This window comes from Malurus melanocephalus, unplaced genomic scaffold (genome assembly GCF_030028575.1).
Source record: "Malurus melanocephalus ecotype Western Australia unplaced genomic scaffold, MMel_1.1 scaffold_38, whole genome shotgun sequence".
Classification (NCBI taxonomy): Eukaryota; Metazoa; Chordata; class Aves; order Passeriformes; family Maluridae; genus Malurus; species Malurus melanocephalus.
The window spans coordinates 2,400,012-2,528,571 of record NW_026623270.1 but is presented as its reverse complement, the minus strand read 5'-3'; the positions used below and the strand labels follow the sequence as shown (position 1 = coordinate 2,528,571).

Below are 128,560 nucleotides of genomic sequence, written 5' to 3'. Positions count from 1 at the left end.
CATGGTCGCACCTTCCAAGGGAATCCCCATCTCATCCCACCCTACTTGCCCTGTTCCCCCATAGTGCACAGGCCGGGTGCGCTCTCAGGTGGAACAAAGCTGGGAATGCCTGGAGGGAGCTTTCAGCACCTTCTGCCAGAATCCGGCTGCTCGCAGCTGAAACCTCGCATAACATCCTGCTGTGGACCTGGGGTCTCCAAGCAGCCATGCCATGCAGTGCATCCATGCCTGTTGGGCTGCTCCACGCACTCACATAGATGCAGGAGTGGGAATTAAGAGCAGAGATGCTCCATGGCATCCTTTTTGCACCTTACCTTCCAGGGCTTTGCAGCCCACCCAGAAGGGATTTCACACCCTGCTGTTAAGTGGGGTATTATCTTGCTTGAGTAAAGATTTAATTAAAAAAAAAAAATAAAAACAACAAAACTCTCTTGAAAAGAAAAATATTTGGCCAAATCCTGTGTTTATTTAAATACACATAATAACAAAGATCCTATGAATTTTCTTCCTCTGTTTTTGTAGAAGGGTCAGAGAGCCTCTTAATCTGCCCTGATTTCTTTTACTAAAAGGCAGAAAAATACTGTCACAACAAAATGGATTGGGAAGGATGGGAGTTCAACAATCTGTGTCTTTCAGTGTGTTACAGATTTCACATTTCCCTATTTTTTCTTAAGTGAACTCTTCCCCACACCTACTTTCTCGCAGGTGTGAGAAACTGATGTACATTTGACCTTCTTTTTCCCCTCTCTTTGCACTCCACCATTGTCAGGTGGTTAGTCTAGGTTCTCCAAAACTGTCTTTCTGTCTGTATTGTCAAAATCTTTTATTTTCATATCCTGACTCTCCTGGTGGTAATTTTAAAAAATAAAATTAAAATGCAGGCTTTCTTTCATTAAGAAAAGTGATGCATTGCAAACCATGCTAAAATCTTAAGGAAGCCATTGCAAGCCATGCAAAACCTTAAGGAAGACAATCGAAGTTTTTAAGCCCCAGTAGCCATTGAGGAAGATTGAATGATTTTACCAGGGTTGGAAACACAGACAAAAAAAAAAAAAAGTTAAAGATATTTCGGGTTTTTAAGTCTTGTGCAGTAAGTGTTTGAAGGAGATGAAAACCAAAGTAGAAATCTAGAATATTTCAATGGCTTGTATCCATGTGAAACTGAATTTCCAGAAAGTTCAAGAAAACTCAAAGCTAGGTATACTTTCCACACTTACTACTCAAAATAATTACAGTAGGTTCCTTGGGCCCTCCTTGACTAGATGATAAAGATTAAAGACTGCGTTTTTTTCCTTGGTTTCAGGATTGTAGCATAGCTCATGAATGAAATGGATCAAAACCAACCCTCACTTTGTTTTTCCCTTCTTTGTTTTGGAGAAGACAAGGTCTGTATACAGAGCACATACCAGGTGCATACAAAAGTAATATATAATTTCAGTATGAAAACTATCACCTCTGTGCCTCAGAATCCTGTAACATATGATCATACTACATAATCTGGTGTGTATTGGGATTGCCATTTTCAGGAGCATGAGAGTCATAAAAGCTGACTGTGTCCTTTAGCCAGTTTTGGATTGGGCCCTTGGCTGTCCCTTCTGAATTGGGCACTGGCTCATTCAAAATCCTCATACAAGCCACTTGGGGAATCTTTTCTAAAAAGTCCCCCACATTTTGAGTTCTTCTTTTTTTTAGATACMCTAAATTAGACACCTGCTGGTAAGTCTTTAAAGCCAGACAGCCGTAAACAGAGGCATGCAAAGTCAGTGAATACTTTTGAGCCCYTTCAGCCTTACCTCTGTATGGCTGAATAATTTCTGGTGTGATTTGGGAGGCCCAGATGAGTTATATCAGGGCTAAATTGTGAAATTTATGTTTGTATGAATAAAATTTGTCACATTTGTTTGTTGGGTTTTTTTGGGGGGGTTTGTTTTTTTTGTGGGTTTTTTTTTTTTTYCAAAATGTTAATCAATATCTTCATAGCGTAAAGACTAAAGGTAAGTCCTCAACCTACTTGCATACCTGTTTATGCAAAATGGCCTGCTTGATGCAAACTATCTCTTGACCAAAGATGAAAATAATGCATATTTTTTAGATTCCATAACTTTAGGCACTTAAGATTGGCATGAACCTCTCACTGCAGAGTGTTATTACCAACAGGAAGACATGAATTGCAACTTAGTTCAAAAATGCAAAGGAAGATAATATGAGGAGAAAGCCCATCTGRTAGTCACCTTTTTACTGCTAAACTTATCTCTGTCACAAGGAATTAAAAGGATAATCAATAACCAAAACATTGAAAACTGAGAAATCCACAACAAAAAAGAGAATATGACTCATGAAAGGTATGCTCTTACTTTCCCTTATTGGTAAAAATGAATCACTACTGTGWGTGAGAGCTAAGTGAAAAAAAGATCAACTGTAAATACTGCTTTCTTTTTCCTCCCTTCTATCCTGTTCTTGCACCTATGAAAMAGAAATTACATTTTCTGAAGCAATATCCACAAAGGCAGAGTCTTCACAACATTCAGCAGCTAACCTGGAAGTTAACTTAGGTTCATTTATTTTGTTCAGTTGCCCAAGCTTTTGGCCAGAGAGAATGACACCAATTTTTAAGGTTCAGCTCATCTGCCCTTGTACTTAAAGCCAGTAATTTTGCTTTTTGGGAAACTCCTGTACTYATCTAAGATGGAGAGGTAGTGTTTTGCCTGAGCAGGCTTTTGAATCTTTGGTTCCGAAACATTTCAATTTTAATTTGCTACATTTGATCAAACATTCTTGTGTCTTGGTGCCTGTGAATAAGCCTGGCCTTTCTTCTGGGCAGTCAATGATCGAAAAATAAAGAGAAGAAATAAGGGTGATTTGACTTYTAAGTTAACAAAAAGTATAGGTGTAATTCAGTAACTAAAAGAAATCCTGCCCCTAAATTTGATCTCAGTTTTTATTGGCCTTTGATATAAAATCCTACTRTGTGATATGTACCAATGTTCAGTAAAAACAAAAGTAAACCCAATCCTATTGACTAATTGATTTTTTTACAATAAAAGATGCCATATTTTTTACAATAAAAGATGTACATAAAGGAATGGACATTTTAAAAAAAAAACTTTTATAAACTCCCAAAATACTCACAAGTAAAATAGACCCAATTCATTCATACAACATAGATAGATATATTAACATTTGAACAGGTAGGGCCAGAGCAATGATTTCTTATAAATCAGATAAACCTACTTTTTTTCCAAGTAGTGCTGCAGCCAGCTTTCCCTCACTGAAGATCAGTACTACTGTAAGTTAATGATGGAAGTGTGGAGCTACACCCAGCAGACTACTGCCAGTAAAGTAAAAAACAAGGGCAGTTGTGAGATTATTGTTCAAATACTTCAGTGATTCTGCAGTATTAGCACAGCTGTGAGGGTGGAGGGCACCATCAGAAATATCCCCAGCTCAGAATAAACCGGTATTACCATGTGGTATGTCATCTTTCTGTCATACTGGGCAATTTCTACTGTATTCTGCAAGTCACTGTAGAAATATGAAATAAAACTGGAATCAGTAGACCCAAGGCAGAATCACATCCCCTTGAGATACAATTTTTGTTCGGTGGGAGATCACTGATAAGCAGATTTGAAACCAATTCACCCAACCTTATCTACCTGATGGTGACCATGTCAAGATTCTGCTTCCCTCTGAGAGCRCCACAATGTACAATGACAAAGCTTTACTGCTTTGGTAGAAATACAGAGTTCTTCTGCTTATTCCTTCCGTGTTTCTTATGTCTATTACCTGTCAAAGAAATGAATTCATTTGGTGTGAAGTGAGTATCTCTTGACACACCCTTGTTGCTTTTTTTTATCACTTCATTATCTTTAAGGCTGTTGACATGGATTGTTCAGTAATTCATTACAGTATTTTTATAGGCTGATTAGTCTGATTAGTTTATGATGCTCGGCATCTTCACATCTTTCTTTCTCCCTCTGTAAAAGGTTTTTGYCTTTTCTCATTTTCTAGAGCTTCCYTTGTCCTCCCCAGTTTCTCACATGCATTCCCACCAATATTTGGCAAAATATCTTGGTTAGTTCCAAAATCAGCTAGTTTGTCTACTTTGAATTTTTGCTAGTTTTGTCTAGAGTAATTTTCATCTATCTCAGCTGGCTAAAACTTTTATCTGAATTTTTTCTTTAACCTGCTTTTTCTGTACTCTGTCTASTACTCCTCTGTCCCTGTGAAAACATATTTTCTTCAATCATGTCTGATTGCAATGTATCTTTCATGTTTGTGTGTATGTGAAGCCATACTTGCTTGCTTCTTACATTGTGGAATGGATYTATACATTGTTTTCCTCCTCTTTTTTAATACATTCATAGCTACTTTTTTTTTTCTTGCCTTTTATGCCTCATGATAATTGAAATATATTTTCCATCTGAGATTTTCTGATCTTTCCCCCCCAATCATACTTGGAAAACATTTTATAAAAATAATATGCCTGTCAAGAGGGCTTGTTGTAGAAATGGAAATCATAACATAAAGGCCAGGAAATGCAAGTTTAAGTACTGCTTAGCTTGCAAAATAAAGTTCCAAAAGAATGACAATTAAAGGGACAGAAACAAACCATTGTTCAAAAAGAAAGTGACTTCTTCCTTTCACTCAAAGCGGAAAACCAAGCTGCAGATTACATGAACTAACTGAAATATATTGCACAAATTATTTGTAATATAAGGCAAATATAGAAAACTGATGACTGCTGTTATTAGAAAATAGTGTTAAGTTTGCAATATAAAAAATAGTATATTTTTCCTATAGAAGATTATATTTTAGGTTTGACATAGGGATGCTGTACCTGTATCATGCGATGTTGTTCTTATCATRTAACTGACTTAAAATCTTTGAAAAGTATCATATGTACTTAACAAATAGCTTCTGTGACTAAATATAGTCCCTTGTATGGTCATGCACCTTTTTCTCTTCTGTTTAGAAGCCTAGGCTTTTATAAAGAGTCTGTGTTTTCTTCTAAAAGCTGCTGTGGTATGTGTTTGAGCATGTTTCATTTGCTGTTTTGACTGGCTTGACTTTTCACTTCAACAATGCAGCTGAATTACAAGTCTTACATTAATTGTAATTCATCCATTTGATAACATTAATAACAAAGAAGTCAGTCTTATCAGGGGTAAGAATCAAGAAGGATTAAGAAGCTGAAGCATGTGGAACAGAATAGAGCATGAAACAGGTCTGCTGGATGGAAAACTAAATGATGGACAACAGTAGGGGAGTAAAAAATGAAATAGAGGAGAAGAATGAAATTGGTGAATTTTTTGGGAATTCACAAACTATCAGGCTTGCCTTCAAACATCCCAGCCTTTTCTCAGAGGCACYGTGAGTACAGGCACTGCAGTTCTGRTATTGATTACACAGAGAAAGGTGGCTGCCCACATTCCTGTACCGCATGAAGTCAAGCAGGTCACGTGGCTGCTATGGCGAGATCACGAGTGATGAGCCTGTGCTGGGGATTGAATGCATAGGTGTTCAGGGATGCCTAGAGTGAGAGGAGAGGAGGTTCATGACCTAGCTCCAAGCCCTTTCCCACACATTCCATGGGRCCATGGTGTGACAGATGAAGGAAAAGATGCTTCACATCCTCCCACAGCATCCTTCCGCTTGTTCTCTGGAGATACATGCTGATCTCCTTGGCCTTGGCCACAAGGATATTATTTTAAGTGGCCTGGAAGAAACAGAAGAATTGGCTGAAGCAGATGGGTATCATACAATCCAGGACAAAGACTAGCTATGAATTTTGGAGTGCTGTTCTGGCCACATTAACTTGCAATAGGGACTGAGTTATTAGCATGTCACCATTCGTAAGGGAATTTTCAGAACACTGATGGGCACTTAGTGATGAGTCCCCAGTAGATAAAAGTGAGGACTAGATGCTTGACTCAGCTGCACCTCCCTTCTGCATCACTGACAGGGCTGACAGAAAACTAGATCAGGGAAGAGGTAGACTAAGGAGTGTTGCAGGGGCGAGTAGGAATAAGAAAGGGAGAACAGGAGCAGCAGAACATACCCAAATCTTTGGCTTAAAGGAGTAAATGCACTGACAGGGATTGACAATCAGCAATGGGAAGTATAGATGCAGGAAAACTCTTCTGTGTGCATCTGTGGAAAGAAGTAATTTTTTAAACAAAATACTAATTCATGTTCCTGCCAGTTTCATGTATTGAAATCAGTTGTTGCTTCATTAGAGTGTTTGTAGTGTGGCTAATCAATTTGTAGATAGGCAGATATTTATGTGAGTATGTATGTATATATATATATATATATATATATATAGGTCTTTTGGAGTCCAAGCAGCTTTTTCCTGACTTTTAGTGTCATGTTTAGAATGGCACGATGGCTGTTACTATTATACAGATTTATCACGTGCACTATTTAAGTCTGCCAAAACAAATTGGGATGTAAAGGAAAGAGAAGGACGGTGGCTGACTGAGTAATGTTCAAACTGTCAAATTTCTCATGAACAAATTAGTTGATCCTAATCTAGTTGACAKTGGGAAACCATCCAGGATTTTTTTTATTATTATTTGGAGTTTTTGATATAAGATGACTTTTTATTGGAACTGAAACAACTGCTTGCTTGGCTCTGATTACATCCTTCCTCATCACAGAGTGTTTGGTAGGGCAAGCTGAGAGAAGTCTTATACTTATGCATCCTGCCTGTACATCAAGAAAAAGGTTTGAGGAATAGGATGAGAAAAAACTCTTTGCTGAAGGCAGCCTGGAGAAGATATTTTATGGTAGGCTGATGTAGATGTGAATGTTAAAGTTCTGCAAGAAGGTTAGGCGAGAGCTGGGCCATTCCATCATAYAACAACAGTCACAGTTTTGTCATGATCCTTCAGAAACTGTGCCTTTCCTTTCCTATCTGCTTGTAATAATTACGTGCACTTACTTTGCTCTTGAACCTCTTGGAATCAAACCCCTGACAACAAATGCACAGAGGATAAGTTCTGATGTAAAAGACATCTGTTGTTATGTGGGTGAGCTGTGCCAGTTTTAAATTGTCATGGGAAGTCTCTGGATGTGCATTTGATACGCTTAAATGTGGTGCTTGGGAGAGCTCTTCAGAAGTCTGTTCTTCAAGTTTTGTTCCTGTTCCAGTTCCAGCRGGCTGGTCCACCAGCTCGGCTTTCTGGGTGAAGAATGAACAATTTGTTACTTAAATACCTTTGGGTTACAGATTAAAAGTGAGGTTTGGCTAAGTATCAGTGGATGGTTGATGGATGCTGAGGAACTAAAAGGCAACAACCAGAGGGAAAAGAAGGAATCTCACGTCTTCTGTTCAGAAACAAAGACAGAGGGAAAAGAAAACCCTTAAAAAGGGAAAATTAAGAGTTACAGCAACCACRTATTAGAGCTAATTGCCCGGACACTTTACGAAATTTGATTTCAGTGTGGGGGAACTTAATTTGCTCTTGGCAACAGGGTAGAATGCTTAATTCAACTTAACAAAAATACGTTTTTTGAAAGAGGAAACAAGACTGACAGAATTTTGGCATGTCAACAAAAGGCAAGAATACAAAAAGAAAAGGATTAGTGAAAATGAAGATCAAGAAAGGATCAAAAATATATTGGCTAGAGTCCAGGAAACATTTGTTACATTTTATAAGCAAAGCCATTCTTCCAAAGTGTGTAGAACAGAGGAACTAGCTGATCTTTACCTAAAGCGATATTGGCCACCCTGTGCGCTAATGAACAGATGTCCCCATAGGAATCAGAAAAGCGTTGATCTCTGTACTGTAACCGAAATGGCATAAACTGCCAGGTCTACATGCAYTTCCTAAATGGAAAATTCAGTAGGGACTTGGACATTTAGACCGATTCATAAATAAACAACACTTCCCATATATTTCATATAATACAATCGAATTATTTTACAATTAGTAAACGCCTTCTTGTTTTTTACTTCTATTTCTTGCAACATAAGAACGTGAGCCTCTCTATAAAATGATCAGATAGCAGGCCTAAGAGAAGGAGAATATTTTTTCATGTGCTATCCAAGTATATTGTGGCCAAACAGTGCCATAGGACAGCCAGAAAGTCAAAATACAAATTAATTAAGCGATCTGTTAAATCATCACAGGATGGATTCATCAGGAGGTTTCAAATTGAAAGACCCCTCATTTGCTAGTGGCCAATGCAGATGTTGAATGCTAAGTTAGATCAGTCTTAGGTCTCTCACCCAGACTGAATACTTAACTTTTTGCTCTTGTACTTCTAAGACCTGATTTTATATCTACCATATTTTTCTAACAAACAGCTTGGGAAAAATTTACTCTTAGCTGCTATTCCCAGGTGAGACTTAGAAACTAAATAAACAAGCATTCTGTTATAAATTCAAATAGATTARCTCAGTCCAGGCTCAGATTGGTTTAGTTAGTGGTTAGCCTCTTCACTATTGTGTCAACAATCATACGAACAACAAATAACCCCAAACCCATCTTTTTTTTTTTTTTTTTTTTTTTTTTCATGTGGTTGATGGTAGACACACACTGATGAGAAGAATAGAAGTAGTATAAAAATTCAGACCAGAATTACTGAAGAATTATCTGACTATTGGTATTGCCCATCCAAAATTTTCATATTACCTGTGTGTGGTAAGACACAGAATGAACAGAGTAAAGAAATTCTTCCTGCAGTATAAACTAGGAAGGGTATAATTTATTTTATTGCAAATAATTTCTCTGCAAAGCAGATTAAACTTGAATGACTTTCCAAAATTATTCAAAACTATTCTAAAACTGTATTATGTCAATTTTCAAAAGTGCTGCCTGCAAAATTTGTCTGAATACCTCGATACTGTTAGAATACACTACACATTTACCTTGCCTAAATTCAGAACACAGTGGGAACTGTCAAGAGGACTAGTAATTTTAGAGCAGAGTCTTTCACTGTGTCCACATGGACACTACTGAATGTGTCAAATTACTTTGACTTAGGTAACTCAAACAGCCCACAACTGTCTCTTTTTGATATGGAAAAACTTTTTTTTTTGTTTTCAGTTTGTATTACCTCATTTGGAAAGGGATTCATGCTTGACTGGGAGGAACTTTCTCATACCTGACAGAACATTTAAACTATTTTTATCTGAGCAATAATACTGGTGTAAAAAAGCGACTTGACCTTCCTGTGTAAGTAAGGAGGATGTCACAACTCAAAGGCCAAGAGACATACTCTGGTGGCATTGCTAGCAGTCTGCTAGCATGAGTTCTGTTCCCTTGGTCCAGTTCCTGGGAGATGATCATCACCACCAGAATCCCAAATAACTTACCATCTGAGATAGAGCGGTCAAGATTGATTCTCTGCACAGGAAATGGCCTTCCAAGACATGAGRAGCAAGACATTTAAGCACTCTTACCCACTATAGCCCACTGGTATGGCTGTTTAGAGGCTTAAAAAGAAGAGAAGTAAATCACAGATTTTTGATGAAAGTTACCCAAAACATTTATTCACAAGAAAAAAAAAAACAAGTTACTGAAACAACTAGAGATTGTTATGATTGTTATCAGAGTTTTTAAAAATAGCAGTGAATCATCAGAAGTCACTTGCAGTGACTCATAATGTGGTCAGAGTTTTCCTATGTCAAACAGGTATTTTTCTCAAAGAATACCTTTTGGACTTTCTTTGTTTGTATTCAGTTATTCAGGATATTTCTTTGTCTTTGGTCTTCTCCATGAGTCCATGCTGTGGATCCATACACTTCAGTCTGTCAGAYTAGTTAACTGTGCAACACTACATTCTGTACCTCTTCTGGTATAGCTATTGCAAGCTTTGGATAGTCAAAGACAGCTCAAGTTGCCTTTGGATTACAGKGTTTTGAGTGTGTAAGTACACAAGAAGAGCTCTCTTGCTGATTGCTATAGGGTGGGTTGTGTGGGCTTCTTCCCTTCCCAAGCACTGAGAGCAGATTCCCTGCCTCCTCCAATTTGGCTCTAATCCAGTGCCCACTCAACCACGTCATGGTTGACATCACTGAGTTTTGGACCTGGATACTCCTGCAGAGTGCAGCAGCCATACTGCTATTTGACATTGCCCTCTGTAACATTTCAGGATGGTTTTAGTTGTCTGCTGGAGCAATGCTAAGACACTTTTAAGAAGGATGAAGTTGTGCTCCAGACTTCCTTCTTAGCTCCTGCTTTACTAAACACCTGTGCAATGGCAGTTCTTAGAGGTTCAACAGCAACTAGGTGCGTAGAATTTCATTTTCCTGTAATGCACTATTTAGTAGGGTACCATGCTACTTCCTTCAGGATATACGCCTAAAACCACTTCACCCCATTTTCACTAACACCTGTTAATTATTCTGCAGAATTTTTTATTTTGACTGTACTCAGTCTCTGGGGAACAGTTGCTGCAGATTTTCTTTACCAGTACAATACAGTCTTTTACATAGAAGGCCTGATCCTTTATAGAGGTTCAATTTAAAATCAATAAAACTAAAGCTGTAAAGCAGTTTTGCCAGTAGTTGCCCTCACACTTCTCCCTCCTGGATTTTTTTTTTGTGAAATCAAGGGTTTGCCACYGATGGAAGAAGCACATTTTTGGAAGCAATTCCTGGGGCAGCACAGTGTTTCAGCTGGGCAGAGGAGTCAGGAGCACAGGCTAATCTACAGCAGTGACCAGGCAAACTCCCACGGCCCTTGCTAATTCTAGTCTTGTTTACAGACATTTTTGTCCTTTGTTCAACTCACCAAAGCTTACGCAGAGTAGCACTGGAAGAAGTTGCTGGACTTGAGGRAACAGCCATTTTGAGTCTCCTCTTCTGCTATGTTGGAACAAAACTGTGAAGACATATATGAAACAGTGYGGCTATGGATGTGTTTATCTCTGTTCTGCTGTTTGACAGACTTTTGATGCCATGATGACTCATAAAAAAAAGGGTTGGCTGAGAAGCCACGATGGGCCATGTGCCCCAGGGGTGATAGCAATGAAAAAACAATGTCTTGGACCAAAAGTTTGTCTCAGCCTTTGTTTCAGAAGATACCTTTTGTTATCACTCTTTGCTTTGAAACATGTATCCTTACAATTAATTATGCTCAATTTTGGTCTTGTACTAATATATTAAAATACTTCTGGGACAGTTATTCTTTTTTAATTGGACCTGAGATTTTTGTTAGTAGTCTGGAAAAAATTGATAATGCCAATCAAGCTGAAAAGATAATATAATTTTCTGTGTGCCTATATTGCAAGTTCTGTAATTGTACATTGTATTTTTTATGCAAGTAAACATTTGAATGTTTTGAATTGATGCATAGACATCTCAACATATTCCTTAGCTATTTTGTACACCTATTTAATTACATTTAAAGATGCATTTGGGGTATTTCTTCATGCATATGTTTATTGAATAACCTACTGCATGCTGAATATTCCTGATTGCAGGGAAGCTTTGTATGTGTAATTAACAGGTGGTTCTATAAGCAAAGGAATCGATGGTTTCCTACAGATTTGAATCCTTTTTCCCTTAACCATTTTGACCACAATAGTGTCTCAACAATAATTCCTTTTTGGCTGACCTGGTGAGATTGATGTGCTCTGTGGTCAGCCACTATGTGCAGGTGCATTGGACAACAAGGAAAATGTTTTTTGTAACTGTTGACTTCTTCCTTTTGCTCTACTGCAGTATTAATCTATGATGGTATTCCACTAAGAAGCTGAATTCCAAGAAACACTTAGGACCATAATTACCTTTGAGATACTTGCCACATTTTGAAATTTCTAGAAACTGGCTAGTGAAATCAGAGGGGGCAAGAGACATACAAAGAGATAGACCTCTGGGCACAATCAAATGCACAATCAATTGCTCATTACCTTAGGAATTCAATTTTTTTTTTAAAGAGGAAAATTTATGACATTTGACTTACAGGATACACCGTAACTTTTCAACAGGTCTAGTACTGAGTTTGCCCCAGATCTATGGTTGCCCTGGAATCCATGTCCTGAAATTAAGTTCAACTGAAAAAGAAACAACTAAAACAACAAAGTGTTGTAAGGCTTTACTGTTGTGAGCAAAACCTTCCAAATAAAGAGCAGTAAATCAAAGTTTTTTTTCTACTTAGTCCTAGATGATGTAATAGAGTAGGGAAATCTTACAATCACATGATGATACGGGCTATAAATACATTGCTCTCACAGAGTGTTTCCTCTGATCTAGCCAGAATGACCTATAATTCTCTTGGCTTTAGTTGTTTTTACCTTGAAAATTTCATTTTKAAAATTTCTGGTCCTTTTGTACCTCTTTGGCCTAACTTTACTCTTTTTATTTTTTTCACTTTTTTCTTGCTTCTAGTATTCAATGTCTCTTAGCACCTGTTGACTGTCTCATTTCCCACACTTGTGTCATCATGTGATAACACCAGCTGAAGGGCTGCTTCTAAAACAACAACCACAAAGGCAGACTGTGGTTTTGAGAAAGGCACATTTTGCAGAGGGTGACATCCAACACTATCGTGATGCCACCTGCATCTATATTTGAAGTAGTCTCAAAAGTAATATGAATCATGTCTGACTTTGTGTAAGTGTCAGAGGTCCAGTGTAGAAACTTGAGAAGAAAATAAGCTKCATTTATAAAGAAGTTAGTTACTAGCTAGCAAAAAGGAACACATTTTAAGCCCTGAASTCGACTACCTCCATTAGGATAATTTGAGGCCTCTAGCCATATCATCACATACCATGACCCCTACTCCTTAGCTCATTCCCAAATACAACTGTCCCAAACTCTGTACCACATTCCCATCCTACCTTGTTGTCCCAGTAGCAGCTGTGTGAACAGAAGAGTTTTGCTTGGAGCTGCCCCTTATTTAAGTGCAGTGAACATCTTTCCTGAGACCTCACTCGCTGCCTTCAGGCATATTGAGGGAAGAAGGAAGTGATACCCCCTGACTACCAGAGAAGAAAAAACTCACCACCATCATGGAAGAAGTATGATTGGGCAGCAAGAATCAAATTTCCCTCTTTCCTCCTCAAACAGCCAGATAAAACTAGGATGGTATCAGTAGCTGTCTTTCAATGTTCAAGTATTTCAGCTTGAAAGGCTGGGTCTTTCACATCATTGCTTTCTCCTAGAGGATATGATACCTTTTGAAAGAAAGGTACTACCAAAAATATCCCCACACCATGAGAAATACTAAAAAAAMCCCCAAAACCWAAACACTAAAAACCMMAAAAAACAAAYACTTTCTATTATCTCTGCACATGAATGGGAACAAGGAATGGCCTCCTTTRCCCACCTAAACCTGTGAAGAAAATTCAATGCCATAAAAATTGGCAACATAGCAGAATTCATACTGAAAAGTCACCTACACAGTAGGTCTTGATGTCCTGTCCCACCYCCACTTCCCTCCCCCTAGTTCAGAGGTAAAGTTGATTTTAAGACAGTTTCAGAAGACAACTGTACAGAGTTGTGACCAGTATGCCTCCTTCAGGATAATTCATCCTTCTGTAAATGCTCCGGATTTTCAATTCTCAAAATGCTACTTTGTCATATTATTACAATTACCATGATCTCATGATCAATTGTGCCAGTTTGAATGTTTCCTGACACATTACTTTCCCTGGGATGGACAACACCTGCTCATTTCCTCAGCATGAAAAGTTAGCCCAGCTAGCTGTTAACCTGCTTTAGGGATAGCTACCACCTCATATACTTACTTGGGAGAACAAACAGGACACAAAATATGCAAGAACTGGAATGCAGGTTGAAAATGTAAGAACACACATCTTGGAGATTCTGAGGTCCCAAGAATGGGTGTACAAAATATGTTTATCAGGTACACATTAATCAAGACAAATAGATGGGGAGAGTGGAGTATGTGGAGAGGGAGTGGTGCACAAATGACAGAGAAGTAAACTGTAAATGGAGAAACCAAAGAGAGTGGCTGCAAGCTTAGATAAAGATCACTGAGATTTTCTTACACATGCAAGTAACACAGGGTCAGAGCTCATTCTCATGCACCCTTCTGCAGCTTCTTTTACTTCTACCGTTCTAGCACTCTTTGATCCTTGACAGCTAGCACTACTGCCCTGGAAAACGTGCAGGTATCACTAAATGGACAGCTTGTTACATGAAACTTTCCCCAGTTCTGGATAAAATGAATCTGGTTGGGATGGGGTGATGGGGATTTTTGGATCTGGATTCAAGCCATGTTACATGTTTTCTGGGCCAATGCACAATCTCCAGTCTGGCTTGTTCAGAAGTATAAATGTAATCCAAAAGACCTGCTGTAGAAAGGAAAGCAGAACAGAGTGGTCAGGGGCTGTTAGCTGCAGGTCTCAACCTTTTTTTTTCTGTCTGTGAAGCATTTACTCAAGACTTCAGGATAACATGTACATCTAAAAGCCATGCATCAATACAAATAAGAACTGCTTCACATAGTTTACATAGGAGGCCGGATTATGTGATAACATTAGACTTTTCTTGATTTATAATCTGTACAATGATCAGTATTCCTGGACAAGACAGAAAAGAACATTTGTCAGAAAGGAACAATAAACTTACACAGAAACCAATTAAGTAATTCGAATGAAGATSAAACAATTCGAGAGAAGATGATCTCAAGGTTAAAGGTACTTCTGTTATTACTGAATGTGGGAGCTAAGTCATAAATCAGCAGGAACTTGTGTGTGGGTTATAAATGAACATAAAGTATTGTCTTCCAGCTCTCACTGCTGTTACCAGGAAAAGCCTTACAGTCTTCACTGGCTGTTGAAAGACGCATAATGAAGTGCAGAATTTCTAGTTAAACAAATCACACATGTTATTCTTGGTACATTACTCATTGTCTTTTGCACACCAGAGGTTTCATTAACTGTTTTGTAAATGTTTTTCTTACTTTTGCAGARATCAATTTTTCATTCTGTGATTTTTTGAGGGGGGATTTTTGATTTTTCAGAATCAGGTGGATTTTGAGAGCAGATGGAAATACTGAAATCAACTAGTTTTTGTTTCCTAGTGGGAGGCCCACAGGAAAGAGCAAAACCAAGTTTCCTCAGTCCAGACAAGTTTAGCAAGATGGTGTGAGCTGAGAGCTGAGACATATATACTGATCATCTGCAGGCCATGTATTTCATGAACATAGAGCACTTTTTGTTGATGGTGTACAAATCCCCCAGGAATTGTCACACTAATATTGCAGAACTAACCATTTAGAGCTCAGTAGGAAAAAAATTTGCACTAATGAAAGGGAGCACTCTTTGAGAAATTTCGTTATGTGAATTCTCATGCCCATGAATCAAACAACKAAAGGAAAAGTTCATGGCATACAGCTTTTTTCCTAATTTTTATTTACTGATGGTGGCTTAGCTATAACCCTTTATCAGAAGGGACCATCATAAGTCATGCTTGCACTGTTAAGGTGATGGTCTTACACAGCTGCCTGCAGATCACCCACATTTGTGTGTGTGTCCCTGACAAAGAGATACCTAAAGGCCACAYTGCTTCTTCCCATGATCCATCTGACTTTTCTGTCACTGAGTCATGTCAACATTGTTGTTCTACCTCCAACCACTTTGCCACTTGAAAGGCCAAGTGCGGGCTTCACTTCTTGCTTTTCCGGGCTAAGTTTAGTTCATGAGAGGTTGCTGAAATACAAACAGGTACCATGGAAGTTGAGGTCACTGCAGTTGTCAAGGGTGAAGCCAAGGTCACCAACAAACAGCAGGAAATYGACAGCTGAAGACACAAACACCATTAATATAAGATTTTTGCCACATGTGGGAATGTACCTATAGCTGGTTATGCTCACAAAGGATGGATGAATGGATGGATGGAGGGACAGACAGATTAGATAGATTAATGTACAATGAGATCCCCACAATGAGCATGGCAATTCAGCTTCCCTTGCTGCTCATGCCTTCCCAGTTCATGCCTTCCCTAACTCCTACCATCAGAAAACCTAACAAAGAGTAGTTATAACCTAGCATTTGCACACTGTGACAACCGAAAACTTTGTTTTTAAGCACAAGCTTACTTTTCTTCACTCATCAGCTGACCTGTGATTATACAAGTCTCTCCATAATTTGCTTTTTCATTTCCCCTCAGTGAAGAGAAACAGAGTAAATAACAAACAACTATGCCCGTGCTGCATATAACTGGTAGAAATAATTGATTTTTCTAAGTAATGTTTTAATCAGTTTGCTTTTAAAATGTTTCTGAAGATTTGGATTCTTTATTATTACAGTTGCCCCTTTTCCTTGAAGATCTGGTCATGGGGAAAATGTGTATAGAAGAATCCATTATTCYCTGCTTGCCTGGGGCTGCAATTATAATGTTAGGCCAGATAGTACCTATTACCTGCCTGCTTCCTGTTATTTTTGGAATGATCTTAAACAAGGTGAAAGTGCTTATTCAAGGTGTGGGAATAGAAAGGTTTCATTTCACTTATCCAAATATAAACTCTGTATTTARCCAGTATTTTACATGACAAGCTAAGGAGCAAAATCAATTCATTTTTATGTGACTCTTACAATAATGTCAAATAAATTGGATGAGACCCTGTAATAACAAGAATTACACATCCTGTGGGAATCTGCAGATGTTGCATTGTCATTCTCAGCAAATGCTGTACACCATGTGGCAATGCCTGCAAGCAGCTCTTTTTTCACTTTCTAACCCTCACAAAGTATTTACTGTTCACAGAGTCAGGTGTGTTATGTCTGTATTAGGCTCAGACTATAAATAGTCATATTGCTTATAACTGGAACAGATTGTTTGAGCATTCCCATGAGATAAAACTTTTGTAATCAAAGCAACACATCCACCCTTTCACCAGCTAAATACTGCTGATGCTGAGGTCACATTTAAACTATATTGAAAATYTATCTGTGTTTGGCTTTTTGTTACTGATATAAAGCACTGTAAGAGACAAATTTAGCTTCCGAACAGAGAGACAGGATGGCATATTTGGGTAAAACTGAACATCGACCTAGTTTTACAGATTTTGCCCTTGCTGAAGGAAATACATGCAATCATTTGGACTTCCCTTAGTWATTATTTTCCTTTCTTCATGGATGTATCTTTATTATGGCAATATTTTTGTCTTCCATTCTCAGTTGATTGATTTCTCCCAGGTTATTTACAATAGAAAACATCCCAACAAGATTTTAATAGCTCATTTTGTGCCTTGSAAGCTCAGAACCAATGTGACTARCTATGGGTTCTTWAATTTTGTTKRTAAGTTTTCTAYTATTTCACACAYAGCTTAGGATTCTTTTCAGAAGGASASCATGRCATAAAAGTGAGAAAAATCTGTTCCTCTGGGGCTATTCCTGAACARTATTTTCTTTAGAAAGATATGATAGTTGCATTCAGGTTATAAAGTTAAATTTTTTAACACTGACAACTTAATGTTCAGTCACATTAAAGATGTTGCAGTCAAGAAATGGTGCTMATTTGGACAACACTAATTTATTTCAGGAGCCTTACAGAAGTAATGTAATACGTACAAATGCAACTCTGCTGTAAGACTTACAAGTGGACTTCCAGTACATTGAGAGTGTTTTGATTGGTCATAATTTATATTCACCTTTGAGATACCAATATTTTACTGCTATTGTTCTTGATGTTCACAAGAATGTGATGCTGTTCTCAGTAGGGTAAAAATACAGAAAAAATTACAGATAATCCTTTTTCCAAAGAGCTTACAGCCTGAGACAAGCATATTTTTTTCTGACTGAAGAACAGTTACTTTTCAGCACACAGGAAGTTTTCTTAAAAATTTCAATTCAATTGATTGCAAAATGTCTTTTTTCAACTTTGTTTTGAGAGATTATATTTTTTCTTGATATGCCTTCAAATATAATATGTCCAGACTGCTTTAAAATACTGGAAATCACCRTGTTTTTATCGCAAGATACGGGAAGTCTCATACAAGCACACAGTAGTTGCTAAGTCTCCATATTTTTGTAAACTGGCAGGCTCCGTCACCTGCCAAGGAAAAAAAAAAACAGTACCATGCCCAGACCACTTTAAGGCCCTTCTCTGAGGCACAGTTCATTACCTGAAGTGCAAACTTTACCAAGGAGCAAAATACAAGGTATTTCCCCTGACTAAAGCCCCTATAATCAGAAATAAACTGATCTAGTTGAGTTTCCTGGTCCTTAGCAGAGCTCACTTGATGCCTTTCCCTTTAGTCAAATAATGGCTCAGGACTGACTTGTTCCACTGATACTCTCCCAACTTCTCAGGCTCAAAGGGGCCCCTGCTTATTTGGCTCCTCTTTGCTATATCTCACTTCTTCTTCTTTTTTTTTTTTTTTTATTTTTTTTTTTTTTTTTTTTTTTTAATATGATCTTGTGTTTCCACAGATAACATCCACTGACATTTTCTCCCTGCCTGAGAATGTAGATAAGAAATTTGCTATACCTATTATTATCTTTTGTTGCTCAGTTCATGGTTTCTCTAGCAGTAATAGGGCATCTCTCTAACACAATTTACTTCACTGGACCTCAACACACAATTTTGTACTTTGATTCTACCAAAATCCTCTTATTTATATATTTTGTTAGTCTGGTTAGTTTCAAATTGATTCATGAAAGTAAACACAATTATTGACATTCATAAGGTTTGGACCAGGTCCCAAATGAATTTCTATAAAAAGATGACCAGCATCTTGTAGTTGGGCAGTATAAGTAGAATTCTCCTGTAGCTTTTATTTGGAATGAAATGTGAATTTCCTCATGATCACAGCTGAACTTAAGTGAAGTAGGAATATTTTCTGTTACGGTTGCAAAGGATGCCCTTACTCATCCTGCTGGTAACATTTCCAATCATTCTAAACTTTCCTTTAACAGAACAATACAGAGGGCTGACATTGCATCAAACTGTAAATTATGACCTCAAGTTATGAAATCCAGCAAATTACTGATGCCTCTATCTAATGTTTCACCAGAATAAGGGTTGTGAGTGGMAACTAGACATTTTATTATTAATATGCTACAGGACTAAAATATTGACAGATGTTCTTGATTAAATTTCACTGAATACACTTTTATGTACCTTGCAAAATGATACTGACTTAATTCACTCACTCTAAATTCTACAGAGTGTCAATTATTAAACACCAAATAGAAGAAATTTCATTAAGTCTTGAATATTCTACCATCAACTTAAGTAATATGGATAGTCTGTGACAATTTCCATTAAATATTTCAGACTATGGAATAGTTTATGTCAAATAAAATAAGATATTTCACAAGCAGTGAAGGGATGAAACATGGATTCTTTTGCTCTGTATCTGTTGTCCCCTAACTAGTCTTCACAGCTGTAACCAGACTTGTCTCTGTATCTCTGTGACCCATCACTGGGCCCACACTATGACTAATGTGAAAGTCTGCATGTACGCAGAGCATGTAACATTCACTTTTACATGTTTTTCCATCTGAGGGAGGACTAATTTGAGTCCCTCTCTTGCATTCTGCCATGAATTTTATGATAATTAAATATATGAATTTTTTTCATAAGCTTTKCTTCTATAAAAGCTTGCAAATCACCCCTTCCCCCCCCAAAAAAAAAAACCCACTAAAAATTACTAAAGTAGAAGAAAAATTAAGTTAATTCTTGATTTCCATGAATGCATGGCAAAGAGAGACTTTTGCTGCTGGGATCCCCTCCACTCAAAGATAATGTAGTTAATATTTTAAGTCAGAGGTATTAGCCTCTGGTGTAGCACAGGTGTTGTCTGCAGGAACGATTGGTGCAAGGCACCAGTGTGAAGTATTGTAGGACAATATTTTGTCCAGAGCAGAGAAACAGAAAGAACCATTGTATCCATGCATGGTTTGGAAAAAAAAAAAAAAAAAAAAAAAAAAATTAATGCTAACTGAATTTGGCTTCCACTGCTATGTTGTTGTGTCTGGCAGGGAATTCCTTCCATGGATACAAATACAAAACACACGTGGACTTCAACACAAAGGTGAAAGCTCACCACATCTGCAATCAGCTACAAAATCACATAAAACAATTACAATTTTAAGCACACTAAGCAAATGTTTATGTCCTCAGAGATACCTTAGATAGTGAGACAATAATCTTTTCAGATGGGGTATTTTGCAGGTAGCATGATGTTTAATTAGAACAGACATATCAGCTCAGCTTTGGACACAGTATTAAAATATTGATTCATAAGGCCTAAGCAATGTTTGCTTTTATAAAGTACAGACACAAAAACTGGGGAGATGAGTTATCTCCAGTTAAACTGAAATGATGCTGTCACCCATGAGGTAGCTGCTCCAGCACCCTAAGACCAAAAGTTTACATGCTCCTGTTCATAATATATCAGGTAAAAGCTTGTAAACTTTGGACTGGTAATTTCACTTTTTAATTGGTGTTTCTCCTTTATATTTTGTGGCTAATGTTTTTCTATTATCGAAGTCCTGCATATTTTAAGCACCCACCCAATTCTGTGGTATTAWATGTATTTTTTTAAGGTCTGAGTGACAAGTACATTGATATAAGTGAATCATCATTTTGCAGGCATAAATTTTTATCAGATCGGTTTTCTAATAGATTTATACATTTAAGACTGTGCATCTGCCATAAAAGATTAGCTCRCAGCAGATAGGATGTTTGTTCTAATAACAAGTGATAGAATTTTATACTTTAAACATGTGAAGCTAACTAGATAGTAAATGAGCATCTTGTTAAGTAGTTTCTGGTTATCAGATAAAAAGACTGAACTAAAATGATATTATTGTGCAAGATTGGGCCAAGTTTCCATTCTCTGCTAGTGTCATTTATTTGTGCTGTAGGACTGCATTTGATTTTAAGATATACAAAACAAAACCAGATGAGAAAGCAAGAAATGYAAAATAAAAGAGCATCTGAAGTGCATTATATATTGTGATTGGAGAATGAATTAGCAATACTCGCTGTGGGATTCTTCAGTATACAGCACATGAGACTCGTTTGAGAGATAAAGAGRGACTTGAGAATTTCTTGAAGAATCATCCTTTGAAAGTGAAATTTTTTTGGGKAGAGGAAGCAAAGACTAATATCAGTCTAAATGAAGTCACATTTCTTATTCATSTAATGATGCTCCCTGACTCACTTAATAATATTGCATAAATCTTACCAGCCTGTTGCATCCCAGTTGTACAGATTCAGTTCTGAGTCTCATGCGTGAAGAAATGTGACTCAGGACAACCATGGAGGTATTTCTGAGAGAGGCAAGTACAGAGGGTTTCCCTGAGTCAGTGGCCCAGAACACATAGCTGTGTTTGCCAAAGGCAGGTCCCAAAAATATAAAAGTGCAGAACACAGAAAACAAAATTTGGGAAGCCATCTTCCCAACAAGACAGATATTATTATGCCTCCCAGAAGCATGCATGTGTTAGCATTAGTTTTTAATTTAAGGTCTATATTAAGAGMTCAGTGATGGAATGTCCCAGTCAGATTTGAGTCATGAATTACTCTRTCCAGTAAAGTGAGGGACTTTTCAAACTGTATTCACCCTGCTTTGAGTTGCAGCTATGGATACTTGTGTAATGTTTCTCAAAAGATATTTCCCAGAATCTAAGTTTATTTTTTTTCCTACAGAAGCAGTAGGAAAAGGTCTCACTGGTGTTACTGAAAGCTTGACTGCATTACTATACGCAATAAATAAATACACCTCATCACAGACATAGTGGTGAAGATATAGTTTATGGTAGTAGCCAGGATCAATGACAAACTTTCAAAAGTGCTTGATAAATTGATGTATATAATCACAAAAAACAGAATGCTGCCTATATGCACTATAAATATATATATGCGTCTTTATAAATTGCTTTAGTGCAGGCACATGCATCATATTCAAATGAGTCATAATGACAGCCTTCTCTTTTGYCTCTTCCTTAGGTCTGTAGCTCCTTTCAGTTTATCCTGTCACCTGTAACAAGAGAAGTAGATGAAATCTCTAACATGAAGATTTTAACACCTTGAGGAATTTTATATAGACTTCAAATATTTATTGTGATTATGTTGAACTATTCTTGTCACCTACACAAGGATCTAAACTGTTTAAATCCGGCTAATTTTTTTTGTCGTGATAATTTCTTTTGCCCATGAATTTTAGTCTAATTCTGTATTGAATGAAAATTGTCTGCTTTTTTATCAGTTTAAAATTTGCCTTCTCTCAGTCTCAAGGAAATTGAGACAAGCTGTTATTAAGAGAAAAAAACCCCAATGGTTATTTCTGAGCCACTCCTAGTATAAACTTAGGTCATATTCCATTTCTTACATTTTTTCTGTAAAACAAATTCTTAATCCTTTTAATCTCTCTTCATATAAGAAATTTCCTATGCTCCTGATGATTCTCATCACTGTATCAACAACACACTTCATCGACCAACTAGAAGTGAACGCCACTCTGTTGTAATAATATATTATTTGCATTCAGGGATAAAAACAATTGACAGTAGATTTTTAAGTGAGTGCTTGGCAACCACGCTTGAATTYGAACTCCTCCTCTCCCAGCTTTGTGGTTCAAGGCAGTTCCCCRTCTTGAAGAGACTGAACTTCCCTTTCTGGGCCAATATTTGGGTCACTGCAGATGACAAGCAGTCTGAGAGCCAGCAGGGAGGCAGCAGGATGACAAGGGAATTTGGGATTGTGACCAAAGTGTTTCAGAAASTATATTCATAGGTAAAGTCACTGAAATATTTTATTCCTTATTGTAACAGGAAGTTTACCTACTTGTGAGGAAMACAAATGCGATGGAGTTGGCAGTGCTGGGTTKATGATTGGTTTGGACTCAATAATCTCAAAGGTCTTTTCCAGTCTTAATGTTTCTATGTTAAACTATCCAGTCTTTTCCAGACTGAATAGCCAGTACATTACTGTTTGCYATCAGTTGCTATCTAGCTTAGCTAGATCCTGTTGAAATTATGTGAGGTCTTGACATAAATCACTCACATGTGAAACYTGTTCTGCATTGATCCATTCCCCAAGAAATAATAAATATATTTAACAAGCTCATTCATACTGTGGAAAATTTGAGACACTTGCTATTTACCATATGCACAAAATAATAATTTATTAATACTCTTTATTTTCTAACATCTAAATCAGCTTCTGACTACATGGCATCAGTTTAGACAAAAACAGACATATAGTTACTGTCAGCAGTTCTTTTTATCTAGTCAGATCATTTACCAGCTGGAAAAGTGTTCAGTGACATTGATGATATCTGTATTTTAGAACTTAACACCCACACCTGGCAGTGTGGTAAAACATCTGGAATTATGCTGGTTTTTTTTTCCCAGACCAGGCCTTGCTTGACTTAGGTTTAAAAGGACACAATATTTAAAGAGACTGAGTATATTGTAACTAAGACTACTCAACTACTACAAAGCATGGCAATTTAACTTTAAGAAGAAATAACATAATTGAAAGACTTCCCACTTGGCTAAGATGAAATTATTACCTATTTTATTAACTGATTCTTACAATTACAAAAAAAAAAAAAAAAAAAAAAAAAAAAAAAAAAAATCATAGTGGTGGGGTTGGGAGTGCCCAGGAGACTGCAGAAAAAAAGAGCACTACCAGAAATGCTGCCACCTGGATTGAGACTGATGATCTTAGTTCACTTCTAAATGCACACACCTTAAGCAATGTATAATATCAGTGAGCAGCAAGGAAATTAATGCCATAAGTAACCTAGTTAGTCATTCCTCASTCAGAGCTCCTGGACCTAGACTGACAAGGTTCTCTGTTGGTGTTTTAATTGCTGCTGAAGGAATAATGTTTAGTTACAGACTACTTTGCTATCAGATGAACACCTCTCATGAACCTTGCATTCACATACAAGTAGCAATGAGATATAGCAAGCTAGGGTTTGAGGACAAAAGCTTATTATTTCTTGAACACTCTTCCCTAAAACATTTACATAGATCTCAAAATTAAGAAGAGGCAAGGAATGATCACAGTGTATTAAGGACCATAATATTAAATAATTGTGCTCCTGTAAGAAATTGCTGTCCTTGGGTTCTTTTTCCTTGTCTTTTCTCCATCTGGCTTATCTTTATACTCACCTTTATATTTTTACAACTGTTTCGAACTAATATTGAAATCTTGAAACAAAGTTACATTTGACTATCAAGCAAATGAAATAAGCATCACAGCCACTGAAATCAAGAGAGGTAACATAAAAAAACTCAAACATGAAAAAGTTATTATCTGATAACCAGCTGGTGATTTATGTAAAAAGCATCAACAAGAAGGATAAAAGAAATACCTTTGCAATACAATTTTCAGGTGTGAGAAATGGGAATTGTTACTACCTGAAACTAAAAAAAAAACCCTAAATGTACATAATTAAGATTTACTGGAATTTTTAACATTTGAAAAAAGGGATCAAACTAAGTTTGGAGGCTGGAAGGACAGTCGTTTTCAAAGAAAAGCCTTTGTTGGAAGCAGACTGGCAGGATGCCCTATAGTTGTAGAGACAGTGTCTTAAGTTACTTCACGGAAGGCTCAGAAAGCATGTGCTGGAATCATGTTTTAACTTTAGAAGTGTGCACCCTGGCTGTGCAATAATGTAGGATACCGAGTCTTCATTTTTGTATCTTTGACTCATGATAAGATATTGGGACAGATAAGGACCAGCACAACTACTGTCAAATCTCTGTTGCAGAGAATATTTGGGACACTAAAGGTCAACAGGACACCTGTATTGGTAAGAAATCTTTGTTTTCAATTCTGTTTTAATCCTAGCACCACATGAAAGTTATTACATGGAACCTGAGCCCGTACAGCTGCATGTSCTTCTCTGTGGAAACTAGTTAGAAATATGCAAATAACATAAGGAAACAATCTGCACCTTTGCATACAATTTGTATATGAACACAAACTTCGGCTTATGGTTAACACTCCCTGCCTCTGGCAGCGACCAGGAAGGATGTGGAGTGGTAGATAGTGACAGTTCTGGTGTGTGGGCAAGGACAAGACAATAGYTAGGTGGCAGTTACAGAAGCAGTGCATGTGTGTTCTGAGGGATGTGTGGCTGTGGGCTGGGGTATCAGAGGATGCCTGGAGTGTGCAGGTGGCTGAAGGGGGCTGGATTTCTGGTATTGTCAAGACTGGATGAAAAGATGGTAATAAATTATCAAAGGTCTCAAAGATTACAACACCTGACTTCAGAAATATTAATGGGATCATCTGCCTAGCAGCTCTCCAGCCCATAGGTGAATGCAGATATATRGGGAGCAACTGGGCTGGCAGATATAGAAGCAGATTCTGGAGSTCATGAACTTGGATCTCTATCCCAACTCCCTTTCCCAGCTGAACTTAAGGTCTTGTCTGCRTGCCCTGTTCTCTCTGACCTAGCAAACGGGGGCAGCTGTAGGGACATTCCTAGATTATCTGGTCCCTTCACAGTGCGACTGCTCCTGCAGACTGAAACTTGGCATTACATGGTGCCACAGTAATGTGCCAGTGAAATCAGATCAAGGCTTCRTGGAGCCTAATGCTTTGACATTTTGCTTCTTCTTATCCACAAGCCAGGTCAGTTGGAGCTGTTTCAGATCCAGAATTGAAAAAGGCCTTGTACTTAATTTCAAAACCATTCAAACCCTGTTCCCGTGGAGGTGCRCAAATCACAGACATGTTATTTCAARTGTGTTTAAAYGAACATGYCCTTAGTRATTTAACRCTAACCCAGAATGCCCCCAACGATGCAAGTGTTTTTGAGTAAGCTTTAAAACGCTTGTGTGCTTGTAACACTTCCCGTGTTTGGCCTGAATCAAACCCATCATTGATAGAAAACGGGCATTTCCTGTCTAGTTTTACCTTGTAATTCACTTACATTACCACACAGRCAGCTACCACAGATAAACTCTATGCTAGCAGACCCTGCAGAATCGCAGCAACGTTTATTCAGCTTGGAAGAGGTCTCTAAGATCGAGTCCAAAGGTTGCCTGGCTTCCAGTATGACATCTACACCTCAGCACTGTGTGCCACCTGCAGTCGCTCCCGGATCGTTCCGTCCCCAGGGTCGGTGCTCCCCCCAGCCCCTCAGAGCCCCTCCCGGYGCCGCTCCCGGAGCCGCCCCCGCCCCAGGGAGCGCCCGAGCCGGGCGGGACCCCTGTGCGCATGCGCAGCCCCGCGCCAGAGCGGAAGCGGTGCCCTGCGCGCGTGCGCAAGGGGGCTTTCCGTCAGGCGCCGCCGGAGCTCAACATGGCGACCTAGGCCCGCCGCGCCAACGCCACCGCGGGCGGGCGAACGAGGCCGACACCGCCGTCATCACCGTCATGTCTCGGCACAGGAACGTCCGAGGATATAACTACGACGAAGGTAGTGGTTACGGCGAGCAGGCGCTGATGGCAGAGGTGCAGGGCCCGCCCCAGCTGCCGGTCCCTTCGCGCTCTCCCCGGCCCGCGCCCCTTCCACCGGCCCGGCCACCCGTCCCCGTGGCCGCGGTCAGGAGGGTGTGGCGGGGCCCACACGGCGGTAGGGGAGGGCCCGGGGGGCTGTCGGGCTGGTGGGAGGGGAAAATACGCCCCCTCACCTCCCCTCGGCGGGGGTTGGACGGGGCTCTGGGCGAGGCCTCTCCCCGCCCYATTCCCGGTCCGTTTCCCGCCTGAGTCGAGGGTCGGGCACACGTGGCTGCTCTGCCGTTCAGGACCTCCTCTTGCTGCTGCYGGGGCCTCCTGGGAGTTTCCACACGGGGAGAGTGTGGCCTTGGTACGCGGTCCAAGCCACAGCGASGTTCTGCTTGCATTGCCTTGAGCTGCCTAAGTTGATTCTGCTCTTCAGGAGTGTCATTGACTTGAAAATAAGCTTCAGTACAGTTGCACCCATCCGTCTTTAGACTTGTAAAATTTAGAAGTTGGTGTTCAAGGCCAAACTCTAGCAAATTGTGGCTGATGTTAATAGATAGGAGTCAACAGCTGTTACTTGCAGAAGAAACGTAGGTCTTAAAGCTGGAGTTGCGCATTTAGGGAATAACCTCCTTTTCAGACACCTCTCTTTTTACTTAAACTTGCGTGGAATGATCAAATTCTTCTTGGCTTGYGCCTGCAGTACTGCAGTTTTCTTTGTGCCCTGACCCCATTAGAATAGGCAGACTCTAAAAATCACAATCTTTTTTTCCCCCCAAAGTCTTTTTTTTTCTTGGCTTGGGCTTTGAAGAAAGGGACACACTTCAGTTAATACGGATGTTTTTAAGAACTCTTTGGTAAGAGAGCAGCAATTTTGTTGCCTAACTTTGTGAGATTATTAAAAAATGCAAGAAGAGCTCCAGCCTGCCTCTGGTCTTCTGCTGAGTGAACAGACTGCATGGTGTATATGTGTTACACACAAACGGGGTTTTGTAGCACAAATTGGGTTTTGCACTGTGATCTTGGAACTTCTGTGGAAGTTGTAAATTCATGTGAACTGTGATGTCTATGTGTTTCCACCTTGCAGTTTCTGCTAGTGTAAATTTACCTAGTATAGGCAAGACCTGAGACTGGATTGGGAATTTTACTGCTTGACTTTTTCATCCTCTAAAAACAGTTTTTCATTATAGATTGGTTGAAATGTTGATTTCTGCTGAGTCTGTGGCATCTGTGAAGCTGAGTGGCAAATCCATGGAATTAATTTCATGTTCATACACTCCTTAGAATCTCTTTTCATGAATTTGCTGAGATACATTGTAATTTGCTGTAGTCTTTAAGTTGCTATTGCCATTGGAAACATGACTGCGGGGTTACTTGTCAGCTCTTGTATCATGTAGTACTTCTGTAGTCAAACAGAAACATTTATGGCCTAAATGAAGTAGGCTTTGTGTCTTCCTTTCTTCCTTATGTAATGCCATATGTTCTTTTTGTGCTACTTATGATTCTTTGTTGCCCAAATATGAGCCACATTTCTAAAGTGAATGTTTACAGTATTTCTTTGTTTCCTTTCATAGGAAGACTTCTGGTCATTATTTGACCTTGTTCCAATTTTTTCCTCTTCTTTCTGAGATACTGTGTAACCAAATGTGGTATTCCATCTGCAAGTATGTTGTCAATACAGCTGGAGTACTTGAGCAACTTCTATTCTGTTCTCTGTAATTCATGAATTTTTTTAATAGTTAATTTTATGGTCAGTGCATGCTGTGGTGTGTAAGTCTTTTAAAGCAATACACAATAGATGTTACTTGTGAAACTSCCAAGTGCAGTACTGTCTTTAATGATAGTTTGTTACTTTTATTATGTATATCATTATTCCTTAGAGTAAATCACACTTTTTTTTTTTTAATTGACATAATACTAGGATTAGTTTTTGAAAAGGAGGTGCATAATTTCCTCTGTATTCTTGGTGCCTTTTTACTCTGTATTCTTGGTGCCTTTTTTATGAGGAAAGAGTATTATCTTTAAGTAACTGTATGAGATACTTTTTGCCTGAAACAATTTTGCATATTCAGAGTTAATTGTGAATTGGGGTTTTTGCCTTGCTGAACTTCATTTGAAAGGTGGATGAGTGTGAGGATAAAACAGAGAAGAAAACTGAGAAATGCTTAGGAATGGAGTAGAAATACTGATCCTGAGTTGTTGGAGTTAAAATTGAGCTGTCTGTTTGAGATAAAGACTGAGAGGTCAAGCAAAAATATTGAGAAGTGCCATGCATAAAGACTTGTGGAATTGTAGAAAGTTGGATTTGGTCTGTGAGGACAAAGGAGATGCTGAAGAAGGAGGTGTGAAGTATTGTAGCTATTGAAAATTTTCAGCCTAATGAATCAGGTATTAAATGTTGAATTACATTATYGTAATAAAATTCTATTATTATAACTTAGAAGGTTACTTCTTAGCTAGGTAGATTACCAGAACTTTATACATGAAATGTATAAATGCATAAAACCTATGCTTCGAACTATAATATAATTTAGAAATTCTGTAAATTAATCTTGTTTTTGCTTCATAGACTTTGAAGATGATGATGTATATGGCCAATCGGTAGAAGATGATTATTGCATTTCTCCTTCAACAGGTCAGTTCAAATAATTGCGTTCAAGTATTGTTCATTGATACCTACTCCAATATTTATTTCCAGATTAAAACAATATTTAAAAACTATTGACACTTTTRAAAAGTGCCTACTGGTCATAATCCTGTCACAGTCAGTTATGTAGTGTTAGGCATTGTACTTTTGGAAACCCCATTAGACAARTAGCCATATATTGAATCCTAYRTGTGTATTAGCTTAGGTSATCAGCATGTACTTAGTAATGTAAAAATCTGGTCTGTGGGAATGTGTTGATAATCTTGAAACATTTGGCATCTTTTCATATGGTTAGTAGGATCTACCTGGGCTTAACAGTTGTTATTCTACACCTGGTAGTTATGTCTTTTACACAACTTTGGATAAATGTGGGGCAGGGAGTCTTATTGTGGTTTGTTGTGCYGGTCCTATCATGCAAGATCACGAACTAATCAGCCTTCCATCATTTGTAATGTTGCAAAGTTGATTTAAAAAATATTGATGTCTGTGTGCTTAGGTAAGGCATAATTGGAGTGGCTTAGCCCAGCTGAATTCAACCTAGCTGTAGAATCATTAGTTTGTTCTCTAGTCAAGGCTCTGGCAAGATTATCAATTTAGGGTTTCCCCAGATTTGGTGGCAGTGTTTTTAGAGCTGAATATGCCCTGGAAATAGTACAGCTAGTGTTGACATGAAGGTGTGCTACTGCAGGTAACTGGTCTGGATTTAATCCACTGTGGGGGGCCTGGATTTAATGCGCTGTGGTGTTTGGCRTCTGGCCAGAGGAACTTGTGATAATTAGGTCTTTAAAACTCTGTTTCTCTCGTATGCTGTGGATTATAGTGATGAAAATATGCAATGTGTACTTTTTGCTCAGGTATASACTGATAAATGGCAAAATTAGTTCCTGCCTGTGCACAGTAATTTTCCTAAGAACTCTGTGTGTATATAAGCTTCAATTGTCAAATAATCTGATCTAAACTGTATAGCAGTCTTAATACTTGCTTCAGTTACGGTGATTGAATATGAAATGGTATTTATACATTTGGGAAACAGTGCGAGGGCCGTACTCCTTCTGGATATGCACCTGCTTTCAGTATGGATTTCAGACCTGAGGAGCATATTATGTAGCATAAAGCAATTTGTTTACATTATGCTTTGCACATTTCTGAGAGTGTATAATGACTGTGGTACTTGTTCAGCAAMGAGTTTTATCTGTACATGCCTTAATGTTTTGCTAAATCACAGTGAAATCATGCACTTGTTTAAAGTTTTGTGTGAATATGGATTTTTACTCATGGGCTGTATTTCTAAGAAAATTCCAAGATAKAAAGGATGTGTTCAACTCCATTAAATTCTTACCAGTAATCTGACAGTGACAGCCTATAAAAGCAATGTTAATTTCTTGCTAACTTTTTACARTTGAAACTGAGTTTAAAAGTTGGTTAAGGTTCTGAAGACAATAGGCCATAGATTTGTATAGAAAATATTGTTTATCAAACCTTAAGTATAATCTTTTTTCTAATGCTGAACTTTGCAGAATTATTGCATTTCATGGATACAAAGATATTGCCCAGCCTGTAGTTTTACTGTGGCGGCAACTTATTTCTATTCTAGCATGAGTTGTTGTGTGCTCTGTGCAGTCTCAGGTAGCAGTTATTATACACTAGTGTCTCACCACCCCCTTGAAAACACTGTAACAGTTCGGCATCCTAACTTACTCTACCTTTAGTTRTGTTTTGCCTTTAAAGGAGGAAAAAACATTTGAATTTTTTTTTAATACTTTGTTTTTTACCTAATGCAGCAGCTCAATTTATTTACTCCAGACGAGACAAACCAGCCACACTTGTTGAGCCRTTAGAAGAAGAATATGGCTATGAAGGTACCGATGCTGCTGCTGATTGTTTTACATCCACTCATCAGTTGACTGAAGTTGATAGAGGTAATTATAGAAAACAAACAACTATCAGAGTAATCTTTTGTATGAAGTAAGGATTTATTAGAATGGCCTTAAATTAATGTTTATTACTTGAGTGACACTGCTACCAATTCTGGAATCTTGTTRTAAAACAATACTCTTCAGGAACTTACTTTCAGAGGTCATTCTTCAAGTTAGTCACTACCTTTTGYTGTAACTTGGTTGCATACATTGAAATGTGGTCTTAGTTTCTTAGTGTAAAGAAATAATGAGATTTCATGTGATGTGGAGATATTAGAACAGCTATACCGACAGCTCAGTCTTGACTCTTGAATATTATAAACTGAGTATTTATAGAATGATTTTTTTCTTGTTTTGTGTTCTAAATTATAGCAATTAGCAGTATTTGAGAGGTTTTCAAAGTCTCGCATTTCCTTGAAAGAGTAGCCAATATTCTGTACGATCTTTTCTTATCCTGTTTTGAATGCATGAGACTTTTTGCRTTAGACTGTTTTGGAAATAATCAGGGTTATTTTTAAAATGTTGATAAGATCAGACTAAAGTGTGTTGAAATTTGGTCTTTAAAAAAAGTTGTAGAAAATTTGGAATCAATTTTTTTTCTAATTTACTGTTCTAYCTCAAGTACATTGGTAGAAGTTAAGCTAATGCTTAGAGATATGGTTAAATATTATATATGTGGGAATAATGTACAGATTTTTACAGAGGAAATAATGCTTTAGGAGGCAATTTGAAAGAATGAATGAGCCACTGTAATGGTACMGATGATCTAGACAATACAGTGCTATGGCTTTGCAGAATGCTTTTGACAGACTCAATCAGTTAAGGATTGGTATCGGAGCAAGAAGGAAAAAGTAACGTTTTGGACTAAAGAAAAGGGGGAAGATAACCTTCAAAAGAATCCATTTCTACTGTGGAAACATCAGTATAAACTTCAAAATAATCCATTTCTACTGTGGAAACATCAGTAAAGACCTGTTATGTTTGATACAGTATGTAGTGTTGGCCATTAATACATAATTATTGATGTAGCCAGTTTGGCTGCAAGGAGTTTCACAAGGTTGTTCTTGTTAAGTGCTAGATAGTAAATGGCACCCAGCACATTGTGCGGTGCTCTGCCCATTCCTGTTTTGCAGGGCAAATGTCTGGGGAAGATTCACTTGCTACTTGAATTACAGGTAGAGGGTGCTAATATGTGTAACCTCATTGGTGTTGGAATTCTGTGGTGTTGAATTCCCTTAAGCAAACTTCTTTAAACATCTTCCAGGAAGTGTACRAGTCAAAATATGTAGTTGTCTTCCTGTTCTTCAGTTCTTGTTTTTTAAATCYGAACTGGCAGAAACTGGGATATTCATGAAGATTTTCTTCTGCCCTTTAGTGTTTGGATGTCTTCCAGTGAGTGGAAACCTGGTGAATTTTCAGTCTYTTGTTGTACAACATGTTAGTAAAGGCTTACGGTGGTTGCAGAAGTATGCTGCAAAGAAAATTGATTTTTATCAGCAAATATATTGCAGTTTTAGGAAAGGTTAAGATTACGGGTAGTTTGAAACCTGGCATATTGATCCAGGGTTTTCAGTTGCTAGGCCTGAGGWCCCTGAAAATGCTATTTTACTTCGGGTGTTACTTGTAGCATCTATAAACACTTTGGTAGTGTCTGTGCTGTTCAGTGGGATTCTGTATTGACTTGTTAATTTACTTGGAATAATTTTAACATGATTATTTGTATTTCTTTTCTGCAGTGAAGATAGTTATTTTACAGCATCAAAATATTTCAGTACTGTCTGGATTAATAAAAATAGTAGTCAGTGATATGTTCCTTATTGCAATATCTGAAATATTGCAAATACACTTCAGGGTGCGGGAGCAAAGTCTGTCAGGGCAGTAAGTGAGATTGAAATTAATTTCTATGGGTTTTAACTCTTACTGTAATATTTTTCTCTTCTGTTCACTAATCAGAAGTGTGGTGCTAGTGGTTAGGCAATTGAAGACATATTTTTGGGCAGCTTGTAAGAGTAATATGTTTCTTTCAGCCCGTCTTAATTCATGCCTTGATCAAATGAGAGAAGTTTTGGCAGAGTCCATACCAGAACAAACAATGGTGCAAGCAGTACTGGATACTAAATTTGATGTACAAAAGGCTTTGGATCTTGTGCTTTCACAAGGCAGTAAGCAAAATGTGAAGACCAAGAATAAGGATGCTGGGACTTTAGGAAAGACTACAAAAGGTATACTTGTATTTAATTGTTTACATTAAAGGTGATTCATTTCTATCTGTGATTTAAGTTTGGCTTTACGAACTGTGAAGACGCTTATTATTGCAGTAGTCATTTCCTGGAAAATTAAGGAAGACTGACTTACTATATGTGTGTTCTAAAACATTTAAAAGAAACAGCTTTTCTTTAGCTAGAAGTCAAAATAACACCTTAGTGTCCGTTTAAATCCAAGCTGCAACCATCTGCAGTTTATGATGGATTCCTGATTTATAATATGTCACTTAACTGAATTAATGCATRTCATTAAATTTGGAAAGCATCTTTATATTTTTAGTGTTTCTGTTATTTGTTTGATGAACTGACATCTCCCATCCCCAATACCTCCCTTTTTTGGTAGTGTCTAGACAGTAACTTCCTTATTTTGATTTGTACTTAAAAAAGTTGTAGTCTGGCATTCTCTGCCTAGTCTTAAAGGTTTTTTTTTTTGTATTTCAGTAGATACCTGTGATTTAATTGTAGAACATTTCTTACCTTTGGATAACACTTAGTAATTAAATGCCTTTTCATGTTTCTTGATTTTTTTCTTTGGTTGCTGCTGTTACCTTTTAAAAAATGGGATATTTCGTTGTGCCTGGACTTCCATCTGAAAATTATTGGCTATCGTAAGGTAAGGAGACTTACATTGTTGTCCAGAAACATGTATTGATACAGATAGTTTCTCTTGTGCAGTTGACAGTTTTGCTGACAGCACCAAACAACCTGGGTTTGGAAACTTGACAGCTCTTTATTCTTTAACTACAAATTCTGAAAAATCCAATATACCTTCATGTGAAAGGAAAGGATTGAAATCCTCTTCGCTTGTTCTGTCATCTGCGTTCAGTGATGGTTTGTGTGAAGGATCATTATGTGAACCTGTGAATAAACAGGCAGAGAACCAACTACCAGAAAGTGCTAATGCAGTAAGTTTGGTTCCTGACACTGAAGATGTTTACTTTAACATAGGAAGTAACCCATTGAAATGCCAGGAAACACAGGACTTGAAATCCTTGATGCAGAATATGGTTTGTGATTCTCTGAGTTCTGAACAGAGCATTCCTCTTGTTTCCTCAAATACTTTTGATAGCAATAGTAATGCAAATTTTTATGGTCCTCCATGTTTAACAAGTGCTTTAGGAAACTTGGCTCTTGATAATGAAGTCAGTCATACTGTAAATAAAAAGAATGAACTTCTTGAAAACTTTCCTTCACTTGTGCAAAGTAGAAAACAAGAAAGCCCCTCTTCAGACATGGCTGCTTTGCCAATGTTAGGATCTGGAAGTACATCACTGGCTGACTTGCTTCAGGAGCGCCAGGAAAGCAGTGCTAGCCACTGTTACTCTTTGGCTGATCTTTACACCCAATCAACAGCAAGTCTCACTGATAGTAAATTGGGAACCTCTTCATTATCACAACTAGTAAATCARCCGCAAACTTCCGGTGGGATGCCAGAGCTAACAGGATCTTTGTCTTCTCTAGCCCTTTCTAAAGTTTCTCCAGTAAAGGAGGTTGAGAATTTATCACTCTCAGATTTAATAGCAGAGACCATTGAAATAGATAAAACTGAACAAAGGATGGACTTGCCCATGAGCAATGTAATTGAATTGAGGCCCTCCCAAGGAACCAACATTGATTTAAGTGTCCTTGTAAAAAATGCAGATATATCTACAGAAAAAAGTGTGGTAGCACAGTCAAGTATCTTAAGTCCTGAAACTAAACTTGTAAAAGAAAAACAAGGAAAATGTTGTGGTTTTGCCAAAACAAACAGAAAACCCAAAAARGGGCATGGTCTTAAGAGGCTGGATTTGTCCCTTTCATGGATAAAGGCGCTGCATGCAAGACCTTCAGCTTTTGCTCTAACCTTGTGCCTACGTTATCCTCCAAAAGGATATAAGCGGCGCACAGTTGGGATACATAAAACTTTTCTATACAGTAGACAAGTACAAGGTGTAAAACCCAAGGAAACTGGTCCTACAATGGCCATAACACCATTTGACTTCAAATCAGCATCTCCTGATGATATTGTAAAAGCTAACCAAAGAAAAGCTTTTACCAGGGACTAATGAGAAAAAACTGCATCGGTATTGATATTGCATTATATTAAAAGAAAATTATATAGGACCTATTTATGATCCAGAATTGTTTTTTTTTAATTTTTTTTTTTTTAATTGACATACTAGAGTTCTTGCTGATGGGTAGAAATTTGTATGTGAACTTTTAAAATGTTGCACTGAATACCTTAATTTTTGCATAATTTTCACTGACAGTTTAACATTTTTAACTTTTGGAAGGTCTTGAACTTTACTATATAGATACTGCATGTGCAAAATTCTGTAAACACCATTAGAATTCTTGAAATATTACTCTGATGTTGAAAATACAATTCTTTGGGAAGAACAGTGAATTATTATTTTGTAAAGTAATTTACTTTTGCTATATGATATATAGTTTGGAGAGCAGGAACCTCAGTTTATATTACAACTGTTTTATTAAATGTTCTTAAGGTTAGATTTTCTGATAAAGGTATGTTATTAAATTGCCAGTCTTGTAATTGATGTTTCTAGTCAATGTCATTATTCTGTTTCTATCTTTGGTGATCACAGTATTACAAAAGAAATGCCTTTAGTTTTTAACAGCCTCAAGGACCTCAGGTTTTGACAGTTCTGGTTGTGGTGGTACATGTGTAGTTTTTGATAGGACCAAATTTGTAGGGGAGCAAGCAATTAAATTGTTGTGCTCCCTGACTCCAGTTAACTATCAGAATGTGATATCCAGCATTTTAAACCAGCAATTTTGTAGGTATGTACATGCTGCATGTATTTCATAAGAAGTTTTCTTAGGATTTTGTTTATTCTCAAGACTTACAGAATAYTAAATTATTGGTTCTTTTAGTTGTAGCATGAGAGTCTTTGCTCAATGGAACAAAATTCAGGCAAAGCCTAAGTGCTATTTGTGTCTGCCTCTTGCCTTTTTTGAAGAAAACTTCCTTTGGAAATGGAAATGCATTATTTTCTRCTGTTTGCACCCATTGATGTTACTTTGAATCTTTAGATGAAAGATCCAGATCAGAACATTCCGGGCTTATTATGGTAACCTGTTATTCAAATTAGTAGCTGCATGTATGCTTTAACCTTCCTTTTAGTACACATTATGACTTGTAATATATTTACAGTGTCATTGTCAGTATTTTAGATTCAGAACAGCAATAAATTCAATAGAGATAGTGCTGCAACTAGAAAAATGTTTGTTTCTACACTTAGTCATGCTAAACTTGGCAGCTAGTATGAAACAGTATGTATGACTTTCATCTAGTTTTAATGTAATTTTTGTTGAGCATGTTACATCAAAAAGAAAACAAAAACTTTAGGTTTATTCCCGAATTCAGGTTGCACTGCAATTTTATTTCTAAATAAAATAAAACATGTTCCAGTTCTCTCAGGTACAAATTTAATGGTCTGTATATTTTGTTTGTTTGTCTATAGATGCAGTTGTCATTTAGGACTAAGAGCATTGTGATCTTTGACCTTGTGAATAAAATTAATGTTTCGTACCCTAATTTAATAAAAGCTTTATATAATGGTGGTGTTGCAGTGTTTATGTTCCTGTTGACATGTTAATCTAGCCATCTGTATACTAACCTATTTGGAATTCCTTAAAGGATTAAATAATACAATCCCGTGAATATACTGTGATCTGATAAATTCATTAGCAGGAGCATATTTGATTTCCTGTGATGACTTTCTGTGGAAGTCTGGTTGTTTGTAATATTGGTTGATTAGTTAATTAATCATAATAGCAAATTCTGCTGTGTCAAGAATATGAAATACTCTTCAGTGATCTCTTTGTTTGTAGTTAGTCCAAACAGTAACTTCTCCCTGCTTAAAAATCCRGGTCTGTCTTTCCTACTGTCCAAAAGGTCCTACTAGCAGAGTTTATAATTAAAGCTCACTTTTTCCAAAATTTGTTTGTATTTTTCTATTAGAGAAATTCTAATTTTTCGACATAAAACATGAGTGAAAAGTTTGGCATTGTCATGCCTGTTACATTTGTAGGTGGTTTTGCTTTCCTGTTTTTCAAATACTCCCAGAGGACTTTAGTTGGAGTCAGTTGAGATTCCTAATGCATGTGGCTCTTTTAAGATTAAATATCTTTGCTTTCCCATCTAAATTATTCCTGTCTAGCCTCTATTTCATCTTTGGTTTGTTTTCTCATTCCCCTGGCTGCCTTTATTTGCATAGAACTTCTTAGCATTTGTAATAATTTTAGAGCATGAACTGGACATACRACTAAATATATGTTCTGTGGATACCATTGGAACAAATAGCAGGGGCAGTCYGTAGTACTTGGAGCTCGGTTTTGGCATATTTTTCATGCAGATTAAAGTTTGWACAAGTGGCTGAAGCCAAAGGGCATCAGCTTTGTGTGTTTATCACATATTACTATGGGATTGTTACCTTAGTAAACAACTTTGGATCTTGTTAGGTAGCTAGATTTTCATATRTAATTACTTTTGTGTTAGTGGTCATGAAGGAGCAATACATAGTGTTCAATATATAAGTAGTAGGGGAGGGATTTTTTTCCAGTTTGCAATCCTAAATCCTGAAGTGATCCTTGAATTAATACATACCTGCAGGSTGAACAATGCAGAAGGTGCCTAAGTGGTGGATAAACCTGAATTCCAGTTAATTTTCAACAGGGATTTGTTTTCATGCCTGGAGAATTTTACAGTTTTGTTTTTTTAAACAAAAGGTATTGTGCCACTGTATTTACTTTTTAAATTACACAGGTGTTTTAATGATTTCTTTAATTATTCCTTTAATTCTTTACTGAGAATGAAGATTATGGTATCAGGGACAAGGTTTAATTGTGTTAGAATACTGCATGATATGGCATTTTTGTATAAAAGAAGACTGTGTTTGGCATTTGCACTGAAGGATTTGTGCCTAATGAATGTTAGAATTCTTGTAAGCTGAATTTGCCTGTTTTATGCTGTACACAGTTCAGCTTATTTCTTAATGTATTATATCATCACCCCCCCCCCATATTGCAGCTACTGTGTATCTTTGTCTAATACGGGTTAACTGTCTTACTTGTTTTGGAATTCACATATTAACATTGCAAAATACTTGTCTGTCTTTGCATAGAAACAGAAAAAGATGATATTAAACTGCATAGACATACTACTACTATATACTCCTGAGGCATTTAGTACATCAGGTTTATTTTGTGCTTCATTTGTAAGTGACTGCTGACTATTTTGAATACAAAATTGACTTTTGGACATTGCTTTATGTATGTAAATAAAATGCATATTATTAAAGCACCGACTTAATTAGAATTTCTTGTTAACTTACGTGATAGAAATAGAGTTGAATGTTCTGTAATGTTTGTATCTATTGTGTAGACAGATTCCAGTTYTTGTCTAGGTTTACAGAAGATGCCTTTGGAGAAAGTAAGGCAAAATCTCTTTYGACAGTTCTCAGGATCTTAAGTTGCACATGCAGCAAGCTGCTTGAATTTGTAGAACTGTTGCACAATAATATTTCATGATCTTTTTTCTGAGAGACTAATTGGTGCAKGGAGGTAGTCTTTGCAGTCGTATTCATACAAGGGCTGTAGGTTAGGATTATAYAATCATTCACATATTTTCCAAATCTAAAGTACTCAATTTCTCAAAATTTTAAGATGTTTTTTGTTAGCTATTGATTATTAATCAATATTTCAAGCAAACATTTCATCACATTTTAATTCATGTAGTAAAGGTAAACTTCCTAAAGTGCTGAAAGTGGATGCTTCTGTTTTTTTGGGGTTGTTGTTTTTTTGGATGGTGGGCTTTTTTATTTGAGTTTGTTTTGGGGGTGGTTGTTTTGTGTAGTTTGTTGGTTTTTGTTTGGTTTTTTTTGTTTGTTTGTTGGGTTTTTGGTTTTGGTTTGCTTTTTTTTTAAATTTAGTTTCATGTTTATGGATATCTTACATTTGGTTTTTTTTTGGTTTCTCTGAAATATAGACAGCTGATTTACTTACATTTTATATTCAATTTACTGTGTCCAAACTCCTAGTTAGATGATAAGGACATATCATTAGTCCAAGTTATCTATCTGCCCTAGAGGACAATGTGGTGAAACAAAAATCAAAGCCAGTGGTGATTTATTTATTTGTTTATTTATGTATGTATTTATTGAAGCATGCTCTTGCCTTCCCAGATTGCTCTCAATGCAGTTCAGTGGGAATGGATCACTATTTTAGTATTACTGTATTATGCAGCCAGTCGCTCCYTTGTGTACATTATTCAAGTACATGAGTTTTACAAGAAAATAAAAGCTAATTGCAGTTTGTGATTTTAGGTGATTCTTGAGATAGCAATCCATATGAAACTGCGTATGAGCTTCTAGTGTTGTCATGGCAGCGTTCTTTATCTGGTTTGTGGATTAGTTACATTGCATGCTTAAAAATGGCCCATTAGAAACAATTGTCAGTGACTTCTGAGGTATGTCAATAGTTTGTTGGCCAAATAATTTATCTGTATGCTTAATGTTTAGAAAACAACCCATTGCCCTGTAAGTCTCTGGTAACAGTGAGACCAGAAGATGACTAGAAGCTGTTAAATGGTTGTAGCATGTTGAGATTAAAATGATACATTTTGAAAGAGAATTCTTGAACATTTTCTTAAGAATTAGATTTATGAAAAARCATAGTGAAAATTAATCTTTTTATAATGAGAATATAGACATTTTAGAGAAGAGTTGCTTGTGAAGTATTTACTCCTCATCGGTGAGGTCCCAGCTGACTGGAAGCGGGCAAACTTTGTCCTGATTTTCAAGATAGGCAATAAAGAGGACCCCTGAAACTACAGGCCTGTCAGTCTCACTTCAGTGCCTGATAAAGTTATGGAGGAAATTATTCTGGGAGGTATTGAAAAACATGTGCAAGACAACAGTCATCGGTCACAGCCAGTATGACTTCATGCGAGGAAAGTCCTATGTGATTTGTGATGAGGTAATCAGATGACCAAGGGAATCCAGTTGATGTAACCTTTCTGGATTTCAGTAAAGCTTTTGGTACTGTCTCACAGAATTCTTCTGGACAAAAGGTCCAGCACACATTGTGAGATGGGTGAGCAACTGGCTCACAGGATGGGCACACAGGGTTATAGTGTGTGGGGTGACAATCAGACATCATTATTGGGGTTCTATAGGACTCCATCCTTGGCCATGTGCACTTCATCAGCTTCATGAGTGACCTGGACATGGGACTAGAAAGGATACTGAGCAAGCTCACAGATGACACAAATCTGGAAGGAGCCTCTGACTCCCTTGAGGACAGAGAGACCTTGCRGAGAGACCTCCATAAATTAGAGGGCTGAACARCCACCAACGAAGTGAAGGTCAAAAAGGGAAAATCAGATGCTGCTCCTGGGATGGGGCAACCCTGGGCGTATGGACAGACTGGGAAATGAGAGGCTGGAGAGCAGTGCCGTGGGAGGGGATGTGGGGGTGCAGGTGGATGGCAAGTTGTTCATGAGCCAGCAGTGTCCTGGCAGCCAGGAGGGACAACCCTGTCCTGGGGCATCAGGCACAGCATTGGCAGCCGGGCAAGGGAGGGGATTGTCCCGTTCTGCTCTGGGTTAGGGCGGCCTCACCTCGAGTGCTGGGGACAGTTCTGGGTGCCGCAGTGTCAGAAGGACATAAAACTGTTAGGGAGTATCCAAAGGAGGGTGATGAGGATGATGAAGGGCCTTGAGGAGGAGCTGTATCAGGAGTGGCTGAGGTCACTCAGTCTGTTCAGCCTGGAGAAGAGGAGACTGAGGGGAACCTGCAGTCTRCAGCTTCCTTGTRAGGGGARGAGGAGGAGCAGGCAGTGATCACTGTGGTGAGCAGTGACAGGACCCRAGGGAAYGGCCGGAAGTTGTGCCAGAGGAGGTTTAGGTTGGRTATTAGAAAAGGGTTCTTCACTGTGAGGGTRGTTGGGCTCTGGAACAGGCTCCCCAGGGAKGTGGTCACAGCAGCATCCTGTCYGAGTTCAAGAWGTGTTAGGACAATGCTCTTGCTTAGGCACATGGTGTGACTCTTGGGGATGGTTCTGTGGAGGACCAGGAGCTGAATTTGTTCTTTGTAGGTCCCTTCCAACTTCTCAGATTTTGTGATCTTGTCAATGTATGGAGGTAAAAGCTGATGAAGATGGACATTATTTTCATATTTTATCTGGCTATTTTGAGTCTTTTTATCCATAACATGAAAGAATAAAATCTTAATACAGATTTCTCATTTTTGACTGGYAGCATATGTTCTTGATGTGCGTAGCATTTCTCAGGTGTCCTTTGCTTTGGTGTTAGTGATATTCAGAGACTGCAATTTGAAGCACTCTTGCAATAAGTTTGCTCTGACTATAGTCAAGATAAGCAATGACTTTTATTTCAGGAAATGTGTCTGGTATTTATGGGTTCTCTGAAAAATCTTTCTTAAAATTCAAATTTCTAAAAGGTATTTATGTGAAAATAGTRCCCTCAGTCAAAAAGATCTGCATTTTCTTTATTTTCATTTTATTTCTTCRTGKTTTTGTTCTSGCTAAACTCCATTTCTTTTTGTCTKTTTTAGTGTTACRGAACAGATACTRGTGAGTGAGCAAKRTTCTGTTTCAKACACCATTAGYGGAATTGTTAATCWCTTTATGAAATTAAGRTTTTTGATTTTAGTGATGCTTGARCAAGAAGGAGGTCAGATGTCTGTAAATGTGCAGTCCTTGCAGGAAACAAAAACTGCTGCTAACTGAGCATATTTTGGTTTGGTTGTTGTTGGGGCAGAAGGGAATCTAGAGCTGTGCTGTTTTTGTGGTGGCACTGGCTATTTTGTTTTATGATAATTTCTCAAGAATAGTACCAAGAACAGGTCTATTTTTTGTAAATATTTAATAAGAAACAAGCTTCACTGTAAAGAATTAAAGTTGAAAGTAAGGCACAGGAAGCTGAAAAGCCTTACTCATGACGTGCCAGATAATCTAGGAATAGAGCACAGGTCTCACATTTAACTAGTTTTGTATGTATTGGGCTTTACTAGTTTCTTAATAGAGAAACAGCTAATACATTTTAATAGAGAAACAGGTATTTCTTCACTGGCATGTATTTTTGATTTTTTCAGGTGTTTGACATAACGAAGTGCACATAATTTGCACATAATGAAGTGCAAAATGTCAGAATGTAGATTATTGTGCCTTAACAGATAACTTTTATCTCTTCTGTTTGTGGTTAATGGACAAATGAAATTGGGTGCCTCAAGGAAAAAAAAAAAACAAACCAAACAAAAAACAACCAAATAAACTGATACTTTTGGATTTTATTTATAGGGAGAACTCCAAAGAGGAGCAAACATTCTGAAGTTTAATGGTGATGTACAATATATTTTCATTAGCTTTGGAGTTTCTCAGGTTTTACTGCCATTTACCATATCGGGCTCTGATGCTTTGATTTTGCTCATTTCAAAATCCATGATTTRTACATGGGTAGCTCAGAAGAAATTTTTATTCCCAGCTTCAGTTGGCTGTGCTAGCTATTCTGTAACATTATGATTCTGAAATGCCTGCTATGGAAKGAGGACCTGTTGTATTTAATTATATTTAGATAAGGCATACATTCAGTATGTGACAAAGAAAACATGTTATTTTCTCAATGGAAATGTTTGAAATCTGACATGAAATATCTTAAATCATGGAAAGTAAATGAGAATTTAAGACTTCCGTGTTTTGGGTAAAAAAAAATACATACACAGTCTTGACACTGAGGTACTGTGTGGGTTTTAGAAAGGAAGTGGCTTATTTCAGGGAAAAATGTGTCACCAGCAATGAAAAGCTTTTTAAAATCCTTTGAAATACATTTATGAGATTCTCCTCATACATACTGTACACCTACACTGGAAAAAGTGACACTCCAGGCTTTTTCTGAGTTTTCCTTTATGGTCTTCTAAMACTTGTTTGGTTTACTTTTGTTAGGACAAAGTGTAAACCAATACAAAGTCAGTCATTTTCGTAGTTGACTGTATAATGTATGAAAATGGGGTGTTTTGCTTGGAAGCTAAGAGAGCTCAGATGAAACTAAAAATGATTGTGTCCTTTTTGGAATGTTGGAATTCCATAAGAACTGGAGATCCTGGGAAAACCATAGCTCTTAAAGTATCCTTCTATCTCAGTCCTTTCAGATCACGGTTCAGGTTACAGTAACGATCAACTATCACTTGGTTTTCTCAGTGTCTTTAGAAGGTAAAGTGAAGAATTTACTAAGTTCTCAGGCTGGAGTGTCAGGAAGGTATGATTGGAGTCAGATTTTTTAAAAATCCTGTTTTAAGGATGAATGAAGCACTACTTCTGTAGTGCTATTGTGTATCAATTTAAAGATTATAAATCCTACTTGAAGTTTGCATTTGAGTCCTCAAAGCAAGGCAGTTGGGAATACTGACACAGCAGTATTTCACAGTTGAAAACTAATGCATTTCAGCTCTAGAAACTAGTAAGATCTAAATGTTAGAAGTACAGGCATGTACAATTGAAAATAGTGGGAGTAACAGAAATAGTTTAAAATACATTACATACTGATGAAAAAGATCTTGAGTGTTAATAGGAAAACTGGGTAAATTCAGAAAATAAGTTAAAAATTAAAARGCAGGAAGGTGTAAAAATGCAAGTTTTAAACACAAAATTACCTCACAATGTCTGTTTATGCTAGGTCTTTCACTACAAATACTGTTCCTTCCCTACAAARCTCTGTCATCAATGCTAACTTCATTTCTGTCCTTGGGATGTGTTTCTGCAGCATTTGGATGTTTCAGAGTTGTTATAAAGCATATTAATTGCATAGTCTATTGTTGTGGCACATACATATACATAACAGAAATGCCACCGCTTGTGTGTCTCTGGTTACACTTGAACTGTTTTTTTCTTGGGTGACAAGATATTACCCATTTTTCATCATCTCAGCTTATGTGRTCTTTTACAGCCTTTCAGTCTTCAGCATGGACCATTATGAATATGAGAAGTGCCAGGTTCCTCCCTTCTTTTACAGTTGTGACAATTGAAATGGCCATTAAAATTAAAACACATGGGTTTACTGTCAGAACCCCTGGGAGAAAATAGAMATTCATGCTTAAGATGCCAAAAGCTTGGAAAACTAGCTAACTTTATTGTGGAAAATAGTTGTGTCTGCAGAAGTTGTARTGCCGTATTGTTAAAGACATGGAAGAGCTTTGACTGGTTGTTGCTTCAGTTCTTTTTCTATTTTTTTACTGCATATAAAAGCTCACCTTAAGTGGAAATTTTTTATCTAATTAATTCCAAAATATGAGTTGAAGTTATTTTGGGTACTCCTTATTCAAGTCCCTGCTGCAACTTTTTGTGGTTTTCGAATCACATTTTCCTATTTTTAATGTTTTCCCCTTCCCTATTGCTGACCCACACAAACAGGAAAATGACTAACTTTGCTTGTCCACTAGGTGAGGTGTGTAACTGTATACAGCAAGTGCTATGATTAAGTTGAAAAAAGGAAAAAAAAAAGTGCTGCCCAAAATTTTTAAAAAAGCRTTTTTCAAGGAAAAAGTATGCTTTAAATTTGATGCTCTTTATGCTTTTTTTATGATAACATATCTGCAAACAGTTTATTGCAAGATTGTAGATGCTATCTATGTGCTCAGAGGTGCTACTTTAAATGTGAAGTATAGAGAAAAACTTTAAGCAATGAACTTGAGTCCATGTGAGTTCCCTTCCAAAGTCATGATAGCGTGAAGTGCACTGCTTCCGGCTGGCAAATGAAATTTTTCTGGCATTGATCTGCATCTGACATATCTTCCAGACCTTATCTAAAACTCTCTGTACTTTACTATATTCAATTTTGCTTCAAAGCTCAGATATGCAGCTTTTTCTAAATCACTTTGTGTCTCTGAACTATTTTGGCAATGAAGAATAGAGYCCCCAGTGTTATGTTTTGCATCACATCTATATATAGGTTGTTATTTTCTAATACTTGTCTCTCTTTTTCAGATTAYGGTTATATTAGGTCTCCATTTTTCTAGTCTTAGTTAAACAAGTTTGTCTTCAWTAATGCTGGAATTCAGATAAGGGGCTGACACCAGATGAGTTCATAGGAAAACATGGAATAAATAAATTGTCAGAGTAATGTTATATATAAGTATTGTGAGTATTGGTAAGTAATGCAGATAATGTAAAACATGCTGCATTTAAAAAGAGAAGACATTTCTTATAATGAAAGGTGGTGCAATTTTTTGAAACATTTCCTAAATTTTAATGCAGAACAGATAGGTTTTTTAAATGCATTTTGTGCTTCTCAAATGTGGGTTGCTGTATGTGTCAAGTAGCTTTTTTGTACTTTGCTTACTTCAGCTTGGCCAGTATTTGCACTCTTCCTTGCAGTGATTTCCCTGATAAATACAGTTAGACCTTAATTGTAGGATTTTATATCAGCTAGCCACTCAAAGCCCTAGTCAGCGTAATCATCAAATTAATGGTAGATTCTCTAAATCTTTAGTAATGTCCATTGTTGCTGGTAGCATCCATAATGTATTCCTCCTCATAATGAGGAGTTATGTCTTTCTGGTATATAATCTGTTGTAAATAGGTGTTTGTACAAACTGCGTGGTGCATAGCAGTGGTCCAGGAAAACTTTGTGGCTTTTCAGGTAGTTTAAGATTAGTCTCTAAATTTGTAATAATAGTTGTGTGAAATTTTTTTCAGTTATATTTTTATAGTTTTTCTGCTAATATGCTGGTTTTGATACTRTGGGTAAGTTCTGGACTGCAGAAAAATTAAGTACCTTTGATTAACCTGCTGCACTGATGCAGCTTAAGTCTGTTTGGCAAGTTAGATTCTGAGATCTTTAGCAGTTTCACACCTAGCATTCAAATATTCTTTATATTTCCAGTAAGATATTTAAATAAGAAAGAATGCTAAAGCTGGTTTTTTTTCTTTGTATTTTTAGTAGCCATTTGCTTCCTCTTCATTTCTGCCCATCCTCAAATGTACTTGATTTATGAACAGGACAAGATGATGGTATGGCAAACTAKTTCTGTTTATTTAGGAAATGAGTAGGGTACCTTCCATTAGAATTAAAGGAGGCAGCAAAACTAGGTTTTGAATGAAGCCTATTGATATTACAGTGAAGACAAACAGAAAATTTCACAAAAATGAACTAGAAAAAAATGATGTGACAGTAAAGTATGCCTTAGTAGTAACAAACTTCTTTATCTACCAGTTTCTGTCTCAAGCTTTGGGAATATGGTCATCTCTCCTGTAGATGTATTTAGTTATTACTTGTCTTTTGTTAAAGATAGCTGCTGTTGAGTAGGTTTGTGTGTGATAATTGAACTTAATTGAACTTTCATCTGTGTAGCAGTGAGAACTGAGATTGCACTCTTTCTTTCCAAATGACAGGAATTGTCTGAGTTCAGGASGTACATGCAAAAAAAAAAAAAAAGTCCTTTACAGCACAGGAATAGCTGGGAAGTCTACCAGCAAGAGGTGCTAGTGATGATGTAGCTGCTTGTATGAGAAAAGCTAAGCTTTGAACACCAGTGGTAAGGTAGAGTAAAATGCTGGCTCACTAGAATAGTTATGAGCAGTCAGGGTCTCTGCCAGTTGAGAGCGGTCGTGTGTGGAATAACACAACTTCACATACCCCATTATGCTGTGGGTTCAGTACCAAGAACTAGTAGATATGAACATGACTGGACTTGAAGCCTCATTTCCCTTTGTTTCTCTTCCGGTGTTCCATCATGAGTGGAAAATAGCATTGAGAAGGGAAGATGTTTTAAGTAGTATCTAATAAAAAATTAGGGAGTGCACCCTGCTGAATAATAGCACATTGTGAAATGTAATCTCTGCTACTGAATTGTAGGTTGTGAGCATATTATAGAAGCATTCAATGGCACACCTACAAACTTTAGTTTGTAGAACACTGATGTAAGAACACTGAAAATAAAATTCAGCTGGAAGGATGAACTCTAAAGTGCTTTCTCCTGGTGTTATGTTTTTTAATGGAATGCCTCTAGAGTATGGAAACTGTCCCAAATACATGGAAATAATCTATAAATCTAATATTTTAAAAAATGCATTAGGCTGAATCTGATACAGGAAAAAGTGTTAAACTTTACTTAGCTTTTCTGAAATTTCTATTAAAGAATTATGATCCTGCAATTATTTTTTTAGCTCCCCMCCTTAATATATTGATATTGAGTAATAATACAAAATCGAACTAATAGCATAAAATATCACCCCTTAATCTGAAATCTTGGAACAGTTAGGGAGGGGAAGAGTAGGTTGATCAGTATTAGACTTATTTGGAGAAAAAATGCCATTGAGAAACAGCTCCTTGTTGATTACTGTGCTTGATTCTCCTAAGTGTTTCCCATCATTATTTTACATTTACTTCTACTAAAACAAGCAAAGGTATCAAAGGTATATATTCATTCAGCATGTTTCCTTTGAACAGATTGTGTGAAATGTTTAACTTCATCTAATTTACATGTGCAAAGATAATGTATTTTTAATTTCTTTTGTTTTCAATTTGCCCTTTCTTAACATTTATCCTTTCTGAATGGTAAAAATTTGAACAYTTAAGATTTTTATCTTCAAAGTAATTGTTCATATGGCTTTTAAATGTATGCATTTTACTGTTAATGATTCAGTTTTTTAAAATAAGTGCAGTGTATTAAACTTTTTACAAAGTTATTAAGCAGTAGCTTAATAACTTTAATTTTCTAGTAGCTGCTTAAATTTTGGATATTAAGAGATTAGTTGGAATAGCAAAAGAGATGCGATCTTCACGTTACAGTACTTTGAGCTATTCTGTTTTGTAAAACTGTTAATACCATCTCTCCTACTCTTATTATCTTTGCTTACAGCTCTGGTAATTAGGGGCTTATGAGCTACTAGGTCTGGGAGTTCTACCTCTCAGAAGTATCTTTTCCATCATTCAGCTGCATTATTAGTTCATGTGAGCTATTTACAGTAGTTAGACATTTACCTTACGTAAAGTCTCTGTGTGCACCGCTACAAATACCTGCTCTGAAAAAAATCCCCATTTTCTTGGGGGCACATGGGCAGGTTCTGTTCTATTGGATTGCCTTAAAAAGTGAGAGCAAGTATTAGCTGTAACATCTTGGTTCCTATTTCACTTCTTGGGTTTTGGTTATTTTTCTTCCAGAGCAAAAGGTGTTGCTTATTCACTGAGCTGGAGGCCTTGCATAGAACACAACTGTTTCTGAAGAGGAGCTTGTTAGAATGTCACTCTTGTGTTTTACTGGTTTTATCTTCACTGGAGCCTGCCATCATTTCCATTCTGGTTAATACTGTCAGCTTTTTCCTTGTCAATTTCCTTAGGTTATTAAAATTGCTCGTAATCAAGAAACCCAAACACTAAACATTRTTTTGTGACAAWTTGGAAAATGACTGCRTCTAATTTATTTGGTCAAACTAATACCTTTTAATGGTTTTTATTTAGGTGTTTAAAATAGCACACTTGTTTTCAMTCTATTAGAGTTTTTTGTTGGCAATGATTTTTTTTTGTGTTTTTGTATCTAATTGTAGTTTTCAATGTAGAGAACTGTAATACTCTTTAGTATGTTCTTTATATTATGACTAATTTTAGAGTATTACTTATGTTTTAGAAGAAAAAGCTCTGGAACTGTATTAATCTTTGTTCCTTAATAACTTTTTCTTCAGTAGCAATTTTCTTCCTTACTGAAAGCAGCACAATGTCCTGAAGCATGTCTTGAGTTCAAATCTCCACTATGGCCATGGACTGTAGAATTTAAATGGCTTTGAAGTATTTGTAACGAAAGTGCAAGCTAGGTCTGCTTTGAGTTTTGTRTATGAACAAATAYTGAATACAACGATGGTTCTRAACTCAGGCTCACACTCWAAGCTGGTTAATAGTTGTAGGGAAGTGCTTTTTAGCTGAAAGCTTGTCTCTTACCTAAGTAGATAAAAAAAGCAATCAAAAATATCGAAAGTCTGAACATTTACTGTGCTGTGGATGATATACATATCATTCAGARTTTGTGTCAATTAAAGACTATGTTCTTAGTTTTGCCAGAGAAGTACCCTGACTACTGGCTTGGGAAAAWGTTTTCATCTGTGTTGAGTAGGAGGTGGTAGGCATGGCAAGGATGGTCAAGAAGTCAGTTTCATCAGACCAAAGCAAAAATCCTTGAAATATGAACTGTTCCACATAATGTGCTTCCATCTTTTCAGTTCCATTTCTATTGACAATCTCATGTYTCCACTCCTACTGTCTTTACCTTTAATGAAATTCTAGTAGTAATGAAATTCTGTCATTTCCTTTCATCTTCATTATAGGTAAAGCTTTCAAAATGAAAGTATCTGGCTGACTTTTTGTAAAATATGTGAGTAGAATATGTCTATTTTTTTTCTCTGCAAGGGAAAACGCCCACAAACTGAAAGGGGACATCTCTGAGGATTTGCTGTTTGATTACCATAACCTTGCAGGCAGAAATGCAAAAGTCAATGTCARTCAGTGAATTTCTCCCTTGCACTCRGGAGCTTCTARTTTTTSTTATTAAATTCATTTGTATTTCAATTTATAGTAAGGGATGGGTGTTYGTGTATACACAGTATTATGAGTAATTGCTGGACTGCTGGACCTTTTTTTTTTCTTTTAAACTATACTCAACTTGTTGAACACTTGATTTTTTAAAAATCACATCTCATTTAAGTTCCATAACTGCTTTTTTTCAAGAAATGATAAATTTTTTGAYATATAATCAGGTTTTTGGCCTTCTGAAGACACCAGTCTTCCTCTCTGAAATGTATCTTTTGCTGTGGCATTGCAGTCTCCAGTGTCACCCCTGAAGTMATGGAAGGCATTGGGTAAATCTGTTTTTCTTATACTGAAGTAAATTTGCAGAGAAACAAAAAAGTGAATGCATGGACAAATGGAAGTTTAAATATTTGACTGAGTTTTAACACAAAAAATGTTTAATTCCCCCACAGGTATTTTAGCTCTCTGGCCTGATCAGGATCTGGTGTGATTCTAAGGTCACMAGCAGAGTGGGAGGGTTGAGAATTCAGACAACCTAAATCTAAATTAAATGAGGCTTTAGCTAGTCCTATGTAGAAGTTCTCTCTACACTAAATTCTTGCAATTCTCTGCAACTTAAAAATGCTAAAAATATTTGCAGCTTCAACATTCTTAATCATGCAGGACTAGTAAGTACATTTTCTTCTTCTGCAACTTTAAAAGGCTACCCTATTAAGTTTCTGGAGAGAATTTGCAGATCGGTTGTGGAAAAGTTGAACAAATGTATGATGACTTTATTTTTTAAATGCTGTCAGTTTGCTACTGTGTTTTTCGTGTTCATTGTTCTCATTTAAACTTCGGTTTCATACTGAAGAAGTTTTAGTACATGAATAAAAGTCGTGGATCAGGAAAGTTTTCTTTTGTAAAATGCCTTGCACTTCTTCATTAGAATCAACARGAATGTACATGCACAGATAACGTCAACGTGCAAAGGGCATGATGTTGTTTCYGAATTATCTAGATGATGTGCAGGCAAATAGCACCATCCTCTGGCATTATAGCATCAGGTATGAATTAAACCTGAAATTGCTATCTGTTATTTCTGGAAATTTGATATAATTGTAATAGAATGTACATATTGTACTTTCAGTTTTRCATACTCATTTTGGGCCAAGGTTTAACAGAAATTCTGATAATTTGCATGGACTCTGTATTCTGTTCAATTGACTGGCTGAAGGGGATATCTTTTTAGGGTTATCCTGCCCATAGTGCTGACTCTGCTCTTTACATGACCATTTATGGTAGGAAGTTGCACTTCAGAAATATCAGACTGAGCTTTTTCTAAATCTCAGTGAAAGACAATTCACAGTCATTTAAGAAAAATTCGTTGAATTAGAAAACACCACCAACGACTTATGGTTGTGTATCTGGGGGAGAGTAAAGGTGCTGTTACAGAGMAACTGCAGATGTCTAATRAATTATTTTTTTCAGGAGATCGTAGCTTCAGTTACAGATTGAGAATGGTATGGTTGGCATTGCTAGAGTGCAGAGCAATATACCTCCCACAAATTGGGTTTCGGTACTTACGGGATGAGTTGTRCTGAGTTACGGTGTGAAGGACTGGATTTTAGTCCATTGAACTAAGCAGTAGGTATGAGAAATACCACAGGGACATTCTTTTGAAAAACTTGATGACTGAGAAAGTTGCTGTTTTGATTATTGTGAATTCCTATTGGACCCTTACGTGTTTATGTATGGGAAACATGTAAAGTAGCTGATGTTTGGGTACGCTCTAAAAGAAAACATGTGCCACCCCYCAGTCTGCCTTTCTGTACAGATCTCCATTCTTTTACAGGGGAGGTGTTTGCGTAGTGAAACTGGAAATTTCAAGAGTTTTGCTATAGSATCAGTTCCTTTCTTTCCCCTAACAGATTAACTGTGAATGCAAACCAGACCAATTGTCTGTGTTTCTGGAAAGACTSTACAATGGTCTATGTATAGAACAAGTCTATGCATTTCTTTGCTATTGTGCATTGCTTAAACATAATTTCATAAAAATTGGAATGTCATATTAAGTATCCAAATATTGACACTTACAAGTTTAAGTTGTGAAAATGCTGAAAGCTCCCAGTTGTAATAAAGACAAGTAAAATATTTTTATTAAAAATATATTTATACACTGTTCTCTGAGACATATTTTCTATTTAGATACTCGAAATTAAATGTACATCATTTAGTGGAATGAGTGCAAAAAGGAGTCCCTGAAAAAAAGTAGTTTTAATATGTAATATTAGTTTTGTGMTGCTTGCAGGTTTGACTATGTGTGATTAAATAAGTCCTTATGGCCAGAAAATTTGCATAGGAAGATGTTTGTTTCAGGTGAGAAGAGCAAGAAAATGGAGCTGTAACTGACTGCTGGATTCTGTATCATTTGGCTTCAGTCAAATGATACAGTGGGGAGATAGTACTGATGGCAAGAGACATAGTGATACACCAGAAATTTTGGCTAAGTTTCAGACAGGAAAAAAAATGTGGTGCCTTGTTGGAACACATTCCTCACCATCCACTTCAACCTGATCTAATGTCAGTGTCTGTGTTTTTCTGATCCTCTAACTTACTCAGTCGTGTTCAATTTTTGTTGCTGAATTTGTCTGTGCRCCCTAAACACAGTTTAGTTTCCTTATGTCATTCTGTATTTTTTACTGCAGTTSCATTTTTTCTACTTTGTAATTTCAGACTCCTTATCTACCCATTCCAAGTTTTCTGCCTATGTTTCCAGTCATTAGCCATTTTTATTTTCCATGTTTCCTCTTTTCCAGTCRTAGTTTGCATTTGCTTTCAGATCTACTCCACTTCTGCATCTTTGTTGATGTTTAGCTGTGCATGCAACTTGTCATTGAGTGTGGGCCTCTTACTTTCTCACTCTGCTTACCCACCAGTTTTTCCCCAAGTTGTTTGTTAGGTTTTTCACTAATACTGTCTTTTTTCCTTTTTCATGGTCACTCTGCCTCTCATTTCATCTTCTCTGCTTGATTGATTTTCATTCTTCTAGTCTTTGTCTGTACTTAATAATCTATGTGTCTTGCTGCTTGCCAATGCTCACCATATGGTGGTTTTTCTTCTCTTACCCTTCAGTTTCGGGGTTTTTTTTGTGATTTATCCAAGGCAAATTTGTGTCTCCAGTTTATTGATATGGTAGGAAAGTATAGAGATCACAGGAGAAGRTAGAATTTGAGTTCAGGTGACGGAATTTGTCCAGCCTGGACAAAAATAGTCTGAGCAGCTACTTACTAAATATTGATGAARTATTTCTGGGACTTAGTTTTTAAAAGTTAAGCCATAAGAGCATGTGCAAACTATTTTCTAAGGCAAAATTAATTTTCAGAATGTGGAAATATCCATATTCAATATTTGAAGTATTTAGTTTATGCAAATAATACTTTCCTTAGGTTCCATTATAAAAAAGCTTCTGTTGTTTTGTTTTTGYTCTTTTTTATCTTCCAGTTTCTCTGTTCTCCCTGTTTGGAAGTAAAAAAAAAAAAAGGTCAGCCCCAGGCAGGAGGCTCACTTGAACAAATTATTTTTTGGGCTAGAGATGTCAACTTGCTGAAGGTTGCAAGCATTGAAAGTAAAGCCAGAGAGGTGAGGAGTGCCAGCTGGCTGAAGCAGGCTGCCAGCCCTGCTGACTKTGCCTGCTGCACACCCAGTTATTGCAGCTGTATGTAGGGAAACAAGCTATTTCTGGAACATCAGTCTTGGGTAGCAGGTTGTGCTGTTTGTGTTGTGGATCCCAGAAAACTAGCCCATGATGGAGAAACTCAGGAATATCACCACTCAAGAGTCTGTTGGTATCCCTTTTCCCTCTTGCTTTATCAAATCTTAAGAACAAAAGAAAATCATTCTTGTAGTCAGGTGCAAGTGGACATTTTTATTTTCAGCATTTTTYGGTGAAAATGCCTAGTCCCAGTTTCGTGAAAAAAAAAAAAAAAAATCACCATCTGAAACTTTGCAGAGAAGGTAATAGTTATAACAATGAGACTATGTTACCTGGAAAGCCCCTGACGTGGTTTCTATTAGGAAATAACCTTTCTTTTAAAAAGAAAAATTTTAGTGTTCTTGTTTGGAGAATTGTTTTCAGTAGTATCTTTAGAATGGCTGTGTCTTATCCCTGGTTGRTGACTTAGCAAGTTGTCTTTTCTATTATTTTGGACTGTTGCATTATTTTTGGAAGTGCTGTGGATATTCAGTAGCATCCACTAGTATATTGCAGTTCATAGTAGTATAATGTACGGTTTTCTAAAAATCAATAGTTTGAACTAGTATAATTTAAATACTAAAGTTTTCACATAGAAAACTGTGTTGACATTCTCATGCTTGTCACAGCTCTTACATCCAAAGAAATATAATTGATGGGCTGCAGGGATGATGCATGGCAAGTTATATGCTGGCACAATGTTTTAAAGGTTAGGAAACTGTAAATTTAGGAAATCTGGAATATTCTGAATTCTGTAGTCATGTTATGTACTGGTGGTACATAGTTGAGAGTTGTGGACTTCTGATGTTTTCAGAATTGTGATGTGTCCATAATACTAATACACTACCAGTGCCACTGATCATCCTGTATGCTACATCCTGGTGCAAACTTAACTAAACTTCAAGTTGCCACTGTATCCTACAGCATTTTGTAGAATTCATGAGTGTCAAATAATTCAGTTGAATTATAAAACCAAAATAAATATTTTTCAGTAGCAATCTCTGTAATTTGACAAATTTTGATATTTTCTTATACTTTCCCATGTGCCATGAAATTTGGAGAGATAAAAATAAAATCCTACTGTTTTTAAGGAAAATGTAATAAATTAATTAAAGGGTGGAAGCTCATGAGGTTTAGGCATAAATAGAAAAATGTAAACAGTTTGTAGTTTTTCAGGTGGGTTTTGTTACATGATGGATTTATTAAATGTTAGTATAAAACTAGACATATGTGGGCAAGAAGGTGATGCATGCTTCTGAGCATGAAATTGTGTACAATCAGGTGGGTATCTGGTTGACTCACTCATTTATATTCCATACTTGAAATATTTTCACAGTTGTTGTGCCTTAAAATTATTTTAAAATCATAGCACAGCATATAGGAYGGGAAGTATTATCTCGAGAGAGGCCTCAGTTATTAATTCTGCTTTTCAGACAGAACTGTGTCTTGTCTGTGTTTCTGTTATGCTCAGTAGTTGGACTGTCACACTGTATGCAAAAGTTTTGTGTTTTAATAAGTGAATCATTAAACATATTTGGGACAAGCTCATGACATGGTGCTCAAAGCCAGTGTCCTGTTTTCTTTTATGTTATTGGTGGCTGTTGCTGTGTAATCGGCAGACAGAGGTGTAAGTGGCTTCTTTGTGGTTATATAGAAAGTCTGTAGCAGAGGAAAGGATGCAAACCGTATTTTGTAGATTAGAAAGCATGGTATTACATGTGTACTTTTTCTCATGGCAGTTCTGGTTTAGACAGCATTGGGAGGATCTACTTAAGTAACTTTATTCTTTATTCCATTAAGTGTCAGTTGAGTGTAGGATCCTCAGCCCYATTCAAAACTGAAATAGTATGGAGCTGCCTTCAAATGCACATCCAATTTTGAAAGGAATTCATATAACCAATAAAAATGTCAAAAGYATGCAAGTGAAAAACTAACTGCAATCTGTCAACAGTTAATTGGAACATAACTCCCTTGAAGGTGTTGATCCTTTCCTCCCAATGCTTATAAACCATTAGTAGCAGTTTCGTGAGTAGACATGGATTTATTTAAATGGTATTGCCATCTGAAAAAGCATGGATTCAAGACCTGCCTTGTTGACATTTGTCTCTGTTTTCCAAGCTGAATTCAGATACATGAAAAATCCTCGTTGATCCTATCAGAAACAGGCTTCTCTCTCTCCTTCAATAGGGTAGTTGAGTGTAAAGTTTCAGTACACCAGTTTACAGTTTGATGAGTGAAGCACTAATTGGAAGGAGAAGCCTCTGTCTATAGGAGTTGAAAGTGGTGGCATTTTGTTTCTGCTGTTGGAAAAGTATGGTCATCTGAGCAAAATCAGTGCGGATTTAAATATCCAATGCTAGTGTGCATTTCTCCAAATATGCCAATATCCATTTGGTATCTACATGTCTTTCTTGAGAGAGTGGCTGTTTAACAGACTTCTCTTTTCATTCACCTCTAAACTACCTGGGAGCAGACTAGACTGTCAATCAACTCTTCCATTTACTGAAACCTTCCGTACCTCAAATGGAATTAAAAGAAAAGATCAGTTTTTATCTTTCTGTTACTTTCAATGTTAAGTATATATATGAACCAAGCCTGTTATATTTAATAATGTAGTCAGAGTAATATTTTGATTTGCTTGTACAGATCTGCAGGTACTCCTCACAACCAATTTTAGAAAAGAAATCCAAAGGGAGTTTGTTACAGTAAAAGAAAGTTGGTTGACTAAATCTATATAATTTTGCTATTCATCTTAAAGAACTAGAGAGACTGTGTTAATTTTTTAAGACTGTCCCTATGTTTTACTTCTTTCCTGCATATGTACATGTCTATGTCATATTTATCAGCCTGCAGGTACTTTATTGTGCCATCAGATTTTGGGGTTGTACTTCTAATAATTTTGAAGTTACATCAGGTGTCATTAGCAATACTTTTTGACTAAAAGTCAGAGTCTGTTAAGTCCGAAGACCAACTGGCAGGAAAGGTGAAAACACAGCCAAGAATAATAGAAGAGAGCTTTGTCAAGGTGCCATATACTCCAGTTGTGTTGTGGCAATGGCATTGCAGGTCTGTCCCCTGTGGTGTTAGGTTCATCCCAGTTTAATTCTGAGACAAGGTTCATCAGTGTATGTTTAGTTTTGTGATAATGCTTGTCTTCTAGCTACAGTGCGCTTTAGCCTAGGTACTCTGATGTCAGTGCAGGCTAAATACCAAATACCTCTCTGGAAGTTAATTTGCTTAAAATAGGCTAGAAGTTTGGAATTCTAAACATTCTGAATTGTGAGAACTATCATGCTGACAAGCCTTTAAGGTATTACGTTTTTATTTCAGTTTTAGTTTTTTATGATTTATAAATGTTTATTATGTGTTTTCGTGGAAGGAAATTTTTTTAATTTTCCTAGTGTCATGTCAGTCATTTCCTTGTAGGGATTCACACTTTGACTTACCTTTTGCAATGCTAGAGTAGTRAAATGTAACAAGAAGGTATTGGGTCTTCTTTTGGAGTTTGTGAAAGATGTATCTGTTTTAATTTTATGTGTCCTCTTGATTTAGGAAACATATTGCCCTTCAGTTACTTAGCTATGTGTTTGAGAATGTCCAAATGGCAGTAGGCATGAAGAACTTTTTGAAGCCCTTCTCAAAAATCTGTATATCCTTGTTATCCTTTCCCTTCAGAAGTTAATTTTCCACAGCTGCTCATGTCCTGATCGGATTGGGATTACTGCTTCTATGTTTTTTCTGGGTTTGTAGTGCACTTCAGTTGCCATAGGATACCCTGCTGTAGATCAAGAACTGTTTTAAGAATTGTATCAGCTTTGTGCATTGACTTCCTTTTAGTTCCAAGGTGCAACTTAAGGATTTGCATGCAATCTGTTAAGTGCCAATAGCTTTTGCTTTGCCTGCTAGAACAGATAAGAATTTATCATGAAGTTTTCTCCGGTTCCCTATAGATTAGATAGTAAAATATACTCCTTTCCCAGCCTTCTGTCCTTTGTAATGAAGCCATAATTATTAATCTTTAATGGCGCCTGCAATGTGTAAAAGACAGACTTGGTCCTTATCGCAAAAGTGCTGCTTGATTTTATTGTACTTGGTTATAAAAACATTGAAGGCAGAAAATTGTATTTGATGCTTCTATCAGTAGTGTAGCTGATAATTATTGCCTTGTCTTTTTACATGTTTGAATGTCGCCATTCTGGGATTATTTCTATGGTTTGGTTTGTCTTTATATGATCCCTGTCTGCTTCCTTGCTCCAGCTTTGCTTTAGTATTTATTTCTTCATATACTTATTTATTGGTATTATTTATCMAACTAATACATATATACACATATTTTTACTTTCTCTTGTTCTTTGTCATTTTAGTTTTGTGTCTTCTTTCAACTTGCAGTGTTTCCTAAATTCTAGTTTTAAGTTCTATGTCAAATACTCTATTAGTTGAATGTATCTTGTCTCCTTGTACAATTTAACTTTGGGTCAGTGACAAATACTCCAGCATTATTTGTACAGAGTGAAGCTTAATTTTGAAATTGATCAGAGAAGATGTATTTTGTGAATCCTTTGATTTTTGGACCAGTAGATTACAAGCTATTTTCAAGTAATATAATATTAATTYTTGCCTTGGTTTCTTTCAGCTAATCTCTTTCAAGTTTAGTTGGTTTTTTTTTTTTTTTTGTAATTATTAGTTCCTTGCAGCCAGATTTCAGACATGGTGTTTTCTGAGAATTAACTGTAATTCAGCTTTCAAATGACATATAAAGCATTCATGTTTACCTGTCAGTTGAAAATGACATCTGCTTGTAARTTGTTAGAATTAAAGAAGAAAATACCATACCAAATTGGAAACAAAAGTAATGTAATTTTTACTGTAACTGAAGTTTTTAACTACTTATTTAAAAAATGCTGTAGGTGATCTATTTTGGAGCTTAAAGTTGAAATAAAATCTTTGTGCTTAACTAGTAGTCCATGCCCAGTGAGAATTTTATATTCTGAATATTTACATTTGTCAGTTATGTGATTAGTGATCCTTGTAAGCCATGGTTTGTGCTGTTGCTTTTATTCCTCTTACTTTTGTTTCTTATTTACTGTGTAATTTGTATGCAACTATTAATAAAGACATGCAGACTACTTTTCCAGAGATTTGCAGGTGGCATGTAAATAAAATGCCTATCAGATAAGATGAATGAGGGAGATGAAGAGCAAGTCATCAGATAAATAAGAACGTCTCCATCTGTATTGTGACTGCTTTTTTGGGTTTCTGTTGTAGACATGTCTGTGGTATTCTGTTTCCTTGCTTGAAATCTTGAGCAGCCTTGACCGCAACTTTTTATGTAACCTGCAAACCGATATGATTTTGTGGTTTAAAGGTGTAGCCGCTGTGCTTTAGAATGCAGCGCAGAGTTAACRTAAATGAGTAGGGCCAAATAGCTCCAGCAGTTCATCTTAATGTAGTATATCCAAAATACTTCAAAGAGTAAYTTTATGTTCATTTGACTATGGAGTGTCCGAATTGGTCTAATACTGGAAGTGTAGTGCCATTTTTGTGGTTTTCAGATACACTTATAGTTCAAGTATTTTTAAAAATCAGTTTGATTTTGAATTCAGGTTATTGTTTTGCTTTCTCAGTGAAACATCCTTCAAAACACAATGTGCAGGTGCTATCAAAATGCTGCGAAATTGGAAGTCTTTCCTTGAAGGAAGAAGGAATCCTAACATAGTAACAAGGGAATTGTGGAAAGAAAATAGCTAGTTTACTTCTTTTATATAAACTCCTCCTCTTCTGAGTAAATAATTTATCTTTTTTACAACTTGATAAGAAACTAACAGCACTGTAGTGCTATTAGTTGTGTAACTAGTTTCACATAATTAAGAATGAACTTTAATTGTTTTTCATGTAAGTTATGGTAAAAGGTAATACCTTAAAGTAATGAAGTTACTCAATTCTGGTAATTATTTCTAAATAACCTTTAAATTAGCTAGCTTTGGAGTATTGCTTGGCTTCTTCAGTATAATTCAGTATGAGAGACCTCTGCTTTCAGGTTTCAAGGAAGGCTTTGCAGGCCACACATAGCTGGTGCTGCTGCTAGCATTCCCTTAGATGGACATATTTTTTTGCTTTACAGTGCTAAAAATGTAAAGGGCAAAAGAAAAACTCTAAAGAAGAATTAATCCAATCATCTGGTGAGCAGCTGCAAAGTATTTCTTTGTCCTTGTATTGCATGAAATGCTTCTGGCATCGTGCAGAGCTTCTTCTAGTAAAGCTCTTGAATAGTGTAGGTGTCATGTGAATACTTGGAGATAGAGGTGAGATTTTCACAATAGATATAACTGTAGATACTTTTGACTAATTATGTAATATATTCAAGTAAGATGCTGAAATGTGAGAATTGATCATGAAGGACTGGTATCTTTGGGTTGTAGAGAAGTAATGTGACTTGTTAAACTCTATATTTGTTAGTCACAACCTTAAGTTCAAACTTACTTTTTGTCTATTACTAGGAAAAACAAGGGATTTCCAGTCAGCCAGAATGGAATCTGAAATTGTGCCAAAAATTACCAAAATGACAGTGTCTGGAAAGAAACAATCTATGGGATTTGAAGTTCCATGGTAAGCCAAGCCCTCATACATCAAGGTACATCAGCAGCTCTTCTTTCCGACTGATGCACCTGTAGCAAGTTTTCTTCTTATTTTTTTTCTATTTTTCACAGCAATTTTAGTGTCACTCTCCAGAACTAACCATCTTCAGCTTCTTGTTTGACTCAGAATTACTTTCAGAAGATGGTACCTCACGTTTTGAGTTTAACAAATCCTTTCACTATGAATAGTGCATAGAGATATCAGGTAGTCAGATTATTTAAACATCCGCTTCATAGAATACTGAACTTTCTTGGGGTTCGTTTATTTTAAATTTAGTTCTCTAAGTGGAATTATGAAATCAATAAATCTTAACTGTAATTGCTTGTTCTTCAAAGGAAGTAACATATTTAAGAACAGTTAATGGGGAAAACAATCACTTATAGCTAAACCTTGCCTTCCTCTGCAGCTTTTATTAACTTAACAGGTGTCCAAGGTACAACTGTTGTAGAGATTGGTCCTACTTATGCTACAACTAAATTAGAGTGGTTCTAATTTTATCCTGACTTGGAACTGTTGAGGGGATGTCTCATGAGAGCAAGAAGACAGACACCTGGATCAGAGTCTACCTACAACAGTAGCTAGCAGTGAACAGTTAAAGAAATGTGTAAGGACAGGGCATGTATGCTGGGAGTATGGTCCACAAAATATCATTGCATAGTGTTCTGTGTTTCTCCACAATTTTTATTTAGTTTTTTGGTTTTGTCTGATTCTATTAAGAATGGTTAATGTATTTTTCTTAGGTGTCCTTATTCTGGTTTTGAACATAAGTCTTATAATAGCCACCTAATCTGTGGCAAGAAATTCCATAGCTCATCCTGCGGTCAAAAAATTCTCAAGTATATGTGCCAACATCCCAGCCTCATCCCACAGTGTTTGTAGATCTGATCTGGAAACATTTTTGGTAGTAAGAGGGCAGGATGGTCTTTATTTTACAGTATCTTGTGCATGTTTGATAACTGAGTGGAAAGCAAGCAATATCTACTTAAGCACATTGAATGCAAGCTGTGAAGCTGATGTTATTCATTATTACTTTATGCTGCTAAATGCCATTGCTAAAAGACACCACTTTCATTCATCTCAGATGCAATAAGCTCCAAATGAAAAACTTCTGTGACTTTCAAAATCTTTTTTCTTTGCTGTTTGAGATTTGAAATATATAAAGGAAGCATAATTCCCTCCCCTGCCTTCTGTCTACTAATCAGTGGCTCTGTATTTGATAATTGGACTTGATCATGAAGTTCCAGACACCTTCATCTCTTATGTTCCTACTAAACTTCTTAGAGCTTTTCACGGGGACTTCTGTATAGTAATTTAATTTGGATAGAGGTTTAGAAAAAGAAAGGAATATTGAGTGAAGAAGACCTACCAGCTAATCTTAAGTAGTCATGCTTGATTTTTTAAAATCTCTGATAATAACCCTTTAAAATATTTGTTTCTAAAAAAGATCAAATACAGAATTTTGTGTCTCTGATACTTACTTAGCACGTGTGCCTGTTCCACGGGGAAGGAGGAGATAAAAAGAATGCTTCCTCATCTGTAGATGGAAGTAATTCTTGGAAAGGCTAGTGACGACAGTCTCTGATGAAAGATGATTGTCTCCAACATGGTGGTACTCAGCCATTCTGCTTCTTTTCAGGGACCCTGAAATAGTTGGTATCGTACTTGCTTATAGGTCAGTGGCAGAAAAAGATTAAACCTTCTGGACCTGTGAGTAAATCCTTTAGATAGATCCTTAATATTGGTCTTGTGAGACCCCCATCTGGAGTGCTACATCCAGCTCTGGGGTTTTCAGCACAGGAAAGACATGGACCTGTTGGAGTGGGCCCAGAGGAGACCACCAAGATTATTAGTGGGATGAAGCACCTTTCCTATGAAGAGTGGCTGAGAATTCTAGGGTTGTTTAACCTGAAGAAGAGAATGCTTTGGGGTGACCTTATTGCAGCTTTTCAGTACATAAGGAGTGTATATGAGAAAGATRGGGACAGACCTTTTAGGAGGCCTTGTTCTGACCGGACAAGGGGTGTTATGGTTTTAAACTGCAACAGAGTCAGTGTAGATTGAATATAAGGAAGAAGTTTTTTGCAGTGAGGGTGTTAAAACCCTGGAATAGGTTCCCCAAAGAGGYGGTGCATGCCCCACCCCTGGAAATTTTCAAAAACAGACACGACCAGGCTCTGAGCAGCCTGATCTTATTGAAGATGTYCCTGCTCATTGGAGGGAGGTTAGACTAGATGACCTTTAAGGGCTGCTTCCAACCTAAACTGTCCTATCATCTTCTGATTGTGAAGATGGTTTAAAACTCATCTCACTTAGTGATACTGCTGAAAAACTGATTGAAARCAAATCTCTTATTACTGTGTAAATTGCATGTACGTTAGGTATTTAGCTTCAGGTGGAAGAAATAAGTAAGAAGTGGACTGATTTGTAAAAGAGCATGAGATCTGAAGCACAGCCAATCAATTGATATGGAGGAAGACACAATTTAAATGGTAAAGTTCCCATAAATGCATGTCTTAAAGACCTCTGCTTCAAGGAGTCTGATGAGGGCCTCCTTTGTTCTTCGGTCCAACAGACCACTGTGGAGGCATTGCCAAGSCACTATGACCTTGATGTTATAGAAGCAGAGAATAATATATTTCTAGACTTGAAAAACAAAGCAAAACATGAGCCTCCACCTCCATTGAATGAGTATTAGGGTTGGTTTTTTTCTTCTGCAATTATTTTCTGCATTATTAGCAGGATAAGGATGACCTGTCAGGGACAGAAGGAATCTGTGTTTATTAACATCTAAAAAAGACTTGTTCCTTTGACGTTTATCATATCTTTTTAATGTTATTGTTTCATTGTTAATTTATTGCAGAGGATYTATAATAACACAGCTTTTTAAGTACATAATTTATGTCACTGACCAAAAGCACTGGTATAAATTACTCAAAGCATTCTAAATAGATTCTAAAAYGTCTGTAGCTGTGCCCCCTACTTTTACCCCAAAATATTTATTTGGTGCTGGTGCAGATACCATTAGAAGGAGATTGTTTAGTATATATGAACTACTTTTGGTTGGTAACTTGCGTGGGATCTTAAAGGTAATTTTTGGACCCTGTTTTTAAAAGCAGCAGTCTTGCATTAGTAAAAACCTTCATTCTTTGACTAGTTGTTGAATCTATGATTTAGTGTTGTTATGAGGTGTTATTAGTGAATCTTATTTAAAATGRATGGGTTATTAGAGGACATTGATTGCTTTGAGCATTGATTGCCTTTGTTGCTGGGTATTATTAGTAGGATTGTCTACAGAAAATTGTACCAGAGTTTGCTGGTAAACTGATGCTCCTGCAAAACTGTTTACCGGGCTTCTTCTTTCTGTTAACTAATAAAGGAAGTCAGAAGAAGTTGTTACCAAAAAAGGGTTGATTATTTTAACTAGCCTGACCAATATTTTGTAATTAATAATTTTGAAAGGGGAAATAAATGTAGACATTTCTGTAATGACTGTAAGTACTCCGAAAGAGTCGGTTGTGTAAAAATAATTCACCCAGCATCCAGACTAGAAGATTGAAAATAATGTTTATAAGCTAAATTCTGAAGAGTTAATATTGAGCAGATAAGCTTTCAGGTTCCGCTTTGAATGCATGGGAGTATGAACCTTTCAATACTTGCCCTCTAATATGTCTTATAGCAACAAATGTTGTATTTATTAATATTCCCCAGGAAATAGTGGTGTAACCATAACATTTTATTCAGTTTACTGTTATGGTCCTGTTTGGCAAGACAACATAGGAAGTTTCTGGTGTGGCAGTTTTAATTTTGACAAAATGTTATTCCTTGCCAGGCTTTGGTTTGTCAGCTGATTTCCAAAAGAGATGGTTTGTMAAAAGTTGTTTTGACATTTGTGTCTGAATTGCTCATGTTCAGGCTTTCTTGACTACATGATCTAAGTGCACATGCAAGGTTCATAATAGTTCTGTACTTTCAAAGAAGTTGAGTTACATAATCAGTCAGTGGCTCCATGTTACCAGCTAGCAGTGACGTGGCAGATGGGCACAGATGCTCACAAACTGAGACTGCTTTTGGTAGTTCCATCAATTTCTCAAACAATGATGCAAGCAATTGCTTTGGAAGTGGTCTTCCTCCAATATAAATTTTTCTTCATATGGTAGGTAGGTTKTCATAGCTGAGTCCAAGCTGAAACTTTGCTACCAAAGATACTTTCTAGTACAGTTCACTTGGTTATATACTCAACTGCCTGCACTAGTGATACACTAGGTACCCTTCTAACAGAAATTTTCAATTCAATAATTTTAAAAAAACTTGTGGGAATAGGCTAACTGAAGAGCATTTCCAATATCATTAATTTTGTTTATAGGCTGTCAGAAGTTAAGTCCTTAGCACTTTCTGAGCCACTATCAAGCTTTCTATAAGCTACTCATCTGGTTGTCATGAAACATAACTAACTGCCAGTGTTGTACTATTGCATTTCTCGTCATGTACTTCTATGAGACTGAATTTCATCTGCCCATTTCTTGTTTGGGTACCTAGCAATAAACTTGCTCTTCCTTTCCCTGACACAGGTAAACAAAAAGCTGAATTGTGTTAGTAGAGATACTCTTTAAGTAGATCATATGCTCTGTCCATTCTGGTATTTCTTGTCTGAAATGGCAAGTCTAGGTTTATCATGGCACAAGTTGTTTTCATTTTTCCAAAACACAGTAATATMTGAAACTTTTAAAACTCTAGCAGTGCACTGACTGTTCAAATACTGCACCCTTGGAAAAGCAGCAAGGCCTAATGATGGCTGGAGTAATGTTTCATGAATTTCATTTGCATCTAGCCCTTTTTCTTTGCACCACCCAAAATAAAAGCTATTTAGCAGCCTTAAGCAGTGGTGGTTGCAATAAAAGCCACTTAGAAATGAAAGTGTACATGTCTCTGGCAGCAACCATGGTTCTTTCAGATACTGTAATTTGTTTGAATTCTACCACAAATCCATCCTATTTTGGGGAATCCTTGCTGGCATACATTTTGGCCTGTAGGAAGAGCTTRACATCTGGGATTAGAGAAAGAATCATCATCTAGCTTAATGAAATAAAATTTAGAAGCTTACAAATAACTTCTCTTTGAAAATACATTGCTGTCTGTTAATGGGCTGATGTGACAATGCTTGAATATATTTTGGTAAGCTAYAGAAAAACATGAGAGTTACGCTTTTGAGTCACATTACTTTCAGCTTCATCTAAATAATTGCCTTTTAAATTTTTTTTCCACTTTTGAAAATTTGGTTTGGGAAGAAATGCAGACACTGACAAGGAGAGAAAACTATTGCCAACTGTAAGGCTACCTTGATATGACTTCTTATACAAATACTTTCCTCCAGAACTTCAAATATTAGACTTTCAAGGAAGAAAACTTGATACCAATGTAAAATACCATATTTGCATTACAGTGTGACCTTTGCATGTTGGCACAAGTCCTGGTTCTTCAATGTGAGCATGCTAGATATTATATTCATAGCTACATGTAAAGCAATAATGATCAACTGGTTTTTTGTTTAGTAAACCAAGTGTTATGAAAATTACATAGTTTGTCAAGATGCAATATTCCCTGTAACATTGGAGCTATACTTGGTGATTCAGAACAGTTTGCCTTGTAGTGTAAATTCTAGAATATCAAGATTGTGTGACTCAAGGCAGTGTTCGATAAAAATTTGACCTTCTCCTTCAAGTGGTTTAGAATATTTGGGTAGAGTAACTTCTCTTTAGAAAAGACTTTAATACAAAAGTATAAATAGACTTTATAAATCTATATTTTATTTAGTATATAATAGGTTTTATACAGAATTGTCTATCCATTATGCAGAAGCACAGATACCTACTGGTATACCCCTGCAACCAGCAGGGCTGGCATAAAGCATGTTGTTTGCTTAGCTAATTTGGGAAGCATGCCTGTGTATCCAGCCTTGGGGCAAGGCCCTGACCTTGGTTTGTGGAGCTGTAGCCAAAAGAATGAATATTGGCATTTCTGCTTTGGTCTCACAATCAAGAGAAAAACTCTACTGAGCCTTATGAAAAGGTGTCAAAACCAATCAGTTTGCTGCAGTATTGATAACACAGGTGGGTTCTAAAGCTGTGGGGAAGAAGGGAGAGCCATAAAATGTCCCATGGTACTTAGTGCTGTAATGAGAAGCTGAATTTGCATTCAATCTGAACATTTATAGTGTATAATTKTTTAGATCATAACTCGTCAACAACTTTGTTCAGTAGACTAACATGTTTAGATTGTACTGTTACATGGGATCTATGTAATGGAAAGGGACTAATGCCATGCAAATACWCCTACACAGACAGAAAGTGAGAAGAAGTGTCAAATAAAAGTAGAGATGTCACAATGCGGGATTCTAAAGTACCAAAACAGATAGCTTTGTCTGTAGAAGTTGAAAAGGTTAAAACTGGGGAGTTAATTGTGGCATGTAAACAGAAAGTGGAGAGAGAACATTTCACTGTGGATGTGGAAATGCTTGACTGTGCATAAACCCGTACCAGGGAAAGCAGTCTACAGCATGATGGTACTGAACTTGAAAGGATTTCCAGGGGAAGAAGCTTCTACCCCTTGGATAAAGTTTTAAATACAGTAATTTGTAGAGATTTTAATTTCTGTAATAAYTAGTAGTTTGTATATTGACATTTGCTGTGATATAATGTTGGCACACCTGTAATAACTGCTTCTGTTTCTGTCTTGTTGCTTATATTAATGCCTCACCAAGCAGCTCTGTCAGGCAGTAGGAAAACTTTTGCTGTCTTGAAAATGTTACTTAGTGTTTGTTTTTGGTGATCACCTTTTCCAGGATAGGTGAAGAATAACATTTTATATTCTCAGAAAGCTTGTATAGATCAAGAAAATAAGTTCATTTACAAAAYTGAGTTAAAAAAAGGTATAGGAAAAAAAAAACCAATATATTTATGATTGTTTACTGTTATGATGAGTGGGAGAACAGGGCGTTAGTAAAAGGGAGTGAGAATCCAAATCTCTCTAGTCCTAGGTGTCTTGTTTTATGCATGAAACAAATTTTCTCAATATTGACAAATCTTAACTCATCTGTTACAATTCTATATAAGCATTGCACTTTCAATTACAGCTTACAYATACTTAATATCAACTCTTTATGTTATAATGGTGTTCTCACAATGGAACATTACTATGTTCAGCTGCCGTAGTTGTATGCAGAAACTGTTTCAGGATCTGTGTTTCGAAGTTGTCTCGGGCTTTTAGTTTAGAGGAAGTCTGCTTTCTGTGGTTGTTCYRCAAAATTGTCCTTTCCCTTCCTGTTAAAGGAAGAGTCTATGGAAAGCTTGTTGATCTGTTTCATGTATTTTATAAGATTGCTTCTTATATTACTTCTGTAAACAGTTTCAGACATCTTTTCAGACAAGAAGTTCGCAGCTGKTATCTGTGCAGTTTGTATCCAGCTGCTTATCAGTTACCCACCTTAATGGGCTTTTCACATACTCTTTGGGGCTTGCACAAAAGTGAAAACTATTTGTCTCCTTTATTTCTATGCCTCCTTTGTCATTTGCATTCTTTGTGTTKTCTTTTATTCTTTAGTGCGGTTGCTGATGAAAATGGCCATACTAACACACCTCAGAAAGGACTGTTACTTGAAGATACAAACGTAGGTTCTGGGGTACTTGAGACTGTCTCAAAATCTACTCTTTCACCTCAAGTAGTACAGGTTTCAGAAGAGCAGAATATGGTGCCTACTCCAGCAAAAAAGTCAAGCAAGGCAAAACCACAAATAGATGTGAAAGCAGAGCTGGAGAAGAGACAAGGAGGAAAGCAACTGCTGAATCTGGTTGTAATAGGTAATATTGTTACATTACATTTTTTACAAAGTTTAAAAAGTATGTTGATTGAATCTGGAAGTGATACAGAAACAAAAGTGTCCTCTGTCCAGGGAAGGAAAATCTCATACTGTTTTCAGTTGCAACTGCTTTCTTTGGAGGGAATGCATTCAGATGTCTTTGACTTGGTCACTAAGGTTGATTAGCTTCCCTTTGAGTGTGCAATAGAACATGTTCGGTTCGATTTGGTTTGATTGTTGCAGTGTTTTTTTAGTATGAATTTGGAGGTGTTCTAGGGCAGCCAAGTTAACTCGCTGTTACAATAAACTGTCTCCCTGTGTCTGTGTCTCACAAGATTATGAAGTTCTATGGATTGCAGAAGCATTATTAGTGCATGTGATGGTCATATGTTTTAGTATATTTCTTTTGCTATACCTAAATCRCATAAATTAATAAAATTGATATAATTTATTTTCCTCCACAGGGCATGTTGATGCAGGCAAAAGTACTTTAATGGGACATTTGCTCTATCTTTTGGGAAATGTGAACAAAAGAACTATGCACAAATATGAACAGGAGTCTAAAAAGGCTGGTAAAGCTTCATTTGCCTATGCATGGGTCTTGGATGAAACTGGTGAAGAAAGAGAAAGGTAAAAATACATTTTAATGTTRGTTACCTTTTTTCTCTGAAAGAACAGCATTGGTTGGAAAATATTAGTCTGATAAACTAATCATTGAAATGTCTGTTCATCACATGTGACTTACATTACTTTTAAAATAAAATCTACAAATTAATTAAATTAACAATTAGATTTGTATGCTTTATAAAATGCCTTTATTAACTTGTAATAAGAAATTTAAAATTACATTTTTGTGTTGAAGAAGTGAGTTTTCTGAATTGGTGTTTCTGATTGATTCTATTTTCTCTTSGCTCTGAGTTTTATGTTTAAAGAAAAATTTTCTGGAGTCATCTGTAAATGTTTGGAATTTTAGGGGCTTATTTTGTTGCTGGGATTTTTTGGTGATTGGAAGTAGCATACAAAAAGTATCTGCTACTACAAGGTGTTTTGTCCCTCGAAAGTTTCTGTCTGTCCTAATTATCTGTAAGGGGAGATGCAGCTGACTAACCCACATACAGACGTGTATAGAAGGYGTCTGCACTTGATCAGATGAATCCTAACCTGTGTGTCATGCAGAACATGTGGTGTAGCAAGATGTGGAACTGAGAACAAGGGTGTTGCTATCCTTGGTTTTCAGGCGTCCTGCATGTGGATCTTCACAAATGTGTAACTCTATCTCTATAGTCCCATAATACTTATTTTTTTAAACTTGGCTATGTTTCTCTTACTCTGATACTTTTTTCTGAAGAACTAAATATCAAAAGTTTAATTAGTAATGATTTAAGTATACAGTTCCATTTTCATGTTCTTGCTGTGCGAGTTAGTACTGGTTATTCTGGGTGTTTTTCTTCACAACTGGAGTTACTAAAAGGCATCTCTAGAGGTCTGCTCTTCCAACAAGCAGGTATCTCTGCTTTATGGTGCAGGCTAAATCAGTGAAAGATATGAAATGTATAATTTCATGGCTATGCTTTTAATAGCTTACTTTATATCTCTGTGAAGTTTTCAAAGCAGTTTTAATGGTGCATTGCATGTGTGCTTTGTTTAAGGGGAGTGACAATGGATGTGGGAATGACCAAATTTGAGACACCGACTAAAGTAATTACACTGATGGATGCTCCAGGCCACAAAGACTTCATTCCAAATATGATTACAGGGGCTGCACAGGTAGAAATGGTCTAAAATGCTTTTTCCAATATCAGTATTATCTGTAACTTCTTCTTAAATTATTTTTTTCTTTTAAAATCTAGGATGAAATGGAATCATTAATGGTGTTAACATATCTTTGAGTTTTCTAAACTTCAAAAAGTGTGTTTGTTAGACATTAAAGGTACTTGCTTTTTTTGATGCTAACATTTGGGAGGATGGTTTTATTATGGAAGTAATTTAATAAGTTGCAGACTGATAAAATCACAGTTGAGCTTTGAAAGTTATTCACATTTGGTATATGGCTACTCAGTGAGTAGTTCTGTGGATGTTGGTCTTGTCAGTGACAGCTTTAAGTGATTTTGAGCTTAAAGAAAAAAGGTTTCTAGTTCAAGCAAAACACATTCTTCTGTTTAACAGTTTATTTTGTATGGGATGAGAAAATATAGATAACAAAGTTTATACAGAATGCATCTATCTTGTCAAGAGGATATTTGCAGAGACTTGCGTGCCCCTTGTTTTAGGAACAGTAGGTGAAGTCAAAAATATTGGACACTACCCACTGAATTCAGTGTGGCACTTACCAGTCTCATATAGATTAGTTATGTGTGGAAATAATACATCAGASGTAGGGGGAAAATAGCATGGTTACATGATATAAAATGAGTATATTTTTTTTTCAATTGAAGACACCCTTCTTTAAATATTAAAATTGATTTGTCAGAGAAGAGATTGAATCAAATTTTTTTCCCAAAGCTAAGCCATGTGTAGATTTTTCCCTTGTGTTTTTCATAACAGTCTAAAATATGGGTTATGTCTTTGGATCTTTGTTGAGTACTTGGATGAGTGCTGTTAATATGATCTCACAGATAGAGAACTATGCTGTAGGGAGACTCATTTGTCGTCCCAAGTTCTGCTTTAGCTCTGAAGCAGAGCCTGGGTGAGAATTCAGACCTTATGACCCACTGGTTAGGCGCTGAATAGTCAGATGTTTGCAAATTAGATGGAGTGCTTAAATAGTCACCTATACAGTGGAAWATGTGTTGTAGCAATTTTATGAGTTTTAAAATTAGAAGTGGATCTTTACTTTCAGAGCAGTGGAAAGTGTTGACTCATTTTGTCTGCTATTATCTTTACAATTGTTATTTAAATAGTTTTTTCTRTTTGGGGAGAAGTAATACAGGCAGAAGTTCTGGGAGAAGAGTATCAGATCCACCAGCAATTTTATCAGTTCAGCATAAGATGGGGCTGACCAAATAAAGCCTGGTATCTCTGTGTTCCCTCAGCTCTCAGAATGGTGAGGAGCTGGTCTAATCTGAAGCCTGTYAAGGAATCACTAAAACTTTGCAACTTTCTGTTGCCTATTTGAGTAGGCATAGTGCTGAAGCAATGGCTGGAAATGGTTTAGTGCCTTTTTATTGTGGGGAATGTGTTAGGAGGTGAATCCCCAGCTGCTGTTATTCAGAATGCAAATCAGCCTTATCAAGGCCAGGATCTGGCCTTTGATACACATTCAGTAAGGTCTGAGGTACTGTTTTTATAATTAATAATTTTGAAAATGCAGGTTGTCCTTTTTTTGAAGGAGAAGTTGACTGTAATTCACTTCTGAGGCTGGTAGCTCTGGGGAAATGCATCAGCTATCCTTTTCCCGTTCTCACACTCCTGCTGTCCCTGAATGAGCTGTGGGGWTTTCATGCCAAGGACAAGGCGAGGGGAGTTCAGGGGCAAAACTCTGTTCCTTTTCCTGGCATTCTGAAGCATAAGCATTTAAGAAAAGGGAGAAAGTACCACTTTTATTCACTCTTTCCATTATGCCCATCTCCTCAGTCCTAAGAAATKACATCTGCCTGTTGACACCAGTACCTTTGTTGCTCATGTCTGTTGCAGTCACTTGGTACCTGATGGTAATCCAACTGGCCATTACTTACCAAAGCAGGAAAAGTACAAGAAATATTAGCAGCATTTAAGGCTAACAGTAAGAKAGATCTGTGTTTTTTCCTGGTGCTTACAGACTGACTTCTGTGCAGTGCTGTAGACAATTTGCTCTTAATGTTGTGGCAGAGAGTTTGTCTAGGTGATAAATTAGGCTGCTTTCTCTTTGCCACCTTGTCATTTTGGCATGCTCCGTTGCGTTGAGTGGACTGTGAAGCATTCACATCCAGCATATGGTCAGGAGGTTGTCCCAGTTTTATAGTGTGGTGATTTGTTTGTAATTTTTGCAGCTTCTCGYTATAAAGATGTCCAGACTAAAGCAGGGACAACTGGGCATTGTTCTCATACATTGTGTTCTAAAGCTTCTGAGCACCAGGCTGCTTTTGTTTAGATCTGTGCAGCGTCCACACTGGGYAGATAGAAGGGAAGGGGTTTCCAAAACCAACAGCTGGCTTGTGTTTAATCAGRAGGTGCTGGTTTATGACATGAGATGACATAATGCCATAATATCTCACCAAAGTGGGCAGGTGCWGCCGAGCAGTTCCAATTATGTTTGGAGCACATCAGGATTCCTCTTGTGTAAAGTACATTTTGTGTGAGATGTTGCTGATTGAGGTATTTACTCAGATTACTTTCACCTCTTAACCACTTTTGATTCTTTTGTATTGTTTTTCTTTTTTAATGTAGGCTGATGTGGCAATTTTGGTTGTGGATGCCAGCAGAGGAGAGTTTGAGGCAGGATTTGARACGGGTGGACAAACTCGAGAACATGGATTATTAGTGCGCTCTCTTGGAGTGACACAGCTGGCTGTTGCAGTCAATAAAATGGACCAGGTACACGTTTAAATTCTTGATTTAAGTGAAGGGCTTCTGTCTAGGTTTGTGRACACTAAGTTTAAGGATCAATATTGTGAAGCTAAAAGTATTGTTTCTTTGCTTTTCAGCTCTGTCCCTTATGTTTAGTCTTTACAGTGCTATTCTTTTTATTTATAGGTGTATTTTCACAGTACAAAGAAGGTTAGTTTTGGTGCTTAAATGAGCAGGGGTCTCTTCTGTACTTGTGCAAATCTCAACAGCATGTTAATGGTCACTCAGGTCAAGACCACAATAGTTTTGTTTAAATGTRTAAGGTGTGTTAAAGATTACTGTTTATATTTTAAGTTATTACTGTGTTGAATATATCTTGCTGAATCTGAATTCTGTGTAACCTTTAAAAAGAAATTGATGTTGAAATTTAAAGGGCTTGCAGTTCTAGTGGTGTGCTGTCTGTGATCAGTAATTGCTAGTGTGTGTTCTTATATATTCGAGTATGAATGCCCCTGGAAATCTCATGTTTATAAATACCCATCTGTTTCTACTACAGAATTGATGACATGCAGCTGTATGTTCAAGTCATGGTTAAAAATCTACCATTTTATTATTATATCATAATCTGTGCTTTATTTTAGGTCAATTGGCAACAGGAAAGATTTCTCGAAATTACAAGTAAGCTCGGCCAATTTCTTAAGCAAGCTGGCTTTAAGGTAAAGTGTTTTTGAGGCCTTGGTTGCCTTGTTCAAGCATTTGGGTGTGATGAGTGTTCCTAAAGTCAGATTATTTYGTCACTTTCCTGTTACCACTATGCRCATGTAAYAGAGCCAATTCCTTTCTTACTGGTRTGGTGACATTGARCCCTGGGTAAGGGTAGTCAGTTCTTTATTACTCCTTGTGTCATCATCTTTGTTGAATCTTTGGGGTACTCAGATCATTTGTAGTTTCTTGGGATTGTTGTCTGCAAGTCAGAAGAGATCAAGAATGGTCTATCTTAACGTTACAGAGTACATGAATGACAGTAGAGAGTTTTTTACTGGAGCAAATGTCAGTGTGGATTGTGAGCTCATTGGAGCCCTCCAGTCACATTTTCTCACTTCCAATTACTATTCATTTGGACTGRCTGTGGTCTTCCTGGAATCTCTGTACATAAAGCAGGAAGTCAACCCTAAGTTTTGCCTGYCAGACACTGAGGAGTTTGTTACCTGAACTCAGTTTCTATTTGTTAATGTTGCTATTGTCACATTTAAATATCTCCAACTCTTTGTTGGAGCATTGTGATTAGGCAAGAGGTAACCAGAAAGGAAATGGATCCACTGAGTAACCTGCCTTCTCSAGAGGAAATACGAATGTGACAACCATTCCTTTAAAGATTAGATGTGTAATATGAAAGAAATGCACCTCCTGCTTCTGCTAGGAGATCATGTTRTTAATGTATGCTTAACATCTGTTGTTTTCTTTATTAGGAATCAGATGTGGCATATATCCCAACAAGTGGCCTTGGTGGGGAAAATCTAGTCACAAGGAGTCAGTCAAGTGACCTCACACAATGGTACAAAGGAAAGTGTTTGCTAGAGCAAATTGGTAAGTGCAGTTTTCCTAATTTAAAAAGTAATACATCTTAGTCTTGTGCATGTTACAACTTTTATTTTGGGGAAAATGTGAGACAAGGTCATTGGAATGCAACATAATTAATTTTTCTGAGAAGTTGCTGAGGTAGTTACTAAATACAGAAATTCTAAAAGATCKTATCAATTTATTTGCAGATTCTTTCAAGCCACCACAGAGATCAGTGGATAAACCATTTAGACTGTGTGTTGCTGATGTTTTTAAAGGTTGGTTGTTTTTGTAGTATTAATACCATCATTTCACCGATATTTAACACAARTGTTGAAAAATGCTGTCAAAATAAGGCTTTAGGTTGGTACTTTATGTGTATCAGTAGTCTTGGATCAGAATAGTAARTTTTTAAGTACTATTTTGTGCTGAGTTTTAAATAGTACTGCTGAAGGCAAAACACACTGGAATAGAAATTGAGGAAGATAATCTGCATGACCAGTTATTTGTCTATGTAATGAGTTCATGGTTCTGTGGGACAGAATGTGGGACTTTACCAAACTGGTTCCGCTGGACTAAATGAATGTTTCTCATACCTTTTATGAATGTGGCTTTGGGCTCTTTTACCTTCCAGTCCTAGATTTTAAACAAGTTTGTTTTGTTCCTTTTATGTTCATTGTTGTAGTTGTAAATAATGATACATTCTGTAATTTTTGTGTAGAAATTTGGGCACGTGGGGTGGAGGAAAATGGTGRTAGCGGTGTGACTTTTACAACCAGCCTAGGATTTAAGGCAGTGAGCTATTCCCTAGCATTAATAGAGATAGGAACAGCAAGAACTATTGCCAGTTCTTAATTTGATTGTCTCGAGAAAATGGACTGCCTTGAGCTTCTAAGATTTTCATGGTAAACTTGATTTTTTCCCCCCTTAAGTCATTTACAATTGCAGGTAGTTTAGAAGAAATAAAGTTTCAAGACCCATCCCATTTGAAACATTCTGTAGGTCCCTTGAGAAATGTTGCAGACTAAATGACAGCATTTAGTTTGACAGCATGATTTGAAATGTTGTAAATATTTGCAATCAAATATGATTATTGAAGTTTATATTTTAAGAATTTTTGCTTTATATTTATGGTGTTTATAGAGGAAGTACAAAAAAAACCAGATCAAAATACTGATTGTAAGTGGAATTACCAGGTTTGTGCAATTTTCATGAGGGCCTTTGAGAAAACACTGGATACTGTGCATGCCCTTAGTTAGCTGATTTAACTGAGGCTGTAATGTTAAGTATTGCTTGCATGGGAATTTACCCTGGTATAATACCACTGTTTTTTTCATCTATGCCCTCACTGTRTTTGATTTTTCTTTTTTAATTTTGTGAACTGTGGGAAAGTGTGTTAGGATTATTGATTGAGATCTTTCAAAGCACTATCACAGTTTTTCAACTGCAATAATAATTTTTGTGTTGAGCAAAGTTTCACAAAAGGAACRATTTTGACTAAATCTGTTTTACTAAAGTATGCAAAAAAATAATGACTTTGGAAGGGACTCAATTTACATACACAGGATTTATCACTAAATGCGGCCTTTTAGGTGTTTTTTAGGCTATTTTTTCTTACCTTATGATCTCAAAACTTAATTAACTTTGATGCCACCAGAGGAAGCAGTTGCAGATACAAGTACATGAAGCAACAGTTGTTCTCAGCTCTGTTCCAGTGCCTGTGCATGCTCAGGAAGAGCTGTCCATAAAAGTGTGTAAAAAGTGAGAGTGCTGACTCTTACATAGTCTGGAAAACCCCTTTCTCGATTCAGGCTGCCCACATATATGATTCACCTGCCTCAGCAGATTTCAGCTGTGGTTCTCCACAGCCCTCCTAATATTCATTCTCTCCAGCAAACAGTCTCCTGATTTAAGAAGTCCCCGTAAATCCCTTTGCTGCTGCATCAGTCTCCACTTACCATATTTATATATAATTCTGTCTAGGGTATGACTGACCTGACCCTAAAAAAGCACTGTCCACCAATCAAATCCTGAGGACAAAAAGAACAGCTCCTGGCAGAACCCAAGTAGCATGATGCACATTTTGTGGGTGATTTTTTATGCCCTGATTCTGTCCCCCACTGTCCATTTTCTACTTGCACTGATTTCAGGGGGAGCTGAATGAACCTGATACTTTTCAGGAAGCAATCAGCATAGGAATGGATGAAGCTTCAAAGATCACATTTGTTTAGCAAGCCAGACTGGTGATGATGTGAACAAAACATAAATGGTTCTCAATTATGTGTAGGAGTGGTTGAGAACCTGGAATCAGTTCATGTTTCTGGTTGCCACAAGTGCTTGCCAAGCCAGCTTCAGGTTCTTTTGTGTACCATATTGATGTGATATCTGTACTGTGACTTGGGGATTCTTTTTCTGTCTTCTTTGCCAGTTTTCTGTTTGACATTTGATATAATCTGTTTATTGACTGTGTTCATCTCATTTGCTGGAATGAATAGAGAAAAATTAGCATKCAGGCATAGTGGTAGTATTTTTCTAGCTGGAAAGATGGAAGCATTCATTACATGAAAGCATGCCTCAGTATCTATGATGAATGCAAAGAGCAAGTTGGTAGTGAGTGACTTCAAGATTTTATATCAACTTGTTCTTTTGAATTCAGCTTTGAATTGAGACACAAAATACTAGGATGCTTGCTTATATCACTGAATTCTCATATTCAGCAAAAGGTTATTTGGTGCTTGTATGGATACTAAAAATGTAATTGTGGAATCAGTTCAGGGAGTTATTTTTAAAYACCCACAAACACATGCTAAGAAGATGAGGTATTTGTTAAGGTGTATGTGCATAAATGTTCATGTGTAGCATATCTATGGAAGGTAACTCGTGTATCATTCAAATGATGAACAGAATATTAGGACATTGAAGAAGAAAACTTTACAGACCTTTTATTCAGAAATACTTAAATCATCTCCAGATATAGTAGTTTCTCATATTAAATAGGACTGAATCAATCTTTTGATTGATTTCCAGGAGTAAAAGTAATATGCAGACACAGTGTGTAGGATTCTGACTCAGTTAAACAGTAAATGGCATAGGAGTTTTCACCTGTGTGCATGAGAATTATTGTAAGAGGTTTGTCATATGCCTTTTATATGTATTTATACTGAGAAAGTGCTGAATTAAATAAYATTACTAGAAATTAAGGGGCTTAGTTTAATACTGAAAAAAAACTAAAAAAAAAAATTCTTCATGTACTTACATTTGTTTAAAGAAGGATATTTCTTCCTTAGTTCTGAAAAATATAAGATCTAGAGGTTTTGAATTTAATGTTTCATTTTCATTATGATGCACAGCTGGCTAACTTGCAAGTACTGAAAACTCTGCTGAGAGGGGAATAAAATCTTCATTATATGAAAAACTTATCTATTCATTGCTGAAGTCTAACTTGTAATAGGAAATTGACTGTATTATGAAGTTTTTTTAAATTGTTGCTGTGTCTGTTACAGACCAAGGATCAGGATTTTGTGTGACTGGTAAAATAGAAGCAGGCTATATTCAAGCTGGAGAACGACTTCTGGCAATGCCTCCCAATGAAACTTGCACTGCAAAAGGTACAGTCTTCAGAAGCATGTTTACTTTCAGGTCAATACTGGGCTAGAAACAGTTACTGAAATGGTAACAGACTGTCAAACTGATACTAACTGTCAAACATAAATTGTGAAAGCTTAAACGAATTTCTTTAGATGTGACTGTGTCTGTATAAATATGTCTGTGAAGAATATGTGAGATCTTGTCTGCTTTTTTTTGAACCATATCAGATAATCCAAATGTTATAGCCTTGTGGCTTTTGACATTGCTTTATGAGGAGCCTGTAAAGGCATTTCAGTTCCAGCAATGTCTATAAAGATATTCAGTACAGGAATCATTAGTAATCAACTTTACTGTGAAGTGTTACTGCTGTTAGGAAGTGTGAAGATTTTGAACAACTTTTAGAAATTAATCTTACAAATTGATTGTGAAAAAACTTGCAAATTGAGTCATTGCTCCTATTTGATGTAAGATTTGTCACTGATCCTTTCATAGCATCAAACTTTCAGGATATAGTTGTCTTGAGTAATTAGAAAAGGGAAGAAAATTGGATTTAAATTTGAATCTATTTGGTTTCGGAAAAGAGGAATAGCTAGACATTAAATGCTTAGCTGTTTCCTGATTAAGCTTGCTGTCTTTGTACTGCAGAGTTGGTTTTGATTCATATGCAAATAGAAAAATAAAATTATGATTTTCCTTCATTGATCAGTGAATAAAGAATTGAATCCTTGAGATTTGAATAGGTTTTTGCAKCTAAGTATTTAGCCTGAATTCAGCAATATGCTGCTTTGGTTGTCTGTTCTGTTCCAAACTCARCTTGTTCAGGGCTAATTTGGGAAGCTCTTCAGTCTGTCAGCTTACAGAGTTCTGTGCACATTATTTGCATGCACAGGAATGATACAATAATGTGGATGAATATGGGTATCAGACCACTGTAGTCACTCCTCTGTTTGGGGAGTGGAGGAAGTATCGTGGAAAATGATGTATATTTTGTCTATCTCCAACAACATGGTTCTTCTTTTGTACTGCCTCTTCTATGACTGAAATGCAAATGAAGGTTGGGGGTATTAGTTCATTAAGCATGCATTATTTATATTTAATGTAAAGAAGCAATAATTTAATTTAGCATACAGTACTTACTAAAGGCAGAGTGCCACATTAGGATTCAAGTTTTTCATTTCAAGAGGCTAGATTTATTCATTCTGTGATAATGATAGATACATGAAATAATTATCAATGCTGCTTAAAAAATGGTATTTAACATGCTTATAATTGAATCATGCTTTCTGGCATGTTTTTGGTAAGTGGTTTTGGGAGCAAATCTGAAAGTCAAGAGGTACAATCTGCAGCAAATAGAATTAGATCCTATAAATATATTCAGTATTTCTAAAAACCAGTTTTTTCCCTTTCCTGCTGTCTACCAGAAACCTCAGAATGTTCAGAGCCAATTAGTCTTGTCCTCAACTACCAGCCAGGTTGTCTTTTAAAGAAATTAAAGTACATAAAAATTAAATTACTTTTAAAGGTGCTTTCTAATAGGCGCGATGTCGCAAACGAAAGGCTTCAGTTAYGCTTTTTTATGAAAGAGTCAGCAAACCCACTTAGGGTAAATGAAAGTTTACACAGTACCATTGAAGTATATGAAAGATGCGGTCTAGGGTGTCCGTGTGCCTCAAAGGATGGGTGGGGCAGATATGGAGATATTAGTACTGCAGCGTTTTCGGGATTGCGTCATCTGTGCTGGTGACAAGGCCAGGTCCCCTCCTCTGGCTTAAATAAGGCCATGTTATGGTGCAGGGTGCGGTGAGAGAGAATAGTGAATCCTCACCRAGGGGAAAAAAAGCTTCCTCAGTCTTCTCAGTTAAAAAGCTTTTACTCTCAACCCATTCATACTGAAAATTGATGAGTAATGGTTGATGAAGCACAAATGGCCCAAACAGGGCTGTTTGTTTGTAGCTCAGAACCTAGGTACTTCACTGTGAGGTTCTGTTCTTACTCATTTCCAGGAATCACACTGCACGATGAACCAGTTGACTGGGCTGCAGCAGGAGATCACGTTAGTCTCACTTTGACCGGCATGGATATCATCAAAATCAAGTGAGCAAAGCTGGGTTTCAGTCTAAGTAACGGTTTGTTTTTAATGAAAAGCTATATAACTATTACACTGGGCTATCAGTGGTTTACTTGAAGAATGATGTGGCTACCAGGATATTTAAAACCAGAATGATGCATATCACCTGGCTTGCATGTACAAACGTTGGAAACATCTGCCACATGTGCAACGGCAGCCTCAAGAATACTGTCAGTTTTCATCCTTTGCCCTAGTGCTGACACCAGTAACATTTAAAGACTTTTTCCTTTAGACTGGTCCTTGGACATTTTAATTGCTGAATAAATTAAACCCATGTTGCTAAATAAACCAGAAAATTTTTAAAGAACTTATCAAGTAATCAATCATTCTAACACACATCCAAACAACTGCCATTTTGTACTAATAGGTAAATCTGTACAAGTGGAATTGATGGTAACTGTTTATTCAACACATTTAGCTGCTTGTAAGATTTGCTTTCCTAAGTGTTTTGCTTGGGGGGTGGTCTGCTAGTGGGACACAGCAAATCTCTTTGTCTTTTCCAGTGAGTAGGTTTCTTGCGAAGCATTAGCCTCAAGCTTTTAGGCATCACTTGTTCAGGCCAGATAATTGGATCCATAGTTTATTCAGCTTTTTTTAAGTTCTGGTTGGATTTCAGACAGCAAACTTTCAAACTACTTTTTGAAACCTCCTTGCATTGATGGTTTTTCAAATTTATGCTCTTATTTAGAGGAAAAGGACAGGTATTCTATATTGCCATTTCATAGTGGGGTGGGATTTTCAGTGGTAAAAGGGTGAAGGAAAAGTCTTGTTCTGTTTGTTGAATGAAGTCTTGAGTCAATTCGTTACCTTGATGTCATTCATCTTTCGGAGATCTGTTAGATTTGTCAAGAAAAGTTATGAATTTTCAAGTCCTCTTGATATTGATAAAATTTGATGTAAATGTTTAATTGTGTTGTTTATTCTCTTCTATCATGTTTTCCTGTGTGGGTTTAATTTTCCTTTCATTTTAGATGGCTAAAACTAGCCCCTGTGATGAAGCTGTGCCTAGTCTACTTACCAACTTGTAACATGCACAGCTTTCTTGTAACTCTGTATAGAATCTTTTGGAAGTGAGTGCTGCTGAGAGCTCAGGTTTTGAGTCCTGATCATGATGTTCCCTTATCCAGAAAATATTTAAGCTACAGGCAGCAGTACTGCAATTTCGGGCACGCTGCAAGATTTTATGCTATCGACCCGAAACACCGAATCTCTGAATGAAAGTAATTCTTAAAAATATCTACACACAGGAAACAATGACATTTTCAGAAACTGATTAGCAATGGACGTAATTGTTCACTGAACTAGACAGAGCCCTTCATGCATACACACAAAATAAGGTAGACATTGTCTAGGAACTCATTTTGTTACAGGCTTTAATACCGTGTTCCTGGATATCCACACACCCACCCACCCCCTACCACCCCAGTTATATTAAAGTGATGTTGCTTTTCCTTTGCTTGTCTTAAGCACTGCAGTGGGAGAAGATGATTTGTATGTCAAGATTTTTTTTTTTTGTTCTCTTTTGTAGTGTGGGCTGTGTATTTTGTGATCCCAAGGAACCCATTAAAGTTTGCACTCGGTTCAGAGCTCGGGTTCTCATCTTCAATATTGAGATTCCAATCACTAAGGGATTTCCTGTAAGTCTCCATGAAAACTGTGTCCCTTGCAGGTTGCTCAGGGCTTTTCCTCTCCATGGTTGACCCCTGAATATGAGACATATTCTGAATCCAGAAGTGGTTCTGTCTCTCCAGAGAAAACAGATTCTTCTGTGATTTGAAGTGRATAGAAGGGWCTACTGTGGCTTTTTRTSYATATTCTTRCTRGCTTYTAATACATAGCTGAGCCAYTTCAGAGAATGTGAGTTTCAYCRCAGCTAGACTGTCCTGTAGAAGCTTACATATTGCAGAAGTACAATGATGCACTTAGGTGTAAGGTACTTTTTAAAAGTAAATAATATATGAGTTCATACGACAGAACTGCACTGAGGTGGCAAAAGCAAAACACTTAAGGAAGAAAAATACTTGGGATGACATAAMACAAGGCCTTTGTGTCATATTGGCAGTGATCACAAAGTTTAWGAACTGGGAACAGTTACTGGATATGAGGCAGACACTCCTGCAAGTTACATGGAATTACAAGCATTTGTTTAAAAAATGAGTCTTAAAACATGCAGATGTTTTCAAGCATTAATGCCTAAGATTGCTGATGATCATAGGTTGCTTAATAACTGCAAAAAATATTTTCAGGTGCTTTTACACTATCAAACAGTAAGTGAACCTGCTACTATTACAAGACTGTTGAGTGTCCTGCACAAAAGCACTGGTGAAGTGACAAAGAAAAAACCTAAGTAAGTGTTTTGAATAGTTAATAATTACTCAAGAAATGGATTGACTTTTAATACACAGTATATCAAACWGGTTCTACTATGAATCAATAGTATGTTTTATGGTTTTAGTTGGTTTCATGTTTGGATTTCAATGTGCTTTACAACTTGAAAAAMCTCCTGCCCACTTGATAAATGCAGAGCACCTGAGAAGTGCAATGACTAAGGTCACTTGCAGAATTGAGAATGAATCTTAGATCAACAGCCCTGCACTTATAGTTTTTTGTTTGTTTTTTTTAAACAGTATGTCTTTTTTTACTGTTACTCCTTGTATAATWCTGATGGATGTTTACTGTTTAAAATACATTTGACTAGACAGTGGATCAGGGTAAAAAATTTAGGGAGTCTTCCCGTAGAAGTAGCATTCCTCCAGTTATTTAAAGCTGCATTTTGCTAGATACATACAATGTTTTCAGAATAATCTTTTTCCATGAATTGTATGGCTGAAACTGTTGCAGACTTGTACAGAGCAGTGAAATGGATCTTTAGTTGTGGGGTTTGAAACAAGACTTTATTTCCACTTGACATGAAAAAACATGTGCTAATGAGATAATTAGGTTCAAAATAATTTGCTAAATGCTGTGGTRAGTGCTCTTCTCTAGAAGTTTTTGAAGAAAACTCAGATGCCTTATTAAAATTTATAGTCCGGGCAAATAAGTTTTCAGTCTCTTAGCTTGGGTTATACTTGAAATCAAACTTTGGGACTTTTAAGATTTTTTTTCCATGTTTTCAGTGTTGTTTTCTTCATTTATCCATGCATGTATTTCTAATAGCTTTTCTGCTTTTTTACCTGCAGGTTTTTGGCTAAAGGACAGAATGCCCTAATAGAACTACAAACTCAAAGACCTGTTGCTCTAGAGTTGTACAAAGATTTTAAAGAGTTGGGGAGATTTATGTTACGCTACAGTGGCTCCACTATTGCTGCAGGAGTTGTTACAGAGGTATGGCATTTTTTATAATAGGCTTTCTATACTGTAGAGGAATGATGTTATGGTTAACACCTATTTTATACCCTCTAATCTGAAAAGTGATTTTTTTTTTCTGTTGAAAAAGAGAGCAAGATGTGAGGAAAACTTGTCAYGGTTCTGTTTCATTTCTTAGGAGTAAAAATTGCTCTATTTAGAATTTCTCTTTTTCCTCTTTGAGTTAAAGACTAACCCTTCCTATTTTAACATTCATCAGTCTTATTGAAATCTGCCTGTACTGGAAGTAGTTTGTAAATAAGAAGTGTTAGCCATTWTTGCTGCATCTAGGTTGGGTCCAATATTTTTTCTATTAAAATGAAGGACAGATRTACCTTTGATTCTGAGTGATGCCTATAAACATTTTCTGACCCTGTGTGAGGGGAAACAAAGACAGGAGGGCTAAATGTAAGCATTTTGTCTTTACTAGAAGCAGAAAATACAAACGTCTCTCTATCAGGCCCTTGAAAAAAAAATCATGCTGTGATTTTTTTTTATGAGAATTTAAGTTGCAATTCTAGTCCTGAAGAAGTGCAATTTAGTCACATTAACCAAGTTCTGGTGCTGAGAACTTAGAGCTGAGTCATTGAATTTCAAAACTTGGAATCAGACTGGTTTCTCCATGTATGTGTAGGAATGATGGGCTAGGTCATTCAGAGGCCTTATGGGTCTGTAAAGCCCTTAACAATCCTTCTGGTCTTAAATAAGATCCAGAACTAGGATGGATTGCACCCATTTTTCATTAAAGTTAAGGTGAGTGGGTTTCTGTTTAGATCTGCAATGTTTAGATCTAGAACAATGTTTGTGGAATTGGGACTAATTAACCTCTTTGATTTGTTCTTTATGAATTGCTATTTTAGTACCTGTCATCTTGTTCCAGAGAATTTAAGCAGAAAAGGAGTGATTTTTTTTCCTCAGCTAACTATATAGTACTGAAAAACACTGTGATGGTTTAACACTTAGTACTTAATTTTTCACTACAGGGTTTTTTTCCATTTGCTTACATTTTTAGATTAAAGAATGACAGTGGTGGCAGAATTTCCATCATCCATGCAAAACTCAATCAGATATCCAAACTTCTGTTTAAGAATTCAATTATTTCAGTTGAAGGAACAAGTGCAATTAACTGGGGAGAAGATGGTGATGACAAAAATTAAATTGTGTGAGACATCTGGGGATCCCTTCATCAGTCTCTCCTGCTGCAGAACAAGATGCCAACTGACAAGGAACTGCAAGTGTTGCACTTCTTGATCTCAAGAATCTCATGTGTTTCTCCGTGTGGAATTTAGCCCTTAGAGAAGTTGATGGAAAAATACTAGGAAGTTGAATTAGAAAAAAAAGATGATGAATTATCATGAAACAAACTCCTTACTTCCAGACATAAATTGTTTACATATTTTCTTTGATTGCTTTTTTGCTGCACATGAATTCAGTAAAGTAATTTTATTGGTCTAATATATTTTTAGGTTTGAGTTGAATGCATATTCAGGGAAGAAAATAACTCTTTACCTTGTTTTCAAGAGAATGGCATGTAGTATTATCATGGGGTTGTTTTCCCTGTTCCAAAATTTATTTAAAAAAAAAGGTTTCTTTTGCTGTGTAGTGGAAGCTGTGCCAACTTTGGCTAGTTTTATTTTTTAAACAGTAAGAATAATAAAACAAATTTGTCTGAGCATTTTAGTCTCSCTCATCTTTTGTTATTTAAATACTCCTAAATTGTGTTAAATCATTCTTCAGTTATCATAACTKAGAAGTTTCAGAATAAACTTATGAGTTAAAATGCGAAACTGGCATCCAACTTGTCTTTCTGAAGAAATAATTTCAGTTTTTCTCATGTTACTCTGTGCAGCCGCTGCACATAAACATCTCTTTTATCCAGACTTGGTTCTCTTTTGAACAAAGGCTGTCAGTTTAATTTTGTGGTGTCTGCTAAAGCCAAATTGTGCTGACTGATGCCTGTAACTCCTTCCTGCTTTTTGGCAATGGGGAGTTGAAATGTCCCAACTGAAAAAGAAGGTCCTTCTGCTGCATTCAGCTCAGGAGAGACACACTTGACTACAACTTGGAAGGTTTTTYCTCAATAGGAATTTTTAGAGGACCTCAGGTATTTCAGGACCTGTCTGTGGGTGCAAAGTGGAGACAATTCACCTTTGCCCAGAGGTAGTAGCAGGAGGCAGAAACTGAAACATGCACTCCAGAGTCAGTTGCTGGGGTTAACCAAAGTAAAGCTGTGTCCAGAATAGTGAAGAATACAAAAATGCTATGGTTGTTACTTAGTTTGCAATCCTGTATGGCCTGTACCTTCTCTTCACATGCTTTTTTTTGTAGATACCATTTTTTTTGCACTTAGGTGCTTTAGCCCCAGTTCAGCAGCTACCTGCACTTGACCACATAGATTAATTGTACTGTTGGCTGCACAGATATTTGTACAAGTATCAGCAGTGCTTTATGCGGAAATTACTTTTCTTGTAAATCTGAATATCTAAAAACTGTTATTGTCAAAACTGAAACTTATAGTTTACCACTATTTGTTGAGCCTTTTCATAGATCAAAAATTGCACTTAAATATTAACGAGTTTCAACATGCCACTGTGAAGGTTTTGATGCCCTTCTTGGATTCCAGAGATTTATGGTGCCAAGCTCCTGCATTGAACCTGTTCCACTTGAGCTTGCCTTCAGACTTTGAAAATGTTTAGGTTGYTCTTAWGTCAGGGGACAGCTACCGTCTTCARTTGTAGGACTTGCATGAATTCCTTATGTTTATGGACAAGGAAGTGTGATACAGGGTGAACCTCTGATAACTTGTGTCGCACATGGTTGCTTTAAATTTTGAGGCTCAGTATTCTGTGATGACAGAAGAGCTACTGCATACTTTCCTGGTCTGCAGCTTGGGAGAAGCAGAGGTATTAYCTAATCCAGTTTCAATGTGACTGCACTACCTTTCAACACAGATTTGAACTCTGCCCGGAGGTGCCACTTTGTTGAAGCATAAATGATCTGTTGTGCAATAGAAGCATATCACCTTTCTTTAATCAAAATACAATCACATGTTGATCCACGTGAAATTTGATGGCTTGGCAGTTGTCTAGGATGCAAAACCTTCCTTAACTGCTGATTGAGACATTCACTATCTCCTGAGATTGTGAGAGCATACTGCTCTCTGGGTACGGTTTTGAATATCTCTGGAGAGCAAGGAAGTGGCATGCAGTCTTAGAGCAATTTGATAATCCTAAGCATTGTCTTGAAGAAAAATCTTTTACACAGCTCTTACCAGGCAGTTTTGGCTCTTGGGCAGTTAATGAAAAAACTAGCCTGTATGTAACAGGCTTCCTGTAGTAAGGTGGCTTCCACTGGARTATCTATGGAAGGGAAAGCATGGAAGCCAGTGTCTTGCTCTTTTGGGGGGTGGGGGGCAGGGGGAAGATGAATTTCTGACAATATGTAACGGAGTGTACCAGGTAGGATTGTGCTTCTCAGGTGTTTGAATTGAGGGGTCGCTCAGCTGTTTGTATTGTTTGATAGTTGGGGCTATTGGTGGAAAAAAGTTTCTTAGTGCTTAAAATCTTCTGGGCAAGTGCATTGATTTTGGAGATACARGGAAAGTATTGATGATGACAAAGCAGTGAACATGAGCTGCAGACATGCTGGTCTTAAGTGTGTTTTCTTGTGTCTGCTGACAGTTAGAAGCAGGTTCCTGGCTAGGTGTTTGAGTGTTGAATTATTTTGTTTAATTATTCAATTCAAACTGTAACTTGAAAAACATACAGGTAGAAATTCCCCTGTTAAACCATTCTTTTTCTCTCTTTTTTTCAGTACTTTATTTCCTATAGGGAGAGAAAAGCTGTTTTCCAGCAACTATGCTGTTCTTGCCTCCTTGCTTCCTCTCCAAAAAAAGAACCAAGCGTCACAGAAATACTAATTTTCCCCCTTTCCTGCTGCTATCGCCAGGAATTTGTTCCCTCTTGTAAGCAAGTGGTGCATTGAAGACAGAGAGGGGGAGGAGTTCGGACTCGCTGTGCAAATACATAGAGACATATTAATCTAAATTGATGCCTTGTAGGAAAAAAAAATCACAGATGAAGCAAGCAGCTAACGATGGCTCACTCAAAGGCTCTCTTAGTTCTGGAAAACTTTATAGGTGGCAGATTTGTTCCTTGTTCCTCCTACATAGATTCCTATAATCCATCTRCCGGAGATGTCTATTGCAGGGTGCCAGACAGTGGCAAAGAAGAGGTGAGTACTATCCACATGTACAAAGAAGTGAAAAACACATAACAATAACCTTTTGTGTGACAGAGGCTGAAGGTGAGARAATAGAAAAATGATCACTTCAATGCTTAAACAAGTAAGTTCTTCATTATATTGCAGTATTGTGTAATCCACTGCTGTGGCAGCAAATGCTGTCATTTTTTWATGTTTTGCTCTTAGAAAGATATGGTCTGTATCCTAAGCTGATGTGAATCAACAAAGTTTCAGTAGCTTACATGGAGCTCCTTCAGCTCACATGGGAGATGCCTTCTGCATAAATTAACARTAACACCCAGACTGGCTGTAAATATAAACAATCTGTAAGTGAGAAGAGGGTTTATTGATCTCTTCTGTAAATAAATTTGGAGGCACCATATGCACCTAAATATGTTCTCCCTTACTGTCCTGGTAATTTGCAGTTTTTATTTTGAAASGATTTTTGGCTTGGTGTCTCTTCTCTGAAGATGGTAAAAAGCTTTCAGACCTTTCTGTGTTTTGATATTAACAGCTGGATATTCATTGGTGGTGATAAAGTGGCTGTGATGAGTGCATTTCCTTATAACATACCCTGTCCTCTGCATCCATAGGGTTTCCTGGTCTTGTGCTCTTTACTGGGGTGAATGTTTCCTGGAACCTTGTGCATATGCAGGTGTGCATGGGCAATGACGTTCATCAGGGTAGCTTCAGTTTCAYTGACGCTATTTTATAGGGGACCTATGATCTGTATCCAAAATAGTGTTTCAGACTTACTGTAGAGGGAAATTTGGACAAGCTTGGATAGCACAGAGGGCTTGGAAAATATTTTCAAGTAGTGGACAGCATTTTCAAAATGTTTTTCAAAACAAACTGCTACTGTGTGTATCTGTTCCCTTCACTTGCATTTCAGCCTTATTGGTGTTCTTTCTCTTTGCTTCTCTCAGCAGAAACCTTTGCACTGTAATTTCAACTTKGTAAATATTTGTTAGATGCTGATGACCAAGGGTTAAAGAGTAACAGGTTGGATTTGTTAGAATACATCTGTGTAAGTTCATTCCAATCCTWATTATGACTGAAAAGATTGCTCTTTGATGTGCAGGTGCACAGAATGGAATCCTGTCCATTCATTTGCAAAATCATTAAAGCCAGAGGCTTTTTCCACTCTGGAGATACAATTCAAACGTGCTAAAAGCAATGGTTTTTCAGCTGAGTTAGTGGTTATGGGTAGCAATGGGAACCCAGTTTAAACACCTGTAAGTTTGGTGTCCTGCCTTTAGACACTTACACAAGAAGGTTGGGCTCTCTAGGGCTGGCATCCACTGGTGGCTGATGGAATATGCTGAAGAAAATGCAATCACATGCTTCTTGATAGTATCTAGAGATACCAAAGTAAGCATCTAAACCCCAGTTCAACAAAGAAAGGACTTAGGATGCTGGTTTTCTAGCAAGGGTTGATATCCAGTTTGATATTTTCTTGGTTAATTTAGTGGGAAGTTAGAAGGTGAAACAAGGGRAGACAGTGAGTCTCTTGCTGACCCTGGAGATTAAGACCAGATCAGCTGCAGTGGCCATTTCAACCACTTTCTGCCAAAAACACCAAAATGTATTTTTTTTCTAGAGGTTATTTTGTTCCCCACCTATATATCTTAAATTCTAAACAGGAGAACCACAGCTGGCTGAATAGTTGCCATGTATCTCCACAACACAGGCTGATGAGGACTAATTAGTGCTGGCAAATACCTACTTTAAAAACACTTCTCTTTAAAGAACCTTGCTCCTGTGCATCACTGCCTGCAAATGCAAACATCATGTCCTGAGGTCAGTTCAGTTTGGGGTATTTTGATAGCAACCTTTTACAATGGGTCTGGATTGTGTTGTTTCTCTGCGTCTGTCTTGTGCAGAAGAGGAAAGCAGAAGGAAGTGTTTCAGACACAGGAGTTCATAGTTGAATTCTTATGCGTGTTTTCTTTGTGGCTTGGCTTTCTTTGCTGCTTTTTGCTAGTCAAACTAAGTAACTGTTTAACCTTTGTATGCTTTCTTACTTCTCTACAAACCTCTCTCTTTCTGCTTACATTTTTTCAKATGAATCTGCTGCCACTTAATTCCTTCCTTTGCTACTTTTCTGCCACCTGTGAAAAAGCAATATTTTTGTCCTAAACCCGTTGAAGGGTTACAAATGCAGACAGCTTGGCTATCTCCTCTCCTGGCAGTACCCAGTGGAAAAGCCCTCAGAGGAGAGGACAGATGAGCAGCAGCACCACAGGATGGGAGGGTGGAAGAACAAGTTAATTAGTGAAGGTGAGATGGTTTCACAGAGGGCAAACCTTTTCAGGGTAGCGTGGCATCTGCACCAGACTCACTGAGGAAGCTGCAGTTCCCCTTTCCYAGGGCTGCTTTGGTCCTGCTTCAGCTGTTCAGTGACTGACAGCCTGCTGCCATYGGCACTTGAGCAGAAGGTTATCAAACTACAGTCGAAAGAGAAGAGCCTGGGTTTCTGAGTTTGGCCTGGGTTTCTGAGTGATTCATGTGACCCCAAGCCTGCTGGTTTATTTAATTTCCCACCTTGCCCTCTGTAGTGGTGGTGTTCTGGCTTTCAAACTCTGRGCCTTATTTTTACAGGGCCCATAAATTCTGATGTGCATGGCAGGGGGAAGAAGAGGTAGATAGATTTTTTTTTTTCCCTGCCTGAACTTTTGTGTCCTTATTAGTAAAATGTCTTTGGAAGGTCTGCAAATTATTTTGTGATCATTTTTATAACACCTGTCCTAATCYGAGAGAACAAATCTGGGACTCAGTTTTGTGGAATTAGTGGAAATAAACCTTCAGTGACTTCATGGGAACCAGCAACATGGCAACATTCAGAGAGGTCATAATGGTCTGATYAATATTACAATAGCATCCTCCTAGTTATTGATTTTGGCAGATTTCCAAAAGCTGAAATAATTTTATGTACAAAAATTTTAGGGAATCAGCTAAGATGGTTTTGACTAAAACCCCACTTTGATGCATGTATGACATTGGGAGTATTGAGTAAGTGATGCATAGGAAGCAAAAGTTGGGAAATAGGGCAGTTAATTAAAATGTGGAAGGATATCTATGACCATCTGTAGTTAATGTGAGACTGGTAGACATGAAGAAGGAACTGCTTATAAAGCAATGCAAGTTACTTACATTTAAGAGTCCAGAGGAAATGATCGGTGGGAGAGAAAGCCTTCTTCTGAATTTTAATCCTTTGAAGACTGCTCTGCTTCAGAAAAGTGCTGGTAATCTACCACTGTTGAGAAATGTCAGGCTGAAGGACCATGCAGCAGTCAGGTACATCTCAAGCAAAATACTGATAAGACCGGTGTGCATCTGTATAAATGCTGATAATGATTCTTACCTGTAGGCTTTGTTAGATGTCTGCTGAAGAGAACAGACTAAACCGCAACAGTTTAGAAAGGAACTTTTTTTCTGTGAGGGCTTTAATGAGTTTTTAGGTGAGATCGGGTTAGATAAAATTTTTCTCAGTGTCCATTGTCTAAATACATTCTTAGTCCTTGCTTGAACCAAATGGTGGAAAGGGAGTGGAAATCAAGAGCCAGCAGGACATTCAGTCCACTTCTTCCCCAGCCCCTAACTTTCGTCATTGCCTGGTGTGGCTGAAGTGTTGCAAGGCTTGTGCATGTTTAGACAGAATGTGAATTTACTCTGGGGAGATTATTGCTCTTTTCTCCACGCAAAAAAAAGATAATTTTTTTTTGGCCAGTGACACTTGCTGGTGCCAGTTTACTAGGCCAGCATTTCTTCCAGGCCTGGAGGGTGGCCCACAAGCTGCTGTAATTTGGAGAAAAACAGAAGTTCCAGTAAAAGTTTCTTTTCTAGGTATTCTGTTTCAATAACACTACTTGAGTTATGGGATAGTGTCTTGATGACAACAGAGAAACTTTAAAGGGATGTCATCTTCCCAGCAATGTGATCTGGATTGTTAGTCTCTGAAATATGAATTTGTCTCCTGCGTGTTTGCTATTTTTTGAGTTTTTCATTAGCATTCACCATCCCTCTTGATTTTTTAGGTGGAAGCTGCTGTCAAAGCTGCCAAAGATGCCTTCCCAATTTGGTCCTCAAAAAGTCCTTCAGAAAGATCTCAGATCCTGAACAAATTGGCAGACCTGATTGAACATGACCTGGAAGAATTTGCACAAGCAGAGTCAAAGGATCAGGGTAAAAATTGGAACTGTTGATTTCAGATACAATGTGCTTTGCTGAATATTGAAATGGATGATTTGGATGGAATTTTTAGTATGGTTGGAACTGCTGGAACAAACTGGAGTTGATGTTCCATGAACTTTGAGGAGGTTTTGCATTTGGGATTCCTGGGGAATTCTTGCTTTTCAGAATTCCTGTCTTGGATTTCAGTTGTCATATATCTGGAATGCATTACTAGAGGGACAACTAGCTGTTATCACTGGCTGTGGTTGCAGTGTGCTGGGGGTTACTTGGGCACCAAGTAACAAAAGACATATCCCAAAACACATACACAAATCAACATTCAGAGCAGACTATAAAGCACTTTTCTGTCCATGATGACAGCAGTGTGTTTGTTCTTGTTTCAGGAAAAACCATTACGTTTGCCAGGACAGTGGACATCCCTCGGGCTGTGCACAACTTCCGATTCTTCGCCTCTTCCATCCTTCACCACGTCACTGAGTGCACCGAGATGCCAGCCATGGGCTGTATGCACTACACCTCGAGGGCACCTGTGGGAGTTGGTATGATGATCCTGACATCCTGACGGTCTGCCTCAGTAGGGGCTCAGCAAAGATTTTTTCCTAAAACATTTATTGCCTCTGAGTCATGTGCTAAACATGGCCTTTTCTGCTAAAGCATCAGCAACTTCATGTAAAATCAGTTATGCTACYTCATGGCAAAAGAAATGGTTGCACACCTAAAAAGATTAATCTGTTGCTCTCACCTGCAAATTCTCTCTCGTGTTGTGTCCATGTGGGAGAGCAATACAGCTGTGGATCAGCGTGCAGAGCACTGAGCTGCTGCTCCTGCAGGGACAGCGGGATCCTCCTCTCCTTTGGGGGAGCAGCAGCAGTTATCAGTGAGGCTGTGACCCTCAAGAGTGAATAAACCACTCTTGCTGGGGAACCACTGAACTCGGCCACTAGATGCTGCTGCTGCTTCAGAAATTAAGTGGCTGTGCTGAGCTGACAAGTAATGGTGGTGTAATGWTTTCATTATTATGTTATATTTATTATATAAATAACATACAGCACTAAATATATATGAATGCTCCAATTTACACTTGAATTATTTAAAACATAAAATCAGCTAACTTAGAGGCCCCTTCTAAAAGTTTTTTTGAGTGGTAGAGAACATGAGTACTTCTGGTAAAATTGTTTTCATAAGGAAAAGTCCCTCACTGCATCTGCTCYATCAAAGAGAAAGAAATCCTGTGGCTTTTGTGAGGACTCATACCTGACAATTACAGATTTTTTTTTTCATAATTTCCTATAAATATATGAAATGAAAATATTCCTAAAGGCAATTAGTGAAAATAATTCTGGACATTCAGCAATTTGTGGGAACAACAGCTTGTAGAGTGATACATTTTGGCACTCACAAGCTAGAYTAAAATTTGTCTGGAAAATATGTACTATATGCTATATGTAGTTTCTTTATATTAAAATTGAAAWATAAAAATAGCTTTAAAGAGCAATAGAAAGCAGCAATTATCTGAGATGGAACATTCAGCCTGGAGAAGAGAAAGCTCTTGGGAAACCCACAAGAGAGAGGGACTTTTTTCATGGACATGTAGTGGCAGGACAAGAGGTAATGGCTTCAAACTGAAGAAGGGTAGGTTTAGATTAGATATTAGGAAGAAATTCTTTACTGTGAGGGTGTGAGGCACAGGCACAGGTTGACCAGAGAAATGGTCAATGCCCCAACCCTGGAAGCGTTTTAAGCCAGGCTGAATGGGGCTTTGAGCAACCTGGTCTAGTGGAAGGTGTCCCTGCCTATGGTAGGGGGTTGAAACCAGATGATCTTTAAAGACCCTCACAACCCAAACCATTCTATAATWACTTACATTTGCTGTTTGCTAACACTAAGTATTACCACAGACCAGTTGTTGTGAATGATTGTTGTAGCTAACCTTGAACTGATGTTCCTAGGAAACACTAAAAAACTTCCTATGAATATAAGATTCTGCCCTGAACAAASAGCAAAACTTATTCAGAGAGTTCAGCTGATCACTTTTAGAATAATTTCTGSAGGTCTTCTAAAAAGTTAYCTCCCTGTGAGAAATGCYGCAAATTAATTGTACAATTRYCTKTAAATAAAAGCCATGGCCAAATTCMCTTCCTAKATCTGAATTGGTGTATAACTGCTTCAGGTCAGAGAAATGAGTTTTGTATCCCAGAAGATTAATCTCCTATCTTTGTGGGATCTTTTTTTTTGTAGCTGGTTTAATCAGTCCTTGGAATTTGCCACTGTATTTGTTGACTTGGAAAATAGCTCCTGCCATTGCATGTGGGAATACTGTGGTAGCCAAGCCAAGTGAGATGACATCTGTCACAGCTTGGATGATGTGCAAGCTCTTGGAGAAAGCAGGTGAGTCCTGTGGTGCGCTAAGGAGGGTGAATGGGGTGGAAATGTTTGTCTGTGCTCCACTTTTTTTTTTCTTGCAGAAACCAGAAGGTGCTCAAAGGCTTTGGGAAAGACTGTCTGCTGCAGCTGAATGTTGCACTGGAGAACAAAAAGCTTTCCCTGTCCTCATACTATCCTATCTCCCCAGCCCAACTGTTGCCCATTTTTTCCACTTCCACTAATGAAAGTTTTTGTGTGCATCCTTTGCCCCTCCTTCACTACACCTTAGTCTGTGGTGCCAAAGAGCATGAAAGAGTGAGAATCAGCTCCTGGTGATTGTGTCACCACTGTATTTGGTTACACTAGTGATTAAAACTGGSAGGACAATTGCTTCTACCCAGAATGCCTGAACACCAGACCTCTGAGGATGCAGGTCACGCAAGTTTGATTGGTTAGTCGAATTGGTTTTATCATTTAGCCCATGATCCCCAGAGCTTTTAAACAACATGGATTTCAGCTGCTACTGTAGTTAAGGGCCAGTACTTGTTACTCTGGAGTTTCTGGTAACTTTCTAACTTCAGGGACGAAACACAATGAAGTGAAAGCCTCTGAGTGATGAGCGACAGGAAGGGTGTGATGACTGTGTGCCTTTGTTCCCATCAGGGGTGCCTCCTGGGGTGGTGAACATAGTGTTTGGAACGGGTGCCAAGGCTGGAGAAGCCCTGGTCTGCCACCCCGACGTGCCTCTCATCTCCTTCACGGGAAGCACGCTGACTGCACAGCGCATCACAGAGAAAAGTGCTCCCCACTGCAAGCGGCTCTCGCTGGAACTGGGAGGCAAAAACCCCGCCATCATCTTCGATGACGCCGACTTGAGCCAGTGCATCCCCACCACTGTGAGGTCCAGCTTTGCCAACCAGGTGCCTCCTCCCTCTATAACACATAAACCCTGTTGGCAGCAGGAGGGGCGCGTCTGAGAGTTTGTATGAGTGTGTGCACTTGGATCTGAATCCCAAATTGTCAGGGTCTGAATGCCAGATTGCTTCAAGACTGTGTTGTGATAAAATCCTAAGTAGTATAACATGAAAAATGTTTCATTTTTGCACAAGGAGGGGAAAAAAGTAATTAAAAGCTCTTCTTCCTGCTCTCCATCAGAGACAACAAGGGGTTACAACTCCTGTCAAAGTAGATACCTTTCTTATCTCTGTAGGAAATGGCTGCTCTAAGTCCCACTGTGCAAGTAAGTGGGAAGCTTGTTGGTTTGCTAGAATTAAATTAGGGGACTTCCCACAAAATTTTACTAACATTGTTCTTCCCTCATCACCACCCTCAGGAGAGAGCACCCAAGCCAGGAAATGTATTTGGGCAAATGCTCWAAAAACTAGCTTGGTATCAGAGAGAGATTATCAGGAAATGACAAGAGAGATCATTCAGACTTGGAAATCACATTTCCTGTAAAAAATGTTGGAGAAGGAAACATATAATCAATAAAAAATCAAGTTTACTTATGGTAGTGAGTGCATGACCCTGATACTCTTTTGTCTTTTCCTTTTCTTTTTTATCTAGAAAAAAAAACAAACAAAAAAACCACTTTGCAATGCTGGTTAATGTAATTTGCATTCCTGAGGCTGCAGTGACACAAGTGTTTTGGGATGTGAGTCCAAGTACATGTCAATAGTGCAGAGTAATATGAACCAATATGGCTGATTTMTTGTTTGTTTCTTTCTTTTTGGWAGGGTGAGATCTGTCTCTGCACCTCCAGGATCTTTGTTCAGAGGGGAATATACAATGAGTTTTTGAAGAGGTTTGTGACAGAGGCCAAGAAGTGGAAKACTGGAAATCCCTCAGATCCTACAGTCAACGTGGGAGCACTAATAAGTAAAGAACATCTGGAAAAGGTGATGCTACATGGAGTTTATGTGATTTCATCTTATCCTTTAGAGGGCTACAAAAGGTGATTACAGGAGTATGCAGAAAGGATCAAGAAATCTCCAAGATTAGCTCTGAGGGATGATAACTCAAAGCCATTTATTTATAAGGTATCTTTTTAATGAGGTTTCTGTTGCCTGTGGCCTCAGATTATATGATTACTCTGAAAAAATCAAACTCCCTGGGGAAGAGAATCTAAAATGACAGAAGAGTATTTGCTCCYGTTTGAATGAAATAATTCTAATGGTTTCTAAGTTATGAATGTATACTCACCAATCTTAGAGCTCAGCAACATTTTAATGGATTTTAATARCGTGTTTGCTAGGATCACTAATTTGCCTATTAAGTTAATTGACAAGGTAAAAGCAATATTTTTATATCACTCTGGAAAATTCTGTCTTGCACAGAACACAGAACTGCTTGCAGTAATTGGAATGGTCTGTGTGTGGGGAGCAGCTGAGATGGTGCACAGTTAGACACAGTCTGCTCTAGTGGCTTGTATGAAATGAACGTTGTGGTGTCAGAGTTCAGGTGGAGCAGATGCTCATATCCCAGAACTCTCTGACGCAAGAAGCAGACCGAAAAACCACAGAGTGAGAGCCAGATCTTTGATATGCTTCCTGATGCCTCAGCAGGTCGTCCAGGTTCTCCTGTTCTGAGGCAGGGTGGTAGAAACACCCACTTCCTGAGGTCCTTGGTCTGTAGCACCRCAGAGAACTTCCAAGCTTAACCTACCAAGGTGGCTAAAAGAAGAAAAAGATAAAGAAGCCCTGTGGTATCTCTGTGGTCTTTCTATAAGGAGAGAAAGCAGGCAATGGTTGCAGAACAGCAGAAGCAGTCAATAACTTGTCCTGTGTGTTTGARGTTATAAGCATATGGTAGCAGCATGGAAACATGTTTAATTATTTATGAATGAGATTTTCTGCAGCATTCATGGCTTCATCATCCTAGTGGCATGTAAACATTGAAAATCTTGCCTGTGAGGCAGGGAAATGCTACTGATCCCTTGGAGTAAATGAGTGAACATGGGATGGGATGCATGGCAAACTGCCCGGACTTGTGGAAGAAGGAAGGGAGGGTCTGTGGGCACTTTTTCACTGTACTCTGTGTTTTCACCAAGGGTCCTACCTTTTCCACAATGCTTAGCAGGAAGGGCCAGCAGTGTTCYCTGCTAGGCTAGTAAGTGTTAGGAAAGGGGAAACAATTGTTTYCTCCAGCAAGAAATGCACAGCTTTGCCCATAAAGAAACATTGCAACAAAAGCTGGGGAATGCTGCCCTCTGTTGTAAGAGGGCAGCAATTCCAGTTGGAGGCATTCAGGGGCTCCTGCTGATGAGTGAACCTGCAGGATTTGGTGTCCTTTAGCAATGATGTTTTTCTGCTGCTTCCCCAGGTAAGGAAYTATGTGAAGAAAGCCCAGGCTGAAGGAGCCAGAGTCCTCTGCGGAGAGGGAGTGGATCCTTTGCCTCTCCCACCCGGCAACCAGAAAGGCTATTTCATGTCACCCACAGTTATTACTGAAGTCAAAGATGACTCTTGCTGCATGCAAGAAGAGATCTTTGGTCCCGTGACGTGTGTGGTAGCATTTGATACGGAAGAAGAGGTGATCAAAAGAGCCAATGGTGTGAAATATGGCCTGGCAGCCACGGTCTGGTCCAGCAATGTGGGGCGCGTTCACCGGGTGGCACACAGGCTGCAGGCTGGGCTGGTGTGGACCAACTGCTGGCTCGTGAGAGACCTGAACTTGCCATTTGGTGGGATGAAAGCCTCAGGCATAGGAAGGGAGGGAGCAAAGGATTCCTACGAGTTCTTCACTGAGGTTAAAACCATCACAATAAAGCACTGACATGTCAGCCAGAAGTATTTTAGAGTGAAATAAATGACAGCAGTCTAAGTTACCAAAAATGGCTCTTTAGAACACAAATGGCAGCTATTGTGGCCATCTTTTTCTTGAAGAAAAAGATTACTTTGGTCAAGTAATGTCAATGACAGCTGAAAACAGTCATCCCAAACGCTGCTGTTAAAGGCAGCTTTTCATTTTGGATAAGAAGATCAGTGTGGACTCCACAGTCAGCTCATACTAAGCCAGATGACTTGCCTGTCTTACAGATCCTACAGCTTTTTGAGTATTCCTGTCTCAAAAATCTGTCCCTTTGGGGCAGATTGGAAAAAAAGTAATATATGATGGTACCTCTGGTTGGTAAAGTACCCAGAGGGACAAAGTGGCAAGCACATGGTGGGGCTGATATTGTAAAGGGGAATCAGCCATTTTCACTCTAAACAGTATGGTCCATGTATCCATCCATACTTCACTTCACTGATRTCAGACAGAGACTGATACTGTACCACACCAAGAGCCTGAGCAATGACCTTTAACCTACTAAACTGGTTTTAAACCATGGAGTCATGACATTCTCATGATATTAACAGAGACAATAAATGTTTTAATGATAACCTTCTTTATGGCATGCAGCTGAATTATCCTAATACCTCTTCTCTAACTATTTTGAAATTAAAGCCTTTTGTCAGTTCTAGACCTGAGTGATGGTGGTTTTTACATCYCTGTACAAAAATATGGCTGCATCACAGACAGCCTCACTCTTCCTTAATAAAACCTTGGATTTACTCMTAAGAGAACCAACTGTTGGAAATGTTTGCCACCAAAATGCAAAACCACTTCCATCTCTTCCTCATGTGTTTGCAGAGATTTTATTAAAATCAGGTATCTTTCAAACTTGTTTATTTTCAACAAAAAGAGAAACAGAGTTGGATACACCTTGACATCTCTGGATCCCACCCAGTTTCAGAGCAGACCTCCCAGCCAGGCTGGGACTGTGGACATCTGATGGATTTGGTAAAAGGACTCCCAGGTGAAGGCAAGTTAAGGAAATACATAAAAATAATAAGCATAGTAAATTGATGTATTCTGAAGAAGCATAAACATTTTATTTTATAACTGTCTCGTTCTGTTCATGACCATGTGGTGGCAGCAGAACACCTGCTTTGGTGTTTTTAAACCCCCGTCACTGAGATGGGAGGGGAATAAACAGCCATATCAGTACACGTTTCATTCTGCCAATTCTTTTTTCTATTTACACACTCTGTTTGGAAGAGCAAAAGGACCCAAAARCTGTGAAACACTTCATTAGTTGGARGACGAGGGGGGATGTGGGGGGCAGACATTTACAGCAACAGCAGATGGGATATTGCATAATTAGCAGAAATGCATGGATACCTTCCCCCACCTGGACCTGGCTGAGGTTCAATTTCAATGAGACGAATTTGCTTTCAGGAGTTGATTTTATCTTTGCATTAGATGGGATGGGAGATTTCTATGTGCATTACACATATTGGAGACAAAGGCCTGTGTGTCATCTGCAGGATTGTGGCCCAGGGCATCAGAGGTGGAGTAGTAGGTGGCTGGGAACAGAGCTCTGGAGGAGTCCCAGGTGTGGGGAATGGAGGTGGCGGCTCCATGTCCAACATGGCTCTGAAGGTTTCTCAGGGGTGAACTTCTGGGAAGCCCCATTCCATCATTGCTGTGTCCAGCACCTCTGAGARGTAAAAGAAGGTCTGCTGGTCCTAATGACGCTATTTACTTTTGGTCAGGAGGAGGAGCCCACGTGTAGAAACAAAACATTGTTCCTTTCTGCATTTTCCATCTCTGATGGATGGATTCCTGTCCTTCCTTCTCCGCTTACTGTGCAGTTCAAGTGTGTTGCTTATTGTGCTGTATCTCTCCCTTTTAGATGAATAGAGATTCACACATGTGCATGCACAGATATGAGGGAGATACCCAGGGGGGAGAGTTCTTTTCCTCTCTGTAGCAATGGGCAATTCTTGCATTTCCCTTGCCCATCTGCTGCCTCAGGTCCCAGCCCCAAATGTATTGCTGGTGCTTGTGGCAGGTGCCATGGGAGAGGTTTACCTGCTTGTACCAGGAGCTCTCTGTGGGCACACAGAATTCACCTATTTGCCAAGAGCCGTGAGCTTTCCCACGCTTTTTATTCATTCTGACTTCCAGGGTASCAATGAGCATGAATAACCATCATCTGACAGATGGAGCAGTCCAAGAGCTTCTTCCTGCAGATGATCAAGGTGTCTGCTGCAGCTGCTTTATTTCTGGGTTTTCTGCTCTCACCCTGAGTGGACAGTGAAAAGGATATCCTGGAGGATGAGGCAGGCTGATCCAAGTCACGAGGCTCATGGCTCTTACAGAGTTCTTCAGGCTACGCATTCTGGAATTTTCCAACACGACAGCAAAGCTTTTTTTTTTTTTTTTTTTTTCTTTGTAGGCTGCCCTCGCTTGTGCATGAAATCATGGGACCATTGTGAGGATTTGTTTAATTACTGTTATGTAAATCTCAAAGAGTTGCTCCATCTGTTAATTCCTAGTGATGGAGTGAGTTCAGTTCTGTTTAACACTAGAGGATTATCTCACTGGTGTGAGATTATTACTTTACATGGGGAAGTATTAATGTATTTTCCATCCTTTACAGCTCCCAATTAGCATAGGGTTATTTTTGTTCTATATCAGATCTTTTCTCAGCCTGTTTATGTCTGTATCCAGTTATTGTATAATGCTTGAAAGCAGTTTTGCTTAGGGAGCCTCTGGATGTGGTTTGGAGGGGGGACACATCAGCTCTAATATTTGTATTCAAATCAAGCCATGTCCATGTTTTCCACTTTCCAAGTGTTTGTAACTTAGGCAAAGCAAGACATATTTGTAAAACTCTCAGGGAGGAAATAGACTTTACTTTTTGGGTCAAAGAAAGTTTCATGCCTAACTTAAATGTGCAGAATTAGAATGTAAACTAGACTAGCTTTAAAATCTTAGCTCTGAACTGACAAACTTCAGAAAGCTATACATTAAGATTCAACTTCATAGGTAGAGTCAGATGTTTAAGATTATCCTCTTAATAACAACAACAAAAGAAGGAAAAAGAGGAAAAGACAGTGGGATCCTGGGGGATTTGTGAGGAGTTTCTTGTCAGGCTTGTCTTCAGGGCYGAGTTTTAATTTTTGCTCAGCCTTGAAGCATATTTGCTCACCACCTGTCTCAGCTCTAGAAGGGATGCTGTCTGAAGTGTCCAATACCTTTCCTCAAGCTTCTTACTAAATTCGTGGATTTTCTGTGCAGTGAGCAAGTGAGAAATGAAAGCAGAATGAAATTTTCTAAGTCTTAGAGTAAGATCAGGCTCTTGCTTTCCACCCTAGYAGGTAATTAAATATGCTATAGAAAGCACAATATAATGAATTAAGGAGGTACCAGTAACAGTTGCAGGAAATCCTGCAATGATTGGGACATTTTTTTAATTGAATTCTGTTCTCCTTTCCAAGTATTTGAATTTGCACTTGGAGAGTGATGTTTGTACTTAAGGATTAACAATGCACAAGGTTTTTCTTTGAGAATAYATCAAATCCCTGTTGGTAACACTTGCACTTTAGGTGAAGATCAGGGTATGACGAGAAAAAGGGGAAAGCCCTGCAGTATTAGAACTGGTTAAACTGGATGCATTTTAATGCAGCTGAGGGCTAGTTATGCAGCCAGAAGCCATGTGTGKGGTGCTGCCTCCTGAAAAGGAGCAGCTGAGAAGGATTTGGAGATTATGAGGGAAAGCACAATCAKTGTGAGAATACCAGTTCAGCCAAAGCAGCTCAGCAGTGTAGAGCCCTGCATGAGCTCTGCTACATCACTGCAATTAACAGGRGAGCCAGCACGATCCTGGAGAGAATCAGCAGAAGTGTGCTGAATCTGCAAGTAATCTTTACCTTTGCATGTAATATCACTGTAATGTGCATCTGTTCCTGTTCTCTTTAACAGAGAGATGTGGAGGGAGGAAAATTATTCCAAATTCTGAAAAAAGTCCTAGTGTGGGGCTTGAACGATGTGTGGCAACACCTTTGGCTTCAAAAACACCTGTTTTGCCAAGGCATCTTTTTTTTAGTGTGCGTGTTCATATGCAGGGATGGAATTGTAGGGGTCAGTGATGAGTCTAGAGGGGCAGATGCACATTCCTGCTGTGCCAAAGAGCAGGTTTTGCCTCCTGAAACACAGGAGATGGTGGAGCACACCTGACTGGTGCCTTCTCTGGTGGGTGATGAGTTAACCATGGCACAGCCTGCCTTGTGGTTCTCCCCTCTGGCACCAGCTGTCCTTAATAATATCCCAGAAAATGCAGATACTCCCTCAGAAGGGAGAACAAGAGTCCTGAATGGGCAGGTGTTTGAGATGGAAAGGGGAGGATGGGAAATCGTGACCTGTCAGGTGGATCAGGCCAAGGTTTCTCACCTGGCTGAGACCACTCCCTCTTTGTGCTGTGCTTTGGGAAGATGGGCTGCACCTTGCAGCTTGGCTCAAGTGAAGGCAGGAACGCCTGGTCCAAGGAGCCCACTGGGACAYGGGGAGGTGACAAACAGATGCTGAGCTTCATGGAGGCTGAGGCAAAAGCACCCACAGGCATGTGGGGCCTTTGTGCAGTTAGGTGCGAGGTGAAATAAGAGCATCTTCCTGTGTGTAAGAGCCTCAGTGGGGTGCCCAGATAGGATAATGATGTGGTTTGTATAATTACCCAAACCCACAAAAGGCTTCTTCCAGGGTACTGTTAATGAGAGCTATCTCTTGGTTTCAGAGAAAAGGAAGTAATTATAGACTATTTATTGTGAAGTGAGGACACACATTCATTCACRGGGTGCTAAACTTGTCCAATTAACTCTGAGCTCATGAAATAATAATGAAAAGATTATGCTCTCATTTTTGTAATTGGATTTTCTCCCCCTTGGGGAACAGTGCACATTCAAGGAAGGGTCTGTCCTTGGTTATGGGGAGGTTTCATGTTTTTCAAGTTTGGCTGACCCAAGAAAAAAGTCAGGCAAAAGTCACATTTTCTGCAGCTGTAAAATGGCATTTTCAAGGGTTGACTTTAACAAAAAAAAAAAAAAAAAAAAAACAAAAAAAAACAAAAACAAAAAAGAAACATTTCCTAATCTTGCCTTAAATTTTTAAACTGTTTTGTTTACACTTACTTGGCTACAGTGAATTGACTGTGTTTAACTGCTGAAAATACAAGCTTTTGTCCTCAGGATGAATGCCAAAATGTTTGTTGGTGGAAACAGCAGARTGTCTGTCTGGGATTCTCTTTGGGATTCATATGGTGATATATCCATGTTTTCACATGAATRCTTGGTAGCTGAAAGTAGGCAATTTCAGTCCTGCTGAAGGGCTGAGTTTTTGTCACCCTTTCCCAAGGAGACAYTGGAGCCAGTTTTCCAAGTAGAGGACATTGAGTAGGTATGATAAGATAGCCTTAGGAGTTTGATTAGGAAATTACCTCTTTCCTGTGCTGGTTTGCTTCCAGAGCTGCACTAGGCTTTTTGAGGATGGAAAGGATACTTTTRTAACCCATAATTATATTCCTACAGTTAATAATTTTTGTTCTAGAGTTGACAGTTTTGCCAATTCAAATGAACAGTGTGGAGGGATTTTTTATGGTTGTCAAATGTGTTTCTGGCCTTTGTGGCTTTGAGTCATATGGGACAGGGGTGAAAACCAACATCCTGCAAGATCCACACGCACCAGGGTTTGCTGGTGATTCGAAGAGAAATTTGCTGTTACAGCGCTGTGAGATTCTTCTAATCAGCTGACCCCTGGAAGGAGCTTTGGGCTGCTTCCTCTCTGGGTGATATGTTTTTAAATCTTGGCTTTATTTTTAARAAATAAGCACGTGTATGTGCATGACTGTTCAGATATGTAGTTTCCATAGTGTCATGTTTCAGCAAGGAAGGCAAGCTGAGCTATTGATCCAAGGGCTTCCAAAGAGGATCTCACTCTGGTCTGAGACTTTCCTGCTCAGTTTCTTTCCATGAACAGTCTGAAAGAAAAGAAGTTTTTCAGATTCTTGAGCTCTTTATAGCACAACCTCCTATCTATTTCTAGTGCTTAATACCAGCCACTCATCTAAATAATAAAACTACCTTATTTTGAGAACAAGGGTTCAGGGGAGGTCACATTCTTCTCAGCTGATACAAATCARTGTCTGCTTTTGATTCTAAGCCGATGGTTTGGTTTTGCTGTCATCCTGCCTAGGACTCACTTTTCTTCCCAAGATCTGACCAATACCTCTTTTYCCCAATGGAATTAGAACATTGTTTACCAAAGTGAATTGTGCTTCTTTGCCTGAGAGATGTAGCTTTTCACCACTGGGGGAGGAAAGTAATCCCTCCCATCGTTCTTCCTGAGGTTTGGCTAAGTTATTGCAGCCCATGAACTTTGGATGTAAGGGTGATAGTGTTCTGTCCAAGGACAAAATACAGCAAGAGGTACATTTCAGTTTCATTTTTAAATGTGCTCATTTTTTCTTTCCTTCCTGATTAATATTTAGAAATGTGCTTTCATGTACTCAGATTCACTTGTTGTTTTGCTCCTACATACCCCTTCTCACTGGTGTTAGTCAGTGACATGAATTATTTAATGAGTGTACTGTGCTGCAGAAACAGCATTTTTAGCTGTGGTGTTATGTACTTGGACACACACAAAATATCAATTTTTGAGGAATCTGTCAAAAATCTGCTTTTTAAACATCAAAACTGTGAGCCCTGAATGTTGAAGAAAATGTCATCATGTTCCTGCAATATTTACTCTAATGTCCCATATGGGTTACCTGTCAAAAATAGGCAGTGAAATCACAGCTCTGACTGAGATACAGACAGGAAATACCAGTTTCTAAGGAACCCCTTAGGCTCCAAGTAAAACTTTGATGAATAATCCTACGATCGGACAATTTCTCTGTTGTACATTTTCTGTGCGGCATCGATCTACTTTTTATGAGCTGGGAAAAGATGGATTCTGATTATCTGTTCCTAACACTTCCTTTAGAGGTCTTTCCACCTTCAAAGCAGTATGTGAACTTGAGTTAATTAACCTTCTTTGCACATCTTACATCTGGAAGTGAAGCATTTTTTCATCTTGCTGCTGAGGCAATTTTAGGACAGACYATACTGTAATGCCTGCAAGACATTTCTTCAAAGTGAGCTGAGGGTAGTTTTTTTTCCTTCGTACAATCATGTTCTGAAAGGTTTGACTAATCTCACCAGAGAAGAAAGTTGCTTTGTAAGGCAGAGGCAGAATGTTTCTGGCCAAAATTTTTTTCTTATTCCTTTCTTTGGTTGTAATATGATTTATGTTATCTTCAGGCATCCTGGAAAATTAACTTCTGGAACTCAAGGAAAAAGGTATCAGCTGGTATGTGCCCTGGCTGCTGGGTATCTGGTACGCATGAGTTAGAGCAGAGCTGAGGTAGGAAGAATGAAAGATTTAACTCAGGAAGGCTGGTTATTTATTTTTTCATTATAGATGAATCTTGTAAATCAATTTATATACCTCTAAATAATAAAGATACYTAAAGTAACAGCAGGTCTAAAGAAGCAGAATATAAATGAGGATTAGACTTGGGTGAAGCTCAGATAAAGAAACCAAATAACTTCTACAGGAGGTGTTGTCTTTTGCCTTTGAGATTATTCAAATCATGTAAACAGAGAAAAAGCAATTGCTGACAGATCTATGTGGAGGAAAATGATAAATCTATGGCAATATTCTGAACAATACAAAAATCTGTTTTGGATTTCATTGCCATGAAGTAGTATAGGAACWTATTTTGGTTTTAGGTAACAGCCATTTAGGGCTGGAGTTTCACTCCATGGAGTTGCCACTGGGATGCTGTCAGATTTTGACAGCTCTTGAAAGAGCTCAGTTCCTTGAAGCTAACTCAGGTAATTTTTATGATTAATTCACAGCACTATTTCTCTTCCCACAGATGGCTACTTAGCTATCTTCTAAGTTAAATTTAAGGAATGGTAACACTCAAAGCAGTGATCACACACTGGCTAAGCCCTGCATGATCAGAGCAGCAGGTGCATGAGGCATGCCAAAACAGGGTTGTCTTAACTATGCTGGAATGTATGTGGGGTTTCACAAACCTCATGTGAAATCTGGGTCGAGKTTTTTTCTCTGTGGCCCTGAACAATTTGCCCTGCCTTGAACAGGTATGATTTCTAGTCCTGTAATATCTGTGTAGAACGCTTGGTATCTGAGACATCAGGAATGGTAATAACTCTTCATTCTCTTCAGCAGAGACTGATACATACTTTGTAATGGAAAAAGGTGAATGAGGAAAGGCTCTCTAGTCCTAGGGAAGATGCTGAATGCAGCATTTTGTTCTTCYACCATCAATGGATGCCTTTTTACCATCAAGGGCTGTTTTGCTCTGGATGGATGAGCATGGGGATGAGCTCAGACCAGCCCCGCAGAGCAGGGTGGACTCAGCCCATTCTCATTACTGGGCTTCTGATCATCACAATAGAAGTCTGGGCAAGCACAGCTCCAGCTCTTAACTTTCCACTTAGAGCTGCAATTCTCCCTGGAGTGGGATGGAATAAAGGTAACAGACAGTCATTAGACTGTGTGATCATTGTTTCAAGGTGACTGTATATTCCAGTTCAGGGGCTGTGTCATTTTCCCCCTTTTCCTCAGCAGGTAAGTACAGTTCATGGTCTCAGGCAGCCACACAGAGTGGCACTGCACCCTTTCCTCAGGATGCATCCCACRCAGTCCAGTCTTTGTAAAGACCACATCCTGAACTGAGAGGTGAGGGTCACATTGCCACACCTGGAAATAAGAAACTCACAATTCTTGTAAACGCCAAGACTGAGTGATGAGCTCTGGGAAAAGGTGAGGGGAATCTCCCCACCCTATCCATGGACCTTTTGGCACCACACTGTGTGTTGTGAAACCCTGGGTGATAAAAGGAGTGCTGCTATTTCTGTCTTTTGGCACTGCTGACTCCCCTCTGCAGGTTCACTGTGATGAACTGGCTGTGAGCTGCTTGTATGGAACAGTGGCAGCTGTGATTTGTCCCTTGGTGGCGGGAATGAGGAGTGGCTCGGGTTGGAAACAGCGATTTGTGACACATCCCCACCTATTTGGGAGCGTAAATATGGGCAGGGTCACACRCTCTTTCCTCAACACCCTCTTTACCTTGAAATGACACTTTCCAAAGGGGCACTGCTCTTGCCCTGTGTAATTTAAAATTATGGCTCAGTGCCATTCTTAGGGTGGTGCTTTCTCTCTACTGTAAAATGTTTGCATTGTGGTTATTTAGAGCTGTTTCCTCCACCACCCCTAATTCTGAGAAAACCATAGGTAATTTACAGAGAAATGCTGGTGGAATTCACAGCCCAAGAGACCGACATCCACTCCTCCCCAGATGGAGGCAGATCACGGGATATCTTCTGCAGCTGTGCCTCAGCTCTGCCCTGCTGGGACTGAGAAGGAGAAACCCATTCTGTGTGCCCAGAAACTGCCAACRAAGGTGCTGGCAGCCACATTAATGCCAAGGCTGGGATCGATCTCCTTCCTCAAAGAGGCATTAGGCAGCACAGGCTTTTGGGCTACAKCACTAACTTGATTCAGGACTGCAGTGATAGCCCAGCTGGCAAAAAACTCTGCAATTTACAGCTCCTTTAACATTCAAGGCCAGGTTGGAAGGGGTTCTGAGCAACCTGATCTAGTTGCAGGTATCTCTGCTCATAATAGGGGGGTTGGACTAGGTGACCTTTAAAGGTCCCTTCCAATCCAAACTACTCTATGATTCTTTGATTCTGTGACCTGGGAAAGTGAATAAAAATATTGCTGCTGTGAGGAGAAGGAGGTGTGTGTACACACTGACCACCCCTTTCCTCATCCTGCACAGCAGGATTGCACCAGGGCCTTGTAGTCTCCCTTCTGATTATGAATCTGTTTTAACCATTGAAGTAGCAGCACAGCAGCATATCTTTTGCTTGATACAGTGGTTAATTGCTGAGGGRTGTAAATAAACATGTTTACTCTTCCATAAATCCCATTATCTGGCAATTCTTCACAGTAGCTGTGGCCTCGTTTCATGCTGCTTTTGCTCCTATTAGAGGTCAGAGAGAGGACTGAGCATGTAAATAAACTCCCCAGCAATTTTCTGCCCCACTGTGGACCACCCTGAGAGCAGAATCGTGCCATATGAGCACTCTTTTGTTGTAAGACAGCTGGAAAGCAGTAAACATCCCRGTCCCCTCCCTATAATCCCATCATAGATTTTTACCCTTCTGTCCCTGTACGCCTCCAGCCAAACGTGTCTGCAAGTACTTGTGAAACTGAGTAAACTCACAGAGCCAGATCCTCCAAAGGCTTTGGATGGACGAGGCAAGACATTGAGTAACTTGCACTGCAATTTCCCGGGCCCCTGCTTAGCCCCCATATAAACTTGCCATCCTCTGTGCATTCAATATCTGAATGTTCCAGGCTCCTCAGTTCTTTCACACTTTCACATGAGAAGCATTATGACTTCTGCCTCATGCCAACCTTATTTGCAGCTGGCAGGGAGGGGGCATGAAAGTCCCTGATAAAGATTYATTTTTCAGACATTCTATAAAGGTAAATTGTGTCTCAGGGGGAGAGCTCCCAGGACAGTATGTCCAGCTTATTTAATGGAACATAAAACCAGTTTTTAATAGAAGTGCCTGTAGTTGGTGGAGTAGGAACCGGGAATGGCTCTTCCCTGGAGCTGTTTGTATTCACCTTTTCTGGTCTAGTATTTGTATCCGGTGGTGTAAATAAAAAATACWATGGATTTTCTTTTGCATCTAAAAATTTGGAGTTGCTATGTCTATATTGCATGAGGCTGTGGGTTTTCACGTGGCTTCTTGGAAGTTTTTAAAAGGTTAAGGCTGAGGGAAGAAAACGGTGTCACTATCAAGTGAAAGGAAGGTCACACTTTTCCTATCACTCTGTATCTGATTGCCTGCTCTCTCCTTCCTCTGCCCTTCCCAGACTATGAATAGGGAGCTCGGGGGTGTTTCCTGCAGTCCAGCTGTGGTAGTGCTGCTGGAAAGCCTCAGTTACAAGTGAAGAGCACGGGCTGGATGAGGAGTGATGAGTTATGGGTGGCTGATCTCAGCTGATGGGGAATAAATGACTCCTCGCTGAACTAGGCTAGTTCCCAAAAAAYGAATCCATCACTTTGTAAAAGAGATTAATGGAGTACATCCAGCAGCTCTGCTGGCCCCTGGACAGCGGTTTGTGCTGAAGCCACCGGATGAGGCGTTTCGTTGTGTCATCGTGCGATTATTTATATCTTCCGTTGACTAGCACATTTGTTTCCCCAAAGCAGAGTGGGTGTATGATTTGCTATTTTTTTATTCTTTATTAAGTTCTAAATATAAACCAGCCCTGAAGGGTGTGTAGAGCTGTCCTGCTGATTGATTTGGATGGGATGGGAGGAGGCTGTGGAACTACCCCTGCCCGCAGAGGTCTACTCCCCTTCTCAGCATTCACAAACTTCTGAGCCAAGAAAGGAATTTTCCTTTCTGCCTAGTGGCTCTTTGCTTAAGGAATGGTTTGACTTAGCCTGCAGGATTAAGATGGTTTTACATCTCTTACCTCAAGCACAACAAAAATTTTACCCATAAAATAATTGGTGGGGAGCGATGGTGGTGTGTGTGTTTTCACAATTTTTGCTAGAGCAAGACTAAATTCTGACAGTTCTAAGCTTCTTTGGCAATACATGGCAAGGAGGACTAAGTTTAGGAGCATTTTAGTAGCACTGAACTGCAAATGAAATCTTCTTGAAGCAAATTTGTTGACAACTATGGAAAACTTATCTGACTGATCATGTAGGTTAGGAGAGGAAAGTATTTTCAGTTCTTTCCCTCTTTCTTTTGTTAGGCTTTTTTTCCCCCAGTATTGTATGAAATGACATTTCAGACTTCTGGTAATTTAAGTTTTAGAAGTGCAAAGTGATTTTTTATGTATTTACATATCTAATATTTATATAAATGAAAGAGAGAATGGATGAAACAGTTCTGCTATTTCTGCAAAAGGTGATTAATGTTTAAACACAAAGAACATCAAGTTCTCATACTGGGTCACATATACTCATTTAAAACTGTGGAAGGTTTATGGCTGGAGGGCCTCCCTACTTTTGAGTAGGAAGCTCAGGATTTGTGACAAACGTTTCCACAGGGCTTTCCTATGYGCCTCTCACAGATGATGTCCCAGCAAGTGGTTCTCAGGCATTTTTCTGGACAAGGAGAAGATATTGGTTTCCATCTCAGAATTTATTTATCTTATCTTTGGGGTCTRTGACCAGTGTTAAAGAAAGACTTGAAAAAATGTTTTAAAATYGTAAATAAGAATTTAAAAAGCAGTAGTTACTGAAGCTCACCARCTTCTAGAAATGAAATTTAGTTCTTATTATTTAAAAAGCCCCTTTGTTCTCATCTTTTAACCATGATGTTTTTCTTGCCTACTTTATCTTTGTCTCTGAAAGTTTCAAGTACAAAACAGTGAAAGGACAAAGCACTAAAAAGGTAGCAGGAAAGTTGTTCCTGTGAGGAACCCTTGTGCCTYAGGTTTCTGATTCAGGTACTAGACCAGATTCAGATGTGATATACTTTGAAATATCAAATCTTTGGATATTTGCCTAAAATTGATGTCAGCCTGTGCCTGTCAAAATGTTCAGACACTTCTAGTGGCAGACTCTGTTTTTTCAGCTTCCACTTTCTATGCTGAGACTTTCACTACTGTCTTTTTTAAATGGAAGGGTGTAGGACATGTACAGTTGTGTAAGACCGGACTCTAACACTGTGGAATGGACCATAGACATCAGGCTTTATAAAACAGGGTTTGATTGAGGTAAGGCAAGCTCAGTTACTGTACCTGAAAAAGCATAACAGTAWGAAAGTATGTAGGGAAAAGCAACAAGCATTTTATCAGCTGAAAACTGGAAAAATCCAGGTGGTATGTTTTCAACAGTCCAAAACAAAAAAAAAAATTTCCACTGGAGTGCTCCTATTTCAGAGCCAGCTGATTAAGCAGAGATAAAGGAGCTGTTCAGACCCACTGTGAAGTACCTCTTAATAATACTGTTTGGTCTTTTTATTTATTTGCTTTCTTGTAGTAATGCACGACCCTTCTTTTACATGAAAACTGTCAGAATTAATACAGATTCCTTAGGAAGATGCTATGGAAAGTACCTACCTTTTTATTATTTTTTTTTAAAGTTATAATCTTGAAGGCTTAGTGTGTGTTTCTTACTACCAGAGAAGTATTTTCATTGAATTTTAGGGATGCTGTCTGTGCTTTACTGTTGGAACAGAGCATCAGAGCTCACTTAACCCCAGGACACCCYTGGGACCTCAGTGTTTGTGACAACCACAAAGATATTGTCTTYTGTAGCAGCTTGTATTCAGATTGTATATGAAGGCCATATGCCTTTGTGGCAGGTGACAGCAAGACCCTGAGTCCTTGATTATCCTAGAGTGATGTCAGGAAAAGATATCTGACATTTTTATACTGGGCACGGTCACTGAATGGGTGGAGGGAATAGCTGGAAGCTGCGAAAGCCTGACTGTGTTTCAACTGAGCAATGAAGACACTTTCGGAGAATTGAGTTTTCCTCCCAAAAAGTAGCCTTGGGAGCATCTTCTAAAAGCAGGTAGTTTAAGAGGTGTCAGGTGTTTCAATAGAGAATATAATTTCAGAAATTTGTAGGAAAATGCCTGTGACCTTAAAGCTAAACAGAACTTCTGTCTTCCTATTCYTTCTGCTTTGATACTTTTGCATTTATTCTTTCCCACATATCTGTTTTTCCTTCTGATTAGTTGGGGATATTTTTCTGTTCTTGCTGGGCAAGTTGGTACTATATTTGTTCTTTGCTCTCTGAATCTCTGATAAAAATTGAATGCATGCTGTGCACACCAAGAAGACTACAGATTTATGATCATGGATTGGATATCCCTTCTTATAACTGCTTTGATCCCGATTAGCATTTGCATAATAAAGTCYGCCAGGTGTTATTTATAGAGGAAGTGAATGAAAAGATTTCCTTACCGAGGCAAAGATAGTTTCCTTGTAGATTAGACACCTGYTCTACAGTGTCATCTTTGGGGTGTTTGTTTGTACAGGGAGTCAATGCCTCGTCAATTCTGCAGTGCCCAGTGGCCTTTCAGAGCATGCTGGGCAGTTGTTTTGGTGCTGTTTATCAGAGCTCATAAAGACTCACTGCAGTCTGTTGAGCCAGCAGGAGGATCAGTAGCAGCTAGTAAAAGAACTTAATTCTGAAGGTGTGAATCTTCACATGACAATCAAAACTTTCTGCCTTTCACCACAAGTKCCATGCTACTGATTATTGCCATAGCAACTATATTGTACTGAGCAAAAAAAAAAAAAAAAGTCTSTGTGGTGAGTTAACTACAGATTAACTTTTAAACAGAATTCTGACTGACATCAGAGGATAACTTGCATGCTTGAATTTAGGCATATGTTTAAATACTTACTAGASCTGAGAGCTCTCAGGGATATTATTACGCCTGAAGACAACACCTTAAATTTAGCTGGGTGGAGGTGCCTCTTTAATAGTCTGTTGTGGCAATACACCATGGAAATCATAATCTGTATAATTCAAAGTTAATAATGCAAAGTTACGGCTTGCTTATTTCAGAWTTATATTTGGAATCAGTGGAAAATAAGGAGCTTTGCTAGAGCAAAACTGTAGGAGACAATTATCAAATAATATGAGAAATAGTGAAGTTATTGCAGTCCTGGAGCAAGAACCCTGCTGCAGTGTTGAGTGGAAGCTGTCCTTGCTTGGTACCTTCTCAGCTATGGGGAAGTGAACAGCGTCACCCAGGACAAATCAAACTGTCTGAGGTCAAAGGCATTGAGAGTTGAAAGTGAGGACACTTTGTCCCAGATACCCTTGGCCAGTTAGTGGCCATTGCATCACACTTCCAATTATCTGCTTCCTAGTTGCAGCCTCATGTGTGGTCAAATGTTTTAAAGTAATTTCTTCATACCTGGGACCTGGGCTTTTGATAACCACGGCTTCAAGTGTGCTTGCTTTGTGCTGAGTCTGATTTACTTTGCTCTATCAGCTTCTGGCACATGAGTGTCTTCTTCTTGCTTAGTTTACTCATATTCAACATTTATCTTCAGAAGTGGATTAAACATGAAAATGCACTTGTCACTCCTAGGAAGAGAATATCCACACATGGACWGTTCAATGCAATCACAACTGCAAGGGATGATGTTGTTCAGGCAGCCAGGCAGACTGTGCATCCCCTTTACCCCAAAAGGAACTTCCACCCAACAACAGGGAATATTAAGCTGATCCTTGCCAATAAGTAAATTACCTCCAAATCAAAGTTGTACTGACTACTTGCCCTTCAAGYTGAATAGAAGGGACATTTAAACACTTCTGCATGCAATGAAAGCTGCCTACCTATGTAAAAAGGGGCAGCCCAACTATTTGGGAGGTGATAATAAGGGAGATCCACTGTGAGAGGATCCTCAGAAGCAGAGGTATCTCTTAAAGGGTGCTCATTGTGTCAGTAAGGTCTCAGGCATCCTGGAGACAAAGTGGGAAAGCATGAGCTGATCCTGTTCCCACTGAGGCTGCTGGGAGATTTGTACCCTGGGCTAAGCATGGGCAGTCAYACTGGCTGACAGTGTATCTGTTGGAAGGAAAACCACAGATCTTCCAGGCATTTTCTGAATCCTGTCAGAAGTCCAGCAAAGGGAAATTAATTTCTAGTATGGTGCTTAGAGTAGCTGCTGCGGTCTATTTCAATAACTTGGGAATATGCAAATGACCCTACAAATCTTAATGAATCATACAGCAAATGTCTGGGGTGAAAAAACTACAATCTCTGTGTTACAGATGGGAAACTGGRGCACAGAGAAAATCAAAGATTTAGCTAGGCCCTTTGGTTTAATTTTTAATTAACACTTACCCTGTACTAAATTAGCCAGTTAAAAAAAGAAAGTTGTGTGAACTCTTAGCTACAGAAGGCATTGAAACTGTTTTACTAAATAGAGTTTAATATAAAGGATGTATTAATCTCCATTCTTTTATTGGTGGGTTYAAAATATAGTGCAGGGGCATCAAATCAACTTATTTTTCTCCTGGTTAATATTTTTTCCACCTGTTATGAAACTTAGATACCAGGGCCATGAGGTGATGATATCATTATTGCTATAAAACCCATAATAGAACATAACAAAGAAACTAGTATGGGTACTAAAAAATATCTCAAAATTGCCTTTTGTTACATTAAACCACTAATTTAATGGCCCAAAGGCTCTCTTTTCGGGCTTCACAGCAGTGTAATAATTCCACTGCCCCTAGTTTAGTATTTCCTGCTTCACACCAGTATGTGTGAAATTGGGCTGTACTTGTGTTTTCACTCTCYATTGGCAGTTGGAAGGAAGCTCATTTACTTCCAGGCTAGAATTTTAATATCAGAGGTTCATGGAGAAGGAGGGCTTGAAGAACCTCATCAACTTGTCTAGGCATTGCTTCTGGCCAGAGTAATCACACCARTATTTTTGTTAAATTAGTCAATAAGGATCTCTGGCAGAAAGGAGTCCACAGCCTCCATTCTGTCTCTACCTCTATTTATAAAGTGCTTTTTTGCTGGCCCACAACTTGAATTCTCCTAACTTCAGATGAAGGTCATTCCATCTTTCTCCTATCCTTGAAGGGCAGGAAKATCTTACCACTTCTCTTTTCAGTAGCTTTTAATAAAGTTTTGGGTGAGATTACCTCATTTGAGTCTCCCTTGCATCCCTTTCTGCATTTCTCGTTGTTCACTGCTTCCACTGGATTTCCTCACCCACGTCATGAAGGTGACACCAAATCCTGGCTATGGTATCCAAGTGAGAGCTTGCCAGGATGGAATAGAGCAAAAAGACTACTTCCTACATTTAATGTGAGTTGAAAATTACTTGTTAGCTGTGAACATAGATCAGCTTGGAACTATTAAAGTTCTCAGGGTCTGCTCCTATACTATTCTAGAAGCTCACTTTTATTTTTTAACACACCATCACATACTCTGTATTTTCATGGTGTTGTTATGGACCAATATGCAAACARCAGTTTTCAGGAAAGTATTTTGAGTTGAAGGAAAAAAAAAAATACTAGCTTTGGGAAAAAAGTAGATGCTGCACCAGTGCACAAAAACTTCCACAATCAAAAATGTGCAGAAGTTTCAGTTTGGTTTTACATTAGGAATTGCTCTTTCTCACTGAAAGAATATGGAAAAAWCTCATCCGTGGCAAGCTGTGAGCTATATGTGGCACTCCTAAATCCCAGGCTTGTTTTCTGGTTTTCCTCTCACTCATGTYGGGAATGAAGAAGATAAAACTTAGATTTGCTGGTGAGGGAAAGGCAGCAGTCCCATGCAGCACCTGCTAGCAGCGGACACACGTGGTGGTCACATACCAAGGTCAAGACTATGCAGCTGCATCCCATCCCTTAAATTTATGTGCAGTCTGCAGCTGTCTCCCAGGCAAGGGCAGCTACACAGCAATACAAAAGGATGGGTTTATTCAGGCCAAATGGGAGCAGAAATGAAATATGTGCAATTTCCCGGCATGTAGTCCAGCACTTAGCTCATGGGAATGTGTGGCTTCTGGAAGGCACCTACACCTGAACCTCAACTCACAGGACAAGGATAAATCAGATTTAGAATAACTGTCAGCATCCGGAGATCGCTGTATGTCATTACGAGGGGTAATTTAGGTTGGTTTTGTTGTTTGGGTTTTTTTCTTTAATATGAAGACCGAATTTAGTGTGGTTTTCCTTTTTTTTTTTTTTTTTTTTTCCCCTAAAGAAAGGAATCACTAGATGGCACTGCATCACCGCGGGACATCACCTCCCTCCGCCTCTAAGATGGATGAAAGGCACTGCCTACCTCTGAGTTTTCAGCTGTCTGCTTTAATCTGTACCGGGGGAAAAAAAAAGAAAAAATACCAACCCCAAACCCCCACAAACCCACAGCCTCGGTCTGTGTCACTCAAACGTGCTTTAGCACGGTTTCCCCTTTCCTACCTTCAGGGTTGCTAGCCCTGAATYATTTCCCTGTGGGACTTTCTGGTTGGAATAACAGGCTTTATATATACTCGATTTTTGTAGTCTATTCTTTTAGCTTGTTTTTTTTTTTCCCCCCTACTATCAGTATATATCAGTATATTAAATACTTAGAAGGCTCAGTGAAAAAAGTGGGATCGGATCTCTGGTTTAAGACTAAGCTCCCCCAAATGTGGGTGATGTTTGGAAATGCTGGTCCCCAGCTAGGCTCCTAAGGTCTTAAACAAATGAAAATAAAAAATAATGAATGTATTTAGCTATCTGGACATAAATAGGTAATTAAGGGCCATCCACTGACATGTGAATATAGATAGCATTGTTCACCGAGCCATAGTTTCAATAAATTATTGCTATTAGGTGATGCAAATATCCTTAATCTGAGGCTTGACCAAAATTACCTTCAGCCACAAAGCCTGCAAAATTGAGCTGTCTCATGACTGCAGAGTTGCTTGCAACAGTTTAACACATTTTTATCCATCATTCCAATTCATAAATTCACAGTTGAGCAGAAGAAGAGAATAAACTAATGAAAAAAATCATTAAAATGTATCAAATATTTACTTTGGACTGAAGCATAAATGGAAAGGTTTTGGTCWTTCCCTATCAACTCAATGAACCTTAATATACTAGTGTTTCTTCTTTAWGAAACCTTGCTGAATAGCAGCACTTTGAAGGAGCTCTTCTTTGCAATCTCAGAGATTCAGCCTCACTGTCCTGTTCTCTTTAGTAGCTGCTGTAGCTGCAAGACAATTACAGAGGGAAGAAACTTAATTGCTGGGAGGGGGACAAACCTATTATGGATTTGCAAGAAATTGCATTGCACATGAAAATGTCATTCCTGGCTTAATGCTGCTTTAATCCATTTTTGTGTTGCAAGACCATTAAGATGAAAAGTATCTGAGTTTTGAATGGGAAAGTCTTGAAAGGAACGGTGCCACGACTGTGCCCAATTTCCTCTCTTTTCTTGTCAAGAGGGTTGGTTAGGCTAGAGCTGCAGCCTGCTGATAACAAAGGGTGATAGATTAGCTTTGTCAAATAATGCATGTTTGCCAGCAGTCACTGGACATAGATTTTCATAATTATTTTATTGTGTTTCCCCTTTAAATTCACAAATAGATATTTATTTCCATGAGATGTCATTGCAGTTGGAGGAGTGATMATTCTATATGCTTCATTCTCTCCATGGCAACTGTAAATGGGTCAMACACGGGCGCAGCCTGGCACGCAGCAGCTGTGGGAAGGCAGCTGCAGCAGTCTGCCCTCACAATGCCCTGTGTTATCCTCACCTGGAGTTCCCATGGATGATACTTCCAGGGCTACAGCCCAGAGTTATAATGAAGAGGCTTTTTTTTCAGTGACAATAAACCTTGAGCATCCCCTGGCTCTGCTGCAGGCTGTGTTGGARAYCTGTKCTTGGACACCTGGTGTTGCAGAGCYYTGTGCYCYRTGTCCSTGKRATTGCTGCAGGTGACTGTGGTGCTTTCCCATTCCTGTGCAGAGCCCTGTCCAAATGGTGTCCTGGACTAAGGCTGTCTGAGGGATGTGCTTGGTGGAAATAATGGTCAGACTGTTGTGTTGAGCACAAGAAAGGAGGGAGAGCTATGGGTGCAAGGAATGCAGGCTTTGCTCAGATGTGAAGTATAGCTGCATTCAGAACATTGGGATGCAGGGAGAACTCAGGATGGAGACAGAGAAGCAGCAGCAAGGAGGGCTGTCCCAGCACTTTGGTGCAGGGGTACCTTGGATTAGGCAACCCTGCCCGGATCTTACATTATATGATTTCTGCCTACCTTCCATGTGGATAACCAGTTACATGGTCTAAAGGTGGCATGATTCAGTGCAGCAATTAAAATGCAACAGAAAAAAACAAGAATCAGAAATGACCCAACTTTGGAATACTGTGAGTGTAATTCCAAGCTGATTGTTGAGGGAGAAAACCCAGACTTGTTTGGCCATAAAATTACAGTAGTGCTAGACAGATGAAATAGAGACATTGATTAGAGTTTTGTAACAGGATCGTTGAGAAATATTCCCAAGGCTGAAATGCAACCTACATTTCTGAACATCTGTCTGAAAACTGAGATGAGTAACTCAAACCTGGTCTCTGGTACCTGCAAGTTTTGATGTGGTGTCTTTTAATTCTCTCAACATTCTTGATCATTCAGTGGTTTGAGGTGTCTGGAGGACAAGTCATCTATTTAGCTTCTTATTGTCCCCTTTACAGACTGGAGTAAATTTGGTGCATGGGTGGATGGAGAAKATCTTTTGCATGGGTTTCTTCCTCAGATAATCTAGTTTAAATATGCTAAAATCACTCTGCAAATCTAACTGACAGACAGTAAATTGGGACGGTCAAGGTTTCACTTCAACACTGAACCAGAAGGGCACTATGGGCACAACCTAGTGAACACAGCAACAGCRGGTTGTGGGGGTCAAATGCTTCTGGTGTCTAAATGGAGATGCTTTTGTTCTCAAGTCATTAAAAACTCAGCAGGGCAGTGGTTCCTTTGTCTGCAAATGTCTGAATGATCACTTAGCTCACCATGGCAGTTAATCTTTTTTTCTTTCTAAAATACATGTCATGACACAATTGTTAGATCATTTGCCCTCAGGATGTTCTTCATGCTGTTTTTCTAACCTGTTAATTCAAAGCCCCTTCTCTTCTGAGTCTCAAAACACGTGCATGAACTTATCTGAGTCATACATACTCTCGTTTTTCAGCAGCATGCAGTGGTTTGAATTATTCATTGATTTAAGGACAGCTAATGACCGTTATTTCAAATGCTTACATTCCCTTCAGGTGCAGAACCTGAAACATGTGGAGTTGATTCTGGAAGGGAGTGGAGCAGTAGCAATTGCATCTACACCAGTGCATGCAGTGTGGGTAACAAACAGGAGGAACTGGAGGCCGTTGTGCAGCAGGAAAGCCATGAAGCAGTCATCCTCAGGGAAAGGTGGTGGGGTGGCTGGAGCGCTGCAGTGGGTGGCTACAAGCTCTTCAGAGGGACAGGCGAGGAAGGAGAGGCTGTAGGGTGTCTCTGTACCTCAGGGAGTGTTTTGACTGCACTGAGCATGAGGATGATGATGCTAAGGTTGAATGCCTAGGAGTGAGAACCAGGGAAGGCGGGTAAGCCAGATATCCTGGTGGGAATCTGTTACAGAGCACCCAACCGAGAGGCAGATGGAATATCCTGTAAGCAGCTGGCTGATGTTTCACAATCCCCAGCCCTTGTTCTTGTGGGAGACTTTACCCTGCCAGATATCTGCTGGAAACTCAACACAGTGGAAAGGAGGCAGTCTAGGAGGTTCCTGGAGCATTTGGAAGATAACTTCCTGACACAGCTGGTGAGGGAGCCTACAGGGACAGTGTCCTGCTCGACCTGCTCTTTATGAACAGAGAAGGGCTGGTTGGAGATGTGGTGGTTGAGGCTGCCTTGGGCAGAGCGATCACAATGTGATAGAATTTTTTGTTTCTTGGTGAATTAAGGAAGTAGTCAACAAAACCTCTACCTTGCACTTATGGAAGGTGGACTTTGGCCTGCTCAGGACACTGGTCCAGAGTCACTTGGGAAACAGTTCTTAATAATGAAGGGGTCCAGGAAGGCCGGACGTACTTTAAGAAGGAAATCTTAAAGATGCAGGTGCAGCCTGTTCCTATGTGCCAAAAGACAAGGTAACAGGGAGTAGCAGCCTGGTTGTACACGGAGTTTTCACAGGAACTTGGGGATAAAAAAGGGAGTCTGTGGCCTTTAGAAGAAAGGGCAGRCAACTCAGGAAGAGTAAAAAAGTGTTGTTGGATCACAGAGAGAGAAAATGAGAAAGGCAAAAGCTCAGCTAGAACACAGTCTGCCCACTCTATGAAAGACAATTTAAAATGTTTTTATAAATACATTAGTAAAAAAAGGAGGGCCAAGGAAAATTTCCATTCTTTACTGAATGCAGTGAGAGGACATTGTCACCAAGGATGAAGAGCAGGCTGGGGTACTTAATGCCTTCYTTGCCTCASTCTTTRACAGAAAGACCMGTTATTGTMGGGGCAACCAGCTCCTGAGGGCRYAGACAGAGTTGGTGAGCAGAATGGACCCCCTGTAACCCATGAGGAGGTAGGTAGTGATTGGCTGAGCCACTTACACACTCAAAAGTCTACGGGGCTGGATGGGATCCACCGGACGGTATTGAGGAAAGTGGTGGAAGAGCTTGCCAAGCCACTTTCTATCATTTATCATYAGTCCTGGCTAGCCAGGCAGGTCCCAAATGACTGGAACCTGGCCAGTGTGACACCCGAATGGAATATGGAATATGACGCTCCACATCAGACCTGTGGAATATGGTTCAGCTGATAAGCTGTAGGGAGTTCCTCTATTTTTTTTCTTTGCCCACTATTATGAGTAGTAATATTATATAAAACAAAAAAAAAATAACACTGAATCTTAACTTCCTAGTTCTTACCTCAGGATTATTGTTGAGAAGGAGTATAGTTTTCATCTAGAAGGAGTTTGCAATGTAGAATGTGTATGGTTTGGGAGTGTATGAGAACACGCAACCTTTCTGTAGCTTTCTTACACTTACATCCATTCCACATAAAAAGSTTTGAAACAGATATCAAGAAAACATAGTATCTATTGTCTGCTTGGGAAAATTTAACATAAAAACATCTGTACAAAGGAAATTACATAAAAATGGGATGGCAGAAGTAATGGAGATTTAGATGAGAAGAAAACATTATGAGATAAGAAGATTGCTTATCTGGCTGTGCATTAAAAAAGAGTTCATCTACGAGATYTCTGTTGGAATCTAGATAATGAAATGAACATCATTTTCTTGCCTTTGGAGCTGGTAATTTCTACCCTTAATGAGTGTATTGCTCATGTGTTTCCAAAYATTACACATATCACAAATAATACAAATATGGAATTCAGCAAGCATGATTGATGTAAACATAAAGAAAATCAAAGTACATTTAAATCAGTTTAATGAATCACATCTTGACAAAACAAGAAAGCAGATTATCAGGACAACTGGGGATCAGAAAAGAAAATCTTCAACAATATTTTGTGGAAATTATCTATTTTGAGATGCTCAACTTAYCAGCTACATAGATTGGATATACTACAGTACAGCCTTAAATATGATTCTTTGGCAGTGCTGTGAACTGCACTGGAAAAAGCTGACTATGAGGGGACAGTGTCTGATCCTGCCTATGCTTGTGGATGGGTTTAACTTTAGTCATTGATTTCTATTTAAGTTAGGGCTAAGAGTTGCCTGCTTAACTAGGCCAATTTACATTTAGGTGTTAGTGGGACAGCTTTTCTTCAGTGACATCAAATCTCTGTAGTTTCCATTAGTGGTCAATGAAAAAATGAAAAAAATTATAACTGCAATTCCCTGGCATTATTTCCAGGGTACACATGTTGTCGGTTTGGTTTGKTTGKTTGKTTTTTTTWMYKKTTTTTTTAAACTGCARTTTATAGCTCCACATTTATAGACCCAGAGTGCTCTCTCAGTAGTCCAGTCTCAAAGTRAAAACATCATGTCAATAGGCAACATACCTGAGAGGGAATATGGGATGCACACATATGGGATACACACCCTGTTCTTGGAGCTGTTCCAGCTCCCTCTACTTTGGTGGGTGCCCTTTGGGGTGCTGGTTCTGACACTAGTGGGACTGGGAGTGGAGTGAAGGGAGGAATGGGAAGGGGGTGGTCTACCATAAACCCTTTGTTCTGAAATCCGTGGTTTGGGAAGCACTACTCAAGGCAGCAGCAGTTGCTAGCTTTCAGGACAAGTTGCATGTCCCTGCTTGCTTTCCAAACCAGGACTTCACTCTCATCCATCTTCCCTTCCTGATTTTAAGCTCCTTGCTTCCTTCTACATACCCTTGGGCGACAGTTCACTCCCATGCTTCTTTCTTCCCTTTTTTTCCWGTCTACCTATCCTTCTTCCTTCTTGATTGCTCTTCTTCTTTCACTTCAGAGGTAAATATTGTCTAGTCTTCCTTCCATCCTAATCCAAAGATCCCTGCCCCAGTCTGCCAAGTACTTGGCATTTACGTTGTCATTAAAGGCATGGTTGTGTTGGTTGCTGATTGTTTCAACTCCCCCAGTTGCTCTGTGAGAACCATGAGGGATTTATCCAGAAGCTCCTGTGGAAACATCCATGCAGCCACTCCCAACAACTGTTGCTGCCACGTTGCTGCCAAGGGGGAGCTTACAATATTGCTTGTAGCATGCAGACCACAGATTGGAAAACTCAAATCTTGACATCTGTTTTATGGGAGCGCCAAGAAACTGGAGGATGGGGGCTTTAGGGGTGACAGGTACATTCTGTGGAGGGTCTGCATAACCTGAAAAAGAATACATGCTTGATTAGAGAGAAGGGGAGGAGGGTTTGTACACAAGTTGCAGGAATGTAAACTGGGCACCCACAGCATTGTAGTTGTGCCTCACAATTTCCAGCTTTATACTAACTTTATCTATGAAGCACAATTCTCCATTTAAAAYTGTCTGGGAGCACAAAAGACCTCATCACTAAAACCATTGTAACCTTTCATAGGTGCATGAATCAGCAGCTCAAAAGGATTGCTTTCAGCATCAAGCTTTACAATAGCTACCCTCCAAGCTTCACAATGCACTTGTTTTTTTCCTTTCTGAAATATTTGAAGAAGAGCAGTGTTTCCAAAGGATACCAAGTAGCTGGCTCCCCATTTCAGTGGCAATTRCAGGTTTAACTTAGGCTGCTTTGAGACACACACTGGAGAGAAACASCCCCAAGAAGGAAGTGTTGATATATATTTAGTAGAGTCTCATTCACATCTGAAAAAGTCAATGTGCTTTGTGTTTAGGCTATGCTTAGAACAGCTGGAGTAAACAATTARAGGACATTTACATAATCAGTTCATGGGTTGTGCTGTCCCTGTTGACTCTGTTCYGTTTGTCTGCTCTTTATAGCCATTGCCTATGCCCACATGGAATTTTGCTGCTAATGTGCTTCTCTGGCTCAGGAGGCACATTTGTCTTATCAGTCAAGTTTTTATAAAGAAAACAGTGTGTGTTATGTAGTAACCTGATTGAAACCTGTGGCCTGTTGTGCTGTGAGATTCAATGCAAAAGCTTTCAGATGTGATAGTAAAGCATGTCCGAACAGCAGGGAAACGTGTTTTTTTAGATCAATCTTTGTAAAACCTCCATCAGTATGTGTTCACAGAGCTATTMATGAAAACGATGTGTCTGTGACTTGAATGCTTTATAGCTGTATTTGAGAGGTAAGCAATATAATTTTTAACAGCTTTGAAAGAAAGATGGTTTGAGAGAGGCTCTCTGTTCAAACTGGGTGATCCAGGCACTGGGGTCAGTGTCCAAGGCGTGGAATTAGGTGCAAGTTATTTGAAGCTCATCTCYTGTCTGTGCCATTGTTCTCTTGAAAGCAGGGAGAGACTCTTCCTACTCTTGGCTCTGGATGATCAACCAGCTCTAGATGACCCTGTTTGAGCAGGGGGTTTGGACAAGATGASCTCCAGAGTTCCCATTCAACCTTGGCCATCCTGTGGTTCTGTGAAATAAAACAGAAATCAGAGAATAGGATGCAGAAGGGGGAAATAAAATCTGTAAYATTGTGGTAGGATAGACAGAAGCCTTTGCTGCTTTCTCACAAAGTGTTGGCTTCAATGTAAATGCAAAAACCTGTGGGGTTTATGCTGACTAAGCTGTGAAATATGGCAGAGTAGCAAATGGGAACCCCCCATTTTGCCTTTGAATGTAAAAGATGCAGGCAGCTATTTGGGCTTTTAATATATTTGGCCTAATGTATATTGGTTCAGAARTGGAATCTCTTCATCTCTGCCATTCTCTTGCCCTTTATTTATGCCCTTTGTGAGCCTGACACTAAATTCAGACATTATTTTACTCTAGAAATATGTGTCCTAAAGGGAGGTGAACGTGAAAACAGAGCTTTTTGTAATTTTTAGTCTCTGTATTAATGTAGTCTGAGAATTGACAGTACATGACCATCATCATATAGAACAATTTCCACTCCTTTGGACTAACCTAGCCAGTTAATTTCCTTACTCAATTTTCATGCCTTGCTAATTATTTAATGCTTACAGCCACCTCCATTTTAGAAGGTGTTTGGCCAAGTTAACCACATTTAATGATTTTGTTCTTTCTGTATAATCAGACTCACATAGCTGTATACTCTGATATCATTTGGAGAAGGTGAAGGAAGATTATGTCATGGATTAACATTCCCACCCCATGTGTGTTCATCTTCTTGACAGATGGTCAAGAGAAGAGATTTTTAATGTATTCCTGGATAAAAACAGTCCTGGTGGGTCAGGGCAGGAATGCTTTTTATCCCCTTTCAAAAATCTCTATGGCCAACAGTGAGCATAGTCCAGGGGCCGGAACACCAGAATTTATAGGCAAATTCAGGAGCATTTAAATTTATATCCTGCTTCATCTTCAACCACCTTTTTCCTATTACTGTTGGCAGAACACTCAAACTGCCTGTACTCAGGTTTTCTGCTCAGTCTGCAAGACCTGACTCCTTCAGGGCTGCTCCAAACAGAGTTGAAAGTGCAGGTTTCCTATGCTGTGTGCCAGGAGAAGCAGCCTCCTGWGGAGAGGCAACCACAAACAAAACACTCAGGAAGGTTTTTGGCACCAGCATAGAGGGCCTTGTCAGAGATGGACACTTACTTTACAGAATTTGTACTTGTTTGCACTTTTTCCTGAAATGGTCTCATTGCTCAAATATGGTGTCAAATATGCATGAGTAGGTGCTGGATGGACTACTGTGGAAATATCCAAGATGGTACAAAGAGAAGAATTCAGATTTTTGCGTAATTGGGAGCAAAGACTCCGGGTCTTCCTCATCTGGTGATGTACCACAGCCATGGATAAAGTCTCCTGCCACTTTGCTGGAAGGATATTCCATTGCCCTGGGACTTTGGTCTGCTCATGGAGAGCGCACAAGGGACAGGCTTCCCTTCATCAGCTCACCTGGCAGATGGGCATAACAGTGCTTTGGTGTCTCTCAGGGTGCCATAAGGATAAACAGATTAAAAKATTTTGTAGTGCTCAGAGATGTGTRATGGGGGCTCTGGAARARGTTAAGATCAGTGAACTGGCAGCAGAACAATGAAAGGTTTCCTTCTGTTTAAAAGCAGCAATATTGATGCTATCTTGAAAAGAGTACCTACCTTTTCCCAAAATAAATCATCAAAATTTCCATTTTTGGAAAAGAAGCATTTCTGTCCAGATGAAACTGCTTTAAAAAAAATAAATTAATAGCAAACTTCTATTCAAAGGCTGGGATTTTGAAACTTTAATTTCGCTCTTTTTGGGGACATACACACACACACACACACACACACACACACACACACACACACACAAAGAGAGGTCTGAACTGGCCAGTATTTGAAAAAAAAAGTTCCAATGTTGAGTTTTTCTACACTGATACTTCTTTAAAGTATGGGGAATTTATTTAAAGTGTTGATTGTTTATTTGATGCCACTTGACAAATTAGTAGGAGCCAACTTAAGAGCTTTGGCTTGTGTCTTTCAGCTTCACATCTTGACAATTTATGTGAGGAGAACTACAGTCCTCAGAATATTTACCAAGAGGCTTCTAGTCACTGTTTTATACAGGGATGCTATTAATAAGCAATTGACTTTCACGGTGTCAAAATTTTATGTGTAGTGAAGTGTAGTAACAGTCAAATTCTTTCTAGACTCCAGGATGATAACTTTGAATTCCTAATCTTCTCTTTCAGTTTTGTATCAATACTCGGGAACAGGAATTATATCAATAACAAAATAATAATAAWAATAGTGCAAAGTACTATTATAGTTGGGTAAAGTTGTAAATTTTTTCTTACTATCAAAATCTGGACTCTCTTTTTCCCTGTTGTAATCTAAATTCTTGTTTCTCCACTTGTACCCTTGATTTTTTAGTTCTCAGGGCATCAAACACCTGTRTTTGACCTCTGTCACTTACTGGTAKGGGATRGATTGGAATCTGTAGGCTTTCTCTTCTTGAGAACAAAATGTTTTCTTCCCTGAAGTTGTCAAGCTCATGAAAATATTGATTTATTCTAATATCATATGTTGAAGAAGATGAATGATGAGCATCACTTCTCTCTTTTCAGATTAATGATCAATTACACAGACATAATTAATGTGCTCTACATTTGTTCTGTTTCTCCTGTGGTGCCCAAGTATAGTGTGATTTTCATTTCCTGGCTCCCTGCTGCTAGGGCTCCAGGTAGTGCTCTTTCCATGGTACAAGTCAAAGTCAATTCATCTTGTTCYTTTTAGCCCCAGGGGAACATCTTCAAACACTTCTAATYCTCCTTCTGGTTCTTYYACCAGCATGCCTAACAAGCAGAGCTCATTTGCCTTAAGAGTGCTTAACATGGCTGTGTGGTTTTATTTTGGCCCATCATATTTAAATGCTCATCTTGAGAAGAAGAAATTGTCTCCTCAGGTATTTGCAACAAAGATTACACTGGAATAAGGCAAAATGAGAAGTGTACTCAATTTTTGTCCTGCAGTGTCTTGGGAGGTAACTTGCTCACAAGTAGAAAGCTCCTTGCTTTATACATGTTGTAGTGTCTCTGATATTTTAGCAGCATAGGCTGTTCCTAAAACTAAAATGGAGACCTGAAAATGTGAAATGCAATGTAAAATAAGTATAACTGATCATCTGGGATAGCTTTGTRTAGGACTATGCCAGGGAAAGGGACAGAGAAAGAAAAATTGATAGAAATCTGGTAGTTGAGGCTCTTGCTTACAATCCAAAATCAAGTCAAGAAGTCTGGAAGCCTGAGATCTGCTGGGTGAGCTAGTGCTGGTTATGGCAAAATGCTCAAGAAGCTGAGATGCTGTAACCTTTGATAACATTAGATGCCCCAAAAGAAAAGTGGCAGGACAAATTCTGGACAAGCTCTGGTCTTTCACKACAATTTGCCTAAAATTTCTTGGTTTTGACTGGCCAATAGTCTTCAACAAAAATTTATTTTGTTGGGAAATTCCCCAGCAAGCATAATAATACCCGGTGAATTATTGACATCATAGCATAAGAAGGAGTGAACATTTGAGCTCATTGCTCAAGTGGATAAAAGGACTGAGAACTCTTTTGTGATCCAGAAAAGGCTACACAGAACTTTGCAATTYACTGGACACATGGCCTGAAGAGTGTTAATGTTGTTATTAAAGACTTGCTGATTCCATCAAATGCAGTCCTGTTGAACGATTTTCCCAGTCTTTCCTGCTGTTTTCTGTTTCTTTTTATTTACAGAGATTTTACATGAAGACARAATAGGTTTTGCCCATGAATTCATCTGCTTCTCTGCTTGGCTGCTGGCTGAACTTATCTCCTGTGACAGCATTGTCTGATGCCACATGCTGGGATTAGATAATCCTCTATTTGTTCTCTCTACATCACACAGGTGGAAGAGCACTTCAGTCCCCTTGCAGAGACTGATTTCTAACTGATGTGACACTTTATCTCCTGACTAGCTCTGGAGCCCACGGAAATAAATCCCAGCTGGGGTGCCAGTCACAGCAGTAGCTGTAATCATTGTTACAAATTCTTTTAGTAAATAACGTGAGGGGCTAAACAAATCTCACCTGTCTGTGCATAAACATCCTTCACAATATGGTGAACCAGGTSGGGACAAACCAGGCAATAAGCAGCCAGGACTAACCCTGAAACAAATGCCTTGATTATTACGGCAGCAGGGGTGTAAAGCCAGGGGGTGGGGAATCCTCAGGATCAGGAATGGAAGGACAAGATATGTTTTTTTTTCTGACAAAGTTGAAAAGAATTTCACGTGCTTGAAATGGTCTTGACTTGCATGCYCCTATATATAGATATGATATATATAATATGGATATTTGGGTAGGAGAGGTTCCTGTTCAAACATTACAGGTACTTTTTAACAGTGAGACTCCACTGTTAAAAAGGGGGACACTCAAAGGATTTAATACGTAGATTATTTGTTTCTAGTTTCTTCCTTCCCTGATAGGCAAGAAATAAGAAGTGTTGTTTTAAGGAATATTAGAAAGATAATATAAGCTGTCTTTCTCATAATATCTTAATTTTTGCAGTAAAGCCCCTGGAACTTGCAGAGTCCTGTAAGACGTGCCAAGAAGCTCGTTAGCTCCTGCATGGCAGAGACACGGAGCTGCCTAAGGAACTCTCCAGCAAGMTGGCTGTGTACAAAACCTCAGAGAAGAATATAATACAGGGTAAGTTGTCTTATTGCAGCTTTTCTTTTTTTTTACCCCTTCTGATGTATCCTCTGGGTCCATAAGAGTTTGACAAAGAAACATGAACAGAAACCCTGACTGATTCTAAATCTTTCCAAGGAGCATCTGGACACAGCTTTGCCTCCTTGTTCCTTTTCACCACGTGGAGTTTGGGTCTTGGGAAATGTTTGGGGATGCTGTAGTTTAGAGCACAAGACTCTGTTATTTCAGACCTMTAATGTGATTTTCAGTTGTGTAACTCTGAAAGAGGAGAGATTTTAGGGTATTTCCAAGAGACAGATCACGAGGCAGGAAGTGTGTTACCACATCTATAGAACAATGGGTGATTTGGAAATCACTRGTATGAAAGAACCTAGAGTTTTTAAAACTCACCTCTTAAATCATGCAACATATGGTACTCAGAAGACCTTAAGAGGTTAAGAGCTGCCCAAATCAAATATTCACTGCTCAGTAGCCCTAGAGGATGTTATCTGTAAATACTTTGGGGTTTATAGGCATGCCAAGGAGGCAAAGGGGATGAAATGTACTTCTGCCTTCGGAAGGGGAATTCATGTAATAGCATTCATTCCTTTTAC

The 128,560-nt window shown here is 38.4% G+C and overlaps 2 protein-coding genes across 4 annotated transcripts; both read left to right on the top strand.

Annotated features, from left to right (window-relative positions):
• Window positions 1-26,152: 26,152 nt before the first annotated feature.
• HBS1L (HBS1 like translational GTPase) lies at window positions 26,153-84,704 on the top strand. Of its 3 annotated transcripts, XM_057364410.1 has the most exons (18): window positions 26,153-26,317; window positions 28,913-28,978; window positions 30,772-30,909; window positions 32,934-33,128; window positions 59,935-60,043; window positions 67,670-67,926; window positions 68,390-68,555; window positions 69,575-69,692; window positions 72,291-72,437; window positions 73,052-73,126; window positions 73,880-73,997; window positions 74,180-74,248; window positions 77,474-77,578; window positions 79,562-79,652; window positions 81,215-81,323; window positions 81,933-82,033; window positions 82,866-83,010; window positions 84,044-84,704. In XM_057364410.1, the coding sequence occupies exons 1-18, from the start codon at window positions 26,275-26,277 to the stop codon at window positions 84,053-84,055; spliced, it is 2,064 nt and encodes a 687-aa protein (XP_057220393.1). In that variant the 5' UTR covers window positions 26,153-26,274; the 3' UTR covers window positions 84,056-84,704. The 3 variants fall into 3 exon arrangements, with proteins under 3 accessions (XP_057220393.1, XP_057220395.1, XP_057220396.1); XM_057364412.1 differs by lacking the exons at window positions 26,153-26,317; window positions 28,913-28,978; window positions 30,772-30,909; window positions 32,934-33,128 and adding an exon at window positions 33,729-33,783; XM_057364413.1 differs by lacking the exons at window positions 26,153-26,317; window positions 28,913-28,978; window positions 30,772-30,909; window positions 32,934-33,128 and adding an exon at window positions 34,052-34,075.
• Window positions 84,705-87,074: 2,370 nt separating this feature from the next.
• Window positions 87,075-98,820, top strand: ALDH8A1 (aldehyde dehydrogenase 8 family member A1). The gene is made up of 7 exons (XM_057364414.1): window positions 87,075-87,264; window positions 91,311-91,458; window positions 91,851-92,006; window positions 93,706-93,855; window positions 94,495-94,751; window positions 95,568-95,729; window positions 97,153-98,820. The coding sequence occupies exons 1-7, from the start codon at window positions 87,127-87,129 to the stop codon at window positions 97,603-97,605; spliced, it is 1,464 nt and encodes a 487-aa protein (XP_057220397.1). The 5' UTR covers window positions 87,075-87,126; the 3' UTR covers window positions 97,606-98,820.
• The last annotated feature ends 29,740 nt before the right edge of the window (window positions 98,821-128,560 follow it).